The 144,179-nt window shown below is 40.1% G+C and overlaps 2 pseudogenes; one reads left to right on the top strand and one right to left on the bottom strand.

The window, feature by feature from the left end:
* Positions 1 to 45,723: 45,723 nt before the first annotated feature.
* Positions 45,724 to 70,096, top strand: LOC142431741 (mitochondrial import inner membrane translocase subunit TIM14 pseudogene; annotated as a pseudogene).
* A 20,837-nt stretch (positions 70,097 to 90,933) lies between these two features.
* LOC142431742 (phosphoglycerate kinase 1 pseudogene) lies at positions 90,934 to 100,095 on the bottom strand (annotated as a pseudogene).
* Between the last annotated feature and the right edge of the window lie 44,084 nt (positions 100,096 to 144,179).

A 144,179-nucleotide genomic window follows, 5' to 3' on the forward strand; every position in this document is an offset into this window, starting at 1 on the left:
CATGTCCATTCATGTGCTTTACCAAAATAGGTGATTGACGGCAATGTTGTATTTATATCTACATGAAGCTTCAATAGAATACTTCATATTCATATACTCTAATGATATTCGTCTAATTAAAGAAGACTTTCATGGTCATTCCATATAAATTAATTTATCCTTTTAACCATGTTTAGTTTTTCTCTATATATACCTTAAGCAATTTATAATCATTACTACAAATGCCATCTAATTGTGTGCTTTTTAATTCTCAGAGCCCTCTCACTCCTCACACACCCAATAATAATTTCTATGTTGCTGAAAGCCTAACTGTTGGGGTCATCCTTGTATTTCTAGCACCAAGGACAGTGCGTTTTATATATCTTTTATCCTTAAATTGGTTTCACCTCATACACTTATTTATTTAGCATCCACTGCTTAAAAAGAAACTATTAGCTTCCATGTATACGTGATTTACTGAAATCAGAAATACTTGTTCCTTGGAGTCATGCCATATTAACCATTCCCCAGAATAACCATTTCCAACCCTAGGCTTTGCAGGGCAGCCCCAAGCTGTGTTGTTATTTTGCTACCGACTGGATTTGGACTTATGGTGAACCCTCATGAATGGGGTAGTACTACTCCATGTGGTTTTCAAAGCAATGTCCTTTGGGAAACAGATACCAGGCCAGTCTTTCAAGGTACCTCTTAGTGCGTTTCAACAACCAATTCTATAGCTTGCAGTCAACGAGTTGGCCATTTGCACCACCCAGGGACTTCCAGGGAAAAATAGGCATCCAAATAAATAAATCAATAAAAGTTTTCTCAATCAAATGTCGTGTAGTACATGGGATATTAGAGGGCACTCTCTAGTCGCTGGCATTTTCAAGGCTTCTGCTGTTCAACCAGAAGGGGGGCTTCCCTGTACCCCTGACACTCTTCAGACCTGCCTGCATTTCCTTAACAAAATACAACTACCCAACGAGCCTTGAGGATGATATTCCTGCTCAGAGCAGCCAGTCCACAGAGAAGACCATATGGTCTGCCCCACTATGAGACACGACATCCCTCACTGACCCATAGCCCTATAGGGGACAGCACTGGAGACACAGTGAGGGAATTTCGCCTGATCTGATCCTGCCACTCCGAGAAAAAACACTAAAGGCGTGTAAGAGAACAGCAAGTGGAGCAGAGCAATGAAGTACCCAGGGAATACCAAAAATAGACTTTGGGGCCAGGGCTTGGCACCTCATCAGACTCGACAGGAAAATACTTCTAAACGCCAACAAACAGTCCTTGAACTAATTACAAGATCTTCTTTCTTGTTGTGTTTTGTTTTGGGTTTTTTTTGTCATTGCCTTGTTGTTGCTGTTGTTTTGTTTTATTTTGTTGCTTGGTTTTGCTCTGTCTTGCTTTTCTGCATGTTATTATCTCCACAGGTCTGTCTAAATAAGATAGGCTGGATGAACTATCTGGAGAAGAAAACAATGGGACCGACAGTTGTGGGGGACATGGGAGAGGGGTGGGTAGGGGGAAAGGAAGTGGTATTAACAAACCCAGGGGCAAGTGAACAACAGGTGACCCAAATCGGTGGTGAGGAGGGTGTAGGAGGCCTGGTAGGGCATGACCAAAGGTAATGTAACCCAGAGGAATTACTGAAACCCAAATGAAGGCTGAGCATGCTAGTGGGACAAGAGGAAAGTCAAAGGAAATAGAGGAAAGAGCTAGGATGCAAATGGAATTTATAGAGGTCTAAATAAAGGTATGTACATATCAAATATATTTATATATGGGGGTGTGGAAATAGACCTATGTGCATATATGTATAGGTTTAGTATTAAGGTAGCAGATGGACATTGGGCCTCCACTCAAGTACTCCCTCAATGCATGAATACATTGTTCCATCAAACTGGCATTTCTTGATGCTCACTTTCCCGACACAACCACTGAGGACAAATGGGTGGATAAGCAAATGTGGTGAAGAAAGCTCATGGTGCCCAGCCATCAAAAGATATAGTGTATGGGGTCTTAAAGGCTTGAAGGTAAATAAGTGGCCATCTAGCTTAGAAGCAACAAAGCCCACATGGAAGAAGCAAACCAACTTGTGTGATCATGAGGTGTCAAAGGGATCAGGCACCAGGCATCATCAGAACAAAAATCATATCATTGTAAATGAGGGAGTGTGAAGTGGATACCCAAAGCCCATCTATAGGCTATTGGACATCCCCTTATGGAAGAGTTGCAGGGAGGAGATGAGCCAGTCAGGGTGCGGTGTAGCATTGATGAAACATGCAACTTTCCTCTAGCTCCTAAATGCTTCCTCTCCCTGCCCCTCTATCATGATCTCAAATTCACTTTACAAATCTGGCTAAACCAGAGGATGTACACTGGTACAGATCAGAGCTGGAAACAATGCGAATCCAGGTTGGATGATCCCTTCAGGACCAGGGATGAGAATGGCGATATCAGGAGGGTGGACGGAGGGTGGGGTGGAAAGGGGGAACAGATGACAAGGATCTCTGTATAACCTCCTCCCTGGGGGATGGACACAGAAAAGTGAGTCAAGGGGGACATAGGACAGGACAAGATATAAGAAAATAATCCTTTATAAATTATTAAGGGTTCATGAGTTAGAGGGGAGCAGGGAGAGAGGGAGAAATATGAGGAGCTGATGTCAGGGGCTTAAGTGTAGAGCAAATGTTTTTAGAATGATGAGGACAATGAATACACAAATGTGCTTTACACAATTGATGTATGCATGGATTGTGATAAGAGTTGTATAAGCCCCTAATAAAATGATTTAAAAAAACCTCAAAACATATAAGTATAAGTTGTAGAATGTTGATCTCTATCCCTTTGTTTGATATTGATAAACTGTTGACACCTTGCTTCATTGGACATCTAAAATAAATTGTGCCCAGTGTTCCATAAATTGCCACCTTCAAGTCACTTGTGCAATGTCCACACTGCACTAGGTTGTTGCAATACCCTCTGAGCTGTAGGGGCAAAGGCGGGTGTGGGGTGATGTTGAAGGCACTATATCTGCAAATCTCTTTTTGGAGTAAGAGAGCCAAAAAAGAGGTTTGTTTCTACCCAAGTTAATAAAGCTAAAATGCCTTGGCTTTGCAAGAGCCACTGCAGATTGTTATTTCCACAAAGTAGAACTGCCAAATTTATACTCAGCAAACAGTCTGAGCCTCTGTGATATTTCAGCCACTGTACTTAGCAATACTTTTATGGCATCCTCTATCATAATCCTGAGAATCAAATATGACTAGCTTTTTTTTTTTTTTTTGCAATGAGGAAACTAAGATTTAATGAGGGGGTACTCCCACATACTGTCACATTGAGCATCAGGGACACATGGAAGGTTTCAGCCTAGACTCATTGACTCTAAGTGCAGTACCTTTCACTGTAAACATTTATGATGTTCATGACAATATAGACTCTACTGGCAAGCATATCTTGGATTAGTATCAATTTAGCTTAGCAAGAGATTTCCAGGTAGCATAAAGGCTACGCACTTCACTGCTAGAGGAAACTTGCATGTGTAAGTCCCCAGGGGAGCTTGGGAAAACAGCTCTTCTTGCTATCTACTTTTGAAAGACCACAACCTTGAGAATGCTACAAAACATTCCTGTTCTACACATGCAGTGTCCACAAGTTAGAATGGACTTGCTGGAATTGGAAGCTACTAGCAAAAACAAGCTAGAAATATTTCCGAGATGGTTTCACAGCCAGTGGGAGGTCAGCCCAGGGAGGTTTAAGTTCCTGGGTAAATATTTGGCATCTAATATGCAGTGTAGCAACCAGATGTAACAACACAAAAAGTACTGGTGAGAGAACCAAAGTCAGCTAAGCGAAGGAGGATTTTCTGTAAGTAAATGGGCCTCCGAGAGAGGAGAGTGAATTCCTCACATGCAACATAACTGTGGGAGGCTGGCATTCCAGCCTGGAGTAGCCATTCTAGACTTACCGCTAGAGAACCAGTTATTATACTGAATGGTACAGATCATTTAGCTGAAATCCTAGTTCCCAGTCTCAGTCCCTGCACTTGCCAGTTGGTTACACTTTTTCTTCTGACATTTCTTTCCCTTATTGCCACCATCTCTTGATTGACAACCCAGAAGAAGATTGTAGAAACATCTCCCCATGAATTTGCTAGCAAAATCTACTGCCTGCTTGATATATATGTCTGTTCAGAGTGTGGCACAAACGTTTGGTTAAAGATAATGACCCGGTCGGAAAATGACTGTGATAAAAATGTCATGTAATTTTCCAGGGTGACTTTGAAGTGAGGCTTGCCATATAAATGTGGAGGGCTGAGAGAGCCAGCTATGATTTCCGTCCTTGATGAGCACTAAATTAACATCTCCCTAAACCCCAATGCGGTGGGCAGTCTCCACGTTGCTAATTCCTCTGCTCCTCTCCTTGCTTCTGGGCTAACTCCATACCCAAGCCACTGCCTGAGCAGTAATTCCCAAGAACACAGAATTTTTTCACAACTCAATGCTTCAAGTAGCCAAAAGAACGCAGGGTCTGAAGTCAAGGAGAACAACGCTGAATATGCTCTAAATGTATTTACAAGTCTTTGAGCCTTTGTGTTTCTCCCCTGTAAAGCCAGACTTTTGTAAGCATTGAATGATACAGAATTCCAAGTGTTTCTTAATACTTTGAATCAGTAGCAGACATGTTAAAAATTCAGATTCTTGGGCTTTGCTCGGTAATTTTTTTTTTTTTGATTCAGTAAGTTTGGATTAAAGCCCAGGAATCTACATTTCTAAGCAGCACTCTAGGTAATTCTAATGCAGACTGAGCAGGGCCAGGCTTTGAGAAATACTGGCACTGTAAAGTATGATAAGTATAATAACAACAGAATAATTACCATTCTTTGTGCGCTGGGGCAAGGCACTGAGCAGTGCTCTGCACTTGGCTTACCAGGTGACATCATACTTAACAGTTCCCAGCCCCTTTCATTCTCCTCACCCCTCTTTCTCCTAAAGAGTGTTTCCTAACCATGAGAGAGCCCTAAGGGAACGATAAATTGTGAAGGAGTTCCTTTGTCGAAAGCAGAGGATGTTGGCCTGATAGCCACTGAACGATGGGATTATGTCTTGCGTCCTGCACAGGCCTTTCCAATAGGAGCTCCCTTTTCTCTCTGGGGCTGCTCTTCAGACGTTCCCCAGGCCTGCACTGCTCAATCATCTTTTCTTCTCTGAAAACTTGTCATGGACTCATCCAACTTCTGGTTGAGCACCTCTATTCACAAGGTTCCCACTGACCTGTGGCAAAGGTGGGGCGGGGGCACACTGTGGAGGCCAAGCTGTCACTTCCCCACGTCAGTTGGAATACTCCCACTGAAAACACAGCAGAACTGAGACTTGCCTCTGTTTTTGGTGGTGTCTTCGGCATGTTCCTATTTTCTGTGGACCTTTCCGTGGTATGGCCTCACTTGAGACAATATATAGAGGTCTTTCTATGACTCAAGTTTCTCTTTTGTTTTGAAAGGAAGAAAAAGAAAACGAAGTGTACTTCCTTATAAATTTATTAGTTGGACTGGGTAATATTTGTGAAATCACTGTGGAAAATTTTAAGGAATCAGAACAACATCAGTTAGTACTAGTACACAATGTATACTACTATGAAGACTATTATTATTTTTTCCTTTTTCCTATTGTGCAAATTGGCAAAGACTGAAACCAGAGCATTCACAGACTACACGCTTTGTATGAACAATTTCCTTTCCTTTCTTGAGATCTAATATTCAGTAGGAAATGCATATGGCTGATTGAAGACAGTAACAATGTTCTCTCTGAAGGTCAAAACTTCTGACTAGTGACTTGGTCTAATTAGGTTAAGCGTAAGGTGATAATGTGTGGATTGTCAGCAGCTAGAACATTTATTCTTTCTTTTTTATTTTTTTCTAAACCAGTGTCCTTTGAAACAGCCAATTAACATGCTGCAGAGAAATGTCCAGATAAATCGAGATTGAATTGAAAGGCTTTCCTTCCCCTGACAGAGCAGAAAGAGCGGGTGAGTACCTGACTCCCCCTTCAAAGTCAGTGATCCATGCAGAACTTCTGATTGGAAAGATGTGAACCTTTCTAATCCTTCGTGTACATATAAATGGAGATGCTAAGGAAATTAGTCAGAGTCTGGCCAAGAAGAACTGAAGGATAGAAGACTCCTCACAGGCTCCCACTGCACCCAGCTGTCTCAGGTGCATTATGATTTCCAGTTTTCTTATTAAAATCCTTTATATGGGCATTGGTAAAGGGATAGTGATATCTAAAATGAGTGCTGAGTCAGAGAAGAAAAACAGCAAACTGAAATCACCCCTGTATGATTTACTATTGTTTTGAAATATCCTCTGTCAGACCTTGCCGTGGGGAGCTTTAAAAGAAGGCTGGAAGGTAGGTTCCAGAGTCTCTCCTACATGAAGGACTATGGAGCACCAAGTTCTGCTTTTTCTGTCATCTTTAAAGATTGATGTAGGATTTGAATGAATACAGAACGTCAGGTATGGAGTTCATTGTGGTCCTCCCTGTGAGAGGTGGCGGTGGTGGTTTTATAATGATCTATGAGAGCAGAGATGGAAAGAATTGGCTGGAATGGCACCATGCCAGTTGTTTTTCAGTGGGTCCAAATTTTTTGGGACTCATCACAACCACTTGTGTAATGGAAGGGTGCATTGATAAGCCTTGTGCCATCCCCACACTTAACCTTTTTTCACTGTCAGTCTACCTCATTGACGGCCTTCCTCTTTTCCTGGACCTACTTTTCCACCGGCAGTGAAGACATTATTTGGTATGGATCTTCGGTCCATAGTCTTTGTTACTACCAAGCCACTGAATGGAAGCAGTAAAACGGCAATATTGATCAAACCCCTCTATCAGGGTTCTATGCACCCTATTTGCCAGCTTCCATTCAATTGTTTATCAAATGAGTCACTTCAGAAACAGGCAAAGAGAAACCCGTGATCAGCAGAAAGAGCCACAAGTGAAGCACTTGGGAGATTTTTGTCTGAAGAAGTGGTGGAGGCACAAAGACACTGAAAGAAAAAAAAAGAAGTGGGTTTCCCAGCTCAAAGAATGCATAAAAGACCCGAAGCCCATCTGTAGGCAATTGGACATCCCCTTATGGAAGGGTCGCCGGGAGGAGACGAGCCAGTCAGGGCGCAGTGTAGTAACTATGAAACATACAACTTTCCTCTAGTTCCTAAATGCTTCCTTCCACCATCCCCCCTCATGCCCTCCCCCCAACTATCCTGATCCCAATTCTACCTTACAAATATGGCTAGACCAGAGGATGCACACTGGTACAGATAGGAAACACAGGGAATCCAGGACAGATGACCCCTTCAGGACCAGGGATGAGAGTGGCAATACCAGGAGGGTGGAGGGAGGGTGGGGTGGAAAGGGGAAACCGATTACAAGGATCTACATATAACCTCCTCCCTGAGGGATGGACAGCAAAGAGGGTGAGGGGAGATGTCAGACAGTGTAACATATGACAAAATAATAATTTATAAATTATCAAGGGTTCATGAGGGAGTGGGGAGTATGGAGGGAGGGGAAAAATTAGGCGCTGATGCCAGGGGCTTAAGTGGAGAGCCAATGTTTTTAGAATGATGAGGGCAATGAATGTACAAATATGCTTTACACAATTGATGTATGTATGGATTGTGATAAGAGTTGTATGAGCCCTAATAAAATGGTTTTTAAAAATTCATTAAAAAAACAAGTGCCTTTGGGCAGGAAGATGTTTTGCAGAATAGGGTGCCCATTAGTCTTTGTGAACAGTAAAGGAGTTTTCTAATACTTTTCTGACGAGGTCACAGATCTAAGGGTTGTCTCTGGTGAACAAGAGCTTGAGAGTCTTGAGGGCTGAGAGTTGAGAGAGAAGTCTGCTCTCTTGACTGAGAAGGTAAGCCGCAGACAAATGGACTGTTTCTTTAAAGTTTGTTGGACCTTGATTAAATTCCCTAATAAACTTGATAATCATGATTATTGTCTATGACCACTCTGTGCCCGTTGAAATGGACTGTCGACCCCACCAGAGAAGTAGAGAACTGTGAGAGGAACGCTGGGTGTGACAATGAGATAAAGAGTAAGAGAAAAGGTGGAGAGGGGAGGCATGTCTGAATTCTGCCTCATAGGAACCATGCTTGGGCAAATAAGGAGTTGAATTCTTCTTCCCTCTCGTGTAGGGAGAAGCCAAAGGTGGCCCTCACGCCATTTCCTCACCAACCTGATGTGTTTTTTCAGGTGAAGACTTACAAATGCTCAACAATTTACATTTCCAAAGTAATTAAAATGAAGGCTAGCTATCCTTGCTTCTGAGGAGCATTCTTGTTGCATTTCATCCAAGACCAATTTGTCTGTTCTTCCGGCAGTCTGTGATCCATTCAATATCCATCATCAGCAATCATTTATTTGTATATACAGGCATATGTACTAGGCAGAATTATAGGGAAAAAAAGAGGCAATACACACTAGATGGTGGTTTGACATTAAAACTCCTTAGTTTTTGGAAGAAATTATGAAATAGACAATGTTAACCTTTTAGTTCCTCTCCAACATAAAAATTTATAAAGAAGAAATTTTCACTTATTCAGTCTCTAGTTTTTTAAATAGGTACTTTAAATATGTCATCTATTTTCATCTCAACAAGTAGATTTTCTTGCCTACTTTTGAGGGGAAAAAAAGGTGACTTTTTTTCCCACAGAAAAAGTAGTTTGGCATTTGTGGGAAAACACTGGTTGGATTCCAGAATACAACTAATTGTCTGACCTTATAGAAGTGCTTTACTCTCTCTGAAAGGCAATTGCTTTATTGGGCGAGAAGGGCAATGTGCTTCTAGCTCTCAAGTTCTGTTCTTTCTTAAATACATTGCTAGTTTTCTCTCAAGACCCTGTAATTGGCTTTTGATTGTTGACCTGGTGTAGTCGCATGCCAGGATGATCAACCATGTCCTGGCAACGAGCTCTTGTGCCATTCTGGAGTGCCTCCGAGTGGCAGCTTTGATGCCTCTAGTCACTAAGAACTGGAGAGAAACCCTGTTCGTCCTTGGATCCAGAGGGAACCAGAGCTATTGAAAGGATATGGGCCTCCTAGCATCTTCCCATAGATTTCATTCTGTGGGACATTCCTGGGTCTGCATTTCAATCAGCCATCACAGGAGAGTGAATGCGTCGCTCAGGACATCTTCACTCCTTTTCTCCCCTTAGCACGCATTATGGGATATGCTCTTTGGACTTATTTTTATCATTATTCTTTTTTTTTGGTAAAAGAATGTCAAAGCCTAATTTCTCTATTAATATCGATGGGCTCAAGTTCTTGAAGCCAATTACTTTAGAGAGTTAAAGTATTTAACCAAAGCTTAGAAAACCTCCAGCATGTTAACATTGGGCTCCCGGGAGGGGATGGCAGGACACAGGATGTAAAAAGCATTCTGCTCATTTAATGATCCTAAGGAGAGGCGTGTCCTAGATTCTTAGGTCCACACACTCAGGAAACGAGTTCATAATTGAACACGCTGGTTTGCGTGGGGTGAAGACCTACAAACTCTCAAGCAGGACTGTATTCATCTTCAAGTCTGGGCCAGATAAAAATGATCGCTGTCGGTCCTGCGCACCACAGCTCCCGCCCCATTGGTCGGAACGGACCCTATCATGGAATCCCTCTGATTTTACTTAATACTTACATCTGGATCATCCCTCCTTCTCTTGGGACGCTCTTTTCATTCGGCCTACCGTGGTTTTTCATCTGACTGCAGTAATTAATGTCTTTTGATGGATATTGTTATCTCTAGTCTTGGCCCAACCCAAGCTCTGGTTTTACTGAGAAAGGATCATTGCAACCCAGGTGGTGTTTTCATGTCTCGTACCACTGTCTTCTTTCTGCCCACCATTACTTTTTCACCTCACGGTGACAATTACCTTTAAACAGGTATTTCCACCTGTAGAATTAATCTAAATCCAAATATTTTCTATAGAAAATTTCTTCTTCAGAAAATTTCTTCAAATTTTCATCCCCCACCCCCTCATCTCTCTCTCTCTCTTTTGGTCTTTCATTAGCTTCCCATCTTAGGGTGGGATAAAATCTTAGTCTTGCCTATGGCACACGGTTGCCCCTCGTTCTCCCCTGCTTGCTAGTCCAGTCCCATGCTGTCACTGCCTGCCCTCCGTGTACTAACAGAGCCCCTTTGGCCATAAAGCTCGGCACACACACAATAGGCCACTGCTCATCAATCTTCATGCACAGTTGTATTTGTCAAAAAACAAACAAGCAATAACATGTTATGGAGTCTTATCCTTGAGAAACACAGGTAAATGATGGAGATTCGTTTCATGTATATTAAGGTCAAAAGAGACACTACATAGTATTGTGAAACCAAGCACACATCCTTTGAAAAATCGTATAAGCTGCAATTGGGTCCAATTTCCAGCCTTCTCCAAAAAATATCACCTAATATATATGTGATCGAATGTCTTGAACAGATATCCTCTGCATGCATCACTCTTCTATTATATACAAATAGGTGGTCCAGCCCTTGCCACTCAATGTAGATTCTATTCACTGATTCTCTTCATTGATTACAGGAGAGATAAGAGTCTCATCTACTGATAGTTTTTAAAATCATGCAGAATATAAATAACTGTACCAGATAATAGGAGGGTTGGATGTCATCAGGAAGCTCTTGATTGATTACCATGTGAATAACAGTGACAATAACTAGAAAAGAATTTGAAAAGAGGTCAGAGAAGGCATTGAAAGGAGATGGAACTAAAGCTGGATGCGAAGGAAAAAATACCAGAATTGGATGGACGGAGAGGAATGGTGCATTCTTGGTAGGTGGGTCTGTGTAGTGCAATTTTCTTCTTAAGCAGATGATGAATTGTCTCTAATGCACAATGAGATCCTGTTGCAGACAAATTATACAGCCAGCTCTACAAATGGGACTTCCCTAGCTGTCAGAGGGGTTCCAAAGACTGAACAAGTGACAGGCAGATTAGGAGAGACAGCAGTGAAAAGTCTGTTTTCTTGCAAAACTCAAGAAAGGCACCAGGCTGGAAAGCTTCAAGGGAAAGATGTCATTAGAGTGGGGATAAGCGGTTTATGAGCATGCCTGACAGGACCCCCTCAACTCCCATAGTCCGTTGGTATTCATCAAACATTTATTGAGTGACCATTGTATGCCAATGCAGTGTTCTTTCTTTAGCTGCTCTCAACATTCTCCGCCCTTCTTAATACCTATCTTAGACGCTTCCTCTTGCCACTGCATAGCATAGATCTCACCGTACATTAGAGAGAATGGAACTCTGGTGGCATAGTAGTCCATGAATCTAACTGATAATTATAAGGTCAGTAATTTGAACCCACCACTAGCTTCATGGGAGAAAGACCAACCTGTTCCTGTACAGATTTCATCTCAGCAACCTAAGGGGCAGCCCTGCTCTCCTATAGGTCTGCTATGAGTCTAAAGCAACTCACCTGCAGTGGGTTTTTTGTTTGCTTGCTTGCTGTTGTGTTGCGTGCTTTGGTTTTTTTACTGGGAGTAGTCAAAAATCGTCATTAGAAATTGACTTAGTTTGAATCCTAGTTTCTCTTTCTCCTCTTACTACCTATGCAACGTCTGTCCATTGATCTAAATTTCGGTTTCCTCCTCTATAAAACAGGAATAGGAAAACTCATCTCACCTATCCTGTCAGCGACCTTACTAGCTAAGGCATGTCATTCAATTGTTCAATACTCATTCATTAAGAAGTAGGGCGACACAGCGGTGGTGGCTGGGTAAAGAGGAGAGGCTGCTCACCTAGAGGGATTGACCCAGTGGCGCAAGCATGGACCCCACCATAGAGACAGTTGTCAGGATGGTGCAGGAGCAGGCATTGTGTTGTTCCTTTATGCACAGGGTTGCCATGGTGTGGAATGGAATGGATGGTACCTAATAACAAGCAGCCATGACAAAATAAGCCCCAGGAAATGGTAGCATTGTTTGAGCAAAGGAGCTTAGCAAATGGTAACTGCATCTTCTTACTGGACTTTTCTCAAGTTTTCATGGGGCACTCGGGGGAGGGCGGTGGGGGGTAAAATGGGGGAAAGCGAATGATAGTAAAGGAGCTACATCTGGACCTATAGAACAACCTCAGCTGTTCTTTCCATACTGGGATTCACAGCCCGATTAAAATGATTAAAAATATGAGCAGGCATGCCAACCAAGAAAAAAATCTATAGATTAAAAACATTTTTTAAAATAACCAAGAAACCTGAAGTGATGCACAAAATAGCCATTAGAGAAATGGACACCAGAGCCCCAGTACACCCACCTGAAGTGGCTTAAAAGTGTGAAGATAACCAGCTGTTGATGAGAATGCGGCACAGCGAAGCCCTCACGCTCTGCTGCTGGGAGTCCAAATCAATACGGCCACTCAGAGAAAATTGTGGAGGTTTCTCAAGCTGTACACTGTTGTTGACCATGTAATCTAGCTATATCCCTCAGGCATTTTCTCAGGAGAAAGACATGTACGTGTCCACATAGACTTGATATGAAATAGGCAACAGACTTCTTTGGAATAGGCAAAAGCTCAAGGCAACACAAATGTCCACCAGGAGATGAGCATATTTTAAAAATCTATTATTTACCTACAATATAACACTACTCAGCAATTAAACAATGGTTTATACACGGCAAAGGTACGACTGTGTCTAAACTAATTATGGGAGAACGAAGCCAAAATAGTACATGTACTGTGTATGAATGCATTTATCTAAAACTCTGGAATATGTAAATTATCATAAAGTGAGAGTCCATTGTGATGGCCCATGTGCAATGATGGATAAGGGGTAAAAAGAGATTACATGAGACCATGAAAAATATTGTGGGTGATGATAGATATAACAGGTCAAGTCAAAGGTATTGCTACTGAGGTTCTAGTTTCCACACCATGAATGTATGTCAAACAAAAGCAGTTTGATTACGTCTCTGTGATCAATCGGTCCTGCAGAGAAATTCCTGCAATAGAACATGAGTCTTCATTTTATGAGGATGCCTTAAAAGTATTGGTTCAATCACAACAGATTCCCAGGGGGTCTTCTAGGTTAGTTACATTCAAGGTCAGTTCAGAAGGTTACGGTGACTTCAAGGGGAAATGCAAAGGCATGTGCTTACATGCTGTGGACAGGCTGTCAGGTGAGACCAATCCCTGGAGGAGGACCTCATGCTTGATAAAACAGAGAGGGTCAGACAAAAAGAGGAAGGCCCTCCAGGAGACGGATGACACCATGGCCGCCGCAAGGGGCTCCAGCAGAGGAACAGGTGTGAGGATGGTGCAAGACCAGGCGGGGCTTTGTCCTGTGATGCATAAGGTCGCTATGGATGAGAACTGACTAGACAGCACCAGCAACAACAACAACAACACAGGGGAAATCTTCACAGCTTTTCAGCAAGGACACGAGGATAATCACGGTGACTGATTAGGAAGAATATTTAAAGAAATTGAAAACTACATCGGTGGGGGAAAAGGCCAGGGACGTTCTGCAGAGTAATTGTTTTTTACCATTGTGACAAGGAAACGGCTGATTCTTGAGGACAGCAAGGGTTCTCCTATGAGGATTCTATTTGGAAACCTAACCATTCAACCCTACTGTCCTAATCTTGCCTCTTTGGACTTCTTTTTATTCCCCAAACTCAAAGACAACAACAACAGCATTCAGCATTCAACAACAACAGCACAATTTGAGTCCCTCAAAAATGCCCAAACTGACCTTTTGATGTGAGGTAAATCAAAGAGCAAAGGATGATTTAGGAAAGAGCTAGACAGATGAGACACCTCATTAAGCATTACACAGACCTAGATGAAAACAATGTTGAAAACAACAGCAGCTTCACATTCTGACAGTTTAGTTTGAGGTCTATATTTGTATGAATGTCAAAGAAAGGTGACCCAATAGAATGCATAAATTATCAAACAATATCATTAATATCATATGTATGCAAAATTTTGCTGAAGATTTGTTTGCAACAATGGTTCGAGTGGTACACTGTCAGGCAGCTGCCAGAAATTCAAGCTAAGTTCAGAGAGGAATGTGTCACAAGGACTATCGTTGTTGTCAAAAAATAGAGAACATGAGGAAGATGTTTACGGGTGTTTTATTGACTATCAAATGCAGTGATGATGGTAATCAGCACAAGCTATTGATAACAGTGAGAAGAATAGAAATCCCTGAAAACATAAATGTGCTCATAGGGAAGCTGTACGTAGACCCAGTAACAGTCCTTGAAGCAGACCAAGAGAAAACGGTTTGGCTTTAAATCTGAAAACAGTTGTAACTCTCCGCCTTCCTTATTCAGTCTTGCTGCTGAGAAAATAATTGGAGTAGATAGGCTATATGAAGAAGGACGCATCATTCGGATTGGAGGAAGGTTTGTAAACAACACAAGTGTGCAGATGGCTGAAAATTAGAACTTCAAAACCCCACTCGAGGGGAGTGGACAACAGAATTGTGGGTGAATGAATATATTAGATAGTGTAAGATAAAGCAATGTACATATATATACAAAATTACAATATATATAATAACAATAATAAGGGGTTTGGGGCAAAGGGGGATAAAGGGGTGTAACTATCAAGGATGTCAAGAAGGAGAATGTTTTGAAACTGTTTGTGGTAACAAGTGTAAAATACTGCTTGATATGACTGAACTATGGAATGTTATGATATCTCTAAGCGCTCCCAATAAAATGTTAAAAGAAGAGAGAAAGAACAGCAGGCTTCATTGTGGATTACAGATCGAAGTAAAGAAAACCAAAGATTCTCACAACTTTATCAATGGGCAGCATCATAACGAGCAAGGAAAAGATCATTTTCAAGGGCTTTATTTCACTTTGATCTGCAATACATGTTCATGGAAGTAGTAGTCATAAACCAAAGGATTCGTTCGACTGGGTAAATCTGATGCACAAGGTCTCTTTAAAACATTGAAGAGGAAAGGTGTCAACGTGAAGACCCAGGTGAGCCTGACTCATTCCATGACACTGTCAATCACCTCAAGTGCCTGTGAAAGTTGAACACTGGAAAGTGAAACACTGAAGAAGTGATACATTTGAATCATGCTATTGGTGAAAAATAGGTTGAAAGTACCAGGGATGTCAAAAGAACAAACAAATATGTCTTGGAAGATGTAGTCAGAACTCTTCTTAAAAGTGAGGAGGACCAGGTTTCATTTCATTTGCTTGGGACGTGTTATCAGGACAGATCAATCCCTAGAAAAGAATCTAAGGTTTGGCAAAGTAGAAAGTCGATCACAATGAAATTGATCGATACCCTGCCTGCAACAAGAGGTCAAACATGACAATTGAGAGGATGGGGCAACTCAGGCAGTACCCCTTCTGTCGTTCACATGGCTGCTCTGGGTCATATCCAACAAGGTGCCATGTAACAACCAGACATGATTTTACAGCAACACTTTTTCACTTATCCTCATAGTCAGTACCAATTGTGACAATAGTCTCATGGATGGAAATATATATCATAACTTTTCAAACAGAACACTTTAATATTTTCAGTTTATTGTATATTGACTATAATACCTAATACCATTGTTCAATGGGGGGGAAAAGAACAAAAATATTTGTGGATGTGCAGGATAGAAAGATGCCCTCAAACACATTACTTATATGTTCTAATTTTAATTCTTTGAGCTGTATTTCAAAACCAGATTGTCTTACAAATACATCATCAAATGTGGTCGACATTTTATCTCAACTGTATTAGTTATCTAAAGAGCCCTGGTAGGTCAGTGGTTCAGCATTTGGCTGAAAACCAATAGGTCACTGGTTCAAGATCACCAGCTGTTCTGTGAGAGAAAGAGATCGCAATCTGCTTCCCTACAGATTGACAGCTTTGGAAACCCTGCAAGGCAGCTTTGGTCTGTCCCATAGGGTCACTGTGAGTCATATTTCACTCAAAGGCAATGGGTTTAGCTTTTGTTTTGATATTTGCTAGATGTGAGGGCCTAGAAAATTATCATAATATGTAACTGCAGAACTATCATGATTTCAGCTCCAGTGCCGGGGCTGACATCCCATGGTTTTGGAGGCATAGTGGGTTACATGTCGGGCTACTCATCTAAAACAGTTCAAACCCACAAGCCACTTTGTGGGAGCTTTTGATGGAGCTTTTTGCTCCCACAACAACACGGACAGCCTCAGAAACACACCGGGGCAATTCTACCCCGCCTGTCGTGCCATGAGGGTAACTGTGAGGCAGATTGACTCATTGGCAGTGAGTTTAGTTTTGGGTTTTGAGAATCCCCTGAGGTACTGTGTAAGAAACTCAGCTATTTTACAGCTACGGAGTTCAATCATCCAGAGGTGTTTCTTAGACGTCGCGGAGAGTGAATTGAGCCATTTGAACGCACTGTGGGCATGGCTTCACCCCATTCCTCCCCTTCGGTCGACCTCCCCAGCAATGATCAGAGAGAGTAGGGAGGAGCTAAACCTTCTGCCTGTGCCTGTCGAGCTCACAGATCCTCGAGGAAAACACAGGCTGTTGTTTTTCTCTGGTCCCTTCATCTTTTGATGATGCGCTATACTCATTACTCACTAGAAAGATAGTTTGATACCTGGAATCAGGATGTTGCCACACTGAGGCCTCAAATGTGTAGTTTGAAAACTGGTGGCAATGGAGCAAGCCTCAAGAACTTTCACAGACAGTTACTGAATGGGAGAAGGGTCTAAAAGACTCTATTAGTGGAATCTGAAAGGTGCTCCATGAGGTCTAGGTACCGATCAAAAAGAATTCACCAGAGCACAGCTGCATGCTTTGTCAATGTGTCCGTTGAGTCGATAGCAGATAAAAACAGATTCTAAAGCAAGTCTTCATTAGGAATGCAGATTTTACCCTAAACCCACTGGAAATACAGTAGCTAGTTTAAACAAGGGAATGGCATGTTTTAAGTTGCGCTCTGCAAAGGTTTCTTTGATTTTCTTGTGGGTAATTTGCTTGTGGGTTTGCTTGCATGATAATAATTCATATCTTGTTCTAAGGAGATATTAGAGGAGATGTAATAAGTGGTTGGATTTACAGTCTATTTTAGAGAAAGATATAGCACGTTGGACTTAATAGTAAATTGGGTATGCAGAAACAATAATCTCTCCCTTCCCCCATACCTATGGAATATTAAGAAATTCAAATGGATGAAACATGTGAACTTGATTCATAAATGTATTTTCTAATTGTCATGACATTTGATGTCTACTGACACATCCATCACATGAATCCAGGTTTCTTGACGCTTCCTTCAACTCAGCCCTCTGCCATACAATGTCTCTTGTTCAACAGTCTTATCACCTTCAAGAATCCCATACAATGCTTTGCTTTATGGATGAACGCTGACTATATCTAAATGGTATCTGTATTTCCTTTGAATGCTGCAAACTGGTCTTTGATCATTTCATTTTCCTACAGAAGATGAAACATTATGATTTTCAATAATCCATAAAGACGACATTTGTTTCCTTTGTGAGGCTGTATCCTTCGATGATTATTCCTCACATTAATCATAGTAAAAGTGATGCTTAAGGTAATCTCTTTTTCCCTGCAGATAATAAATGTCGGCTGTTGACAGAGGAAGTGTGGAAGGTGAAAGGCAGGGTGAACTCTGCGTATTTGAGAGATAAACAACTGTCAGCCTCTTCGAAGAGCTCTGATCATGCAGGCGAAGGTTGCCTTTTTACATAATTATGACAATAAAAATAATTTCTCTCTGACTGAAGATTTCAAAGATTTACTGATGACATCTGCCCAAAAATTTCTGCCGATAATATAATTTTGTCAAATGCCTGTAAATCCATAGTCCTCACTGTTAAACACTGTAGAAATTAGCAATCTGAAATAGCAATTGCCACACTCTTCTTCCTAAAATGATAAAGTGTGGGCTCTCTCCAGTCTAAAATAACCGAGCTATTTTCTTAATCAGAAGTACGAAGAATGAACCCGAGTTTGAGATCTTGAATGTGAACTTAATCTAGGCTGTAAAAGCTAGGAAGTGTGATTGGCTAAGGGAAACAAACAGGCGTTTTTGAGTAGCATTTTCGGGCACACGCTATAATGGCTGTCTAGCAATGGATTCGCTTCGTATTGTTTACAAGCCAGGAAGTGTAAGGTGCTGACAGTCACTAGCTCTTCCTTGTGATATTGCACTTAATGAACGGTTTATTTAGGTCACTTCATTTAATTTTAATGAAAGTCAAAGCATTTTGGGTCTGACAGTAATTTCTATCAAATTAAAAATTGAAGCTTGTGGTTGTTGTTCGGGGCCGTTCTGTTTTTTCTGACTCACAGACATGAGAAGTCACAGTAGAACAACTCTTTGGGGTTTTCTAGGAGTGAATCCTATGAGAGCAGATCATAGTCTTTTCTCACATGAAGCAGCTACTGTGTTAGAAAACCAACAGCAGAAAATGGAACCATTGGATTAGAGGGGACACCTAAGTCTCATATAGGTGGAAATTGACATGAGATGCTTTGTGACTTCTATCGTCATCTTTATGACTATGTCATCAATTTCCAACCCATGGGCCATCGTCATCTTGTTTCTACAGCTTTGTCTAGCCAATCTTTTAGATCCTTCCCTCTCAATCGAGTTCTAAAATTGTATCCAAACCATATACCACGTAAGCATCAATGATTGTTGAACAGATTAGCAACTTCATTACTACGAAAGACGTTGTCATGAGAGAAGGGGTGAAACGAAAGTGTAGAATCTTTAATCTCAATAAAAAGCTACCATTGGCCTTTCAAGAGCATGTCAGTAACTCTGGAACCTGACCGTACAGTCTCCATTATGAAGCCGCCCTTTGTCAGTCAGTGGAAAAGATACATTTGCACCCAATCATTTCCATGTCTAATTTTATTTTTAAATTTCTTTAGGTTAAGCACACCAAGCTACCTGCCCAAAATGTACACTTTGGGTTGTGGCTCCAAATTTAGATTGGCTGATTTGTGTCCTTACCAAGAACAGTCTCCTTGAGGAAGGATATTGTTTGTTATTAAGTCTTGTAGAGTTTAATAGATAGAGATGTGCAAGAAAGCTTCAAACTGCAATGCTTTATGCAATGACCAGGGACATTAATTAAAACTCTAAGACATTATACCTCATTTTATGAAACGTGTACAAATATTCTTTACAACATTGACATTTTAGTAATCAGAAAAAAAATCTTGGGCAAATCACATGGGAAGTTGGTTATCTACTGTCCTTACCAAATCTGACTGCTTTGGAAATAATCAACTCATAAATATTTAGCTAATATACACCCAGAGCAATGGATTGTGCAAAATTAAATGCCTCATTGAAACAATTAATTTCAAATGCTATGATTTATTGAGCATACTTTACTGGAAATTTAATAGAAATATGGACTCAAAGTAATTTGAGCAGAGGATGCGTGCACTGTCTTTGATTTCTGGCCAGCATCTATTCTTTCTTACCCTGCAGGTGAACCTCCAGAAAGAGCAAACTTCCAGGAAGGCTCTCTAATTGAATTTGTGGGTCAGAGTTTGATGAGAGGAGGTGATGACCACAGACTTTAAAAAAAGACTAAATAAATAAATAAGCAAAATGAAGTAATCCTTTCATATTTCACATGCCTCCTGCAGTCAAGCCCTCGGGGAAGAAAATGCCACTTCAGTAAAAGCTTGCTGTCATCATCTGTCCATTTCAAAAAGAATTCAGCTCTTGCTTCTCAAAGCATCAATAACCCAAGATATCCCCAGGCATCTCTGAAACATTCAGTCCTGCTAGTTCCCATCAGTGGGCTGGTGCTGAGGATTTACGCAAAGGTTTCACCTACCAGCTGAAGGCAGCATGAGTAGCTGAAAAGACTTGAATAGAGAGCTGAAGGGTTGAAGATGGGCTAGACCTAATGCAACAGGGAGAAGTATATTCCAGGGTTGACTTAATGCCTGGGGTTAGTACACTCTATTTGATGTAACCGGAAGGGCAGATCTGTGTCCAAGTCCAAATCTAGCCCTATGGGCCATGAGAAAATCACACTGTTTGCCAGCCTTAGTTCTCTGACTTCTAGAGCAAAATGAGACAAATGGACGAGTCACTGTTAGTTACTGGAGATTCACCTTTGACTCATAGTGAGTTCATGTATCACAAAATGCGATGTTGCCTGGTACAAGGCCATCTTCATGAATTTGTTTACAGTGTTTGTGCCCATGGTTGCAATCACCATACCAATTACGCTCATTGGGAATAGTCCTCTTTTTCAATGACCCTCTGCTTCCCAAACACGATGTCCTCCTTCAGTGACTGGTCTCTTTTGATGACAAGTTCTAGTAGGTTAGGAGAAGTGCTTGCATCATCCTGTCTAAGGAGCATTCTGGCTGTACTTCCTCTAAGACGGATCTGTTTATCCTTTTGTACATGCAATCCATTTTGCCAGTGCAACTACCTGCATTATTTCTTCCTCCGTCTTCCATTTTCACTGCCTCACTTTCAGAGCAGATAAGGTGACCAGAAATGCCATGACTTGGATGAGGTGCACCTAAGTGATCAAAGGGCCATCTCAAGATACACTAAGAGCATGTTGTCTCAACTAATGCCCACTATTTCATCTTTCTCGTTCCTAAAATACATGGCAATGGGTACACAGAACTCACAGGTAAAAGCCATGTGTAAGGAAGTAAACAAGTGGCAATGACAATGAGAAAGGCTCTCAGGTTCAAGCTTTTTATCAGGAAATGTTACAAAGTTCTTTCAGGTCTGCTAACTAATGCCCAGAAGGGTATACTACTCCATTGTAAACCTCAGCCTGCAGGCATTCAGCTCAACTCCACACTCTCAGCAATACCTAAATTAAGTGCTCAGAGACACCCAAGTCCACAAGCAGGCTCCTGGACAGAAGCACTCAGCTTTATAGACTCCAGGACTTGGGAAGCCCATCCTTCTGTTCCATTCTCTGCTACCCGGTTATGCTGCTTCTCCTCTGAAGCAATTGCTGTCTGCTGGACCCAGGAGATTAACTATGCAGGGAATCTCCACTTTCAGAGGACAGCTCGACTCCTGGCTCTTGGTCAGCGGTTCTCAACCTTTGGGGGGTTGAAAGACCCTTTCACAGGGCTCGCCTGATTCATAACAGTAGCAAAATGACAGTTATGAAGTATCAATGAAAATAATTGTATGGTTGGGGGTCACCAAAATATGAGGACCTGTATTAAAGGGTCATGGTATTAGAAAGGTTGAGAACCACTGCTCTAGGTGGTAATGAGACATCTCTTCCCCTCCTTCTCAGAGGGCTCATTTTTAACAGTTTTATTGAGATGTAATTCGCATATCAATTCAATAGTTCAGTGATATTAAAAAAGAGTTGTACAATCATTACCAAAACCAAATTTAGAACTTTTTCTTCATTCTTGTACTCACTGTTTTTAGCTCCTGATGTCTCCCTACCATCCGTGAGACACCCACGAAATCATTAATCCAATTGCTGTCTCTATAGATTTACCTATTTTGGATTTCATATACAAAAAATACAATAATAACAACAAAACCAAAACAATAATAAAGAAAAACCTCAATTTAAAAGAAAGCAGAAAATATTAATAACTAGGAAAAAACTTAAAATGGGTCCAAAAGAAGACCAAATGATCAGGTGTTAAATTTAAACTAACTGCATCTGCAATAATTCACTTTCGGACTCTCCATGATCAGAAGCCTAATCACATCCCTGGTCTAGGTCAGAGCAGGTTAGAGGCTGCATCCATGTGCATCCCCCTTCACTTTTATTTTAAACTGAAACAACTTTTAAAGCAGAGCAAATGATAACATATTACATTTGAACCTAGCCACGTCTGTCGTGATCTACTTTATAATGCTCTCTGCCTGATAATAAAAATGATTTCTATCCCCTCACTATGGTTAGAGGTCATTGACAGTAGGCCTATTTCACATGTGGACCCTGGCAAGAGCTTGTGGGCTTCCACTGTTTCATCCATAATCTTCTGCAAACTGGTGTTCGAAATTTAAGCTCTGGAATCCTTCCTTCCGTTGTATTGGATTTTATTATTTATAATCCTGGGATCACACAGGTTGGTGTGCTTCTTTCACGTGGACTTAGTTGATGTCTCACTTAGATGGCTGCTTGTTTGAAAACAAGACCTTAAGTCCCCAGACACTATTCTTTTTGATAGCCAGGCTCCATCTTGTTTCTTCATCACACTTTGCTATAGCACCCATATCTTTAGTTATCTCAGAGGGCTCATTTTATACACAGCAGAATGGCATTGCAAGGAATTCTGTTCACTGTTACCCACAGGTGAATCCTATCAGTATCTTCCTCAATCTTCTTACCAGACATGTGCAAAAAAAGGTCCTTGGGTGGGGGGTAGAGATTTTCACTTGAAGTCACAATAATTCATTGTCCCTGCAAAGATTTCTTCTAATTTTGATACTCCCCAATTCTGTGACTAAAGTTCTGTTCCTCAAATTTGCAAAAGTTGTCTAGTTTCCCATATCTATTCAATGATCAATGTAGGGCCAAGGCGCTCTTGCTCTTGATACATTTCTCTTTTGTGTTAGGAAATTACCTATGTGTAAATCAAGCTAAGCTCCCTGTCTGGGTTTTGTTTTAATTTTGGAAACATGCTTTTATAAGCAAAGAATTTCCCCAAAGCATATTAAACACACACTTTGGAAAGCTAACATGAATTATTTTAAGTAAGGCTACAGTTTGTTAATGGGTAGTTATTTTATTCTTCCACTAAGTTCTAGCATTCGGGATTCAAGTACAGATTTGTCTGTCTCAAAGGTCAATATTCTAAAGCAAGAGGAGCTGCATTTGTCTTACTTGAAATTGGCCAAATATCTTCTTGGTAGGCTTGTGATAGCTGCTCTGGCCAGACCAGTTTCTGACCATGTTACTGAACATGGGCAAGTGATGTTCCCAGTGACCTCAGGACGTCTCAAAAGTTAGTGAAAATCAATAAAACCTCAGTCCTTTTATCACTTAATAATTTTGTCTTGCAGCAAACCTATGTAGAAGTTTCTTCACAGAATCTCATTGCTCTGCAGCCATTGCCATCAGGAGGAAAGCGCTCGCTCTCTCACCACAAGAATGAGAAGATAGGATTTGACATCTATTGCTCTCTACTGGTTCTATGCATATCTTTGTGTTGCTATTAAATTCCCTAGAGTCCACTTTCAACCCATCACACACCCTTGTGACAGAGTAGGGCTGGTATACAACCTTCCCAAGGATGCAATATTTTAGGGAAACACATGTCCTGGCTTTCCTTATGGAGAAATCTTGGTGGGTTCTAACTGTTATTACTTTGGTTAGCAGTCAACCAGGTCTCCTTAAAGGACTCAGTTGTCCTGTTCCCTCTCTGTTCCCAGATATGAGTAGCTTCTGTTCTTCTCACTGCAAATCCGAGGAAGAAACCATCCGTGTGCATATGCTCACAGTTCTGTGTGAATATGATTGAAGCTTTCACCAATGTTACCCTTAATTCTCAGGTTTTATTGTTTGAGGAAAAGCAAAACAGATTTCATAATACAAGTAAGAGGCCTCCCCAATGCTGTAGCAATGTGATAACATTGTTATGTTGTGTGATGGTTTCAGACACTTTAAAAACACTGTAGCTATGGTGCCCTGGACTATACGACAGAGTAGAATCACCTGTAGTGTTGTCAAGGCTCTAAGCCAGTGGTTCTCAGCCTGTGGGTCGTGACCCTTTTGGGGGTTGAATGACCCTTTCACTGGGGTTACCAAATTCATAAAAGTAGCAAAATTACAGTTATGAAGTCGCAACAAAAATAATTGTGTGGTTGGAGGTGGTCACCATCGCATGAGGAACTGTATTAAATGTTTGCGACATTAGGAAGGTTGAAAACCACTGTTCTAAGTCTTCATGGAAACATACGGACACACATCTTCTCCGGAGGAGTTCCAGTTGGGCCCACGCCACTCACCTTTTAATGTTAAATTAAGTTTAATATTAAGTTAAGCACTTCAGAGCCAAGTGCGTAACTATTGTCCCACCTGGGTCCCTCTAAGACTTTAGTGAACTTGTATCATCAGAACTGAATGATGAAAAGAACTAAAGAAGTAGAGGTTTCCTTTGTTAGCCTATTTGGAATCAGCTTGAGGGCAGTGAGTTTGGTCTGGAATTCCTCAGAAGTGGACAGCCTATTGCTTCGTCTTAGTCTGGAAGCTCTGCTGAAACCTATTCACTGTGGTTGACCTTGTTGGTATTTGAAACACCAGTGACATAGCTTTCAGCATCACAGCCATACCCAAGTAGGACAAACTGACAGACGAGGGGTAGAAGCACTCGATAGTAATCTTTATTGCCCAAGTACTATGTTCTGAGGTCTGAATATTGTTGATGAATCCCAGTTAACAAATAATCATCCATAGTAAAGAAGTAAAGAAGATGGAGGAGAAAACATTAAATAATTTTCCCCAAATCCCAAAACGAATACATTGTGCTGTCAACATTGAAACAACTAGATGCTGAGAACTCACCTACTTAGTAACAATAGGTTCTGTCATGTCCACATCATGCCCTATGTTTCCATAAAGGTGCCATATCTGTGTGGGCACACATGTGTGTGTCTGTGTTTGTTATATCATGGCTAAGGCATAAAGAGAGTTCAAATTGTGGCTACAGAATTTATTTGAGCCAGACGTCTAAATTCTTTAAATCTTTTTCATTTGTTTGTTTCATTCTTTCAGAAGTAAATATTATTTGAATCAATAAAGATTAATTTTATATGTATTCTTCTGTGTAAAGCATTCATTTAGCTCACCGTGTCTCAAACGCAGTCCTAAAGACATTTTTGGTCAGATAAATTTTATTTGTGGGGACTGTCTTGCATACTAAGGAACTGAGGGCACTATGGGTTAGACATTGGGATGCTAATTGCAAGGTTGATGCTTCAAACCCACCTGCTACTCCATGGGAGAAAGATGAGGCTGTCTGCTGTCATGAACATTCACAGTCTTGAAAACCGTGGTAGTTACATAATTTCATGTCAATTTGAAGATACATGAAAGTGTAGGGGTGGCATTCAACCTGTCGATTGGATTACAGCCTGATGATGCCTCCTTGGAGACATGACCTTCTCATCAGGAGACCCTGGGAACCTCCCCTTATCTCTGGGCCTTCACTTTGCTGCTGGCTGACCCTAGTTCGTGCTAGAACCTTGTGATGCTACCACAACTACTAGATCCACAAAACTTTGCACCCACCAGTCTGTGATCTTTCTGCATTCTGCATCATTGCATGTGGCTGCGTGAGTCTGAAGAGGGACTTATGGACTAGAATCAGACTTATGGATTTGAGTTGGTCTGGCTTGGGATGTTTACTTGATAAAAAAGCCCTTTCTTACACATATATGAGTGTCACTGGATTTGTTTCTCTAGTCAACATAGCCTAACAGAAAAAACCTTTATAGGGTCTGTGAGTAAAAATCAATATGATACAACTATGCCTTACATATATTTCATGAAGTTTACCTGAAAAAATGTTAGCATGGTTTTTGGAATACAATCTGTAATTAGATTTAGAGATAAAACATTGTTTGGTAAAACAGTAACTATTAAATGGCTATCTAAAGGCCCGTTAATACTTAATACAGATTAGCCAAGATAACATTTCCTTTAACCAGAGAAATAGAGGAAACAGCTGGGAGGCAAAGGACATTTATAGAAGACTAGACAAAGACATGTACATATTCAAATATATGTAAGAGGGAAATAGCTCTATGTGCCTACATTTATAGGCTTAGTATTAAGGTGGTGGAAGGACATTGGGCCTCTACTTAAGTGCTCCCTCAATGCAAGAATAGTTTCATCTATTAAATTGGCATTCTATGATGCTCACCCTCCTGACACAACTGCTGAAGCCAAAGCGGGTGAATAAACAAATGTGGTGAAGAAAGCTGATGGTGCCCAGCTATCAAAAGATATAGTGTCTGGGGTCTTAAAGGCTTGAAGATAAGCAAGCGGCCAACTAGCTCAGAAGCAACAAAGCCCACATGGAAGAAGCACACCAGCCTGTGTGTTCACGTGGTTCCGAAGGGATCAGTTATAAGGCATCAAAGAACAAAAAATCATATCATTGTGCAAAGCTCCATAATATGATCGCTGAGGACAAACGGGTGCATAAGCAAATGTGGCAAAGAAAGCTGATGGTGCCCCACTTCAAAAGAGATAGCATCTGGGGTTTAAAGGCTTGGTGATAAACAAGCGGGCCATCTAGCTCAGAAGCAACAAAGCCCACATGGAAGAAGCACACCAGCCTGTGAAATCATGAGGTGTCAAAGGGATCAGGTATAAGGCATCATCATAAAAAAAAATCTTACCAAAGTGAATGAAGGGGGAAGTGCAGAGTGGAGACCCAAAGCCCATTTGTCGGCCACTGGAGATCCCCTTGCAGAAGGGTCTAAGGGAGGAGATGAGTCAGTCAGGGTGCGATGTAGCACCAATGAAGAATACAGCTTTCCTCTAGTTCCTAAATGTTTCCTCCCCACCCCCATGCCCCAACTACCATGATCCGAATTCTACCTTGCAAGTCTGAATAGACCAGAGGATGTACACGGGTGTAGATGGGAGATGGAGGCACAGAGAATCCAGGGCGGATGATACCTTCAGGACCAGGGCTGTGAGGGGCAATACAGGGAGAGTAGAGGGTGAGTGGGTTGGAAAAAGGGAACTGATTACAAGGATCTACATGTGACTTCCTCCCTGGGGGACAGACAACAGTAAAGAGGGTGAAGGGAGACATCGGACAGGTCAAGATAAGACAAAATAATAATTTATAAATTATCAAGGGCTCATGAGGGAGGGATCAGCGGGGAGGGAGGGGGAAAAAAAGAGGACCAGATGTAAAGGGCTTAAGTGGAGAGCAAATGCTTTGAAAATGATGAGGGGAAAGAATGAACCGATGTGCTTTATACAATTGATGTATGTATGGATTGCGATAAGAGTTGTATGAGTCCCTAATAAAACCTTTACATAAATAAAGGCCAAAAAACACCCCAAAACATTTCCTTTGACCATTTCAAATCTTGTTATTTAATTATTTAATATTTTTACTTCAAAATGCAGATTCACTTCATTTTATTATTAAGCACACAAGGAAAATAACAGTGCTTCCCCCAAGATTCATAACAAAATGTCAAATAAAAACAATAAAATCCTAACTTTGTGTTTGGTATAGTTCTCACTAAATGGTAGTGACTGGAATTTTGCTTTCCATGTGGGGACACATGTTTGATTCCTGGCTGATATACTTCAAGCACGCTGCTGTCTATTAGTGGAGGTTTTTGTGCTGCTGGGTAAGTGAACAGATTTCAGCAGAGCTTCCAGATTAAGAAAGACCAGGAAGAAAGACCTGGTGATCTCCTTCCAAAAATTAGCCACAGAAAACCCTGTGGCTCACAATCACCTGATCCTCTTATGCATGAAGTTGCCATGAAGTGGAGATCAACTTGCTGGTAGCTAACAACAAATTAGTACCTATACTCACTACAGTTGTTTACTCACTCATTCACTCACTAACATTGAGTCCGTATCAACCTTATAGGGCCGAATGGAATTGCCTCTGGATTTCTGAGGCTGTAACTCTCCAATGGGATTAAAAAACTTCATCTCAAGCCTGGTGGTTCAGAACTACTGATCTTATGATTATCAGCCTAGATATAATCAGCTATATGTATATCAGCCTATAACTTAACCTATTATACCACCAAGGCTTCTTCTTATACTTAGGATTGCAAAACATAATTCTGAAAAGAAAGTCTTTCGTATAAGGATTTTAGATAATCGTCATCCTCTACAAATGTGATAAGATGCTCGTAGTTTGCTTTTATTCCTGGCTAAACTCAAGTGAAGTCAATAGGATTCGATACAGCAAGGGATAATTAGATGCTTTCATTGTAAAGATTAAATGAGCATGTGTCGTGCACCGTGTTAAAGCTTTACATGCACTAAGCAAATCTTAACAAACTGTCAATGATCTGTTGCCAGTTTTCCTTCCCCTTCTTGTATAGGGCCAGGCAGTTTGCTGGGTGTTTTAAATTTCATTCAGAGCTGAATTAAAGTGAAGTTTTGAGCCAGAGGAATAAAAAACAAAATTCACTGCCATCGAGTCAATTCTGCCTCATAGTGACCCTGACTCATGGGACTGCACCTGTGGGTTTGAGACTGTCCTGTTTATGGGAGTAGAAAGCCTTGTCTTTCTCCTGGGGTGTAGGTAGTGGTTTAGAGCTACTGACCTTGCACTTAGCAAGCAGTCCAATGTACTACTCATGAGGTTGTCTTAAGTTTGAATTCCCGTGGAAATCACCTTAAGAACCTGATAAAACACAGACTTTGGATTTCTGAGTCTGCAGTGAAGCTTGACACTTCATATTCCTGTCAGGTTCCAAGATGCTTGTTCAATTGCAACCCCTTGAGTAGCATCGGAGTCAGCGTCATAGCCATACTATGAAGAAGACAGTATTATTTATTTCTACTCGGATGAATTAAAGATGACATTCTGTAGGAAGGGGGTGCCAGCCCCTCACCACTAATCCTGGGTTCAGTAAGCACAATTGTATGGTGGAGATATGTGAATATTATATTAAAGTCATTGAGAGCATGAGAGATAGAAGAGAGAGTCAAATAATGGAGTCAGAAGGATTTCATGGCAGCATGCTCACCTCCTGGATGGCCATGATCTTACCAGCCAGGTCCACACACAGTGTGGGCCAAGGTGAAGTGGGGTGTAGACCCAGCAGGAGGCTTGAGGACCTGGCAGGAGGTTCGAGGACCCGTTTATTCTAACCAAGGGTTATATCTACTTCGGGGGGCGTGATTACAGGTAACCACATGTCACAGGATGGGACAGTAAAATAGGCATACACATCATAGGAAGGGAATGTACGATAGACATGACAGGAAGGGAATGAGCTAGGGGTGTACACATGACAGGAAGGGGAGGAACTAGAGGCATATATGTGACAAGATGGGCAGACCCTAGATTCATGATGGTGGCCTAACCTTGGCCACCCTTGGGTGGGCTTGATCTCTCTGGGGTCTCCTACAAGGGAACAGACAACTAGTATCCTTATCAGAAGGGAGTGGGCCCTATTTGTTATGGGATAAACAGTGGTGACTGCTTGCTTTAGATGATTAATAACCCTTAGGGAAAATAACCCCTGATCTACTTCAGATGACCCCCAAGTGTACAGTCATTCGAAAGCAGCTAAGTTTGGCATATATTTGGGGGAGACAACTTGAGAAATCTTTCTGTTTCCCACAGACATTCTAAATAAGTGGTTCTCAACCTTCCTAATGCCGTGAGCCTTTAATACAGTTCCTCATGTTGTGGCGACCACCCAGCCACAGAATTATTTTCGCTGCTACTTCATCACTGTAATTATGCTACTGTTATGAATCAGGTGACCCCTGTGAAAGGGACATTTGACCCCCAAGGGGTCACAACCCACAGGCTGAAAACCACTGTTTTAAGCTATCTTTCTGAGATCAGAGACCAAAGATGAATCCAGAAGTAATGCAGTGAAGTGGACATTATCCTAGGACAGAGGAGACTAAATGAATCAAGATTCACATTTGAAGAGCCAGAAGACAAATAGTAGCCTTCAACCAAGAATCTAGGAGAGCAAACTCAGGAGCGCTGGAGAAGGAAAGATCCTGAAATTCCATCAGCCAAAGTCCCAAGTGAGGACTGGCAGGAGGAGCCGACCAGGAGGGGAGTTGCGAGCTGGGACACTGTTTTCAGTCTTCCTGACATTGAAGAAGGCGTCAGTTGTATTGTAGAGGAAGAGTGTAAACATCGCAAACCCATGCTCAAACACCAGGATTTCCTCTTGGTGACAAATCTGGCGGCAGCAGCAGCACAATGAATGTTTTATTAAGAGACAATAAAGCCCTCTTTTTAGCAAACAGAAGGGTTTTTTTGGTTGTTGCATTTCTGATTAACTTTGAAAAATGAGAGCTAAGACAGGAGCCTCTTACTATTTAAATGCCAGGGAAGCACAGAGTGTATCAAGATCAGCAGATGGTTGAGAGAGACGCTCTCCAAAGAGTTCACGAGGGTAGAGGGAGGGAAAGAAGGACATGATGGAGTGGAAAGAGCACTGCAGAAGGTGTTAGAAATTTGGAGTGTAGCCCCAGTTCAGCCACTAACTCTCTCTGTGATTTTTCTGGCACGTTGCTTTACCTCTCTCTAGCTTCAGTTTCCTTATTCATTACAATGCGGGACCTTCCCAACCAAGCCTCTCTGTTAAATACAATAACCCTTGAGAAAGGTATTTTAAGATCGCCAAGGGTGATGTGCAGAATTTTTGAGAAGACTAGTCTCAACCCAATCTTGCCCTTTCTCCCTTTCGGAGCTCTTCAGTCCTGTGATCCCCCCTTTTTTTTTTTCCTACAAATCCATAGTTTGCCATATTGAAATACACACTTATACATTCCTATCATTTTTCTGTAATTATTACCTTTGAAATATCTCACTGTAATTTGCTGAAAGACGTTTCCCAGTCATCAAAATCATCAAATAAAACATAAATTCTCATCAGCTCAGAAAAGATGGGAGATTTATGGATGAGAGGGCATATTTGATCCCTTCTTCTCATCTAAATGTCCGATGCAGTCATGGATAAGTAAACAAAGAGGCAACGCTCTCTGGTGTCACAGTGGTTAAATAGTTCCCTGCTAACTAGAAGGTTGCTGTTTCAAGCCCACCAGACCCTCTCTGGAAGAGAGATGTGATAATCACCTTCCTTAAAGGCTACCTGCCTTAAAATCCCTACAGGAGAGTTCTACTCTATCACCATGCATTGGAATTATCAGTACATTAACGAGTTAAATAAACAGACCAGCACAGCTATCTTGGTTAGATCCACATTGTAAACAAATCTTTATCACAATAAGAGGTCAAATGTATGAATATCCAGTGGGTCCACTTACAAAATATTATTAAAATAAAAAGATATTATAACCATCTGAGATGGTTGTAATGGACATTTTCCAAATAGTTTTTGAGGACAGATAAAGGGCATTGTGGGTTATCCTTTGGGCTGCTAAATGCAAAGTTAATGGTTCAAACCTCACCGCCACACTAAAGGAGAAAGACAGCCTGCCATAAAGATGTACAGTCTTGCAAACCCTATAGAACAGGCATATTCCGCCCTATGGTATGAGTCAGAATCAACTCGATGGTAGTAGTTTTTGTTTGTTTGTTTTACGAGGGAGAATCTAAGCACCTTATTTGGATTCTTTTATTGAATCCTCATAAGACTCCTAGGCACTCCTTTCCCTCCCTGTTAAGAAAGAATTAAGTAGACAACTACTAACGAGCTCACCTAGCAGTGTGACTCTAGAGCTTTACTCTTCACCACTACTCAACGGCCTCTGGGCAACCAGTCTTGACGTGAGCCTTGGCTGTCAGTATGTGCACACGTGTATTTTAATTGTTAAGAAAGAACACTGTCACGTGTTGATACTCTTCTTCAAGGTTAATATGATTCTACAGCCACACTTTCTAGCTCACGCGTTTTCTCTGCATTGCATCATTGCTCCTGATATTGTATAGGCACTCCGTAAATTATTATTAACGAAATGCTTTCAACCCTAATACTGGAGTCCCAGGTCTCGGGGGAGATGGGGGATAGCAGTTGAGAAAACAGAAGAAAAATATTTTCCTATCTGTGATACAGGGAGTTCTCTAGGAAGGGAAAACTTAATCCAAGAGAAAGGACAACTTCTCATTCTTTTCACAGTCTGTATTCAGAGAACTATGCCCCCCCACCCCCACTTCCCGAGAACTAAAATAAGCATTGCATTATGTAATTTAAGATTGATACAAAATGTCCATTCCTTCACTCAGGCAGAAAACATTTGAGTTTGGGAATTGGGTAAAAGGATGAAAGCAGTCATCCTGGTAGGAGTAAGGGAGTATTGGAACATGTAGGGATTTTATACAATTGTCTCAGGTTTTGGAAAGACAATGGCAAAATGGAAGCTGAGACGACAGGGCTTAACTGGAAGAACCATATGACATTGGAAAATACTTTGTAATATCTTCTGGAGATGATAGATTCTAGGAGAGAAGAGCCAAGCTTATCTGTGGCTTCATAGATGGCTATTCTAGTCGATGGTGTGCAGGATAAGTGGACTTACTCTGAAAATAGTGAAGGTGGGAGGTGATGAGGTTTGGAATTAAGGTAGCAACATCAATGAGGATGTACAGAAATGTGAGAGTGAAATATATTAGTACATATTTTAAATACAACTTTTGTTGTATGCCAAGTCATAGAGAAGAAAAAGAATTAATCAAATTGCAAGATATTCTCCTCAAGAGTCACATGATACACAGTGGAATAGCCAATCCTTTGGCCTATCTCCAAATTAAATTCTGTAGTCTCTCGTATTGCCTTCTTAATTGTCCTTGTTCTTTCTTAGTTGCAGAAGGCAAAATGAATGCCAGACACTAAGATCTAAAATACAGATGTGTGGAAGAAGTATCACTAACTAGAGCTTCTGCAAGTATTAAACTCATACTAAACATATTTAATTTAGAATTAATAAGGTGGTGGTATGAAAATTAAATCCCCCATGATTGTTGGGAAAGAGCACCTATTGAGGTATAAATATATGAAAGATAAATCTACTTGCAGTGTAATTAATTCAAATCTGCAGAACCAATAAGTGTGTGACGATGTTCCTATTATTACATTACACTTGTGAGGAATGCTCAGGAATTTAATTAGCATTTACCCATACAACTAAAGAAAATGAGATATTAAGCAAGCTATCTAATTAACTAGCTATAGATTGTCTGTTAAATAAATATTAAACGTATAAACACTTGAGGCCAGGCTGAAAGTGTGACTCTAACGAGATTTACATTTACTCAGGAGACTTGTTAAAAAAAAAAACACAGTTAGACTTACCACATGGCCGACCCCACTATGAGACATGACGCCCCTCACTGACCCATAGCCCTACAGGGGACAATACCGGAGACACACTGTGAGAATTGCACCAGCTCTGATCCTGCCACACCGAGGCAAAACACTAAGGGAGAGCAACAGAACAGCAAGGTCCCCAGGGAATGTGCTGAAGGTGGACTGTGGGGTCAGGGAGTAGTTCCCAACAGACTGGACTGGAAAACACTCCTAAAGGCCAACAAACAATCCTTGAACTAACTACAAGCTTTTCTTTCTTGTGTTTTGTTTTGTTTTTGTCATTGGTATGTTGCTGTTGTTTTGTTGTATATTGTTGCTTGTTTTTCTCAGTCTTGTTTTTGTGCATGTTATTATCTCCACAGGTCTGTCTAAATAAGATAGGCTGGATGAACAATACGGAGGAGAAAACAATGGGACTGACAGTTCCGAGGGGCGGTGGGGGGAAAGGTAGTGGTGTTAACAAACCCAGGGACAAGGGAACAACAAGTGATCCAAATCGGTGGTGAGGAGGGTGTGGGAGGCCTGGTAGGACATGATCAAGGGTAATGTAACCAAGAGTAATTGCTGAAACCCTGGTAGGAACTGAGCATGCCAGTGGGACAGGAGGAAAGTCAAAGTAAATAGAGGAAAGAGCTGGGAGGCAAGGGGCATTCATAGAGGTGTAGATAGAGACATGCACATATGCAAATATATTTATATGTGAGGATGGGGAAATAGATCTATGTTCCTATATTTATAAGTTTAGTATTAAGGTAGCAGAAGGACATTGGGCCTCCACTCAAGTACTCCCTCGATGCAAGGATATTTTCTTCTATTAAATTGGCATTCTATGATGCTCACCTTCCTGACACAACCACTGAAGACAAAGCGGGTGCTAAAGTAAATGTGGTGAAGAAAGCTGATGGTGCCCAGCTATCAAAAGATTACAGCGTCTGGAGTCTTAAAAGCTTGAGGGTAAACAAGTGGCCGTCTAGCTCAGAAGCAACAAAGCCCACATGGAAGAACACACCGGCCTGTGTGATCATGAGGTGCTGAAGGGATCAGTTATCAGGCATCAAAGAACAAAAAATCATATCATTGGGTGCACACCTCCGTGATACAATCACTGAAGACAAATGGGTGCATAAGCAAATGTGCCAAAGAGAGCTGATGGTACCCAGCTATCAAAAGGTATAGCATCTGGGGTCTTAAAGGCTTGAAGGTAAACAAGCGGCCATCTAGCTCAGAAGCAACAAAGCCCACATGGGAGAAGTACACCAACCTGTGTGATCACGAGGTTTCGAAGGGATCAGGTATCAGGCATCATCAGAACAAAAAATCTTATCATAGTGAATGAGAGTGTGTGTGTGGAATGGAGACCCAAAGGTCATTTGTAGGCCACTGAATATCCCCTTACAGAAGCCAGATAGGGTGTGATGCAGCAATGATAAAAATAAAACTTTCCTCTAGTTCCTAAAGCTTCCTTCCTCCACCCCCCTATCATGATCCCAATTTTACCTTGCAAGTCTGGCTAGACCAGAGGATGTACACTGGTACAGATAGGAACTGGAAACACAGGGAATCCAGGGTGGATGATCCCTTCAGGCCCAGTGGTGTGAGTGGCCATACTCGGAGGGTAGAGAGAGGGCAGGTTTGAAAGGGGGAACTGATTATAAGGATCAAATGTGACTTCCTCCCTGGGGGACGGCCAACAGAAAAGTGAGTGAAGGGTGACGTCGGACAGGTCAAGATAAGACAAAATAATAATTTATAAATTATTATCAAGGGCTCATGAGGAAGGGCGAGCGGGAGGGAGGGGAAGAAAAGTAAGGACCTGATGCCTGGGGCTTAAGTGGAGAGCAGATGTTTTGAGAATAATAAGGGCAATGAATGTGCAAATGTGCTTCACACAATTGATGTATGTTTGGATTGTGATAAGAGTTGTATGAGCCACTAATAAAATGATAAAAAAATTTCTAATAAGGTTTGCTTATTAAAAAATCACCAAAATATTTATACTTAATTCTGAAAATACACACAGCCACCGATAGGGTCTGTAGGATGTGTTGATAGGTCTCTCTCTCTCACACACACACTCTTGCTCTCTTTCGCAATTTCAAAGCACAAATGGACCTTGTGATAGTTAGGTTTTTTAGCAACTTGGGTGAGTCAGGATTCTTCTATGTTATGATCTAACAGTGTGGTCAGTTCCATAATGGGAACTTTTTTGAAGCTACGAGCAGTTTGAGGCAGAATACGACATGGTACTACTTCCTCAATCACAGACTTGATACAACTGAGAGAGTAGTCATTCATTTTATGACTGACTTTGAATATGGAAGGATAGTGTACAGAAGCTAGCTCACTTCTACAGGTAGATCTGGATCCTTCATCTGATTCCTTGACCTTCTGCTAAATTACCACTGTTGGACTGTTGTCAGATTCATTCAGCTCTGCATCCACCAGATCTGCCTTCTACATCCTGTTCATCAACCCCAACAGCTACAGGAGCCAAGAGAAGCCTCCAGCTTATATCTGAACCCCCTGACTTGAACTAGACTGGATTTACTCACTTATGCAACTGTTTAAGTCATTTCTTGGTATAAATCTTGATACAAACAAATACAAGCAAAATCACTGGGTTTTGCTTCTCTAGGGAACCCAGCCTAAGACCTTAATCTGAAAACTTCTGCCAAAGGCAGGCTAGAGTTTGAACCATGCTTGACATGCCCAAATAAATCCCAACAACCTGTTATGTCAGCATGTCAATATGTCCATTTTACAGATATGTCCACTGAAATGTGAATACACTGATTTGGAAACACATATGCTTCATGAGTGCTTTCTCCTTGCTGAATTGTCTCTGTCTTCTCCATAGCAACCATATTGATCTAATATAAGTCATATAGTGACATGCCACTATTCAAAACTCCCTCGTACCTTCCCATGCCTTAAAGAATAAGTATAATAAGATATGAAAACAATAATGATATACAAATTATCAAGAATTCATGAGGGAGAGAGAGTGGAGGAGGGAGGGATAAAATGAGGAGCTGATACCAAGGGCTCATGTAGAAAGAAAATGTTTTTTAAAGGATGAGGTCAACATATGTACAAATGGCCTTGACACAATGGCTATATGGATTGTTATAAGACTATAAGAGCCCCCGATAAAATGATTTTTTAAAGAAAATGTTTAGGAAATAATGGGGGCAATATATGTACAAACATGCTGCATACAATTGATGAATGAATTGTTATAAGAGCTGTAAGAGCTCCCAATAAAATGATTTATTAACATTTAAAAAATAACATAGATCCTCAAAATTAAATAAATACATTTATAAGGCAGCACAGGCCCATGATTAGAATAGGCAACGCACAGAAAGGGACAGAATAAGAGCAGGGGCTTTAGGTCCTGCCACCTTCACTCCCTGAGGAGTGAGTAGAAACCATTCTACTTCTCCATCGATCCTTACCTCCATAAAATGTACTAATTTTTCCTTACCCCATTCTCTTCTCATGTTATGGAACAAAAAGAAATCCCCATAATAAAATAGAATGTGACTTCAGCACCATTTCTAGAATATTCTGGAAGAGTGAGTCTAATTATGGGACCCTAGGAAGGTGATGTTTGTTATCATCTGATTTTTTTTATTCACAAGACAACGCATGTACATGCAAAGATATTTCTCTATGATCTGCGTGGTAAAGTAGGGAACCATCCAATGTCCACCCTCCCTTTTTCCTTTAATCATTTAGCTCAGCATAGTGTTACGTACCCTAAAATTACATTCGCCAGCTTCTCATGGAGCTTCATATGGTCATGGGGTTTTCTGACCAATAGGACATGAAACTAAATGATGCATGCCAATTTTAGATGTAGTTAATGCATACATTGATTTGTGTCACGTTTTAGAATTCTGCACTCCATACCTATGGCTCTCATCTCATTTTGGAGGGAGGTCTCTGCCACACTAAGGGACCACATTGCTGAGAGACTGAGGATCAGTGAGCCACCTGACTGCTACCTGAGGAGAGGTGTTGCTATGAAGCAGTGACTGTGTCTGCTGTTTACTGATCCTGATTTGTGGTAACCTATTCAGTTTCTGAATGTTGTTATTGTTCGGTGCCGTTGAGTCAGTTCTAATTCAGAGCAACCCTGTGTACAACTGAATGAAACACTGCCTGGTCCTGCACCATCCTCACAATTCTTATGTTTGAGCTCATCAATACAGCTGTGTTAATAAAAAATGAAGAAAGAGAACATATATATCAATAGAAAACAATATCAATTCAATAAAGACAATACCACCGGGGGGGGGGTGAAGAATAAATGCATTGAACTTTGAGACCCTACATGTTTCAACTACTGCCAACTTTCTTGTCAATCTGAACCCACGACATTATCTCCCTCATCCACACTTTATTCTTTAGAGTTCTCAAAAGTACTCCTATGTTTTCGATGCTTCTGGGCCATTCCAGATGAACTTAAGCTCAGGGTCTTTGCACTTACCGCTTAATCTCACCCTCCCAGCATCTTGTTTCTATAACAATCAAAGCCCTTACTCCCTCTTTGTAATAGACCAATCCATTCTTACCAAAGCCCATGGCAGATCCAGAGTTGCTTGATTTGTTCTACCACCACACATAGCACAAATTTTACATGTTTATTACTTGTGTGCCACCCCAACTAGAATGTAAATCCTCAAAGAGTCAAGAGTCATAGTTGTTCATTACTCCAGAACATACATTGCTGATGCTGCCACAAGGCAGGACCAGTCATGGCATGAATGGATAAATGAATGCTTTGTCAACACCAGAAGGGGCTCTGAGTTCTCAGATTTGGTTAGACAAAATATACATTTGGACAGAGAGGGGATGAGAACATGTAAGAAATGAGAACATGTAACTCAGTAAAGTCTAAGTGTTTTCCACCCTAATATCTCCTTGCCATATAATAAAAGATACCAAAAAAATCCCTCACTGCCATAGAGCCAACTCAGAGTATCTGTAAGGACTGAATTCTAACACACATTGTCATTACAACGTAACAGGGTTGCTTAAGTTAAAAACAAAAACGAAATAAAACTCATCACCATCGAGTTCATGCTGACTCCTAGCGACCCTGTAAATCAGGGTAGTATTGCCCCATGTGAGTTTCTGAGATTGGGAATGTTCATGGGATTAAAAGGCCCAGCTTTCTACTGAGGCTAAAGTTAGGACCTGCCAAATTTCTCTGTATAGCTCTTTTATTCCATTTACTCTTATCAGACGTAACTAGGGCTTGCCATGAGCACCACTTCTAAACTGCAAGTACTAACAAACAGACGACTCATTCACCATTCTCTCCCGTGCCTGGTCAGATGTCAGAGACATGGGACCCACTGAGTGAGTGAGTCTTGGTTTCATTTAGATGGAAGAATCATAAAAAGGAGAACATAGATCTACAACATTTGCTGATGGCATTGAAGTGGTCTATGAGATAGTTCAGGTTTATTGTGCCACCTTGGCCAATAAACACATGTGGGGTTAATTGAAGGGCAGAGAGATAAATGGCTCTTGAGCCTCGCCCTTCAAGTCCTCGGGTCTCTTGCTTTCTGATGATCAGAGCAGGGTGCAGATGCCTTAGCAGTTCCCTGCTTCAGCTTGCAAGGCTCACTTCCTGCAAGACATCCCCAAGGAGAAGCCACATGGACCTACCCTGATGCAGCCCTGGGTGCGGGAGCAGCTGTGTGGAGACCCCTGCCAATGCTGAGATGCTTACACGTTCACTGACCCTGCTTTCCTCCTGCAGTCGGTATCATTGTGTGTGTTTTATGAGATGGAGGAGGTCTTTGTGGATTGGTGCCAGACATATGGGCTAATGTTGGACTTAATGGGCTTGGCAGCACTGGGTTAGGATGCTTTCTTAATGTACACTTACCCTTTAGATAAAACTCTCTTATACACATGAGTTTCTGTGGATTTGTTTGCCCAGACCAACACAATTTATCTTCTCTCACTGTGGGGCAATAGGGGTGACCTGTCAAAGCAGGTGGGCTTGCACCTTAGAGAATGAAGAATGCTAACTACAAGGCCCTTAGGCAGGTGGAAGTGCAGCTAAGTGAAATTAAAGTAGGGTGTGTTGAAAAAGGCATCCTGTGTGCATCAGGTTGTCTAACCCTCAGCCCGATGAGCATAATTAATGCCACTGTGTCCTGCCTAGAAAGACTGTAGAAAGGGACAGATATTTTGTGAGCTAAAAGCAGATTCCCACCACTAACTAAAAGTCTCCTCACAACACTGACTTATCAATCTATTTTCCACTTGATTCCAGGTCTTGGTCAAGTTCGCGTCTGTAAAGAACAGTGCTGAAAATCAAAGAGCTGTCAGGAGAGAGGTAGGAAAGTGTGACATCTCTCCTGACCCAGCCTAAACTAGAACATGCAGATGGGGGAGAAGAAACAAAAAAGGAGATGCCAACGGTGGCCTCGAAGGGAGTGCAATGAACCGGAGAGGATGATCCGGGTGCGACAGCTTGGAATGTGTCAGAGTGGATTAGGAACGGAGGTCAAAGGTGGCCGCAGAGTGCCTTGCCGGCTGACAGTTCCTGAGCACAGGGCTCCAGTGGGCAGCCCCCTGAGACACATGGGAGGCGGCAGGGGCCCTGGCAGGCTGCGCTGCCCGCTGCAGCAGATGGATGCCCTGGCAGCCGCTCCCCATATAAACTCCACGAGCTTGCCCAAGGGCAGAATCACAGATATCCTGGAGGATATTTTTGAATAAGGGGCTTGTGCGCTAAATTAGGCAGACCTATTTACACTTCCAAACTGTGAAGCCAGTGCCCTCGCAGGAAACCTAGCATCTAAGACTACGTTTAAAAAGTGATTTCAAATACGGATCCCGTAAGTGCACCTGTTTTGTAAGGGGGTAAGGGAGATGGGGAGGGGGGGCGGGAGTGTTGGTGGCAGAGGAGATGGCTTCATTGGCCAATTCTGGGGCCCGCAAATGGGGCGCACTTCGGTGTGCATGGCATCACAGCAAACTGTCTACCTTTGGCTCTTCGTCATTGATTTGTCTTCATCAACTCCAAGCTTGCACTGATGTGGAAACTCTTCCTCCCTTCTCTCCAGCATCCGTAGGCACCGTGCCTCCTGCCACCTTACTCAGATGCACCAACGTTCAGGGAAATATTCTTCGCCACATTAATGCTCACTGGGCTGTTTCTGCCCGCTCCCCGCTCCGTCCCTATCCCCTGGGGTGGGGGGAGGAAGAGGAGCTTTCGAAGTGAGGAAAAGCAAACAGAAGCAACCAAGTAAAGAAAGCAGAAGTGGAGAGGAGTATGCATCTTTGCAAATGATACCTTAACACCGAAACACTTCGTGAGCTCCAGCCTTACACAGATTCTAGATTACTGGAGCATGCAAGACAAAATGTCAGCGGTCTGCCCTTCGTGGTTGGTTCATTTTAGTTATAGTAGCAGCTATTTCTGAAGAACTGTGCCCTGATGAATTGAATTTTCTAAGGGGGGGGGAGCAAGGGATGGAGAAAGTGAATGAGAAAATGAGGCAATTAAAAATTATTATGATGGTTCAGTTGGAGGTTTTGGGTGGTTCAAATGGTCAAGACGTGTACTGCTACCAAGGTTGGGGTTTGGGTCAACTCGGAGGTACCTTGGCAGAAAGGCCTGGTGATCTTTCTCCTAATTATAAGACATGGAACACCGTATGGGCATAGATATCTGCTGACCCCCGTGAGGTTGCCGTGAGCTACAGTCAACTCAATGGCAAGTGGCTTTCACAGTTCAATTCCTGTGCTGAGGGGTTGAAGGTGTTCTCAAATTTATATGACCTCAGCCTTTGGTCCCAGAGCACAGATGTTTGTGCAGCATTTAACCAATGTAAAATGCTGCTGTTGTTAGGTGCCACCCATGGACCCCTAATGACTCCTTTCTATAAGAGGACTCTGTGCTGTCCGGAGCCATTCTCTTAATTGTTCTTCGGTTGGGTACATTTCTGCAACCACTGGATCAATCCATTTCACTGTTTCTTTTTTCTTTTTTTTTTTGCTGACGCCAGCCAAAATAAAATACCCCTGAGCTGGCATATGTGGTTGCTGTCTGCTGTCTTTGCCTCAGCATTCAACTTAGGGCAATTCTAGGCTTTATAGAGCAGGACTGCTCCATAGGGTTTCCGGGGCTATAATCTTGAAAGAAGACCTGTACCAGCCCTTTTACTTCAGAACTGTGGAGTGAGTGGGGCCTGCCAACCCTTGACTTAGCAGTAATTACAAACTGTCACCAAAACCAACAACCAACATTTCCATACATAAATAAAGTTATATGGCCAATTATGTCACACCTGATTCCAGATTTGAGGATTATGATGGAACACTGTGATTTGCCTGGAGGATTACCTATGTAGGAAACAGTCTTGGTTTAGGAACAGGGTTCTAGTTCAACTCAGTGACTCCCAGCTCCTCTGGACAATTCTCTTAATCCAACTAGAAGGCATGTTCCTCAGGCATAAATTATTGATCCTGATTGTTTCATTAACTAACAGTCTAAAATTAAAAGTAGCATGCTATCAAGGTATGGGTTCATTTTGAAGTCTATTTGGAAAGTCTTCATAACAACAGTGTTTGTAAATATAGAAAAAAGGAAACACAGGATAGAGGGGCCATTAACATGTGATTAATATCCCATGAGCTCTCATCATATGATTTCTTTTAATGTTCACAATATTCTCATCTTCATATAAATGTGTGTATATGTGTGTGCACACACACACAAGAGGGTATCCCCCAAAACAGGACATTTTGTTTCAAAACTATGCATTTAAATTTTTTATATAAAACAACCTTTCCATCATCAAAGTACTCTCCATTGCATTTAATGCATTCATCCAATATGGGATTCCATTCTTGGAAACATTTTTCAAACTCATCTGTTTGGATGGCTGACAGCACCTCCATCTTTTTTTTTCATCTCTTCTATGTCATCAAATTGCTGTCATGTCAATGTCCCTCTTCATTCATAGAAACAAAAGGAAGTCACATGGAGAGAGGTCAGGTGAGTAAGGTGCCATGGGGCAAGAGAGGCAAGCTGGTTTTTGCTAAAAAACTGGCTCTCTGAAATGGTTGTATGAGTAGGTGTGTAGTCTTGGTGGCAAAACCAGTCCCCTGTCAGCCACAAGTCAGGCCTTTTTTTGTCGCACACTGTTACACAATCTCTTCAGAACCTCTAAACAAAAAGTTGATTAACAGTCTGACCTGGCGGAACAAACTCCAAATGCACTATCGCCCTCACATAAAAATAAAACAAAGCAACATCATCTTGATCTTTGATTTCACTTGATGAGCTTTTTTGGGTGAGGTGACAATGGTGTCTTCCATTGGCTTGATTGATGTTTGCTTTTAGGGTTGTCAGAATAGCACCAGGTCACAGAAATGACCTTGGAAAAGTCTGGATCACTTCAGAGCTGTTCTTTCAAAGCAATGTATGTTTCTACTAAACTCTGTTTTTCCTGGGCAGTCAAAACCCAAGCTGCAAATTTCACAGTGATTTTTCTTATTCCCCAATCCTCTGTTAAAATTCACTGAATCGCGCTCAAAGATAGTCCCAATAACTTCTCCATCTCTTCAGTGCTCCATTGTCAATCTTTGAGCAAAAGCGCATGCATTTTATCAACATTTTCATCTTTTGGGGGGAAGTTGATGGACAATCAGAAGGAAGTTTGCCATCAATAGATATTTCACCTCTTTTGAAATGAGAAAACCACGGGACACTTGAGTATTTCCCATAGTGCTGTCCTTGTAAGCTGTGTTCAACAGTATAATAGTTTATGCAGCATTTTCCCTGCACACTATTTCACAGCTGCCCACTATTCTCTTAAATTTGCCATCACACAAATGAGGTTTGAGTGAAACTGCTTTTATGAAAAAATGCACTGTAACCACAGAGAACCTTCCCAGGCAACACCGCTGGATACACCACTCAAAGAGAAGTTTCTCTATTCGCCCTTGGCAGGAAGAATGCACACTACGAAAGCTCCACCTAGCCGAGCTTTTTTCCAATTTTTTGGTGAGGTACCCCATGCATTCCTCAAACTCACTGCCATTGAGTTGATTTCCACCTCTAGTGACTCTGTAACCCTATAGGACAGAGGAGAACTGCCACCTGGTGTGTTTCAGAGGCTGCATATTTGCCTCTTCTTTCTTCTTTGGCATCGCTGTTTGTTTCAAACTGCTGACTTTGTGGTTACCGGAAGCCCAAATTGGAATCCATTACACACCAGGGCTCCTTGCACTGAAACAGACAATCAAAGATAACGCGATGACACACAGAGTGTGTAGGCAACTGGGTTTCAAACGCTCCTCTCCGTGGCTCTGTAAACTACCATTATTTTTTGTTTCCTTTAACTTTGTTTCACCCTTCTCATTTTTAAAGACGTCATTAGATAATAACACTTTGTTCCTGTTTTACATTTTCTTTTTAAAAAATATTTAGCAGAACTGAAAAACATCATGTTGACAGTATCCGCTCACACAAGCCTTTAATATTGGATCTCAATAGGGAAAACTCAGTGAAAATTCATATAAGGAATGAATAACTCTTGTGAAAAAAAACATCCAGGAGTTGTCTACTGGTTTGGCAAGAAAATAATCATTCCAAACAGAATTCTGTCCAGAAGATAGACAATATAGTCTGCTGGTCTGGCTGTGAGATAAACATTTCTATTAATTCTCTAGTCCTGTGGAGAGGGCGACAGAGTTCTGCTTGGTGCCTCTTTCTCACTCTGAAAAACTCTAACGTAAGTAATTAAGCCCGTAGAGCCGATCAGGGTGTTACTACTACACACTTTCCCATTGAAGACAGAGAGCACTGCACACCAGGAGCCGGTGGTTTATCACTGAAGAAACGTGGCTCCATTCCTTTGCCTTGTGTGAGCCGCAGACAAGAGTCTCCCTCTCCTTTGTCGTTTGCTGGCACAATACAAGCCCTGGTGTATAATGGATTATGTTACATATATCAAATTACGAAGTGCACAATTCTTTTTAAATTTCTCTAAAGGGTGCCCTTTGATCATTTTTTATGCATTCTGGACTATGCGAGATATAAATTTATCATTTGAAATTCAAATGGTTATACTTATAAAGCTGCTGACTCATAAAAAAACAGAAAATCTAGTGTATATCAGGATCTGAATGCAACGCATGATTTGCTGAACTTTTATGATAATTTCAGTAAATTATTGAATTAGCGCTGTAGTTTTACAAATATGCTTGAAAAATGTTCAAATGGTTTCAGCAATGAATAACACTTTTTTGGTCTTTTGCCCTACTTGGAAAATAAATTTCAGCTGACAAGCAAATTTGAGACATAGAACCACTCATCATAAAACAATACAATTCAATTATTTAAATGTTTGCAAGGTCTACTGGAAAGCTAACTTAAACTCGAATTACCAATCTGGCTCTTCTTTATTTTCAATATTCAAAATGTCCTTTAACTTCAGTATTTTTTCCACATTACAAAATGTAAAACTAAAACTGAAGTTCATGCAAAATAGTTGAAATTGATAATGTTTTCAAGGATTTACTGTATCATTCAAAACTTGAAAGGAAGGAGACCCAGAATTCTAATGAGAACTGGGAAAGTAAAGCATGTTTTCAACCCCCATTTAACATATTGTTGACATCTCTATCATATGTTGTTTCTATCTATGGACCAATTATACTGCCATATCAAAGTGAGATGAATTTGTTTCTTTTCATTTCTATAAGTAAGTTATTTGCTAGGTTTACTGTCACTTGAGTTTGGAGGACTCAAAAAGCCATAAATTAATTAAAATCTTTATTTTTCTTGTTCGTTTTCTGCCTAGAATTTGTTATTTTGATTTCTGATTTTTATGGTTTTAATTTTAATAAATATTTTTATTGGTGGGCTCATAGCTCTTATAACAATCCATACATCAATTGTGTCAAACACATTTGTACATATGTTGCCATCATCATTTCCAAAACATTTTCTTTCTACTTGAGCCCTTGGTAGGAACTCCTCTTTTTTCTCCTCCCCTTCCCCCCTCCAACCCTCATAAACCCTTTATAGTTTATAAATTATTTATATATTTATATTTTACACCATCCGCTTTCTCCCTTCACCCACGATTCTGTTGTTCATCCCTTTGTCTAGGATTTAATAGAGACACTGAATTGATTCAGCATATCTAGTTTAATAGCTGGTATGCTTCACTCTGTCTATAGGCTCAGATTCCATGAGAAACTGCTAGTATTTGCTTCCTTGAACAGATGTCTCTCCCATCTCTCTCAGTTGATGCATTCAATATTTTTTTTCATGGATACAAGGAACTCGTGTTAAGAGTTAGAGATACTGGGACTCTTCATCACCCCTGAGATCCACTGGCCTTTCTACCCAAAAAGGATGAGCAACTTTCCACTTCTTATTATTCTATTTATTCAGGTGAATTCATGAATAATATGCAAGTAGATATTTTAGAAACATGTATCCAAAAAGCAGGGGGCGGCAGGTGAGAGGGGAGGTGATACATCACTGGAAAAAATAATATCAGAGTCAAGGACAAGCATTTTTTTAATCTGCTACTTGCAGCACCTGGATATTATATTTATTTAGCTAAATTCAAAGTGATTGATACAAGCCCAGCACAGATGGTGGGGGTTAATAAATATTCTTTATCTATTCATATCTCCATTGTGTCCCTGCAACATGCTTTAGTAAGAAGCATCAGCATTAGACAGAACCAGCATAATGATTGTGGACTCAGAGTCCCACTACTTAGCAAATCTGCATCCCCCTGATATGGGCGTGTCTCATTGCATGTCTTCCTCAAGTTATGTAGATCCTCGAAATCTCAGATCAGACACGAAAAGTGGTACTGTGGGATAAGTATTGGCCTGCTAATTACAAGGTCAACAGTTCAAGCACAGCAACTGCTTCTGGGGAGAAAGATGAGTTTGTCTGTTCCTCTACAGATGCTCAATCTCACAAATGCAAAGGAGGAGTTCTACTCTGACATACAGGGTCACTGTGCATCAGAACTGACTCGTGGCAGTGTATTTTCGTGTAACACTCAGATGTTTTCTATATAAAACACACATAAATAAACTTACACATTAAAGCACATTTTTCCAGATTTTCTCTTAGAATCCTTACAGTAACCTGATATAAACTACCTTTTGTATAGTTATGCATATGTATGGTTACTACCTGCATCTATTGGAATATGGTTTTTTATACCTGAAAATCTTCTTTTAATTTCATTCATGCAGATTGTTAATGTACGATGTGCTTTTCCTTTTTTGGAATATATCCATACTATTTTCTTCTTTATCTACTATTAATATTTTCCTCCATCCATTTTTCATTTCTTCTTCTTATTATTAATACTGGTAATAATAGCCAGAAAAAGGATATTGAACACGATTCTGTGTTTGGATTTGGAAAACACAAACTATATTTTTTATATCTGCGATCTACTACTGATTATCTATGACCTGAAGACATTGATCTAAGTCCTCAGCCCCATTCTCCAGGAGATTATATTGAAGAGCAGACCCGAGAACAGGAGACAGTGTCCTGGACATGGGGAGTGCCCAATACATAGTGATGATTAAACCACTCCAAGGGAGGAAAGGGCCACTCTTAAGGGCCTTGAGGTCATGAACCTTCCACAAATTTCCCTCACCCCTCTGCACCTAAAGCAGTCACCCCACACACTGTTGCCCCAACCAGCCTTTTTAGTGAGGTCTGTTCACTAGTGATTGAGCCCTGGCAGTGCCAAAGATAGATAAATGTTTGGCTATTAATCAAAAGAAGGGCCATCCAGAGGCACTCCGGGAGAAAGGACGTGGCAAGATGGGCATGCAAATGGCACAGCCCAGAAAACCCACATGGCAGCTCTACAACTTGACACATCCAACCACAATGGTTAATTGTTAGGTAAAATTTTCTGTGAAAAAAATCACACCGGGCTTCCTCCTAATTGGAATGGTATTTGCTTGCAGTACGTGTGTGTGTGTGTGTGTGTGGGTGTGTGTGTTAGGGTTCTGAGGATTTAAAAGGAGGTAAACTATAAAAGACATTTGCATTCCTCAGATGAATATGACCATCTTTTAAAACACATAAAGGAAAATCAAAGCTGCACTGAGATCAAGTAGGCAAGTTCTACACAGGGAAAGCAAGACCTATCAGATTGCTTCTTCTCATTTCATAGGTAAAAGATAAACTCAGATTAAGCATCCTCACACACAGACAAGTTACCTTTCTTCGCTTTGCGGAAACTTAATGAAGGAATGAGATGTGAAATTATTTCCATGAGTTATCCCAGATAGCTATTGAATAAGCTAATACATGATGAGGTACATAAACCAAAAGGGCCGCTGCTTGGTACACACAGAAATCCAATCTCTGAACGTTGTTCCCGGACAAAGAAAAGTCACTTTACTCCCAAAACACTGAGCAAGGAGCCAGGGGAGCGTTCCTCAAACCTGATGCTTTAAATAGCTTGGGATCTTTATTTTTACAGAGAGAGCAAAAGGGAAGTTATATATGTTCATAAAATGCCTTTGGAAACCTCATAGTTTTGCAGTTGGGCAAGTCAAAGTATGTGCATGGTGCTCTGCCTTCCATGTTCATAAAATGACTTCCCTAGCATGTTTGGAGTGGGCGGTCTTGCTGGGGATATGTCATAAGACTGTGTGCGGTTTGATTAAGCTGCACAGGCCTGGCAGGCCAGGACGGCATAGACTCCGCTGATCCCAATAGGTATTTTTCTGAAAAACAACCTTGAAAGAAGACACATCATCAAAGTAACTTAGAGCAAGTGACTCAGCCCTATTTTCTCTCTCTGTGTGTGTATGTGTTTGTGTGTTTCTAAGTTTAACCTTGTCTGAGAGACTTCAAATCCCCCCCTTGATCTGTGACAATCCTTAAGTCATAAGGGACAAAGGGCACCAAGTTTTCTGTCTGCTTCCGGCTGCGCGGGGAAGAGTTAGGAGCATGTCTAAGGAGTTCTTTTGCAGCTATAGTAACGTCTGTGTGTGTTCGTGTTTTAATCTGGAGTTGTTACTAAAACATAGCTCATACCTTGCAACAATTTAGAAGTGAACTTGGATATGAAATTTAGAATGAAATGTCAAAAAAAGAAAGTTAAAAAAAATAGTATGGGAGTCTCAGTCGCTGGAAGCTAGAACACCATGATATAACCCATGATTTTCTACCTCCAGAGAAGACTCTTGGAGACATTGTCTACTTGTCTACCTTCTTGGTGGGCGATAGATTCTTTTCTTCTTGTCCAGAAACGTTGGTCCATACAGAGGAAGAGATTTTGGCTACGGTAAGAACTCCTCAATTTCTGCCTAGAAACTCCAGGTGGGTGATTGGATTATCCATCTATCAAGGAGTCTAAGGAACTTTGATGAACTCAGATCTCCCACAGGCAAGGACAAGAGTTGTTTGAGAGACCTATTCTTCCTAGAAGCCAACGGTCTTGATAGTGGAGTCAGTGTGCCTCTTTGCCAAATTGTCTGGTTGGACCAATGGCCCAACTTGACATTTCAAGTATGAACACTTTTTTAGTATGGGGGACATTGTAGGTATTGACTCATACTTATAAGTCAGAAAAATCATTCGAAGAATCTGGGAGCAAACACAAGATGCATCCCATTTCTCGTCCCTTTTTATTCTGGAAATACTAGTTTTACTTTCAAAATCACCTTTTCACTTAGATGAAACACATTGTGTAAATTTTCATGGGAGTTACTTTCAAGGTTGTTATAAGCACAAAACCTGTGTTAAAATGAATTCATTTTTATTAATTCTCCAAATAAAAAACGTCTTAGGGTAACTGTTAAAAGCCCAGAGTACAAGCCAGGAGCAAGAACCATTTTTCTTGGGAGAGAAAAATAAATGAGATTTTTAGATTGCTCTGTTAAAAACATCATCCATGGCCTTCACCTTGATACAAAAACAGAAGCTTAGAAGCTGACTCTCAGAACAAAATGAAACAGAAAAGATATTATACCCAGATCCAAACTGAGGCCTACAAAATACCGGATATCATACAACATGAGAACCCAGTTTCTTAAAATGTTTTCATGAATTTTTAGTACAATCATCTCAATTGATATTGTGGCCACACATTACAGAGGATGCTATTTTACATTTCTTCCTAAATCCATCACTAAAAAATGCATAAATACAAGTTAGTGCGAATGCAGTTAGGGTCTGAAGTTGGGGGAGCCTGCCCAATGAGCCCTTCTTACTTGTTGCCACTCATACACTCACGCAACAGTTAGGCTGGCTGCTAACTGCCAAGTTGGAAACCACCAGCCACTTCATGGGTTTTACCCTTAAAGAGTTGTTGTGGTTGTTAAGGGCCATAGAGTGGGCTCTGTCCCATAGCAACCCTATGCACCACAGAACAAAACACTGCCCATCCTTGGAAAGTTGTCCCAAGGGCCAGCAACCTCTCTGCCACGGAGAGGAGACTCGCTCTTCCTTTCTGACCATGAAACCTTACGGCATGCTGAAGGTCGGAGGCTTGAAGGGGTGCTGGACTCGCCACAGGCAGATCCAAAGGACTTGAGAGGCCAAATGGTAAATAAACCAGAGACATCCCTGCTCTGTGTGCACAAAATTGAGAAAGAGAACAAAGCTTTGTTGCAAGGCTTTGAGAAGGAGAAAGGGGGCGGTACCTCAGCTCTGATTCCCTGAATGACAGACACCTATTCATAAAACGGATTGGGAACCCCCATGCGTATGAATTTAGGGCACAGCAGGATACGTGCACATGGCCGAGCGGTCTAAGTTCATAAGATAACATCCTTACTAAACTTAGGGTGGGGATTTGCTGGGAGAGCCCTAAGGTTGACTTTAGGCCTCCGCTGATTGAACTGGTCCCGCACCAAGAGGCTAGGGCTGAACACATTCAGCTTATCCGGGTCCCTGGTTACTCTTCTGCAAAACCAAGTTGATATAGTGAGTCAGCAAGCAAGCCTGCTCTCATGGCCTCTCTCTCCCTCCCGCTCCTCCCGCCACCCCCCGCCCCCCACTCCTTATTCTCTCTTTTGCTGGTTTCTAAGTTTAACTACATCTGGGAAGACTTCAGTTCGGAATCCTGGTGGTGCTGTGGTCAAGCACTCAGCTACTAACCAAGAGGTCAGCTGTTCAAAACCACAAAGCACTTCTCAGAAAAGCATGTGGCTGACTGTTTCTGTAAAGATCTCAGCGTTGTGAACGCGACAGGGAAGTTCTACTTGGTCTGATTGGGTGGCTGTGAGTCAAAGTCAAGAGCAAACAAGCACCAAGAATCTACAAAAAGACCCCGGAATGCCTAACTCGGCTTTATCCTTCCTTCCGACCCCAGAAGCGATCTGAATGTACAGGTGACACAATAAGCACGAGTTCCCCAGCTCCCCAAAGGGTACCCAGCTTAGACATGGAGGCAAAGGGCTCACGTTTGTAATGTGCTGGTAGCAGAGTGTTTCCGTACACAGAGGCAAAGGGCAGCGTTCCAACAGAGCAGAAGCCTGAGGTGCAGGCAGATCACTCGGGCATCTGCATTAGGAGGGGCAAGTGTGAGATGCTAATCAGAGCTTGCTGGGAAAGTCTGAGGTCCCCAGCTGCAATTGGAGCAGCAGGGTGCCTGCAGCAGCTGTATAGGATATGAGCACCTCGTCTTAAGTGGGATTGTCTGCGCAAGAGGGAGCCCCAAATGGTCAGAAATAAAACCAGCGGAGTAGATGTTGCGTAAACACTAGAATTACCTCAATTAGTTCTAGAGAGCCCTACAATCTCAGATGGCGTTTACTTGTGAGGGAATCTATGGAGAGCCTCACGGAACACAACTCAAATTCCAATATTAATTTTCCTTTGGAGTAGCAACAGTATTCATATCTATATCCAACACACTAGTTCATTTGTCTTATTGTGGTCACTTCCATTTGGCCGTGAAGCAGGATGTTTTGCCATGAGTGTCTCAAGTACTAGCAGGATCATCTCCATGGGTCGGGCTTCAATAGTCAAGGAAAGTCCTGCGCACAACAGACACTGCCTGGTTGCTTGCTTTGAGGACAGCAAGGGGAAGGATCAACTGCTAAAAGAGGACATCATGTTTTTGTAACTTAAAGGACGACAATAGAAACCCTTGGTGAGATATTGTCTGAGCAGCTGCCTGGATGACCTCAAACAAAGTGGCCAAGGGAGGGACAGGCAGGATGGGGTTCTCCTGCACATAATAAGGTTATTATGAGTCGGAGTTGACTCAATGGCAGCTAACGATGTCTACAGCACATATTTAAGAGGATACCATAAAGTCATGCATGCATATTAGATATCAACTGCTGCAATACAGTGGCTTCAATCTGAAACCAAACCCACTGGCATCAAATAGCTTCTAACTCATAGCAACCCGGCAAGCTGGAGGACAGCTGCCCCACGAGCTTTCCTAGACTGTGAATCTTGTTATAAGCAGATGGCCACGTTTTTCTTCTGAAGAATGAGTGCTAAATTCAAACCACCAACCTTTCAGCCCGCAGCTGAGCATTCAATGACTGGCCACCAAGGCTTCTTCTGCAAAACTTGGCAGTGTAAAATACAAAGAATTATTTCACACATTTCTGAGGGTCTGGAATCTAAGAGTGGCTTAGTGGAATGTTTCTGATTGGGGATGTCTCATGAGGTTGCAGTTGAGCGACTGGTCAACAGTGATTGGTCAGCATCATCATCTGAAGGCTTGACTCAAGCTACAGTCTACATCCAAGTAGACCCACAAGGCTGTTGCCAGGAGACTCCTTCCCTTGTGGGATGTTGGAAGGAAGCGCCTCCAGTTTCTCCACGTGTGTGTGTGTGTGTGTGTGCGTGTGTGTGTGTGTGTATTTCCTGGGAGCTGGGCAGCTAGTGCCTCCAGTTTCTCCACCAGTGTGTGTGTGTGTGTGTGTATATGTGTGTGTGTGTTCTTGGAGCTGCTCACAGCAGGGCAGCTGGCTTTTCCTAGATGGAGAGACCCAATGGAAAATAGAAAATCCCTGAAAGTGAGAGAGAAAACACACTTACAGAACACTGGAAGCTACAGTCTTTTTATAACCTAATCCCGCAGTGACATACTATCACCTCTGCGGCATTCTACTCATTAGAAGTGACACTAAGCTCAAACTCCACTTAAGAAAAGGGGATTATTACAAAAAAGCATCAATTCCCTGGAGATGGGGATTACTGTGTCATCTTGGAGGCTGCCTGCCCAGGCATGTAATGTGCTCGGCACATGAGACATGTTCTGTACATGCCAGTTAAATCCTCAACCATGTTAAAATGGTTTTTTCCTGCTTTTTAAAACATATCTATGGAGTGAATACGTGTTTCTTCTTGGCATTGTTTGTATTTTAAGTTTTTCTATCTGAAGTTGAAGTTTTATAGTGGGTGATCAATAAATATTGCATCTCTTCCTAAAATCTCCTTATTTATTGATTCAGAAATATTTTACAAGGCATTAAAAAAATCAGCAGTGGTTCTTCCAAAGACCTGAGCTCAGTTATTCTCTGAAACCCAAGGGATGCAGTGGACAAAAAGAAAAGAAACAGTATTTTACCTATAAATGAATGTAAGAAAGAAATCATTGGAATGCATAGACCGAACTTCAAAGTGGGATTTGGGCGACAATGATAACGTTGGCATCCATCTCTTGGTTTTGTACACACAAAAATCTTCACGTCACTACTTACACTTCTCTTATCCCTGAGCACTAATTATATATTTAAGCACCATCACTGGAATATTGAAACATAGCTGCCCAAACAGATGTGATTTCCTCGGCTGAGCAGTCGGGTTGGAGAAGAGGCTCTCTGGCTGCTAATGCCAATGACGTCGATGCCCTCCTTTTGTTGCTGAAACGCGGATCTTCGCTTCCTGCACACCTCGTTCCTTCTTCCAGGAGGTAGCACCACCTTTTTGATTTGTACCCCAATTCCTTACAGCGAGTGCACACATGTGCATGAGGACACACTCACCACTCACTACTGTACGTTTCAAGGAAACAAAATAAACAGCTGAATTGACATATAATTCACATATCGTACAAGTCAACAGTTCAATCGCATCAAGAAGAGTTGTTCAATCACAACCACGATGCGTTGTAGAACGTTTTCCTCATTCTTACACTCACAGCTATTACCTTCTCATTGCCCTCAATCCTTTCTGCCGTCTGCCCCAAGCAACCATGGATCGGTTTACTGTCTATTGATTGGCTTATCCTGGATTTCATATGCAGAAAAACATATATATTTAAAAAACTAACAATAATAAGAAAGTAAAACAGATGAAAACTCTCGATCGAAAAGAAAACAGAAAATACTAAAGACTAGAACCAATTTAAAATGGATCAAAAGAGAAAGTGTTACATTTTAACCTAACTGCATCTTCAATAATCTATTTTGTAATGCATTCTGCATGATTGCAGGGCTATGCAAATCTGTTGTCTATGGTCAGTGGGGAGTCACCAGGAGCCTAATCTAAATGTATTTCCCCTTCACTGTTTTTTTTTAATAGAACCAACTTTAAAATGGGCCAAAGGGGAGCGCTTATGATAAGATATTGCATTTTAACCTAACTACATCTGCCATAATCGACTGTACAATGCTCTCTGTCTGATTATTTTCTGAATGCACCTTGCTGCATCATGCCTGAATTTCATTTCACTGGGGGTTTATTTTGGCAAGAATGTCATTTCTGCTCTGGCTTCCTGTTAGACTTGTATTCTTTCATTAAAATTCTGTTTAGATAATTTTAGTAAATACTCTGGAACAGTGTCACAAAGCCTAAACCAGCATGCAACTGTTTCCTCACTGCTAAATTATACAAATTTAAAAATATTATATGGTTGTTCTTTTGTGCCTAGTAAGTGATATTGTATCCATGATATGCCACTCTTCTGTACAAAACGAGAAAAATATATCTATTTAGATCAACAATGACCCTGCTATGAAATTTTGAATGCAACAGATGGCTATGCATATTATAATCGTTGGGGTGAACCAGGTTAAATTATTTTCTTTGAATGTCAAAAGTGGTCAAATATCAATGCTTTTAATGTTATGTTGGTGAAATATAGCACACTATTTGATAAACCTTCCTTGTTTAGGGCACTGTGAATGCATATTCAGGAGAACAGAAGAAACATCAATCGGGAAAGAGTTGGAAGGTGTTTGTTAACATTTTGCATGTCTTGTGGAGGAAGAAAAAAATTATTCATTTTAAGTAAACTTAAAAAAGAGGAAAATTTAAAGTCATAACTGTATTTAATTTACAGACACATATTAAGAACAAATTTTTAGTGAATTGAAAACTTTGAAAGAAAGTAATAGGATGCCTAAAGGTAGGGGGTGTTGTGTATTTGTGTGTGTGTGTGGATGGGTCTTACCAAAGGGGTTCAGGCAACATGAAGGGATATGTAAGAGAACATACTACTACTTTATAATAGACAATGATTGCACCAATTTAACATATTCTGATTCAGGGTTTGAGCAAAAAGTTCGAAGCACTAGAGGACTTACAAATTTGGGGAGAGAAATTGAATAAGAAAACTACAGTCACCTAAATTAATGCCTGTTACAATGACTTTGAACAGTTTTCCTGAGGATCAGATGAGATGCTTCTTTACAATTCTCATTCTGAACCTCCAATATCAGCTGTGCACATGATGCTTGTACTGAGGCACAAAAAATGATCCTGGTCCTTGTCAAAATATGGCGATCATAGGTCTACAGAGAAGTTGTCAGTCAGTATCTATAGCTACATCTTTAGGTACCATTATCCCTTGTTACACCTATGTTTCTAATTAAGTCTGTGTATAATTTTAGTTCTTGCTTTTATGTCCTTTTCAATCATAAATAAAGAGACGTACAACCTGGTAAGCAGTTAAGCAAGTGGAAAGTACCCCAGTCTTGTCAGAGGGATGGGACCTACATTAGGAGAAAGCAAAGTGGCATTAGAACCCTTCCTCTCATTCCTAAAGCCAACTGGTTGCTCATCCATCCATAAGATGTCTAACACAAACTGTCTCCTCCCCACCTTCCACCTGATGAGAACCTCATGCTGACCAAATTTGTCCTAAATTCACAACTCCTCCTTCTCCATAGGAATGCCCTTATTTGGCCAGATACTCCAAATAAATTTACCTTCCTGTCAATCTGTAGGGAGGAAGTCAGATAATAAGTCAATTTCATGATGACTGAGATTTATCTGAATACATGGCATGGATTCAGTGTTTTTGGAAAGTGGGGCATGTGTTTTGACCATGGTTCCCAGAGATGTTGAGCAGTTCACTTTCTATCAAGAGGTGACCTTGGGTTGCTTTAAGCTCCAGCATCACATTAAAGATGATGGATCATGCTTTTTTTATTTAATAAAATTGAGCTCTTAATATGCATATTGAAATAGCACTAGAAGCTGTGGGCAATAAAGGGAAAAAAATGAGTCTTTGACCTTCAGTGGGCCATTAGCTCCTATGGGAACATGAAGTCATTTCCTTCTAACTAAAAAAAAAACACATAGTAACACATTAGTCTAGCACATAGTAGGCAACCAATAACTGTTGAAAGACTTAATAGAATAGGACGACAGAACTGCATTCATCTTATTATAGGAAACTAGGAAAGGCCAGGCAATTTTAATATAATAAGAAAATACCACTCTGTTCCATTTCTCTAAATGCTGAAATGTGAATTACTTTCATGGTTTGCATCAGCCACAAGAAATATCCCAAGCAAAACAGAGAAGTAAAAAAGAATATGGCACATTTGGGGAATTATGAGCAGATTGTGGGTTTAAGGGTATGGGCCAAATTTAGAATCATGAGTTAAAGACAGATTGAGGAGGATACATTGTGATAATTAAATAACACATGTCCTAACTTTAAAAAAAAGATAATTGAAAACAGTTGTCTTATTTATTTTTTGTTACAGTGCATCACCGGGAGAGACTCAGAATTAAAAAAAAATTAAAGTTGATCTTCCTATTGTTATATTGGATGACAGCTATGCCATCCTGAAAATGCATACTACCATGCTGTTTTTCAGCTTTTCTTGGTATCCTGCTTTAGTAACTAGGTGCTTAATGATGTGTCAAGTAATTTTTTTATATTCAAAAGTCTATCTCATGTGAACCAGTTTATTTTTTTTTAACTTTAAAGCTTAATAATTAAAAGAAAAAAATTTCTGGACTAGTATTCATTGGGCGCGGACCAGTTGAAGCTCCAACATCTGATATTTCCGTGACTTTGAACAGGTCACATTCAGTATCTGAGACTCACATCTGACTAGATATTGGATGTGGTTGTTTGTTATCAACTAGTTAGCCCTTGATCCCTTGTGATATCCTTCATAAGAGGATTCGATTGTTGAGAACGTTTTTCACTCTTTTTTTTTTCACAAGGAAACTGCCAGGCCTTTCCTACTAGTCTGTCTGAAAACTGAGATCTCATCAGCAACACAGCAACACACAAATATCCACAGACACCTGGTGGTGGTCTACAGGTGAAGTAACAATCACACTGGGGTCTCCTGCATGGGAGGCAATCTTTCTACCACTGCATTGCCATTGTCCTTGGAAATTGGTCAACTGACACCTGAAGTCTCTTTTGAATATAATGTTATATGGTATTTTCATTAAAAAGATAGTCAGCTACCAGTTCCTTCATTTCCTATCTAGAATGTATCTTCACTGGGTTGCCTCTGTCTGGATCTTGTATCATTGACAAACTTTGAGTCATTCAATATCTTATCTATGTTGTAAGCCAAAGGCATTTTTAGTGTTGAATGTAAAGGAGCTGATGTCTTTGTCCAACAGCCAGACCGGTTCACCATACAAAACTAAAACTCACTGCCATAGAGTCAGTTCTGACTCATAGTGACTTCACAGGACAGAGTAAAACTGCCCTCATGGATTTCTGAGACTGGAAACTTCTATGGGAGTAGAAAGCCTCATTGTTCTCTCACCTAGTAGTTTCAAATTGCTGACCTTGTGGTCAGTAGCAGAAAGCTTAACCCACTATTGCATCAGGGATCTATTTCTTAGTTGATTCCATTCCATTTCACGTTGGAGTTGGAGAGACCGATGGAATCATCATTTCCTCATTAGAATGTGCACGACTGAAGGAAAGACAGCTTGCTTATTTGAATCAAGCAAGTCATATCAAAATCAACTTCCTCGGTATGCAAAGTCAGGCGAATACAAATCCTGGGAATTCAGCAGGTACATATGAGCTTTATATTATGTACATGAAAACTGGATTCAGATTTATATCCATTGATCTTAAAAGGTGCAGTAAATTAACCAAATCTGATTTAATGATCAGAGCCCTCCTGTGTTCATCCAGATAGACGTTTATGAGCATGCAAGCCTTAAGGGAATTTAGTTCATCTTCCCAGGCCTTGCTACTATCCCTATTGTGGTCTACTTGATAGTTTGATGAATTGGATATTAAAATTCAACTTTTTCTTGTAAACAGGCTTCATGAAAAACTCACCTGGCTTGACCTGGTTAAGCCAGACACCTACTGTGCCTCGCATGAGTCAGCAGGAACTAACAGAGACAGCATGTTGTCACTGAATAGGTGAAACAAAAGCTAGGAGTGGGTGGTTCCAGGTAGCAAGATGGAAATCTGTTGGCCCTTAATATTGCTTGCATTTCTGCTTCCTTACCAATTGCTAGATTTTGTTTCCAAAAGTTCCTATTAACTGCATTGGTTAGGGTGCCTAGAGAGGTGTCTATTATTATACATTGACTTTTATTCAACATGTTAAGGTTGCTAAATCTTTGCTGAGCATTTTCTCCACCTAGAAAACTAGAGGAGAAAATTACTAGTATCATCTTCATAGAGAAATTGTGAGGATTATACAAACAAACTCATTTATAGCTCAGAGAAGTCAAATTGCTTGCACAAGTTTGCTTTTCCTATTCCATCACTTAAAGTTATTTACTGTGATATGTATCTGTGACAACTTGCTAGGATGGGCATAAAACAAAAGATATAAGATTGCTGATTTCATGTTGGTAATATTGTAATAAACGAGGTCAAACAAGAAAATAAACAAATAATCAAAATTTGGATAAATTAGGATATATAGTACTACCTGGGTGAAGCAAAGGGTAATATATCTGATGACTAAATGAAACGTAGAAGACTTGAATCTACCCAGAAATTCCTTGAGAGGCGGACCAGATTCCCTTTCCTTTTGAATGAAGCAGACATTATATGAATCAGAATCTGCTAATTGCCAATGGACAGAAATAACAACACAGATATATAATTAAATAAGATGATGGACCATAAGAAAGTTTTTATACAAGATCTTTCAGGAGAAATTAAACTTAATGCCACACTTGATTAACCAGAAATGTAAATCATATAAAAATAAAGGAGCAAACAGTCCAAAGGAAAAAAAAAAGGCACTGCCATCCAGTTGGTTCTGATTCATCGTGGCCCAGGCTCACAACCATTCCTAAGAGGAAACAAAACTGGAGTATCCAAAGACCAAAAATAGAGGTCACAGAGGGATTAGTGGGGATGTGGGTATAGGGCTGAGAGTCAGGGTCTGAAGTGAGCCCGGTACATAAAGCCTGTGTGATGTAAAGTTTTGTAGAGCTTGGTCATGAGCAAAGCTGTCTTAAAGAGGAGAGCATGAACCGATCGAAATTGTATCATGATGTCTAGGACTGAAGAGATGAGAGTGAAGATCGATTATCCACCGTGGCAGTGAAGCCTGATTGCCTCACAGTCGTGCTGTCCAATAGAATGTTCTGCGGGGATGGAAATAACATCTGTTCTCCTTGTCCAACCTGGTAGACACCAATAAGTCATGTCCACTAGGCTGCTATGAGTCAGAATTGATGTGCAGGCAATGAGTTTCGTTTTCCTGTTTGTATATTAAACCTTTGGAATATGACACTCGGAACTCTGGGGATCTTGTTTTAAATGTGGTTTAATTTTAATTCATTGAAAGCTACATAGCCACGTGTGACTAGACATTTTAGAACTGGGCAGGGTCACTTTAGAGTAGCAATCAAGTTATCATGTCTTTAAAAGTCTATATTCTTAACCTCTGCCCTCGAATACAGACATAGAAACAAGGTTTGAGCTGCTCAATGTTCAGCTCTCTTCGAACATTCTACACCGTTCAGCCATGGGGGCGCTATTGGTACCACCAAGGCAGTGCAGCTACCACTCAACACTGCGCCAATATTAACATCCCCACGGAGCCCATGCGATGCCCCTTTGGATCATACGATGTAATATAAAGTACAAATGAGAGACACATTTGCTTTCAAATAATGCTTATCTGTCCCAGTAATGTGTTTGGTACCAAAGACCAGCTTTAAATTGTTAAGAGGTTGCATTTAAAACTGTCTCTTTCCGGTTGATTGCTAATTTATGGCATCATTTTTAGTGACTACAGAGAGCTTCTTTGGGATGACAGAATTGCAATTAGATTGTCACAGAATGTCAGTGGTGGTGTTGGTGTGTGATTTCTGGATGCATCTTTTACAGAGCCTCTCATGCTAATACTATTAGAAACAGAATGTGTCTTTGCTTTTTAAGGAAGGGGGGGTCCTAGATGAGCAGATTCTATTATATTTGGAGTGGGAGTTGCAGTACAGAAGGTGCAGTAAATATCAGAGTCCTCAACAAAGACTTTTAGGGAAATAGCGAATGAATAAGATGCTGCAAGAAAGGATTTAGGAAAATAAAGCACTGGAATAAGTATATTCAAGCCCTGGCTTTGTACTGAAGGCATTCCATAAGTTGGTTGACACGTGAATTCCAATATTCCAATCAAAACATGCTTGGAACACCTTTGGGGAAATTTCTAATCTCCACGAGGTGTTCGGTGAAGGGAAAACGTGGTTGATGGCTTTAAGGGTCTGCACCCTTAGAACATCCGTTTCACTTATCGTAGAAGGTTCATGGGGTACAAACTTGATTCTGCACAAGTAAGCACATTGAGCTTAATTGGAATCAGTGTCGTTTGAGTCCCCGTCCCTGTCCTAACATATAGCAACTCTCATGACCAAAAGTCAACTTACAAATATCACCTCCGTATTCACTACCATGAGTCAATTCTCACTCACTCATGGCCATCCTATAGGGCAGAGTAGAACTGCCCTGGTAGGTTTCCTAGGCTATTGCCTCTTTATGAGAGTAGAAAGACTTGTCTTTCTCCCACAGAGCAGCTGGTGGTTTTGAACTGCTGACCTTGTGGTTAGCAGCCCCACATGTAACCACTCTTCTACCAAGGCTCCTTTGGAAACAGCAAAAATGTAGAAGCATCTTATGAATGAATCGGGTAAACTTATTGCTCGGACTGGGAGGGTTTTGTGTTTGGATTATTTGCTTTTCCCCTGCAGACCTGCAGCGGGGCTGGGATACATAGAACGAGCTGATAGGCTGGACCAAGTAGTTTTCAAGTGTTCTCAGACACTAGGCAGTGCCATCTGGCTAGGTGAACAGCCCTTTGAAGCAATGCTTTGAAAGGGAAGTGGACAACATCGAGAAAATGAAATATCCCGGTGCCGTCAGCAGTAACCAGCAACATCTAAGCATTGTTCTTATGAAAAGATAGATACTGAAGGAAGCAAAAATCCATTCAGCGATTCTCTCCTCGGCGTGGTTCTGCTGGCTATGCTCTAATTCTCCATTTCAGGGGAAGAGCTTTTCGTGAGACTAGGTTGGAATCTCATCCACGCATCCTGGGTTATTTTATAGATTCCTATTTGTTACTTCAAGCAGTCCTTGGAATTGAAAGAAAAGAGCCATAAATACAGAAGTAACATACAATGTACTTCAATTGTCATCCTTCTCCGGGAAAAAGAGAAGGGGTTCCATGGCCTGAAATCATTCTCTGGCTGTGGACTGCTTTTACATAATCGGTGCCCTGGCTAAAATGTTCCAGGGTCTGAGCCTGATCTTGGTCTTTGGGAACCTTGCCTGCAGAGAGATTTTAGTAGCTAGGTTGCTTATCAGGAAAGCTTCTGCTTTATCCAAGAATGCTCACTCTAGGAAAGTACAGAAATCATACAAAATCAAAGCTGTCATTAGTCCAGAAATGTGTCAGTCCTATACATACATACTGTACAAATATTGTAGACTTGTTTGGCTTCAGACCACAGCAATAACTCAAACCTTGCAGTACAATATGTCCAATGAATTTTTTGTTTTAATAAAGTGCATATAAAAGTTAGGTTTACATGATATTTGACTGTAGTAAGTAGGCAAGAGAATACTGAATTCTGCCCACTTAGCAAGCAGTGACATCACTGCCTACTAAGAAATGTGTCCTCTTCTGATGGACGTAACTCCTGTCCAAGTCCCCTGTCTCTATTAACTAGTCACATCCTTCCCTGAGCTCGACACTGTCCAGTAGGATATTCAAAATCAAATAGTCATCTAAGAATTGATATATCCAAAACAATATTTGATTCCTTTTCTGCAAGCATCTCCCTTTACCCATTGGCATTACTATTCCCTTTATGGCGTACCTGGTGATGGGCTAAAGAATAACAACTTCCAGGAATGGGATCGGTTTCAGGTTTGAAAGGTGTCTAAGGGCCAAAGTCACAGGGCTTCCACCAATCTCTATCAGACCAGTAAGACTGGCCAGTTACATATTTTTGAATGTTCTACATTTTCCTGCCACAGTGTTCTGATCCCAAGCGGAGCAGTGAGGAGTGATAGCAGGTACGGTCTAGTTGTTGGGTTTTGGAGCTTGTGGGTTGTGTGGCCCATGATTCCTCTGGGTTAATTGTTTCAGTGAGTCTTTGGTTGCCCTCACTGCATTTCTTTGGATGGGAAGGGCGATAGCTGTATTTTTGGTGGATGTTTACAAGTTGTTAATATGCCGGTTGACGTTCAACAAAATAAGATATAGAACACTGCCTTTATGGAAACGCCATACCTTTTAACCTATCTGTCCTTTGTGATTATGGTCCTGAGGCTTCAAGGCAAATGACTCAGTCCCTTAAAGGGTTCACTTGTGACTGAGAAGTTAACAGAACTTCACCCCTGTAGTTCTCCATAGGATGCTTAAAGCATCGACTTTTCCGAAGCAGATCTTCTGAGTGCCTCTGGGTGAGTTTGAACATCAACATTTTGGACTAGTAGGTGAGCATTTAACCTTTCGCCTCACTCAGGTATGCCTATCACCAACTGAATTCCTACAAAAGTCACTTTGTTATTTTTTCCCGATTACTCTTGGATGGCCACAACCCATTCAACATGGAGCTAAGTTGGGCTGCATACCTGACGGGTGACAAGTGGCCACAGTCAAGGTGACAAACAGCTACACCTCCCCCAACCCCTCTTCTCTCCATCACATCAATGAGTCTGGTCTCCTTCATGATTTTTAGTTTTTCCCCCATAGTTTTCTCTACTCTATCTAGAATTTTCTAATGTGCACCTTTCCAGAACAGTCGGTATTGCTAGCTGGATACCATCTAGTTCTTCTGGTCAAGGGTTATGGAGACGGAGAAACGTTTTTTTCCTTTGCATCTTTCACTTTCAAAATGTCTTTTATTTACTTAGATTCACCTTAGAATTTTTAACACAAAGGCAGAATATACATTTGTCTTGCCGTATCCCCGGAGCTTACAAGAGGAAATGGCTCATGATGTATGCACATTAAATATTTACTCAAAGAGTGAACGAGGAGGTCTTTCACTAAGTCCTAAGAGTGGAGTGACTCGAGGACTGGGCTGCTCAGTGATAGATCAGTAGCTGAAACCCATCAGCCACTATGCAGGGAGAAAGGTGTGGCAATGAGCTGACATGCAGACAATAGCCCTAGAAATGCTACCAGGCTGTCCTACGCTGCCCTATAGGACGACTCTGCATCCCGATCTACTGGATGGCAATGGATCACAGTGGCCATGCAGATTCCACTGATTGATACTCTTCGAATAGCCTCTGAGGATATGTGCTTATTACTCAGCAATCATCTCCTCATCCTCCATGGAATTCCATTAGGAGGTAATCCTAGCTTCATAAATAGGCCCATTATCACTGGTGAGATTTCAGAGACTCAACAGTAGTTCTAAATATAGTGCCTTGTGTGTGGTGCTTTCAAAATAGCTCTCCCGAGGGCTTTTAAGGGCTTTCACTCAAATCAGTCACCTCACAAATTAATTTGCTGGTTTAAAATCTTCATTAATGCAAATTGATTGGATACTGTAAGCATATACAAATGAGTTCTTCAGTTTTCCTGTTCTCTCAACACACTGAGGCAGCATGAAAAATAAGCTTTGAAGACAGACACAACTTCAATAATGAAAATTGATAAACCACCCATTCCAATCTTAAAACACTATTAAAACTGACCAATTTTCCCACCCAAAGAAATCTCTCACTACTATAATCTCCTGTGTTATTACACACACACATATTCTATATATATATATATATATATATATATATATATATATATATATATATCCCCAAAAAATAACAGGAAAAAAGCTCTGCTGGGTGGAGCTTTAGTAGTATGACTTTTTCCCATGAGGAGAGCATCCAGCAACTCACTCTCAGTTAGTGCACTCAGTGGTGTTACCTAGGAAGTTTCTCTCTGGTCACAGTGAATTTTTTCATAAAAGCAGTTTACTCAAACCTCTTTTTTTGTGTGTGTGAGGGCTGATTTAAGAGAACAGCATACAGCTGTGAAATTTTGTTTCCTGCTCAGGGCAAATGCCACACAAACTGTTGTAATGGGGAACTCAGCTGACAAGGACGGCATTTTGGGAAAAACTCAAGTGTATGAGTGGCTTTCTTGTTTCAAAAAAAGTGAAATATCAATCGATGACAAACCTCATTCTGGACATCTGTCAACTTCCCAAGCACATGAAAAATGTTGACTAGTAGTGAATTTGGAGTTCATTCCACCATGTCAGACTGGTAATCAATCTTTCGATTTAGTGGCTCTGAAAGAGCTTTCATAACAGTGTGCCACAAAAAAGACCTGATTTGTGGCAGATGGCAGACTGGTTTGCCACCCCAACAATGCACCTGCTCAGGCAGCCATCTCAGTGCACCAGTTTTGGGCAAAAAACAGCATGCCTCTCTTGTCCCAAGCACCTTACTCACCTGATCTCACTCCATGTGATGTCTTTTTGTTTCCATATATGCAGAGGCACATGAAATGACAACAGTTTGATACGTAGAAGAGATGAAGGAAAAAAGGAGTGAGTCAGTGTCAGCCATCCAAAGAGATGAGTTTGAAAAATATTTCTAAGACTGGAATCGCAGATTTGACAAATATATTAAGTGTAATGGAGACTTCTTTGAAGGTGATAAGGTTGTTTTGTAAAAAAAAAAAATACAGAGATTTTTTTAAAAAAATCTGTGTTCTGGGGGGTATCCCTGCACGTGCATGTGTGTAAAGCAAAACAACAACAACAACAACAACAAAACTTACATCCATCGAGTCAATACTGATTACTAGATACTCCCTGTGGGTTTCCAAGACTTTAACTATTGATGAAAATAGTCTTTCTCTCTCCAGACTCCTAGTGGTTTTAAACTGCCAACCATGCGCATTACAACTCGATCTATAGCCACTATGCCACCAGGGCTCTTAGATAGAGAAGGACAGCAATAACATGATACTCCAAAAAATTATCCAAATTTCAGACCAGACACTTATTGGTATGAATAAAATGTAAAAGCAAGTTGTTTCAGGTAAACTAATACACATGTAAACTTAATTTGGGGGAAAGGAAATCATTTTATTCATTATTCTTATTGGATGACATATACACAGAACTTCCTAGTTCATAATGCCCAATAGAAGGCAAAATAAGAAATAAGAAAGGTAACTTTTAAAAGTAACCTTTTCTTGATCTACAAGTGGCTAAATAAAATTTTTATAACAATCACCCTACATTAGCATTTTTTGTACATCTAGAATGGTGTCCAATGTATTTCCTCAGGTCAAATAGCACCTAAAATTGTAGTAGGACAAAGAGTAATTTTCCCCTCTTTCTACTTAAATTCTAACAGAGGTAAAGATAAAGAATAAAACCACCTCAATTTTAGAAAATATAAAAGCGATAAAAAAATTTAGGAACAGGCTTGGGATAGTTTGTGTTTACTTTTTCATCTTTTATTTAGATCATAATGGATAATCACTAAAGATTTTCAGATGATTGAGACGGTGGACTCAAAAGAAACAATTGTCAAGGTGATACAAGACTGTGCCACTTTATACATAAGAGTCACTATGAGTCAGGAACAACATGATGACGCTTAATAATAACAGCGCTCTTAAAACATGATACACTGAAGCATGTGATCATCCTAATTTTCAAAGAAGTATACTAAAGTTCAAGGAAATGTGGACAACATAAGTCAACATAAACATGTCTCTTATTTTATTACTTGCACTGTTTTCTCATCTAAGCAATTGTAAATCCACTTTATGCCACTGGACATCCCTTTATAGAAGGGTCTCTGGGAGGAGACGAGCCAGTCAGGGTGCAATGTAGCAACGATGAAACATAGAACTTTCCTCTAGCTCCTAAATGCTTCCTCCCACCCACCGCACTCCACCCTCATTATCATGATCTCAATTCTACCTTGCAAGTCTGGCTAGACCAAAGGTTGGACACTGGTTCAGATAGGAGCTGGAAACACAGGGAATCCAGGGTATGAGTGGCGATACTGGGAAGGTTGAGGGAGGTTGGGTTGGAAAGGGGGAACTGATTACAAGGATCTACATGTGACTTCCTTCATGCGGGACGGACAACAGAAAAGTGGGTGAAGGGAGATGTTGGACAGGGCAAGATATGAAAAAATAATAATTTATAAATTATCAAGGGTTCATGGGGGAGATGGCAGCGGGGAGGGAGGGGAAAAAATGAGGACCTGATGCCAGGGTCTTAAGTGGAGAGCAAATGTTTTGAGAAGGATGAGGGCAATGAATGTACAAATGTGCTTTACACCATTGATGTTTGTATGGATTGTGGTAAGAGTCCCTAATAAAATGATTTAAAAAATAAAATCAGGGATATTTTAATAATAATAATGAATATTTAATAAATAACATAGAATATGTCAGCTTTTTAGAGTGTTAAAAAGCAAGGATGTTATTTTGAGGATTTAAGTGTGCCTGACACAAGCTGTAGTAGTTACATCATCTCCTGTCTTCTTGCAAAGGGGTGGAATTTAGCCTGTCAATCAGGTCGCAGCTTGATGACCTCATTTGGAGGTGCTAAGGAGAGAAATAGCTCGCTGGAAGCTGACACACAGAAATGATCCCTGCGAGACATTCCTGTTGACAAGACAGATGAAGCTACCTGGATGGAGCCAGAGCCTGGAGCTGGAGGAGCCACATGGAGACTCACGCCAGCGCTAAGATGCTTCTACTGCCACTGAATCCATAAGACTTTCCAGCCACTGGACTGTGATCTTCCTGCACTCAGCATCATTGCATGTGTTGCATGAGTCAGAAGAATTTATAGACTGGTATAGGACATATAGGCTAATATCGGACTTATGGACTTGATCTGGACTGGGCTGGGATGTTTTCTCAATATACAATTTCTCTTTTATATAAAGCTCTTTCTTAGACCCATATGAGTCTCCCTGGATTTATTTCTCCCATCTACCCAGACACAAGCCAGGGTATTTTCAATCGCCTCCTATGCATGTGAAAATTAGGCATTCAATAGGGAAGACCAAACCAGAATCAACGTATTTGAATTATGGTGCAGGTAAAGAACATTGAAAGTACATCGGACTGCCAAAAGAACCAGCAAATTGGTCTTGGACGGAATAGAACTAGAATATGACTTACAGGCAAGAACGATGAGATCAGGTCTCACATATTTTGGACTTGTTATCAGGAGAGACCAGTCCATGTAGTACGTCATTTCTAAGTAGAGAGGGAGTGCAAAGGAGGAAGGCCCTGGACAACATGGATCGACACAGTGGCTTCAGCAATGGGTTCCAACAGAGCAGGACGTGTGGGGACTCATAGGACTGGGCAGTGTGTCATTCTGTTGTTCGCAGGGTTTGTTTGAGCAGAGACTGACTCACTCAAAGGCATCTAACCATAGCATGTCAACCCTGTGAACATAGTAAGTGGACATATAATAATGTAGATAATTGTTTTCTAATTTTTTCCAATTCAAACAAAAATACCAATTGCGCCTTGACCTTTTGACTGAGATCAAGTGTAGTATCAAACAAAAAGACATTATTTCCATCGCTTTTGCATGTCTTTACCCTTTTAAATACCAGGAAAATAATCATAGACAAATAAGAATATTAAATTCTGTTTTTTTCCATAATTTAGTTTTTGTTAAAGATCTAAGCATGTGTGCTATGTTCTTTCTAGATTATCTTCGATATTAATATTTTGGCATTTTGTTCATAAAGATATATGAGTTTAATAACATATATCATTTGCTACACCAAGCAATGATCTATGTTTTCAATAATCATAAATTATATTAAATAAATGGAAAATAATATTTAGAAGTCAACAATAAAAAGCCTAACAGATGATTGTATGTGCTAAAATTAATTGTTTTTGTCAAATATTGTCATACTATATTTGATAATGCTGTACTTGATAGATGGTATTTGATAACCATGAAGCTAAAAATCAGACATTAGAAAGGGCTAAAGTGCTCTGAGGGCATAGTGATTAAGCATTGAGCTGGTAACCACAAGGCCAAGAGTTCAAAACCACCAACTACTCCATGGAAAAAAGACAAGGCTTTCTACTCCCATAAAGAGTGACAGTCTCAGAAATCTCCTGGGGCAGTTCTACTTTGCCTTATGGGGTCACTGTGAGTAGGAATACATTCAATGGCAGTGAAACTTGGAATCCTTAGGAGAAAATATTGGAAGTCCCAAAAGGTATTTTATTTCTTAAGTTTCAGATTGTATTTCCAAAAGAGAAGCTAATTATTTCTTCTATACAATATTTTTACACATACAAAGAATGTTTATACATATACAGTCCACTATGGCAGCCACATTTTGTTTTTAATTAATCAAAGTAAGATTTGTTCAAGTTGTGATGTGCTATAAAGCTAAAATACATACTGCTTTTCAAATAATTACTATCAAAAATATCTCAATAGTGTACTATTTTATTTATCCTCCACCATCCATCTCATGTCCACCCTCCACTTACCCTCTGTCCATCTTATCTCCATCATGCATTTCGTATCCACCTGACAACCCCTTTCTTATATAAATCTTCTGTCTATATTTCATGCCCACTCTGCATCCATCTTTTCTCCATCCTCTATTTTGTCTCCACTCTACTTCTTTTACTTTCAGAACACCTTCCTTTTACCTTTCCTTCACCTTCTGTCTTGTGTTCATCTTGCATCCTTTCTACACCCTTTAACATATTTTCATCCTTCACCATAGTCCCACCTTGTCCCCACTTCCATCCTGTTTGCACCCTACCTCTTGCACCCACCCTCTATCTAATAAGCATCATCCACCAGCCACTTTGTGTCTACCGGCATGCCTGGACCATTCATCTTAAGTAAAACCTGCATCGGTCACTGATTTTGCTTCCTCTATCTGTATGCAGATAGCCCAGTTGGTGGAATGACTTACATAGTAGGGTGCTAACCACAAGTTCTGCAGTTTGAAACCACCTGCTTTTCTGAGGGAGAAAGATGTGACTTTCTACTCCCATAAGGACTTACAAACTTGGACACCCATAAGGGCAGTTTTACCCTGCCCTATAGGTTGCAGGGAGTGGTAATTGCTTCGATAGTGGTGAGTTTGGTTTGGGGTTGGTTGGATCTTTTATCCGTCCTCTATTTTGATTCTAATTCTATCTGGACATCCTGACCCTTTGTATCCTGTATCATATTTCTCTCTCTGCTTTGTGTCCATCTTTCATTTGGTCTTCACAACCCCATCATGACTTCTTTACCTTGCATTTGTCTCTACCTGCATCTTATCTCCATTCTCTACCTTAAGAGACATATTTACCCTTCATTATTAATTTTGTCTTCATTAATAACATTTTATATTAATTATATACTAACGTCAAGTGTATTTGGGTGTATTGGATTGTATATCAGTGAAATTGAATCTATGTTTCCAATATTTTTCATGAGTACTAGGATCATATACCATGCTGATTTATAAATTTCAAAATGTTTTTGAAAACTGAAGGATATGATTTCTTGTTCTTACTATAGCCCCAAACCTTCTTTGTGTAAGAGCACTGAACACTTTTTATCACATCACACTTAAAGAAATAAGAACTAATTCTTCAACCATGTACCCATATTTTCTATGGTATTATAGTTATTTCAATAATTGTGGAGAAATAATATTTTTAATAACATAACATTTTTTGTCCTTATGAAGAATTCTATTGGAGAAAAAGATAAGGGGATAAGGCTCCAAATTTTATAAAAATTAATTAAAAGGAAGTGAATAAATGTTGCTGGAGATAGAAATGTTGTACTTTCAGTTTCCTTGAAATAAGAGATATAAAGAAATCCTCACATGGTATTATGCTTTACAAGAATAAAAAGATGAATAACTACATTATGTAGGAGGACATGTGAGGGTAAAGACATACACTTCAATGTTTATAATAATAAAATTCATTTTACAAAATCAGTGGGATCTGATCATGGTATATTTCTAGTTTCTCTTTAAAATTATATTTCTGAATAAATTTTTACATAAGAAAATAAATAAAAAAGTAATTCTAGTAGCTGCTTTCTGGTAGAGGCATGGGGCAGGCGGCCTTGGCCCAAGCTAGGATGAACCTGGCGCCCAGTAGAGGCAGGGCAACCGAGCCAGGGCCAGGGCAAATACAATGGTAGCAGTTGAACTGGCCATTGCTACAGTGGGATTTGCAGGCCATTATGTTTTGCATGCCGATGGCTATTACCGAGGTGGATTTGAACCCAAAATGACAAAACAGGAGGCAGCATTAATTCTGAGGGTAAGTCCTACTGCCAATGAAGGAAAAATAAGAGATTCTCATTGAAGAATTATGCTTTTAATCACCCAGATGAGAGAGGATATCTTTATATAGCAGTCCAAATCAATGAAGCTAAAGACATACTAAAAGGCCAAGCTAAAAAATGAAGTAAGTGGATAATTAATTTTCAGTACCTATTAGCTTATACATGAGCCTGACTTTTTATAATAAAATTCCTGAAAGCTTTTTTTAAGGAAACTAAAGTAATGCTACTAAAAATATATTAAAAATAAAATTTAAAAAAGTAATGCTAAAGGGTTTGGCTCATAGGTATACAAGCTTATTAAAAATATACTGAAACATGGATCTGTAGTAAGTGGATGGGTTCTTATAAGTTCTCTCAGTAACACATTTATGTTAACCTTGTTAGCGTTTCTATACACACAAGCACACAAAAAAGAAATATCCACTGTCAGCAGTGCTTTCCAAGGAGATCCACTAGAACAGTTAAACTGAAGGATGAAGGGTCAGGTTAGACGGCTATGGAAACTCCTTTTTTTGGATTCCAAAAAGATAAACTTGATAGATTTTCCTCAAAGGACTTGGGATAATCACAAGAGCTTATTAGGAAGAAATTTTTTAAAAAATGCAAAAACGCAGTGGTGAGGCAGAGACCAGAAAATGTGCACCAAATAATTTATTTTCCCAACACAAGTGACAATATACTTGCTCATTTCTTGAGGACAGCACGGCCTCACTGTCTGTCCCATCTACCCTGTCACCTGGTCTTGCCAGTTCAGACTTCTCTTTGCTCCCTGAACTCAAACATTGAAAGGAACAGGATTTGTGTCTCTCATGAATACCCCAACTACCTTTTTGATGACCAATGTCATAGGTTTGCATTTCTAAGCAACTTAGCCTAACACAATTGTACTTTCTAACTTCATGGATGATTTTGTATTTTCTAACTTCATGGATGATGAAAGACATTAACTTCATGTATTTACTTATGTAAGATGAAACCATACATCTATTTTCAATGAAAACTAAAACCGTTTTACTACTAGTAAAAGCAAGTAAGAATTACCATACATTCACTCCGGAAATCCCGAATTATCATGGGAACAGACTTTCCCAGGGAACATGTCCAAGCTAAAACTCAGTGAAACTGTTGTCTGTAATTACATGCAAGATCCAGCCTGCACAGCAGAGGCAGACTAGAGGAGCCTGAGGCTGTGTCCACACAGACTGCCTCCCAGATAATTTTTCAACCTTCTCCCCCATTTTCATGTCATTAAATTCCACGCATAGACCTTGACTGTCACCTCCCATGTGGAAACTGAATCCCAAATTTTGTGGATTGAATTTTGATGCTTAAGGATATTTCTCTCCATATAAGTGCATGCGCAATCTTTTCAACCTCTGATGCAAAAAGTGTTCTAGTTATATTAAAGCAAAAAGAAAAAACCTAGAAAGGTTAAGGATGTCTTTTGTCACACCCTAGGCAAAATAAAATGGATCTTTGTAGTTCATTCGGCATAAAGATTGGCAGTGGAGGAAAATCATCAGAAGCAGAATAAAAGGAAATGCAGGACTGCTTTATGGGAGATACAGAAAGACTTTTTATCTACATGAATAAGATGTGTTTTCAAATAGAAATCTTAGGTTTTCCTAAGCATTTGTGTAAGAAAATTAAGAGAGTAACTGAGGACTCAATGCCATCGCAAATAGGAAGGAGGCTTTTTACTCGAAAAATTGCTAATGGAAGTGTAAATGGAAAAATGTATGGAATATATCAGAAATTGGGTTGCACACTGACAAGCAAAGCTGACAAAACATAGGCAGATGCCAGTTAAGATGTCAAACACTGAAAGGACAGGAGAAAAAAATATGTCTCAGGAAACCAAGATAATTTTCAATGAAGCTAAAATGAAAGCTTCTAAGAAGCGCTTACAGTGCAAAAATGTCTTGTAAATATCATTGCTATGGGAAATTGTTTTATCAATACAGCGTTTGTTTGGACTATTGGCTTTATAACCCTCAAAAAGTTTTCAGAGTCAACAAGTTTCTCATAGCAGAACTGGAATTACTTTAGATTATCTTGTTGAACAGCTAACCTACCTGTATGTTTGCCCATTCGTTGCTTAGAAAGCATCCATTGTGGATCACCATAGTAGTCATGATGAGCGGGGCACACTTTGCATTCTAGTGAAGAGCTTGAGAGGATGAAACACATATGAGGATGCCACAGCTGCATATCCAATGTGATGGGTCATGTGACGACATGCATGATGCCTATGGCTCAGAGTTGAGCTTCATATAAGACTCCACTATGAAAGTCATCTATTTGCTGAGATTGGAGGTTTGAAACGGGATTAAGAAGATGACTCAAGGGGAGAAGAGGGGAAGTGTTAGATGCCTCCATGCATAAAAAGAAATTAGTGTGAAGGCCCTACATGAGGAAGAAGCAACAGTGATTTAAGAGGAAAGAATAAAATGAGAATAGAAAGACAGAAAAGGAAAGAGGTGACCAAGGAAATGGAGAGGGATGTGGGACCCCCCCCCACGAAAATATACATGATATATTTTATAATTTAAAATAAAAGAGCCCCGGTGGCATTTCTGGGTATGCAATGGCATGCTAGCCACAAGGTCTATGGTTCAAACCCCGAGGCCACTCTGTTGGATAAAGTTGAGGCAATCTTCCCCCATAAATATTCACTGCCTCTGAAACTCCACATTCGGTGACTATGAGTCAGAACTGACTTGGTGACAGTGGATTTTTAAAAAGATATTTTATACCATGAATGAACTGAGAAAGATTAACTGTATTTTAATGAAAAATATGGAGGCTTAGCATGTAACAATGTTTAATAGTTATTGGACACTTACTAGGTAATTCTGCATATATTGTTAGGTGCCTTCCAGTAGGTTCTGACCCAAAGTGACCCTGTGCGCAACAGGCCCTTCAGTCCTGCCCCATCCTCACACTTGTTCCGATGCCTGAGCCCATGAGGGAAGCCTGGTGTCCATCCGTTTCGTGGAGTGCTCCTCTATCCGCAGCTCCTCCACATTACCAAGCATGAGGTCCACTCCAGGGAATGGTCTCTGCTAACAATATGTCCAAAGTACGCAAGATGAAGCCTTGCCATCTTTGCCTTTAAGGGGCAGTCTGGTGATACTTCATCCAAGACAGCTAGATTAGCCATTTAAGTAGTCCATGGTACTTTGAATATTCCTAATCAGCATCACAGTTCAAATGCATCAATTCTGGCTTGGTCTTTTTTATTCCAAGTCCAACTTTCACACGCATATAAAGCAACCAGAAATACCATGGCTTGAGTCAGGCTGCTCAAAGGAACAGCCTTGACTGCCAATAATCTGAAGAGGGCTCGTGTAGCAGATTTACCCAAAGCAACACTTCTTTTGATCTCTTGGCTTGCTTCCATAACCATTGATTGTGGATCCAAGTGAGGTAAAATCCTTGACAATTCAGTCTTCTATATTTATCATGATCTCACCTACTGATCCAGTTGCAAGGATTTGGGGTTTCTATCCATTGAGCTGTGCTCCATGCTGAATACTGCTGCCTTTGATTTTCCGCAGCAAGCGCTTCAAGTCCAGCTCATTTTCAGCAAGCAAGGTTGTGTCAGCTGCATACCTCAAGTTATTCATAAGCTCTTCTCCTGATGCCACATACTTCTTCCTATAATCCAACTTCTCTGATCATTTGCTCAGCATACAGATCGAAAAAGTAAGGTAAGGGGATACCACCTGTCACACACCTTTCCTGATTTAAGCCAGGTAGTAATCCCTTTTTCTGTTCACACAACTGACTCTTGATCCATGTAAAAATTTCGAACGCGCACAATGAAGTGTACGTGGGATTTCATTTAATGAGTTCAGTTCCATCAAACTAGAAACAAGAAACTATTCATTAATATCATTTGGGGAATAGGACAAATATTTATTTATAAAAATCTATAAATAATGTGTAATTTTTCTGAGCATATTTTAACATTTTCCTTTGGATGGTGCCATCTTATTTAAAATTCGTAGTTCACACAGCAGCTCCCAACTAACTCATGATTCTCTTATAAGGCCCTTCAAAGTGTGTGGAATTTTTCCACTCTCTTCCAATTTGATTTGTCCACAAACTTTCTGTAGCTCCTCGTTATGCTCATGATGAACTGGGAATTTGGTAGGAAATCTTGAAAATGTCTTCCAAAGCATGATGAGTGGAGTATCATTGGATATGTGGTTCATAAAGGAAGTTGACAATGTTGAGATGATGACGTTTGGATGAAAATGTTTGAGACTAGGAATATTGCACTATTGTAAGAAACACGGATCTTTCCAACTATAACTAAAATATTATACTCTGCAATTCAAGATTTTAGAAGCATGCTTAGTAATGCTCATCAAAACTCTCCCTGGCAAGATATGGTGTTTCCTGAAACTATCCTATACATTTAAGCTCAGAAGTAGTTTGGGCTCTTATTTAGAAGTGAGAACCTATTTCAATACCGCTTTGAACATGATTGGGGGCAGGCAAATTTAATGACAGAAAACACTGGACTTGGGAAGAATAACTTCTACCCACGCTTGGCCCACAGGCCTCGGGGCATTTGTTGTCTTGGGCTCCACAGCCTGATGATTTTAGCTCCAAGAGCCTTTTGATAAGAAACCCCCTCTACTCTGACAAAACATATCTCAGTATTTTAGAAACTTGGAAGCACATATTGCTCCCAGACTCATTTTCAAGTTAGACCCATTTGAAGAATGAAATTCATTGCCCCTCAAGGAATCTACAAGAGCCCTAACTCACTGTGTTTCCTCAGCCTTCTGACACACCCCAGATTCTCATGAGCGATCACCTTAAATTATGTTGTGAAGGATCTTGTGATAAAATGAATGAGCATCAAAGTTTGACAACAGTAAATCAACAACTAATCACAGGCCTGGAAAAATATATGAGAGCAATTTCACAATGCCTCATATAGCTGCATTCCCCTTGGCAGGCTTCAACACTATATGCATTAGGCTCGAAGCCATCCTTTGTACCTATGGCTTGGGGACAAGGATGTTTAACTTTGTTTTTTCTTGTACCCCCAAATATCATAGCATCCACCACTTCTCTCTTTGAAGGTGTCTAATGTACTTCCAAAGCTGTTAGTGTATGATTTGTGGGATTGTCTATTCTGAGAAATGTTGCCCAAAATAACCTTTTGCAGACACTAAAAAGAAGTTTATGGAATTGTCCATATGTTCCTTATGGGTAGATCCGTTGTATGCCTATGAAGAACGTCATTGTTTGTGGTGGGTTTCTATGTGTAAATTCATGTTCATATTACATAATTACATTAAGTAGTCCATTATATTTAACAACAGTAAAAAAATTCAAGATGTGCTGACACCAGAGGAGTGCACTGGTTCACTCATAATAACCAGCTGACAATACTTAACGGTGCACATTTGATAGACCATTATTGCCCCAGTGTTTCACTTGCCCCTCTTGAATAAATTAAAAGTCAAAACTATCAATGAAAACAGCACATCTCCTTAAAAGTTATTTAAGAATATTATCAAGTTCTCTTCTTTCTTTCTCATGCCTTTACAGGATGGGCAAGAGACGCCTCACCTCACTGACATTTCTTCCTTGAGTCAATGTTAATGAGACTAGTTAATGAGAAAATCACACACCATGGTCTCAGTCATGGTAGAGTTTTTATAGGCTTGCTGCTGTCTTCCAAGAATTCTCCAGAATTGCATTGATTCTGCATATTGAGAGATATTGTTTGAAGGTTTTGTAACTTCTTTGGAGTCTTTCAATATGGACCCTTTTTCTCCACCGCAGCATCACCGTACACAGGAAACAGTCCTGATATCGTCTCCCGAGCACTTTATTCTGAAGCATGACAAATAGTTAGCCTGAATGCATTCAAACTTCAACAGCTTATTTTGCTCATGTACCAAGGGATTAAAAATGACTCAACATTTTCAACGTTTGATTTTGAATGTAACCACACATATAACTTGAATTTTGGTATATTTGAGTAAGCAGATAATAAACTGGAAACAGAAAACATGACATTCTATTTTCAGCTTCTGGACATTGTTATTTTATTTATTTATTTTAAATTGGGGTGTGTATGTGTATGTGTGTGTATCTGTTTTTTCCTCATTGTTATTGTATTTTATTGATTTATTTATTTTTGGGGTGTGTGTTTCTTTTTGTCATTGCTCTTATTGTTGCCCCTTTATTTAAATTCCAGTTTCTAATGTTTAATATCATATGACTTCAAATTCAGCTTTAAGGTTAGAATAGGTCATTTTTTGTTGTTGCTTCTAAAATAGATCTGGTGATGATTCTGATATGCGACACCACTGGAAGGATTCACAAAAGAAAAACCTGATAAGGTAAATATTAATTTAACAATTAAAAAATGTCCCTATGAAAGAAATGGTTTGAAAATGAAAAGTCACACTGAGACAATATTTCTGAATCACGTCAGACAGAGGACTTTGTGAAGGAACTGAAAAGAATTAGGTGCTTGGCATAAGGAGAGACTTCAGCCAAAGATGCAGACCAGGGTGCATTTTTCCCTCTGTTTATTGCTTATTCTGAGCTAACTTCCAAACCTCATAAGAACTGTAGGAAGCATCTGGCTGATCAAGGTGTTTACTAATGGGTGACTATTTAGTCCCCTGCACCTCTGTGTCTCTAAAGATGGAAGCATTGCAAAATGACTGTTATTTGTGACTTTGCTGCTAAAAACATTGAGAGATAACTCAGTTATTTACGATCTCTTTGAGGCTCTCTTGAATCCTGCATATCCCTGTGATTGTCTTTGAACCTAGTGCTTTTAGTATTCTAAAGTTAAGAAACTGTGACTAGTTAAGTAACATTTGCATAGATAAGTGTTTATAAATGTTTAAGTTCTTTGATGTTTGTTTTGTAATCAATTCCCTTGTGTAAGAAGAATATATATACCAAGCTTCAAATATACTCCAGACTCCAGTCCATCAGATCGGAGTCTGGATAGCTGGTCTAATATTCGCCCCCCCCTGCAAAGAATATACCATAGGTGACCTACAACCAATCTCCTCCATCTGCCCTCTTCCTTGCACAGCATCCTTTCAGAGAGCATGCATTCAGGCTCACTCTTAAAATATCCACAAGCAAGTAGTCAAATGACTCAAACTTTATGATTAGCAAAATAATGTTTAAATAGTTTTTCCATTACCTTTTTTTCTGTTATAGCATAGTTTTGTCAATGCCAACCAGTCACATTTTGCTTCTTATAAGTTCCTGGACCTTCTGTATTTATGTCCTGTGGAAATTTCCTTTGAGCTCCTGACTGCTAGGTCAAAAGATGGAAATCACTGGCTGTTTCTCAAGAAAATCTGATGTTTTATATGCCACTAAAGAATTGCTGTCTCAGACACCCATAGGGGAAGTTCTATCCAGGGTAATTGGGTTGCTATGAGTTGGAATCAATTCAGTGTAGAGATTTGGATTGGTTAAGAGCTGTAGTGGGGTAAGTCCTTACTAGAGGCTGCTAGATCATTCTGTTCCTTTAATAAACTAATTTTAACAGAAGCTCTAGTTTATTCCTTAGCAATTTCCCCTGCTCATCTCCTTCTATCTCTCTTGATATATATATATATATATATATATATAGATAGATAGATAGATAGATAGATAGATAGATAGATATGGCAATATACATATATTTAATTTGCAGATATCTATGTACATGTATATTGACAGAGTTATATGTATATAGAAATACATATATATGTAACCTCAAGAGTGAAGATCTTAAATCTTAGTGATTAGGAAACAAGCATTCAACTTTAAAAATATGGGCAAAAAACAGAACAAATATGTAACAAAGCAAATATAAAAATAACTAATGAGATATTTGTTTGGTTAGATAGATTGCTACAGTAGCTGCATCAATGGGCTCAGACATGGGAATGGTGGTGAGGATTGCACAGGACTGTGAGGTGTTTCAGTGCACAGGGATGCTGTGGGTCATAAATGACTCGATGGTACCTAACAGCAACAGCAGTAAGCATGTAAAATATACTCAGCAACACATGCAATTCAAGACAATCCACGGCGACCAGGCTGACACTGCCTTACAGTGAGTGGCCCTCTGTAGGCTTTCTGGGGATGTACATCTTTATGCAAGCAGACAGTCTCATCGTCCCTGGAGCAACTGGTGGGTTTGATTCAGCTCTCAGCTATGAAGTTCGACGCCTGAGGCTTCTATGACACCACCACCATGTCTCTTCCTACATGCCATTAGGCAAAGACAAAATACAATCACAGTGAGATGCCACAACAGAACTACTTGGAAGACGACTCAAAAAACAAAAACCCCACAAACCAGACAATAGTAATTGCTGTTAAGAATGCAGGCAATAGGCACGTCCCTTCCTGGTTGGCGGGAATGTGCAGAGGGACAGATACTTTAGGACAGTTTGACAGTCTACTACAAAGCATGGTCTCACCAATGCAGCAATTCCATTCATTGGCATTTGCCCAAGTGGTTTGAAAATGTATGTTCACACTCAAGTTGCACGAAGTGTCTGTATTGATTTTATTCCTAAGCTCCCCAAACTGGAACCAATTAGGCGTCCTTCCGAAGGTAAATAAGTAAACAACTTGGTACATCCCAAATGGTATACTGTTCTGTGCAAAAAAGAAACAAACTCCCAAGACACACAAAGGCATGGCTGCATCTTAATTGCCTGTTGCTATTTCAAATGCTCATGCTGATGGTCTCTGACAACCAGATGCTATGTCTTTGCTTTTTCTTCACCTTACGTTATATTTGAGACTTGCGGTCCTTCCTCTTTTCATTATACGTGAGATTTGGGGTCTCTTCTGAAGCCCCAAACAGAAGATATATTATACTTGAAAAAGCACGCTCATAAAGATCAGATATTCAGAGCCCTTCTTGGGGGAGAAATAGACCACGTTTCAAATGCATTTTATAGAGACCCTTTATTAAGTCTTTCATAGGACAGAGAAAATGAAGACAAAGGGAAATCATCTAGAGGAGGGAGGCCAACAGCACGAGGCCGTAATTGTGTTCAAAGTATTCACAGCCATGTGGCTAATTGCATAGAACATGGAAAACAAAGGGCATTTTCACATGACTGGTGGCAGATCTCTCCATCACTGGTGCAGGTGGGGCTATAGAGGGACAAAAGAACCATGAGCAGAATACATACACTCGGAAAGATTAGAATTGCTTATAGGATTCTTTCTGGGGCCCTTGACGACTTTGCTTAGGATTTGGCTCATGGCCATGCTGTCCTAGGTTCCTACTTCCCACTAAGAGACCACCCAGTAAACCAGCTGAGGGTCAGACTGGCCCTTATTGAGCTGCCTAAAGAGTTCCAAGATTCCACTTTCAAACATAATCCACCTTAGGATAAAACTTTTTTATGTCAAGGCTCAAATGGAGTTAGGACTCCCCTATAACCTTTGCAGACCCAGCGCTCATAATTTAAGCTGTAACACAGTACAAAGGTTCACACTATTGGCATTATATTTAAAAGTTATGTATAAAATTGAGGCCAGAATGATTCAATCTGCCATGGATTAGCAGGGAAACCAGTATAAACTCACATTTAGCTTAATATAGGTACAGATGGCTATGGATAAAATATTGATGGCTACATATGTGTGTGTGTTATTTACCATGCATACACACATATTCCCTCATTCTTGAATGAATTACAATCCAATAGCAATGAGCATAGCCAGAACCCAGACTAGTTTTCCAATACAATTCTCCAATAAAAAAAGACTAGTTATAGGACAGAGACAAGGGCTATATGAGGATGTAACATCTTCTGGTGTCAGACAGGATACGGTACTATAAACAAATAAAAACAAAAGATAGTGATGGTGGTATGCTGATAGAGAATAAATCAAAACGAATGAGTTCCCAATGTTTAAATTAAGGGGAAAATTCAGTTACACAATAAATAATTTAATTTGTATGGGGTTATTATTCAGAGTATAGAGCAAACATTTATCAGTCAATACTGATATAAATACGGAGCCCAGGTGGTGTTGTCTGGGAAGTGATGGATTGCTACCCACAAGGTCAAGTGTTCAAACCCATCAGTTACTCCAAGTGAGAAAGGTGAGGCTGTCTACTCCCTACAAAATTTACAAAGCCTTAGAAACCCTGTTGAGGAGCACTGTGAGTTGGAACCAGCTCATTGGTGGTGGATATGCTTTTGGACTAATCACTGATAATAAATAAGTAAATAAATAAGTAGAGGTGTGTGTTAAGCCAGGTTGACTAGGGGAGAAACCCCAGACTCTCATATATGAGTGAGAGAGTGCTTTGTACCAAGAAGTCATTATATATCAAGAAAACATCCCATCCCAGTCTAATTTAAGTCATATGTCCTATAGTAGTCAATAAATCCAATGTTAATCCATAAATCTCTCTTCAGACTCATGAAGACACATGCCATGATGCAGAATGCGGGAACGTCACTGGCCAGTGGGTGAATAGTCTTGTGGATTCAATGGCTGTGGAAGCATCACAGGGCTCTGACACATCTCCACATGGTTACTTCCTAGGACAGTGACTGCAGAGAGAGAGAGGATGTTCCCAGAATCCTCCTTATGAGAAGGCCATGCCCACAAGGAAGCACCATGAGTCTGTGACCTGATTGACAGGTTAGACTCCACCCACATCTTCTTAAGTGTGCTGTGTTGGCACACACAAAAAACTAACACAAGGTGTAGTAAAGGGGAAATTTTCCTATCTATGAGAATTACAAACCATTTTTATAGCTACATCACCCTCAAGAGGATGAACTATAACTTTCCACCCAATAAATTTGGGTGGTGCAAAACTCTCCTCCAAATAATCCAGTAAACAAGGGGGAGTAGGGATAGCCTTATAGGTGGGAATGGGAAAACACTACTTCAGACAGTCAAGTAAGGATGGCAATAGTGAGTTCATGATGATGGAACATGCACTAGCTATATTGTGATAAGAATGGTACTTTATCTCCATAATCTTCCTCCTTAAAGCTATACCTTAGACTACTCATGAAACAACAACAACAAAGGAAGTTATCAATTTAGGAACAGTCTACAAAATAAAATGTTTTACATTCCTCTAAACTATCAAGTTTATCAAAAACAAGGTAAGTTAGAAACTGTCACAGCCAACAGGAGCCTAAGGACACTGAGTAACTAAATCTAATGCAATGTGGTGGCACAGATCCTGCAATAGGAAATGGATACCAGGCAAGACACTATCTGGAAAATTCACATTTTAATAATAATATTTCATTCTTGATTCATTAATTGTGACAAATAGATGACAATAATATAAAATATTAATTAAAAGGTAAATGGTTGTGAGGTATATGAGAATTCCCCCCATTATCTTTAAATGTTTCCATATTTATAGAATTATTATAAAATTAAAATGTATGAGAGAGTTCACCAGAGATGACATCCAAATTGCCAATAAGCAGATTAAGAAATGCTCATGGTAGGTAGTCATCTGGGAGCTGCAAATAAAATACAAGGAGCTACCACCTTACACAGACAAGGAAAGCAAAATTTAAAACAAAATAAAATCAAAACCAGAGAAAGCTGGAGAAGGTGTGGAGAGATTGGGACACACATGCATACACTGCTGGTAGGGCTGTGAATATGCGCGCCCACTGTGGAAAGCAATAAAGCACCGCCTCAAACACTGGAATAGAAATTCCATACAATCCAGCAAATACCTTAAAGAAGTAAGAATTGTTGCAGGAATAGATGGATGCGTACCTGTGTTCATTGCAGCACTGTTCACAATAGCAAGATGATGGAAACAATCTAATGCCCACCAGTCAAGGAATGGATAAGGAGATTTACAGTGGTTCTCAACCTGTGGGTCGTGACTTCTTTGGGGGTCGAATGACCCTTTCATAGGGGTTGCCTGATTCACAACAGTAGCAAAACTACAGTGGTGAAGTAGCAACAAAAATAATTTTATGGATGGGGGTCACCACCACCGGAGAACTGTATGAAAGGGTAGCATCATTGGAGGTTGAGAAGAACTGCTCTAGTCCACACGCACAATGGAACATTACCCATCACTGAAACACAATGGTGAAACCAGGATGCACCTCACGGCATGGTCCAAGCTGGAAAACATTCTACTGAGTGAAACTGGTCACTCCCAAAAGAGCAGCTGTGGTTGCAAGGAAAAAATAAAACAAGACAAAAAATGTTTCATTCCAAAGGGACTTTGGAGGTTACCAAGGTGGGAGGGCAAAGAAGGGGAAATGACATAAAAAACTAGAGCTGACAGGAAAGATCTTGGGAGAAGGGGAACATAGCCATCCACAGGAGGGAGGGAGAAGTCAACAGGGTGGAGAGGGGGAGGTGCTGGTAGTGGTGGATAAGCTATTGGCGGGTTTGACTCGTGGGAGAGTTCAGAAAATTTAGAAGATTGCTAGGAACCGTTTGAGAGAGCGCAAAGTAGAACTCTTTCAAGAGAGAGGAGGTAAGCAAGGATGTCAAATCCTGCAGAAAGTTATAAGCAAACTTATTGATAACAATTGACAAGTAGAAAACGCTTTCTACACCGAAGGTTCTCTGAGGCTCGAGAGCAGGCCTGTTTTAACGATGGGCAACTCGCCAAGTGCTTAAATAAATTAACAACACATTCCCATTGCTTCAGTTCTATAGGTTGCTTTTAACCGTTGTCAACATGTTGCATTATTGATTTCTTGGAATCCAAGCGAGGTTCATTTGTATGGGTGTCTAACAGCAAAGCAAGCCTCACCGCTCAGGGGAACGCAGAAGACAGCCCGGCCTGTGCTTTCCAGCTGGCAAAATCTGGAAGAACAGAGGAAGAGAACTGCTGGCAGTAGACGAGGGAAACCCTGCCAATTCTTGGGCTGTGCAGTTGAAAACTCCATGTGCTTCCCATCACCCAGCAATATTTTCACACCTCTTGCACCATTAATTAAGCTCTCTTTATCCTCCTGCATTCGGGAAAAGGACTCCCATCACTGACTATTGAGATCCGTTTCTTACTGCAGCAAGCATAAGATGTTTCCAGTATGCCATATTCCTTTTTTTTTGGTACAAGAGTGTCAAGTGAGGTGTGAAACACTACATATATTTTGCTATCACAATTGATCTTCTCACAGAGCTGAACCTTTGGGGAATAATCATTCAGGCCATCTGTCTAAGACTGGGTCATAAATTGCATACTCCTTTTCCCAGAGAATTTTATTCTGTAGCATTAGTATGAGTTGAATAGATATTAGCAGACGGTGACTTGAATAAATGAGTTCTACAAGATGTCAACGGCACTGGGGGACTTCAAAATGATGGCATGAACAGGTATACGGGTACCAATTTAATCTATGTCCAATCTGGACTTTGTCTGTAGTCATCTATTTAAGTTGACTGCCAGGTTAAAGAAATTACCAACAACAAGGAGTTGTTGGTGTTGCTTTAATATTTGTTGGCTTTATTGTTCTTTATGGAAATGACTCATTTGTTTTGGTGGCTGTTCCTTGTTTCTTAAATAAATGTTTATTTACAGAAAATTGAGAAATAAAGAAAGAGATCATGCTTATCCTTCATCCAATGGTAACACCTTGCATTACTATTTCACAACATTATAACCAGAAAATTAACATGAGTGCAATCCACAGAATGTACCCCGATTTCACCATTTTTATATGCATTTATGTGTTTGTGTATATGTGTGTTAATGTGTATCCAGTTCTATATTGTTTTATCATGTATGCTGATTCACATGTTCACCAACACAATCCAGATATAGAACTGTGCATCAAGAACAAAGGCTCACCCCTTTATGTCATCCCTACCTCTTGGCTAACAATTTTTTTCTTCCCCTTACAATTAAATATATATATATATTATGCTATATAAATTAAACCATACATTATATAATAATCTATTTTTTTCCTTCAGCATAATTGCTTAAAGCAACAAAGCTCAACTGATTATTAGAATTCCTTCTTGCTGTTATTAGGTGTTATCTAGTCTGTTCATATTCATAATGACTATGATAGTTACACATTTTCATGTGAACTTGATAAAAGAATGAAGGGATGGGGTCTAGCCAGTCAATCAGTTCACAGCTTTATGATACCTCCTTGTGGGCATGGCCTTCTCATGAGGACTTGGGGAGCTTCCTCCTTTTTGATTCTGTCATTAGAAGAGCGGGCCTCTCTCTCTCTTTCTCTCTCTCTGCTTCACATTCCAAATGGAGCCATGCTGATGGCAGCCAGAGCCCTGGAGATGCTTCCGTCACCACTGGATCCACAAGATTTTCCACCCACCAGGCTGTGATCTTCCTAAATTCAGCATTATTGCATGTGCTGCGTGAGTCTGAAATTTATAGACTAGTATGGGCTAATATCGGACTTAGGGACTTGATCTGAACTAGGCTGGATGTTTTCTTAACATAAAAGTACTCTTTGATATACAGCTCTTTCTTATACATACATGAGTGTCCCTGAATTTGTTCCTCTGATCAACCCTCTCTAACACTGACACATGGTCGAAGAGAATGCATCACTTTTCTGTCCTAGGCCATTCTGGTGATCATTGCTGTGTTTGAGCACATTGTTGCAGTCGCTGTGTCAATCTTCAAGATCTTCCTCAATTTTCTCCTCTCCTCTATTTGACCAAGCATAATTTTCATCTCCTGACTCATCCCTCCTGGTACATTTTTCAAAGTATGTGAGATAATGTCTTGATCCCTTTGCTTCCAAGGAGCATCCTGCATTTACTTTTTCCAAGCCAGAATTTTTCCCTCTTCTGGAAGTCCATGGTATATTCAATAGTCTTCTCCATCACCGTAATTCAAAGGCATCAATTCTTCTCCACTCTTCTTCGTTCATTGTTCAGCATTCACATGCAGATGAGCTGATGGAAACTACTATGACTGACTCGGGTACTCTTAGTCCTCAAAGCGCCATCTTTGCTTTTCGACACTCTAAGGAGCTCTTCTGCTGCATCTTTTCCCAATGTGCCCCAGCCTTGGATTTTCTGACTTCTGTGATCCTAGCATTGAGGGTGGTTATCATCAATAAAATAATATCAGTGGTGATCTTTTGTTCCCCTCCATTTATCATGATGATGCTTTTGGAGTCAGACGTGAGGGTTTTTGATTTGATGGTGTTCTCTCTTCTGAATGCTGTGATCCTTGATCTTTATCAGTAAGCTCGCTCTTCAAGTCTTCTTCAGTTTCAGAGAGTAAGGTTGTGCACGTGTATATTAGAAGATATCGATGAGTTGTGGGAAACAGAAAGACTTCTCCCAGGTTGGCTCCCCCAAATATAGCCCAATCTTAGCTGCTTGCTACATGTAGAGAATGACTATTCACTCGGAGGTCAACAGAAGTAGGTCAGGGGTTATTCTCCCTATGGGTTATCAGCCTTCCAGAGCAAGCAGCTAAGTGTGGCGTGTATTTGGGGGAGACAACTTGGGAGAAATCTTTTTTCCCCACAATAAGTCTTGCTCCAATCCTGATGCTACACTCCTGTTCTTGTAGTCCAGTTTCTCCAAATAGCTGCTCGGTGTGAGATTGAATAAGTATGCTTAGAAGATACAATCTTGATACACATTCTTCTCGATTTTAAATCATGTCGGATTCACATGTTCTGTGTGAAAATTATGTTTTGTGCTTATTGCTTTTGTCTCTGTACAGGTATCTCCTGAGCACAATTCAGTGTTCTGGAATTCCCATCCATTATTTATGTAAACAGTTGAATCCCTTTGCTTGGTCAATAAAACACATGTAAACATCTTTTGTCAAAGATTCATTTCGCATAAGCAGTGATATCCCATGAGTAATGTTAACATTACATATGTTTGCACCAAGTCACCAAGTAATTTTGAAGATGCATGCTGTAATTTTGAGTATCTGTTGGACAATACTGCTCCTGTGATGTTGCTAAGAAGAATAAATGCTTAAAGTAAGGAAAGAAACTTGAAATCTCCTGAGAAAATTCATCTGAATCTTTTATTAAATATTTGTGCTACTTTGAGTCAGGCCCCACTTGACGGCAGGGAGTTTGGTTTTTGAATTTTTAAAATCAGACTCTAAGGGCCATGTCATTAAAGAGAGAAAGAGCCCTGTCTTCCCAGTCGACCATTCCGGGGCAGACCGTTGCAGGGACAACCCTGGGAAAGTGAGCCATAGAGTCACAAAAAGATAAGTTAGGAGTTGGAATGAATGACATTACCTCTGCTCAGAGCTCTAGCCTGACTTTTCCTCTCAATAATCTCTTGCCCATCTCTATTTTCAGATGCACAGTAGAAAAAGCCAGCATGCGATATGAGGGCCTGTCTTACACTGAAAAAGTAGATGGCGAATATATTCACTGATCCCATGTCCCCACGAGAAATCAATGTTCACTATTCAGCACCAATAGTCAATAGGACTAGAAGACAAAGTACTAGGCACACTTTTACAAAATGCACAGCACGCACATACATAATAAATTAGTATCTACAAGAAATATGGGGCATAGGACTTTTTGTTTTTCCTTCTGGGGAGTCTCTTATTCTCAAAGAGGAAGCAGGAAAATGAAGGACAGGATATGAATGTATACAGCAGTTGCCAGTTTCCAAGAGACACCCATATGGATCAACTTTAGAGTGTCTGCTTCATGAAGCGAGGCCTTCTCAGTTTTTTTTTCTTTTTTTACATTTTATTAGGGACTCATACAACTCTTATCACAATCCACACATATACATACATCAATTGTGTAAAGCACATCCATACATTCCCTGCCCCAATCATTCTCAAGGCATTTGCTCTCCACTTAAGCCCCTTGCATCAGGTCCTCTTTTTTTTCCCCTCCCTCCCCTTTCCCCCCTCCCTCATGTGCCCTTGGTAATTTATACATCGTTATTTTGTCATATCTTGCCCTATCCGGAGTCTCCCTTCCCCCTTTCTCTGCTGTCCCTCTCCCAGGGAAGAGGTCACATGTGGATCCTTGCAATCAGTTCCCCCTTTCCAACCCACTCTCCCAGCATCGTCCCTCACACCCTTGGTCCTGAAGGTATCATCCACCCTGGATTCCCTGTACCTCCAGCCCTCATATGTACCAGTGTACAGCCTCTGTCCTATCCAGCCATGCAAGGTAGAATTCGGATCATGGTAGTTGGGGGGAGGAAGCATCCAGGATCTGGGGGAAAGCTGTGTTCTTCATCGGTACTACCTCGCACCCTAATTAACCCATCTCCTCTCCTAAACCCTTCTATGAGGGGATCTCCATTGGCCGACACTTGGGCCTTGAGTTTCCACTCTGCACTCCCCCCTTCATTTAATATGGCATATATATACATAAATACATATACATATATACATATACACACATATACACATACATACACACACTTATATCTTTTTTTTTTTGCATGATGCCTTATACCTGGTACCTTGGCACCTCGTGATCGCACTGGCCGGTGTGCTTCTTCCATGTGGGCTTTTTTGCTTCTGAGCTAGATGTCCGCTTGTTCACCTTCAAGCCTTTAAGACTCCAGACACTATCTCTTTTGATAGCCGGGCACCATCAGCTTTCTTCACCACATTTGCTTATGCACCCATTTGTCTTCAGTGATCCTATCATAGAGGTGTGCAGTCAATGATATGATTTTTTGTTCTTTGATGCCTGGTAACTGATCCCAAGGCCTTCTCAGTTTTATGTCACCCATGCACAGAGTCTTGCAAGCACAGTACTTGACGGATTGTAAGTTTTCATTAATATGTGTCCAATAAATAATCCTATGACTGAAGGTCACCTTTGGTCAACCAAACGTGAATTTTCAGCGCTGCTGATCACAGCTACAGTTAGGCACCCAAATGCCCTTTCTCATTTCCTGGATGGGGAGTGGAGTCCAGAAGTGGGGTTGAGGGCTGTGGAGTTGTAGTTACTTTAGCCTCCTGGAAGGATTGCAACTGTGATTGTTGGTGAAGGACTAAATTAGTGGTTCTCAACCTGTGGGTCACAACCCCTTTGGGGGTCGAATGACCCTTTCACAGGGGTTGCCTGACTCATAACAGTCACAAAATGACAGTGATGAAGAAGCAACGGAAATAATTTTTGGTTGGGGGGGGGGGGTCACCACCACATGAGGAACTGTATGAAAGGGTCACAGCATGAGGAAGGTTGAGAACCACTGGTCTAACATTATGTTGAGTCGTTGTTGAATGACTTTCTAGAATTGGTACTAGACCATGGATATAGCATCCTACAGTGAGGGAACTTATTGATCTGGAGAGGAAAATTAATATATGCCAGGAGAATATTAGCATCTGGTATGCTGTACACCCCCGCAGGAAGAAAATGCCTTCAGATACAGTATCTTAAGTGATGCCCTGGAAACTCCCTGGTAGCCATGAACACAACTGCTCTTTATGAGCCGATGAGTGCATCACTTTTATGACGCCGTGTCCTTGCAGCATTAATTTTAAGGGAGTTTTGCATAGGAAATTTCATGGGAGGTATTGTATAATGCATACCAAGGCTTATGAATTCTGAAGACTACAGCTAATATCATTCCACATACAGGAATTAATAAAATATTCCATTCTGTAGTTTTAGTTAGAAACTTAGCACCATCGCCTAGTGGTCTCCTCCCAAGAGCTTACTATTAACCTTAACATGGTTTCAATATCCCAAACCAGGCATCATATTCATTTGAAGGAAAGCACATTTCAGAGAAAAGTACATAAGAAAAACTCTTGACTCTTACGAGACTTCAAATAAGCATCTGCTGTTAGTTACTTTATAGGATGAATGGGAAGCACATCCAGGTGACATTGAAAGCGAATGGTCATGTAATTTCTTCTTAAAGGTAAAGCAGTTCATAACGCAGCCTTAGTAACTACTGGTTAGGAAGTATACGTTTGTAGAAGGGACACGTAAGAGAGGATCGCTCGAGTCGATTGATTTCCAAAGATTTTCAAATTAAAGACTTCAGAGCCCAATTTATGTGCACATAATCTATGAGTTACATTACACTCTGGGGTTGGGTATGGCAATGGATCAGGTTTCGTAGGTCTGAGGCAGATAATATTCTATCATTGCAGGCTTGTAGCATACATTTAATTTGATGTTTCATGTTCATAAAAGAGCACTGCATATTGGCTTTTTGACCACATCTGTCAAGTTTCTAAATGGGAAAATTGAAAGGTATTGGCTTTCTTCATGAATAGTTTAGTACCTAACAAATGCCTCCCACCCAAGACCATTTCTCCATAGTGGAAAATAAAAGACTCATTGTTCGTTGCAAAATACTTGTTTCTCCTCTTCTTTCCATATGATGTCCATCATGTTGTTTAACTTACTTGATTCATGATACCAAGAAGTAATCCTCAGTCTGCCTTCAATCCATCATTGTACTTGCAAACATCTGTTCACACAAGTAGGATTTAGATAGATCAAGATGGAATAGACAAGAGATTTCTAGTTGGCTGGTAGAGTTTGTCTTACCTGTTTACACTTACATAATTTTTTCTGCTCATCTTTCTGAATGCTTAAGATTTCCTTGCTGTATTTCTAAAAGATTCACTTTCTAAATTGCACTATGGTTACAATGAAGGATAGGTGGGGAAAGTTCTGAACATATGTGAATACATTCTCAAAATCTCTAGCACATGACCTTGATCAAATATTCAAATTTAGAAGATTTCTTTTAAAAGTAAGCATTTATATTGCTTTATTTGTAAGCTGTACCTTACTAATTTGATTTAAATTAATTTTTTCCCACTTTGGGACATTCCAGGTGTCAGAACTAGAAAATGGGAAGTTTATCACATAGACACAGGAAGGTCATTTTTACCTTCCAATTGTTTTTTTCTGTTTCAACTAAAATATCTTCAATACCTCAATATCAACATAACTCATATATAACAATTTTAGCAACCCAAGTCACATATAAATTTTTCATACATGTTAATTCTAAGTAACATGTTAGCCTTGGCAACTTATTAGGTATCATCAAAATTAATCTTAAAAATATCTGACCATTTTGGGTAGAAGATCATTTAAAAATATAGTCATAATAATTTCCCTCCCTATATCTTCTAGATACATGAACTGATTCTCAGTTAGTTAACCTATCCAGCTTCAGGAATTCCCAGTTTCCTTCAGGGACTTTACTAAAGTAAAGACTAGGCCTTAATCCTATTTTATCAAAGTTACTTTTATAGCCCAGAGTAAGTTTCTTCTATTATTTAATCTTTGACTTGGAAAGATGTAGATTGCATACAATGTGCTTATAAAAACAGCAATGGGACTATCACATAAGATCCTTTAAAAGAGTAAATAATTACACCTTATGGTGTTTAAAGGACTTATTTAGAAAATATGAAGCAGTTTTAGAACTAGCAGAACTGTGTTGAGATTACCTCATTTTCCAGAATATTTTTGAATATCATTTTGGCATATGTATAATGAGGTACACAGGTGGAAAAATAAAAACATAAAGAAACAGTCTGATGACTGACTTGGTTTCGTTCAGCTAACTCAACTTAAAATGATAAAAAGAGAGGTGTTGAAATTCAAAGAAAAGCTTTCAATGAAATGTTTAATTAATGCAATTAGTTATTAAAAATATATTTTGTTTTTTTTCCCCAGATTAAATGGACAATTTTATTGTTTAACAGATCATTGACTTGTTCCCCTACCTAACACTGGAACTTCATCATCTTTCCATGCCAGTAATGAAACGGTAGCATAGCTAGCCGGAGTAAGCTGCTTCAAGAGGACTAACACAGCCTACTTTAAGCGGCAAAACATATATACACACCTAGAAAGCACAACAGGTTAGCCACTACAAATTTAAATGGAACTTGAACAATGTGGGAAAAGCCAAGGTGTGGTAAAGATGAGCCAAGTTTCTGTGCATCAGTTATCGGTTCCTGGTGCTTCATCTCTTGATATAGGAGACAATTTTCGCTAATACCAAGTGGAGATATGAAAGAAAGCACTCAGTTGCCAGGACTGCACAGGAACCAAGGGCCGGTGAACACTAAACACTGCTGAGAGCATCCACCCCAGGAAGGACTTTACCTTCCAGGAGCTCCAGACTAGCACCACCCCCAGTGCTCACATGGCTGACTTTGTCCTCAGTGTTCCATTTGGCACAGCAAGTGGCAGTGTCTCCACCACCTATGATGGTGATGCAGCCCCTGGAAGTGGCTTTGACCACCTCATCCATGAGAGCTTTTGTTCCCCAGGCAAAAGCTTCCCATTCAAATATCCCCACCGGTCCATTCCACACAATCTGCTTAGCACGACCAACAGCCTCAGCATACTTCTTGCTGCTCTCAGGACCACAGTCCAAGCCCATCCATCCAGCAGGTATGCCGGAGGTCACAGTGGCTTGGCCAGTCTTGGCATTCTCATCAAACTTGTCCGCAGTGACAAAGTCAACAGGTAAGGTAATCTTCACACCATTCTTCTCCGCTTTGGACATTAGGTCCTTGACAATCTTCGCTCCCTCTTCATCAAACAGAGAAGTGCCAATCTCCATGTTATTGAGCACTTTAAGGAAGGTAAAAGCCATTCCACCGCCAATAATCATCTCATTAACTTTATCCAGCATATTATTGATCAGTTGGATCTTATCTGCAACTTTAGCTCCGCCCAGGATAGCCAGGAAGGGTTTTTCTGGGCTCTCCAAGGCCTTGGAAAAATAATTCAGCTCCTTCTTCATCAAGAAACCACCAGCCTTCTGTGGCAGATTCACTCCCACCATGGAACTGCGAGATCGGTGAGCAGTGCCGAAAGCATCGTACACATAGACATCCCCGAGCTTGGAAAGGGAAGCCTGGAAGGCTTCCACGTCGGCTGGCTTGGCTTTCACCTTGTTCCCAGAAGCATCTTCCCCCTTCCCTTCCTCCTCTACATGGAAGCGGAGGTTCTCCAGCTGGATGACAGACCCAGCCGCTGGGTCAGCACAGGCTTTCTCCACCTCCGGGCCCACGCAGTCCTTCAAAAAAAGGACATCCTTGCCCAGCAAAGATCGCAGTTCTACAGCAACAGGCTCTAAGGAGTATTTGTCAGGCATGGAGATGCCACCGGGGTGGCCCAGGTGGCTCATAAGAACAACTGACTTGGCTCCATTGTCCAAGCAGAACTTGATGCTTGGGATGGCAGCCTTGATCCTCTGGTTGTTTGTTATCTGGTTATTCTTCATAGGAACATTAAAGTCCACCCTCATGACCACACGCTTCCCTTTCACGTCCAGCTTGTCCAGCGTAAGCTTGTTAGAAAGAGATATCTTGGCAATACAGCAGTGGCGAGTGGCTGGGAGCTAGGCAGCGGCAGCGCCCAGAAGCAGGACCAAAAATATATTTTGTTTAAACTATTTAAGAAAATTTAAACAGTCACACTAATTATTAAAAAGGTGGATTTTAAGCTAATAATTTTTAAACAGTAAAGTGAATCAAAAACTATTTATTAAATTTTGGAAGCTGTGATGCTTTCTGATACTATTTTTCGTGATGATCTCTAATAACAATAGAAAATATATAAATTAGTGAATCCATGCAATAACATATCATTAAGTATATGTTTCTTACAACATGTTTAATATCCTTGGGACTTAACAGATTTTCTGCCTTCCTTGAAGTGGCATTTGAGTCCAAAGAAACAACTGAAAAATCAATAGTTTTATAATTTATTAACCATGTTATTTATGCAAGTACATATCATCTTTGAATCTCATTCTTAAAATGAACATTTGCATATAGTGGGTATAAAATATTTTGCACATCTAGTGGATGTTGAAATGATTTATGGTTCTAAATAAACAAGTTTCTGGTACAATTAATTGATTAGCTAATATTTCCTTTTTCATTCCATTAAAAAAATCCATTTTGAAAGCCTCCACTATTGCTTTGTACTTTGTATGAATTATAAGTGAAATGAATGACAGCACAGTATTCAAAATAACATAGTTTGGGGTTCATATAGAAGATAATTCTATCTTAGCAAATTTTTGAAAAGTAACATTTTTAGTCCATTTCCAAAGTATCAGAGCATCATTTGTAAAACAATGAATTGCAAATTCTACCATCCTCACACCTGGGTTTACTATTCAGAGCACACTCTAGTTCAAGCTACCACATCAGATTCCCAGGTCAATTTTTGCTCACTTGTAATTTGGAGGAACATGGTGGTTACTCATTGGGCTGCTAATCTCAAGGTGAGCTGTTGAAACCACCAGAGGATCCAGGGGACCCGGTCCTATTGGGTCACTAGGAGTCGAAATCCACTCAATGACAGTGAGTTTGGTTGGATCTGTAGTTTACCATTTTAAATCTGGGTCCCTGCAGGTTATAGAAATGTGTTCGATATGGTTCTGATTCACCATGTCTCCAATGTCTTCAGTGACTGCTCAATGACTCGAATTGTAGTTGCTCAAACAAGAGAAGCTGCAAACAGCACTGAGCTTGATAAGTGAGTGTCTAGAAAGAGTCACTCAGATAAAAGGAGGGGGTCATGGGGACACAGTGGAATCGAGGGACTCAATTCAGGTAAAGAGACCAGAATATCAGAAGTTAACATATGACAGCAGTGTCAGCATTATAATGAGGATATAATAAGCAATAGTCTATCATGTATATGAATCAAAGTAGTAGAATTTTTAGATTGTGATTTCATTGTTTGTTAAGCGAATCATCAATTTTGTTTCACAGAACGTTTTTAAGTAGATAAATTTGGGTGATCCACAGTGACAAAATTAGCCCATTTCATCCTCAAAATTTTTTCATATCATTATATGCCTATTACACAAATGAGAAAATTATGAAATTGAATCAGCATAATTTGAACATACTTGTGTCTGTCTTTTAAAGCACATATATTGTGTTAACCTTCTATTCAACCAGGGTATATTGTTTATTCTCTAAGATTCTTGGAATGTTCAAAAACAGATTATTTATAAACTCACACAATTATGTCCTATGATAAATGATTGAACACATTGACCACTGGCAAATAAAAGTAGATATATTCCCTACCCCACCCCAATGAAAATTGCAGTCTAATGGGGCAGACAAATATTAACTAAATATTCATTTATGTAAATTCCAAGTTTTAACTATAATTGTGATGAATGAGGTATGCACGGTGCTCTGAAGTGATTAATGAAGAAATGTAGATGACATTATCTAAATGACCAAGAATGACTTGGAATGAAAGGATAGACAAGTTAGCCTAGTGAGATGGGAGATTCGGGCTTTCCAGGCAAAAGCAACATTAGGATAGATGTTCTATGATAGGAAGGATGTTGGTTGTGAATGAAGAATTGAAAGCATCTATAACGAGACAGCAGAAAACAAGCATCCATATAGAGTGGTAAGCAGGAACTAGACTGGGCAGAGCCTTGTAGCGAAACAAAGCCTTTAGAACTTCACATGTGGGGCAATGGGAATTCACGGGAAAGGTTTCAGCCAGGGAATGCCATGATAAAGGTGCCTTCTTTGAAAAAACAACAACAACAAAACAATGGCTGCAACTGATCTTTCCCAGATATAAACATACTTCCAAGAAGAAGCTAATTAACTGTCAGAATCACTCTTGGACTGTAATTATCTTGGCTATCAGAAGAGGGATTGAGAATTATCTTCATGGATGCCTTAATCACTAGAGAACTGTTCCACTTGATCAATGCTCAGAGTTCTGTTAGTGCTATCTACTTTACAATAACAGGACATCCCTAAGGGTCATTCTTGTTCACTTGACTGCACACTTCATAATTATTCACCCCCCAAATTCTAAGCTGGTGTGGATTTCCAAAACTCAAAGGTTGCCTTAAAATACTTTCACAACATGGAGTTATCAATGGAATCATTAATTAAATTACCTAATAGTAAAATTTAGGAATCAATTACAAAAAATAATTAAAGTAATGAGACTAGCAACATTTAGAAGATAGCATAAAGAGAGCAATTGTGTGAAATGGCAATTGTCCTTGGACACACTTAATAATTACAAACAGTTAACTGGATTATTGGCTCCCAAACGGTCCCATTGGAGTGCTGAGGACAGGAAATACTCATTTCCCTAGCCCTATTTTAAATTCCTTTCCAGAAATAAGCAATACATATTAATTTATAAGATACATTGAAGGTATTTAATAATGTTATTTTTGTTAAGTACAAATGACATCTTGGCCTTTGAATAGATCCTTAGGCTGCAATATTCATTGACTTGCCTAAACGATCTTCAGCTTTTCAAATCATTGTTCTCCAAACTAGTAAAGATGGGCCCATTTTAGGTGGATCACGTGAAATGTAATATAAAGTCCTTCGTTTTGGTGTCAGTCGTGGAGCGTTCTAAAGCCAGCTCCGCACATGCAGACAGAAGATGACCTTAATTGCTTGATTTTACCTTTCACAACCAGGCACATTATTCAATCCCATGACAAAGATTATTCAATCTTTGAAATTAAATACACTATCATTGTCAGTTCTTTGCGCACTTGCAGGTACTTAAGGAACTTATTTTAAGAGTAGTAGTAGTAGTAGCATGCTATCTTTCAAGTAATTTTAAATCCTTGGAATCATTTTTTAAACATAATTAAATTACCTCTGTGCCTTAACCCTCCCACCCCACCACCCTCGCCTCCTTCCCTTCAGGATATTGGTCTATTTATTTTATTGCCAGAGCTATGCGTACCATCCTGTTTTCCTGTTGGCCTTGCCTGACAATGGTCTCAAAGTAATGTCTGTTAAACACTAAACTCTATTCTTAAATCTTTTCTTGATAGCATATGAATACTCTTTCTCCCAACTTTAATCATGATTAAGTTCTGTAATTTTGGTCCTTATTTTCATTGTATTTTTTCTACCTCTACCCAGGAGGAATTTGGCACAGACTCAGATGACAAAGATATGGAAACAAATAGTTGCAGACAGACATGCAAAGAGCATGGCTGTTACCTCTGACCTTGAATACCAGGCTAATCTGCTCTAGTGGTCCCAAAGAAAATATATGGGATTTCCTGGAATTCCTCGTCACTTTAATTGGTCATCTCTTCAATTGGGCTCTTTTTACTGATGATTCAATAAAAATAAAAATAAAGACTTGTCTTTGAGTTAGCAAATTCAGGGGCTCCGTAAGGTTTCCAGTGGCTGATTTGTTAGAAGTAAGCATTAGACCTTTGGTCTAAGATCTTAAATTGAACTTGGAATTTAGCATTCAGTTAGCATCTTAATGTAACCTTAATGCCGCCTGTCCTTTACTTTTCCCTTTTCACATTTAGTAATATCCCTTTGATCTGATCTCGTTGTCTCTGAAAGTATTTGTTTCTACTTTCTTTTTGTTGTTGTTGTTTTTAACAGCTTTATTAGCACTTTATCACATGTCACATAATTCAGTAATCCAGTCATAGTGGGAAGAGTTGTGCAATTGTCATATTCAATTCTAGAATATTTTCTTCCATGTAATCATTGTTATACGTGTAACTTTTTCTAATTGTGGCCAAAATGTACACAACAGAACATTCTCCAGGTCCACAACCCTTTCCCCTTCCCCTATGGTAACCATTGGTCAAGTTTGGTTTCTTTATTTTTAAATCATTTTGTTAGGGGCTCATACCACTCATCACAATTCATACATACATCAATTGTGTAAAGCACATTTATACATTCATTGCCCTCATCATTCTCAAAACATTTGCTTTCCACTTAAGCCCCTGGCATCAGGTCTGCATTTGTTCCCCTCCCTCCCCACTTGCCCCTCACTCATGAACCCTTGATAATTTATAAATTATTTTGTCATATCTTTCCCTGTCCGATTTCTACCTTCACCCACTTTTCTGTTGTCCATCCCTCAGGAAGTAGGTCACCTGCAGATCCTTGTAATCGGTTCCCCCTTTCCAATATGCCCTCTCTCCACACTCCCAGTATCGCCACTCACAACAATGATCATGAAGGGATCATCCATCCTGGATTCCCTGTGTTTCCAGGTGGGAGGAAAGGTAGTAGTGTTAACAAACCCAGGAAAAGGAGAACAACAAGTGATCCAAATCAGTGGTTAGGAGGGTGTAGGAGGCCTGGTAGGGGATGATCAGGGATAATGTAGCCAAGAGGAATTACTGAAACCCAGATGAAGACTGAGCATGAGAGTGGGACAAGAGGAAAGTCAAAAGAAATAGAGGAAAGAACTAGAAGGCAAAGGGCAATTATAGAGGTCTAGATAAAGGCATGTACACATGCACTACATCTATATGTAAGGATGAGAAAATAGATCTATGTGTCTATATTTATAGGTTTAGTATTAAGGTAGCAGAAGGACATTGGGCCTCCATTCAAGTACTCCCTCAATGCAAGAATACTTTATTCTACTCAATTGGCATTCTGTGATGCTCACCTTCCCAATACAACCACTGAAGACAAAGTGGGTGAATAAGCAAATGTGGTGAAAAAAGCTGATGGTGCCCGGCTATCAAAAGATATAGTGTCTGTGGTCTTAAAGGCTTAAAGGTAAACAAGTGGCCATCTAGCTCAGAAGCAACAAAGCCCACATGGAAGAAGCACACCAGCCTGTGTGATCACCAGGTGCCGAAGGGATCAGTTATCAGGCATCAAAGAACAAAAAATCATATCATTGTGTGCTCACCTCCACAATACGAGTGCTGAAGACAAATGGTGCATAAGCAAATGTGGTGAAGAAAGCTGATGGTACCTGGCTATCAAAAGATATAGCATCTTGGGTCTTAAAGGCTTGAAGGTAAACAAGCGGCCATCTAGCTCAGAAGCAATAAAGCCCACATGGAAGAAACACAGCAGCCTGTGTGATCAAGAGGTGTTGGAGGGATCAGATATCAGGCTTCATCAGAACAAAAATCATATCATGGTGAATGAGGGGGGGAGTGCAGAGTAGAGACCCAAAGCCTATTCGTAGGCCACTGGACATCCCCTTACAGAAGGGTCTTGGCGAGGAAACGAACCAATCAGGATGTGATGTAGCAATGATGAAACCTACAACTTTCCCCTAGTTCCTAAATGCTTCTATCATTATAATGATCCCAATTGTACCTTACAAATCTGGTTAGACCGGAGGATGTACACTGGTAAAGATAGGAATTGTTTCTACTTTCTGGTGGGACATCTTTGCACTTCATTTGGGCTGACTGGGGTTGGGGGTAGATTTACCTTAAGTGAAGTTGCTGCATCCCCAGGTTAGTCCAGGATTTCAGAAAACTGGGCAAGTTCAGGAACCAACTTTAGAGGGAACCTCAGAGTAATCCCTTTCTTCCTGCTTTCGGCTGAAATGATATTTTATAAAGCGAGAGTCAGAAAAGTTGAAAAATCATTTCCCACTGCTCACAACCAGCAGTGTGCTCTTTTGTATTTGAAGCTCCCTAATTTAGAATCTTCAAATAATAGGACTCTATTCCAATAACAAATCCATCCAGTTATTAGGAGAGACAAAGGGATACACTTTCTACATAAAGATGTGACCGGATTAGAAACGAATGGGGAGCATCTGAAATTTAAGGAAAAATATATTTTCTTCTCTTAGTTAGCAATTAGACAGCTGTATTTTGCACAAGCTAAAATTGATACCGGGAATACTGTGCTCAAGTTGCTTGAGCTAGAAATAGACTTTGAATGTAAGTTAGGGTAGAAGCTTCTTCCTGGGGGTCCATAATACTACTGTCAGTACCAGGACTGTATTTCCACATTCACGGGGAAGTGAAGGCTTGCCTTCATTTAAATTGTGTGTCTGTTTTTCCCTCTCTCTCCCTCCTTGTGACTCTTCCTCCAGTTCTTTTTCTCCTTTTTTCTTTCTTCCCTTTCCTTCCCTTCTTCAATTTTGTCAACTTCAAAAACCAGGAGGGTAAATTGAAAATAAAAATTGAAAACACATTCCATGGTAAAAACTGAAAGCAATTAGAATGAGTGGAATAGATGTTCAACAATTTTGAGCAAGAGTGTTATGCAATATAGATTTATCATCATCTCTCATCTATTGAGCTATATAGCTATCTTCTTATTATCTGCTAATATATCACAGAGGGGTGGGATTAATTTAAACACTAACACCCAAATAGCAATGGCTTAGCACTTGGGACTGTGTAGTTCATGTTTAACCAATACCATTAAAAGAAAATCTTACTACATATAGGAACTAGAAACAGGGAATCCAGGGTGGATGATACCTTCAGGACCAGTGGTGTGAATAGTGATACTGAGATGGTGGAGGGGGGATGGGTTGGAAAGGGGGAACCAATTACAGGGAGCTATATATAACCTCCTCCCTGGAGGATGGACAACTGAAAAGCAGGGGAAGGGAGATGCCAGACAGTGCAAGAGATGAAAAATAATAATTTATACATTATCAAGGGTTCATGAGGGAGTGGGGAATGGGGAGGGAGGAGAAAAATGAGGAGCTGATGCCAGGGTCATAGGTGGAGAGCAAATGTTTTGAGAATGATAGGGACAATGAGTGTACATATGTGCTTTCCACAATTGATTTGTGTATGGATTGTGATAAGAGTTTTTATGAGTCCCTAATAAAATGATTAAAAAGCAAGAACATCTTACATTTAAAATTAATTAGCAAACAATGCGGTTTTTTTGGTGGTGGGGTATATGCAATCTATAATTCTTACCTGTAAGATTATACTCTGCTCAAAAGAAGGTACTAAGGCCAATATTAATGAATACATTAAATATTTAGAAAAAATAGATTATAAAGACTGCTTATGAGGCTACTTGGGTTTATTTCATAAAAGGTTTTAAAAGAACAAAAATATAAGTAGGGAAATAATAGCATCTTCTGCCTTCTGATTTGGCTCATATGTAGGAGGAGGAAGATTACATTGTGATTGCGCAATTGGGGGTTGGTTTCATGCATTATAGCAAAACCACACTTTATGGAACCTTGAAGGAAAAAAACACAGCCTGTTGCATGACAAACCTTCCATTAGCATTTTATTGTGCTGATGATATATCAATTACTCATACATTCTCAAAGTCCTTTGAGTCACTCCATTTTGAGGAATGTCTTAATAATATATGTAATAGCATCTTACCTGTGGTAGTAATATTATTGATCTAACGCCATTAACATCTGCAGCATCTTGAAGACCCATTACCTGCTTGAATAGCAGCCCTGCCTGGCAAAAGCACATCACTTTCTCTGTTAAAGTTTGGCAGACAACAACACACAAAAAAGCAATTTTCCCTGCTACGGTGTCTGTCTGCCTGCTTGATAATGTCAATCAATAAGTGAATTCGCTTTCCTACAGATGCTGGTAAACAAGATGTCTGCTCCATTTGAGATGCAAACAAAAAAAAGGAGAAAGGAGCCAAGATATGGGCTGATCAGAATAATGTGTAGTGGATGATGTCTAGTGGCAATTTTGGGGGAGATTAAGAATGGAGAGAAGTTGAAAAGTTGATCCTATAAAGAAAATATTGACTAAATCATCCATGATGGGGTACTGAGGAAAAAACAAATGAATACAAACACAGGAGATTCACTTCTTCATGGTTTTAGGATGTAAAGGCATTTCGTGCAAAACAAATTTTTAAATATTTAGGTAGAAGATTTATTCCATTAACTTTAATCTAGCTATCTATGAAAGTGTTTCTCCAGTTAATTAGCTAGTTAAATATTATTGTATTTCTTTGTCCACACACCCATATATCTATTATCTAAATCTCTATATAAATATGAGACAGTGGTGTTATAAGGAGAGGTACTATTTTTAGTAAACATTGGAGGCAATGGGGCAGTTAAAAAATACCTTAGAGATTTGAGCCTTTTTATTTTTGATAATTGACAAATCCATAGAAAATTCTGCAATCAGTCACACTGGGTATGCAGAAGGTAGACAGAGGTATACTTCATGATCCCACTACAAAGATCCCCAATCTAGAATTGAGATGGATGGAGATTGGGGATGCTACTAAAATTGTGTATTTTTATTCAATTTTACATACTAATAAAGGTTTTACAATAATCATCTGCAATGCATTGGGATCTACATTTGTGTGATTCCTTGAAGACGAATGCTCTCCACTGTCCAACACTTGTCTTCCACCCATAGAAGTCAGCCTGTTGGGGCCAACAGAACAGAAAAGGGAAGGTGTGGAACAAGCTCATGTGTGTTTAGGGGAAAAAAAACACTAAATGTGACACCAATTTACCTTGAAGTCCTACCACAGGTATAAGGTTGCCCTATCTTGCCATCAAGTAAATGGATGCTCCATTAAGAAGAGTAGCAACCACCTAAGATCACGCAATTCAATATGTGTGATAGCCAGGTTAATGTCTGTTCACTGACACATGTCACTTCTGTTAGGGAGCTAGAGGTAGAACTAGGGCTTTTCCCTCTACATGCCAAAGCCTCCCTTCCTCCTTACAGGAAATTGGAAGCTCCTTAAGCCTAGAAGGTATGCTCACATTCAGATCTTTGAGACAGGAAGCCAATACACATGGGTGGGCCCTACTCTGGGCTAGGTGAGTTTAGTTCAGTCAATGGGGTCAACCTGTACCATCCACCATGCCTCCCAACAGAGGACCCTGAAAAGCCAGATTTGGGTACCCACCACCATCTTTTCCTGTGGTTTCCCTGTGCCCTGACGGTGCCTGTGTAACACCTGGAACATCTTCTGTCCTTTATAAAACAGACTTGGATCACAAACCAGGCTTCAGAGTGAATTCTTCCTCTTGCAAGAGGCCAATGACTGAGGTATTCTCACCTGCGAAACCTAACACTTCTATGAAAGTCAAAAAGGAAGGGTTGGAATAACTCAAGGAATCCCTTGATGATGCAAACGTTTAGCATGCTTGGTTGGAAAGCTCAGAAGCACAATTCCACATGGCTCTGTCTTGGAAGACAGGTCTGGGCATCTAGCTCCCCTAGATCAGCCATCTAAAACCTGTGGAGCACAGAACTACTGTGCCATACATCGGCTCATCTTAAGTCGGAACGGACATGATGGACACTAGCAGGTTAACTTTGATTGATTGCATGAAGACCACTTGTTAGTTTGGGGCACGTTGTAAATAAAGGCTTTTGCTGCTCACCCACACATTGAGTAGAATTGCAATTGCATCTCACGCCTGTATATTTGTGGGGTTGGGAAAAGAGCTTTATCCCCCCTAAAAGAGGAGACAATGAAAACTTGAAGAGATCATAGAGTTTTTCACCCTGTCTTGAATGTTCCCTTATAACCAGGATGTCCAAGCTTCTGCCCAATTTTCCCTACACCTCAAAATATTATCCAACATTATACTTCTATCATTAAACTCCCGTAGTTTTTGCGACACAATAAGTGTATATATAAATAGCACACCCTTCCCACACAAGCTGCTTCTAATAATTGTAAACTCTATTTTCATAATGTTTATGTGTTTTGATTTGTGGATAATTCCAGGGCCTACAAAGTACATATTAATACATTATTAACTGATTCCCTAGTAACAACTGCTTATGACCTTTTCAAAAACGGAGATAAGCTGGCGAGAGCATTCCCATGCAAACTAATAAAGGTCACTCAGAGTTTATCATTTAATTTTCATAATGCAGATGTCAACTAAAGCCTCCCGAATAAAGTGTATATTTTGAAAAAGAGAAGCTGACATCACACATTCTACTAGTCAGATTGCCACCGTGATTTTTGGTGAATGTTCTCTAGCAAATTCGGAAGATTTTCTTCCCCCAAGAGAAAAGTAGATCTAATGAAGAAGAAAGGCAATTGGGTTTCAATTGCCATGTGTATATGTCCCAACCACCTCATTTCACCCCCAACGTAACTATGATCCAACGCTACCTCTGGAGTAGGAATAGCCACTGTCCCGTTACGTCCTACTGTGCCCTATTTGTTGTTGTTAGATGCTGTTCAGCCAATTCTGACTCAAAGCAACGCCGTGCACAACAAATGCCCTGTTCTCGGGCAATTTTCACGACCATTGTTATGGTTGAGCCCACTGTTATGGTTTTTGATTTCCCTCTACTTTCTGTCCTTCTCCAATAGTGTCCCTCTGATAATCTATGCAAGGTCCCTGTGACGCCTTCCCATTCTTCTCCCCTCTGAAGCACATTCTGACAGTACTTCTTGCAAGACAGGCTTGGTTGTTCTCTGGCACTTCATGGTGTATTTCAACAGCACTGTATTTCTTCAGCAGCACTGTACCTCAAGGACATCCATTGTTGGGTATCTCTTATTCATTGCCCAGTTTCACATGCATATGAGGTGATTGAAAATGTAAATGGACTTGAGTGGATACAGCTGAGGCCTCAAAGTGATTTATTTGCCTTTTAACTATTTAAATAGGGCTTTTGTTGTTGTTGAAGGTTTGCTCCATGTAATAAATCAGTCATAGGAATTCTTGACTGTTACTACCATGGACATTGATTATAGATCCAAGTAAAAGGAAATCATTGACAACTTCAAAATTTCCTCATTTATTACAATGTGGCCCAATCACCTAGAAGTGAGGAACTATTTTTTTATAATAATAGGTAAAAGGTGTAATCTGTACTATACCATACACACACACACACACACACACACACACACACACACACTAAGAAAACCAAATTCTTCACCATCAAATTGATTCTGACTCATAGCAACCTATAGGATAACGTAAAACTGCCCCTTTGGATTTCCAAGACTTTAAATCTTTATGAGACGAGCCAGCCTCAACCTTTTCTCCACTTGACCCACCAATCTTGCAGTTAGTAGCTCCATGCATAGCTCACTATGCCACCCTGGCTCCTTAATCCATACTGAGTTAACTACAATAAGAATGCTTGATTCGTTTTCACACAACTGCCAGTTGGTTGGATTCAGCCGTGTAGTTCTGGTCCACTTTCTGACACTCCAAATGGGATCACTGATGTGTCTTTATTGAACTGTGAGTTTAATTGGAGCGATGGTATCCAAACAGTCTCAGTCACATCGCTGGGGCTTTGGTTCTGACAGGCTACTGGGGGAATTATGATTTCCCTCTATGTGAGCTCTTTTGGTCTCCCTCTGCTTGCTCATTAGTTGGGAGATAAGCCCGCATTTCTCTACATCATGCCTGGTTTGTAAAGGAATAAAAACAAAATCTGCCCAGCTCCTATGGAGTAAACCCAGAACAAATACAATGTTATTTCAGCCTGCCTCTATCTGGTCAGACAAGTTAGAGCAGTGCTTCTCAACCTGTGGGTCGTGACCCCTTTGGGGGCGGGCAGGGGTGTGTGTTGAACAACCCTTTCACAGGGGTCGCCTAAGACCATTGGAAAACACATAAATATTCCACAATATATAATTATATATTATTTTGTGATTAATCACTATACTTTAATTATGTTTAATTACCAGTATGTTCAATTCATAACAATGAAAATACATCCCGCATATCAGATATTTACATTAAGATTAATAACAGTAGCAAAATTATAGTTATGAAGTAGCAACAAAAATGATTTTATGGTTGGGCATTGCCACAACATGAGGAACTCTATTAAAGGGTCGCAATATGAGGAACTGTATTAATGGGTCACAGCATTAGGACTGTTGAGAACCACTGAGTTCGAGGGACAGAAAGAGACTCTACCACTTACTTCAAGAGAAGACTGCCCTGCCCATATAGGAAATGAGGGGGTTCTTAATGGTCAATTTTAGGGCTCATCTTTTATACCTGGAGTCACCCAAACTCCCAACTGAGGCAAAGGTTATTTCAGGCTTCAACCAGAGACTTCATTCCAAGAATATCACAGACTATCCTGCTGCCCAGGAGAGAGCTGCCTATGTTTACAGAAGAGGATGTTTAAAGACATTCAAAATCAGACCTAAAAGATGATGGTTGATTTGAAATTTTCTGAATGTTTTTTTTTAACTACTATGAGTTAGACAATGAGTGGTCCGTGCTCTGCCTACACCGCTATTGTCATGACTGGGACGCATGAATTAGGCCTGTCATCATGGAAAACTGAAACTCCAAATTGGGAACTGCAACTCGTAGTGACTCTATAGGATGGGGTACTTCCCCTATGAGGATCTGAGACTCTTTCCTGGAGTAGAGAGCTTTGTCTTTCTCCCAAGCATTACAGAAACCCAGCAAAGTCTTCCTCACAAAAGGAAGAACCCTTTTGAACATACATCGAGCAACTATTATGTACCACACACTCCCCATATGCTTGCTCATTTATATCACAAAGTACAGATAATATTCAGTTGACACTTCATTTGCTTATTCAGCCTGATCTTTAGCTCAATGTGTAATATAGCCTAGGCATTACTTAAGGAACCCTGGTAATGGAGACTATTGGCTGCAATAAAGATTCACAACCTCAGAAACTCTGCATAGGGTCAACATGTGTTGGAATTGGCTTGGTGTTAGTGATAGTAATACAGGGTTTAAGTGCTTGGCTGCCATACTTGAAAGCATGTTTCTTTTGAACCTGCTAGCCATCCCATAAGAGAACATGTCAGTCAGTGTATGTAAAAAGTTGCAGTCTTGGGGCAATGAGTGTGTAAGTGTGATTTACTCAATTAATGTATGTATGGATTGTGATGAGTTGTATGAGCCCCTAATAATTTTTTTTTAAGTTGCAGTCTTAGAAGCCCAGTGGGGTAGGACTGCTGTCTTTGACCCATGGTTTCCCTGTAAGGTGAAAGCCAACAAGAGCAAAGAGTTCGATGCTTAGTCTGGGCTATTATTTCAGGAATGGAGCTTAGTTGAAAAAAATATAGGCAAAGGCCTTGCCCTCTTGAAATCAACAAACTAGTGGAGGGTGGCACTTACTTTGTTGTTCTGCCAAGTGGCAATCCATTTTGTGAGGAAAATGAAAGCATGTTAAGGAGGCCAGAATGTTATTATTTTGTTCAGGGAAGTAAGGAAAAACATTTCAGAAAAGGTGAGATTTTATCATATTTAATATTTTTAACTCCTGCACCCGAATACTTTCATTTTACCTATATGCTCCAAAATAATATAATCTACATTATCAAATTAGGTGAATCAGCCAATGTTAATAACTCACTGGCTAATCGCTTCTCGGCCTTTTGACTAAGATCAAGTGTAATAACTCATTGGCTCAGGGGTGCCAGTGCTAAGAGGATTGATGGGTTGGTTCTGGGCAGCTGAAAGTAAACAGGAGCGGGTCTTTGAAGCAACTGATATAGAGATGTGTCAAATTCAAACGTATGGAGGAGCCAAAAAATGTGACACAGATGAGAGAAGAAAACTGGACCTATATATCCATATGGACTAATGGTAAGAATCAAAGAAACTATGCCACACCTAAACAAAACAGTTATAGTCTCCTGAGACCAGGATAAACATGATCTCAGTGCCCCCCCACTCCCCTCCCCCACCACTTCCAATTTTCCAGGAGAAGTTTAAAATCTGGATTTTGGAGCAATCTCTCCAAAATCTCAAAAGCAAAGAGACAATGAAAGAAATAAAACCAAGAAGTTTTTGCTCAGGAAACTAAAAGTCAAGGAACACTAACTAAAGCATTGGAAGAAGTAAATCTTGTAGCCTTGGGCTCTCTGATCACAGAGCTTCTTTCTTTCCATATTATTCCTGCAAATCCTGGACCATTTCTGCTGTGAGTCTACATTTTGCCACTGTGCAAAAAACAAAACAAAACCAAACACCCATGACAGCCATGAGTACACTGAAGGGAGCCTGAACCTTGGAACTGGCATGTCTGCTGTTGAGTATTTTATTGGGTTTAATGTGATATTCGGCTTCATCAAATGCAATATAGATATTGTTAATATGTTATGGTTGTTAGGCTCGAATAAGACAATATTAATAAAATGTCTGCTATCTTTAGTATTTTATATCCATAAAATAACAATGCTTAAGATTCTTACTACAAAGCAATTGCTAAAAAAAGAGAAAAAGTATATACTTTTAAATTTATTTTCATGAAGTCAAATTAAACTAAAAGTGATTTAATTAGCAATGTAAGTACCCACATAAAATGTATGCATCTTCACACATGCCTATAGACATACATATATATATGCCTGTTTGATATGTAGATGCCCTGGTAACTCCTTGAGTTAGACTGGAGACTATTAACCTCAAGGTCAGCAGGTCAAACACACCAGGTGCTCCCTGGAACAAAGATGAAGTTGCCTCCTGCTAGTTCAAGACTTGCAAACTTTGCCTCTCAGAGTTCTGATAGGCTCTCTGGCAATGGGTGTGTAGATTGGACATTTGGGTTTTATTCCATCCTATGGATATTTCATGTAATATAAATATCCTGAAGCCATTAAATAAATCCATTAAGGAAATCACTCAATATATATTAAAAATATTTTCAAGAAAACTCAAAAATTATTCCACAAAAACTGTAAATGAATTCAATTTTACAATGCATTGCATTAAATCCACATAAACTAACATACAAAATATTAAATTGTTAACAACCATTAATCTTTAGAAATTATATTATGAATGATTCATATTTTCTTCTTTATATACTTATCTATTTTTCTAAATTATTTACTTTGCCTTTTAACCATAAATCAAACATTATTTTAAAAGTGCAATGAAATGAAAAACTCATTTTCTAAAGGACATGAAACGAAAATATTAATTCACATTAAAGTGGTTTCATCTCACTCTTATTCATGCCGGTGAACTTTCAGGGAGATAGAAACATTAATACACTGGTCCTAGAAAAAGAAATGATGTCAAATCACTTGGCAGAGTGGTTCAGCTTTCTTTAGTATAAAGATGCACAGTTGGAATGGTTTCAAATAAAAAAGCAATCAGAATGTTCATATTCTTGGTCTAATTAGAAAAAAGGTTTTTAAAAAAAAAAACAGGCACAAATATCTCCATTGCAGCATTAGCTAAAATACAATTTAACTAAGTAGTGCTCATAAACAGTGAGGGTTGACATTTGTTTATAAAACAATCATTTGTCTCAAGACATTTCCAAAATCTTAAAAATAATGTGCGAGGTCCCACATATTTTTATAATTATAATGTATGCTTTTTTTTTCATGTGTGTGGTGCTGAGAATATGCACCATAGAGCATATACCGGTTCAACAATTTCTACAGGGACTGTTCAGTCACATTGCTTACGTTCTTCGGGCTATGTCATCATTCTCACCCCCCTTTCTGATTTGCTCCTTATCTATTAACATAAATTCATTGCTGCTGTTAATTTGATCATGTATCACATGCCTGCTGCCCTCGAGACAATTCTGACCTTGTAGGGCAAATGAGAACTTGTCTACAGGGTTCTTCAACTTTGATTTTTCACCTAAGGACTAGGTGTTCATTTGAACTAGGTACCTGATGTGGCCGTTAGCAACCAAGTGCATAAACCCCTGATCCACAGGCTCCTCTGGTCCCATATCAATGCTTCCTAAAAGAGCACGAAGCAAGACATTCTCCACTAGTTAAGATAAAATATTGTTTGTTTGTTTTTTAGACAGCTTCAAGGATATATATGGCTGAAGGCTTAAAAATTATCTGCAATCATTTTGGAGATTCACCCAGTCTTTATGTTTCCATTGTTGAAATGGCTTTCAAGGACACAGGCTGATTTTTATCTTAATCCTCACTACAAATTGGTGAATAAAAGCCGACATTTGTTTCTCTGGTGCAGTCTAGGCTTGGAAACCTTGCAGCACCCCCTCATTCTGCAAGCCTTCTTCATCTTCTCTGAAATGCTTTTATTTTAACAGCTTTCTTAACACAATTCAAATAGCATACAATTCATTAGTTTGGCAATAGTAAAAAGAGTTGTACAACTGGTACAGATAAGAGTTTGAAACACAGAGAATCAGGACAGATAAATAAACCCTTCGGGATCAGTAATGAGAGTAGTGATACTAGGAGGAGAAGGGGAAGGTGAGGGAAGAAAGGGGGAACCGATCACAATGATCTTCATATAACCCTCTCCCAGAACAGACAACAGAAAACTGGGGGAAGGGCGATAGCAGTCAGTTTAAGACATGAAAGATAATAATTATCAAGTGTTCATGAGGGAGTGCCGGGGGAGAGGGAGAAATGAGCTGATACTGAGGGCTCAAGAAAATAAAATGTTTTGAGAATGCCGATGGCAACATATGTACAAATGTGCTGGACACAATGGATGTACGTATGGACTGTGATAAGAGCTGTATGAGTCCCCCAAAAAATGATTAAAAAAAGAGTTGTACGATTATCACCACAATCAATTTTAAAACATTTTCTTTTCTTCTTGTAATCAATGTTATTAGTACCAAGCCTCTTCTTCGTTACCCCCAAGAAACCATTAATTCAATTATTGTCGCTATTGATTTACCTATCCTGGAATTCTAAGACAGAAAAACACACAACAACAGCAACACTGTAAAACAGAGAAAAAAAGCTCAACTTTCATAAAAGCAGAAAATACAAAAACTAGAACCATTTGGGCCTGGATGGCACATGTTTTGAATCACTTTGGGCTCTGGTCAAGCAGAATACTCTGCTCTTTTCAAAGAGAAATATTTTGAGCTTGGGCATCAACTGGGCTGAGACACAAGATCCTTAAGCAAGTGCTGGACATGAGCAGCTACCCAATATTTGGAATCTTTATGAAAATTATTGTTGCTGCATACCATGTTGGATTTTGGAAGCAGACAATACTGTTTATTTTTATAATATTCTTCATGGTTTTCTATAAAAATGAAATAAACACACAAAAGAAACAATAAAGAAGACTAAATAAATAACCAGTACTTTTCAAAGAGTTTTACATAACTTTTTCTAAATTACTCTGCACACCAATACTAAGAAAAGAACTAGCAGAGAGGAGGAAATAAATATAGAGGGGTTATGTACATTTTTCCAAGCACCCCCCAAAGGATTAAAGGATTTAATTTGAATTCTGTTCATCTACTGCCATAGCCCTAATTCTGAACTATGGTATTATCTCTGTAACCCATCATTTTTAATAAGGAAGTACAGTATAATATGTTAAATGATAGAATGGGATACTTTTATCTAATAATTGGCTTACAGTAGACGGAAGCCGAAGACAACGTGTGAGAATTGGAAGAACAATGAGGTGTTACAAGCATTTCTGGGTAACAACATTCCTTTTCCAAACTGGCAGTTGGTAAATATTCAACAGCAGCCATGCATCATTCTATGTGCATAACTGAAAATAAAATGCCTCACATCATAAATTCTTATCATGAAACCATCATGGCGATCATCATGATTCTAGGAAGTCTTAATGAAAGGAACCAAATAATTATGAGAGATTATTAAGTACACAAATGATTGATGAGATAGACCTCTGAAACATAAAATATATTTATTGAGACACTTCTTAAATCATGTCATAGATTGAGTTATAGCATCCCAAAGTATGTGTCAAGTGACTGGACCTTGATTCTAAGTGGTCTGACCGTTGGTTAATGGTACAATTTGACAGTTCTGGCATGACGTCATCCTCTGCCCCTATGTGAACTGTCCGTTTGTTGTCAAGGGATTGGGGTGGTACTCAGCACCCTTACTCAGGTCACAACCTTGTTCCTATATCATAGGAATTCCTCTGAGTTGTGGCTTCCATTTCTTTTTCACATAAAAGAGGAGAGAGCAGAGGGGGGATGACCTCAGTGTCCCCCAGGAAAAAAAGCTTGGAGTGAATTGGGTCCTTTGGGCCAAAAGTCTGTGCTGAGAACCTCCGAGACCCAGGGTAGAATCAATGGCAATCCATATATAGATCTCCAAATAATATTAGGTCCACAGATGCTGAACTAAGTCAAGGATCTGCTCCCAAAGCCCTCACAGAAAGAAAGCCTGGAATTCTAAGTTTCCAAACAGGGAGAGAAGAAATTCTGTTTGGTAACGTTACCCAATTGTGGAATTTCTGTTAAAGGAGCAATGGATAACTGAGGGTAATCCTGAAAGATATGTTTCTCTACATAGTTCTGGAAATATAAGACAAATTTACATGCATGGCTCTCTGCCCTTCCCAAATGCCCCTCCCCCTTACACACTCTAGAAGTGGGAAGCATATTTCTCCTGTGAGCATAATTCTTTATCCTAGATTCTGCACTTAAAGGAAGCATTCTATGTAAGTTCATGAGGGGACCCTGGTGATGCAGCGGTTAAAACTAGTCAAACAGTGGAGAGTTTGAACCCACGAACTACCTGCTCAACAGGAGAAAGATGTGGCAGTCTGCTTCCTTAAAGATGACCGCCTTGGGAATCCCATGGGGCAGTTCTCCTTGGCCTTACAAGACTGCTATGCCTGGGAGTCAGCTCGGAGGCCATCAGTCCAATGAACATAGGAGTACACATGTCTCATTGTACTTAATTTCTGTGAACAGCAGCTACTTCATCTGCAAAGGCGAACTGATATTTATCACAACATTGATTCATCTAGTTATTAAAAATATATATTTTGAGTAGAAGTTATGTGGGAGGTGTTGCTCTTGACACCGAGTAAGAAAATTAAGGTCCTTGCTCTCCTAGAATTAACATCCTATCAAGAATAGACAGATACTCGTGTTTTCACATTTTTGGAACTGCTGTCCTATAATGCCTTGTTCTGTATTAGACAGAAAAGACTAGAGGAGAAAAAAATAATATAATGAAGTGACCAAGAGTAGGTGAATAGAAAATGGAGTTGAATTAAAGTGATCCAAATGGAAAATTTTGAGGAGCTACTATGTAGTCAGATGGCTGAGTGACAAGAAGGGATCAACCAAGTATGGTCGGCAAAATTTACTCTAGGTAGGTTAAAAAAAAAAAAGCAAGCATATAGACCTTGTCCAAGAAGGAGCTTGGCACAGAATGAGGTCAGAAGCTGCTTGAAAATTTGCAAAAGGTGCCGGAGAAGCCCCTGCAGGGCTGGAATCTAGAGAGGTTTTACTGTCGGTTTTCCCAAGTTAATCTACAAGTCATGGGATGTCACTTGAAAGCTTATAGCAGATTTCAGAGAACTCAGATAATTTGTCTCTGCTGTTCCTTCAGTAGCTATGAGTCGGCAGTTGTTTTGTGTTTTCTACTTAGGTCCTTTTCCTACTTTATCTGATATGTTTCCTGTGCTTTCTCTGCTTTGTGGGATGGAAGAAAACTGCATTTCTTAGATGCACTTTCCAACCGGTTTCCAGTTAGGTCTGCGGGAAGAACTGGCAGGAATCTGGAACGTGGGTGAAGTCCCTTGTCTGGACGCAGCACAGCATCTTCACAAGTGACTACAGTTCTTCAGCAAGTCAGCCTCTCACTGAAGAGTCGAGATCCTTTCTCCTTTTCAATTGATGCTTAGTGACTTCAGCACCTCGCCTCTAACAACTTCATCTTTTTCTTTTATCCCTCCAGTTGGATGATGACCGTGCTGTTACTATTAATACTGTTAATCCTCACTGGTGGGGAGACACTTTAAGGTGGAGAGAGAAACAAGCTGGGTTCTTGTTCAAGTTTCACCGCCAGGACCATTCTCTCTAACGGAGCCTCACCACCTCGTCATTGTTACCATCACCCAGTTTACTTCCTTCATAGTACTTATTGTAAACTGAAATTATTTGTCTTATCAGCTCTTCAAACGCGTTGGCAATATACCATGAATATTAAATTCCCACTGTTAATCTAGTGTAGCTTGCCTTTGCCAACTGGTTCATTGTTCAAATGAACACAGCAAAGCATGTGATAGAGTCGAGCTCCAATCCTTCTAGAGTTGAGGGTATACCATTAGAGTTCTTCTTCTTAATTTAGTTTCATGAGTCATTTGTACAGAAGGTTGGTTCCCAATCTGACATTAAGTTATATAAAAGTCCATATTTAGGTATTTACCTTTGTATTCCCAGATCTTAAACAAGTGTCATTTAATTGTCAGGCCTTATTACAAAAATTAGCCCCCCATTACATGATGCACATGAATTTTTTGTTTCATGATCTGTTGGCTAACTAGTCACCTACTATTCCCATCTGTTCAGATACACAGCCTTCTCCTGTTACCAGTTCAATGACTTGTCTGTTGGGGAAATAGCAAAACAACAATGCCAAAAGAAATTTATCTTTAATAAAATAGTGATCACTACAATCTACAGACATTAGTCAAAGGCATTTCCTCTTTAATTTGTGATCAACACTGCTTCGGTATCTAAAACTGAGTCATTCCTCACCTATTGAGTTCAGGTTGGTGACATGTTTTCCTAAAATTAAATTTGGATACATTACCATATCTTAAAATATGTTGGCCAAGCTTGAATGGGTGGGAAGAATATTATCACGACTAAACATGAAAGGTATAAATGAACAGGCAAAGTGAAAGAGGCAGGTTTCCAGCATATTTGATCATAAGATTACCATATATACTTGAGTATAAGTTGATTTTTTTCAGCACATTTTAAATGCAGTTTTGAGGGTAAAATTAGGTGCCTCGGCTGATATTCGGGTCGGCTTCTATTCAAGCATATACGATAAGTCTAATGTTGGTTACATTTGTGGAACAATGGGTTCATAGTCAGTGATCTTCAAAAAAGCAAATGGTTTGAATGATATAGATGATGATGCTCATGTCTTTATTAAAAACATTTAAGCTTCAATGTAAACAAAGAAGGAGCCCTGCTGGTGCGGTGGTAAGTGTTGTGATGATATCTAAGGGATTGACAGCTTGAAACCAACAATTCCCCTACTGGAAAAAGATTGGACTTTCTCCTCCCATACACAGTTACAGTCTTGGAAACTCAAATGGGGTCACTGTGAGGCAGCATTGACTCAATGGAAATGAGTTCGTTTTTTTGATATTTAACAAGTATATCAGTTCTATGAGAAAATTACCGAAGATCAAATCACCTAAGGAATTCTTTGAAGATAAGTTATAGGTGAGTGTAAATTACCTGTGAGCATAATGGTTACTTGTTGGGCTGCATTTCTAAACCACCAGCAGCTCCTTGAGAGAAAGATGGGGACTTTTCTCACCAACAGCAACTATCTCAGGAACCCACAGGGACAATTTTAGCTCTTCCTAGAGGCTCACTATGAGTCAACATTGACGTGATGGCATGAGTTTGTTTTTGTTTTTAGGAAGGCGTTTCCAGAGTGTTTCAATTTCTACTTTTTGAAACCATGTTTAATGGTCAAAATGGGATCTATTTAATTCAAATATTATTTTAAGCTCTCTAATAAACATTTGGTATCAATATTCCAAAAGTGACAACAAAGTAAGTGGTTGTATAGATTTTGGTTTTATTTGAAAATCTGATTTGTTTTATCTTTACAAATATGGCTGATAGACTCAAAGTCAGCTACATAAAAGCATTTAGATTTTTTATTCTGAGTAGCCTTAGAATGGTAACATTTAGCTACTTCTGGGTTTAGCTGTTAGAATCTGAAAAATGAAATGTAGTGAACTAATTTAATGGTAATCCCTCACTCTCTTCTCCCTCTTTTCTTCTTGTTCTCCCACTCTGTCTTTTCTTCCAACAGTTTTGAATACTATGTCATCTAAAAAAATAAGATTTGTCTAGAACCTTCAAACATTACCATTTTTTTCTTTACTTGACATAGCTAGAAGTGGTAGGAAGTCTCAGACTAAGACGCCTTTTATTTAAGTACTTATTTACTCTAATGATGTCACAGCAACTAATTTGGATATTCTAAGCTGTGACTATGCTCTTTAATAAGAGTGATCATATCTTGCCCTATCCGGCATCTCCCGTCACCCCCTTTTCTGTTATCCGTCCCCCAGGGAGGAGGTCACATGTAGATAACATGTAGATCCTTGTTATCAAGGGCTCATGAGGGAGGGGGAGCGGGGAGGGAGGGGAAAAAAGAGGACTTGATGCAAAGGGCTTAAGTGGAGAGCAAATGCTTTGAAAATGATGAGGGCAAAGAATGTACATATGAAAAAAAAAAAGAATGTACATATGTGCTTTATACAATTGATGTATTTATGGATTGTGATAAGAGTTGTATGAGTCCCTAATAAAATGTTAAAAAATAAAATACAACTAAAAAATATAAGAGTTACCATTACCATCTACATACTTAAGTCATGGGGCATTCTCCTCTTTAATTGTGAGATATCCAGTCAACAGGAAGGGCTTATATGATAACACCAGCATGGACTCTAAAACTTCTCCACAGATGAACACTCAAAGCCATTAAAGACAAAACACCCTATCCATTTGAATGACAATAATAGCTTGGCTCATCCATTAGTACATTAATACTACATGAAGCCATTACATCCTTTCCACATATCTATTAATACTCTGTTTCCACAGATCTATTAATATAATTACTGATACTCTGGTGAGGGTACCTCGGTGTTTTACAACCTTAAAAGGGAGAAAAGTTTTCAAGGATTACCCGAGAACTGATACGATCGCTCTTTATTCTTTTCCTACCCAATGACAATAAAAAAGACATTCACCTCGTACTGTGATCATGAAGATGCATATAATGATTGTCAGCCCAATCCAGTATTCTGGAAATTGAGTTGTGGCCACCTGTCTACACAGAGGTGCTATGTGGCCATCTCACATCTCTCGTTTCATAGTGTCCCACACGAAGTCCCTAAAAAACCCTTGAGTATCTATTTCTTCACTTAAAAATGGGTAAGATACAATTGAATTTTGTCATTTTACAATTATGCACCCAATTTTAGGATTTGCATGTTGCCCGGAACATTGACCGTTCTGAGTATGCATCAACACTGAATAATATTATTCTCCTGGAGAATCCTTGCAATGATCTTCAAATCAATTCACTGCCGCGGAGTCGATTGCAGGTCACAGCGACTGTGCAAGACAAGGTAGGATGACGCCCGTGGGTCTCTGAGATTGTAACTCTTCATGGGAGCAGCGAGCCTCCTCTTTCTCCCGTGGAGGGGCTGGTATTTTCACACTGAGTCAGAAGCCCCACGTGTCACCCACTACCCCACCAGGGCTCCCACAATGACCTCCAGCAGAGGAGAGGGGTCATTTCTATTGTATAGGAAACGAGAACTGTATTTGGCCCCTGGATACAAAGGTGGCAAGTGGTAGGGATGGACTTAAAAAGGAGTCATTGGAGCTGGAAACTCTATGGAACTCTGGGGGTGCTGAGGGGTAGGTGTTGAGCAGCAAACCACCTGGTAGTTCATTCAAACTCCCAAGACGCTCCCTGGGAGGAGATCAGAGTGTATGCTGCCCCGAATAGTTACAAATTTAGAAACAGTATGAGTAGGAATTGACCAAATGACAGGAGACTTGACTGCTCCCCTGCCACTGGTCTCAACATACATAGACACAAATGGTTAAGTGACTGGCTATTGACTTAACAACTGTCTGTTTGAATTGACCCTGAAGCACTCCGAAGAAAGACGGGGAGATCACAATCACTAGGCGGTGGCAGACAGTACCATGCTGACGCGTATAGAGTTGCCATAAACTGGAATTGACTCAGCAGCACCTGGCTGGTTTATGATTTGGGTGTGGTCCTATTGTAGTAGCTAGGTGCTCACCATAGTGGCTGACAGAATGAAAACACCACAGCGTCTACAACAATGAAACAGCATCAATATGTTCATGTCTTCCACCTGAATCTCTTCCTTAGACTTTCCTACTTTGTAAAGACTGTGTCAGGCCAAGCTGACAGAGTTATAAAAGAAAAGGCGTCAAAAGAGCTAGGATCAGAGCAGAGGTGATTTATTCCAAATCGCTGGGATCAGAAAATAATCTTTGACACTCTTATTCCAGGTACACCAGGGGTATTAGTCCCAAAGAAGTCACACTAGCCACCTGACTCATGAGCTCATTCCATTGCTTTAAACCTGGCTCATGGCCATTTACCTTGGAGGTGGGTCAGTCTTAGAGAGTTCAAAGACATGAGCCTTTCCCTTTGTGCTTATTGCTGCCTCTCCCGTTCGACTCTGACCCTGCTCCTTTCTGCACTTCAGTTCTTGAAACTGTCCCCTCCCGCTCCTTAGGAGTATAGAGGGGTTCTGGGAAAGTCAAGACCTATCAGACTCAGTTCAAGATGAAAAGGCATTTGGGCAACTGCTCCTCCAGAATCAGCCTTCGGCGGATGCCCAGATCTGATGATTGGATGTCCAGCCCAGAGCACCATCCGGAAGTCAGGGCTCATCTTTATTTCTATTTGTAACTGTATTTGATAAATGTCTCCCAACATTACACTCAATCAGAAATTCTTTGTTTATTTTTCCACATACACATGAAGCCTAAATCACATCTATCTATCTATCTATCTATCTATCTATCTATCTATCTATCTATCATCTATGTATCTAATCTATCATCTATCTATCTTCTGTATATCTAATCTATCTACCACCTATCTATATAGCTCTCATATATCATTTAAATTTGAACACATTGATATTAAATTAGGAAGGAGGCATTCATTATAGCTAACAGTCTATTTCTTATTTATACACTATTCTTCCTCTTTTTTCAAAAGTAGGGAGATTTGGCAGGTAGTGTTATTGGTGATTTGGCAGGTAGTGTTATTGGTGACTTGGCAGGTAGTGTTACTGGTGATTTGGCAGGTAGTGTTACTAGTGATTTGGCAGGTAGTGTTACTGGTGATTTGGCAGGTAGTGCTATTGGTGATTTGGCAGTTGGTGTTAATGGTGATTTGGCTGGTAGTGTTAGTGGTGATTTGGCAGGTAGTGTTAATGGTGATTTGGCAGGTAGTGTTATAGGTGCAGTCAGGGCATCATGTCGGCAAAGCTGATATGTTTTAACTGATTTCTCGAATTCTTAAGTGTCTCAATGCATCGTTGTTATTAGGTTTGCATTTCGGAATGGCCCTATGATCAACGGAATGAAACCCTTGGTCCTGCGCCATCTCCCATGCACTCTCAGAAGCTTGCGTCAACTTCTTTAACACAGACATACAGATGAGTATTGTGGCACAATTGATGTCTATAAGATTCATAGGCACCGCTTTCTTCACACTTGCAATTTATATACGTGGCCGGAATCTGGTCTTTTCCTGTTATACAGAAGCTGCTTGGTGTCTTTCTGGCTTAGATGTGAGCAGGACCTCTGTCCCCTGCCACGCTTGGGCAATTCCTTTCTCTTTCATGTCAGCCTCTGGAGTAGCGTGAGAAGAAAGCTCAGAGGAAAGGTCACGTTCTGGGCGGACAGCTTGAATCTGTCGGGAAGGAAACTTCATTTGTTTCCATTTTATGTTATTTTGTTTGAAAAGGGGTGTTTAAGTGATATTTGCTTGCTTCGTGCTCTGCTAGTGGAGAAAAACCACAGACCGTAGGCAAACAGATCAGTGGAAGACTTCAAGGATTTTATCTCAAAGAAAAATTCTACAATCTGTTGTTAAAAATTGCAAGGCATTTTTCCCATTGTGTAGTGTATATTTATTGATAAAATGATTAAAGCAGCATTTCAATGAGTTTTTTAAGGAGGCTAAAAACACTGTACACTATCAAATTAAGCTGAGTGAAAAATAGGTGTTTACTACCTGGTATTGAAGCAGATATGATGAACTATAAATACACAGACTACTTTATTTAGGTGTGTGGTTCTGTACAATTCCCTCCAACCTGTTGAGACTCAGATTTACCTTCTGTTCAGGTAGCTCTCACAATAATCACAGAGCGTAGCCTTTATGTAAAGTATAGGCAGCCAGTTGTGGACAGCTGGAATGCACAAAGGAGGAACATCATTTTCTTTAGACATGACAAATAAAATGTGATTTTAAAATATCACATAATTGAATGATTATGTTTGTAATCTCAACAACCAAAAGCTAAATTCACTTCCCTCAAGTAGATTCTGACTCACAACCACCTTGAAGGACAGGGTGGAACAGCCCACGGGAGTGTCCAGGATGGTAACTCTTTACAGGAGTCAAAAGCCTCATCCGTCTCCTGATGAGCTACTGGTGGTTTTGAACTGCTGACTTTGTGGTTAGCAGCTGAACACATAACCACTATGTCACCAGGACTCTTCCATTTGTAGTAGATAAAACACATTTTTTAAAAGGCATATCCTGCTGGGTGTGCTTATTAGGAGCCACTGAGTTAGTCCCTCCTCATTGATAGTCTATGTATAACAGGAATAAACACTGGTCTTGGGCCAGTCTCAGAAATATTCTTATGTTTGAGCCCAGTGTTGCTGTCATTGAAGGATCTTTGACAGTTTGATCAACCATGATGACCCATTCTTGGGTCATAACATGTGTAAATTATGCGATGGCATTTCGTTCTTTTCACTTCTAAAAGGCATCAGGTTGTACTTCTCCAAAGATAAATTTGTTAATTTTTCTGGTAGTTCATGGCTTATTCCATATTCCTTATGAACATTATAACTTGAAAACATCACATTTCAATCATCCTTATTCATCATCCAGATTTTGCGTCCGTTTGAGGTGACAGCAAATACTGTGGCTTTGGTCAGGTCCGCCTTAGTCCTTGGCCTTTCCCAACAGATCCGTTTAATGTAATACTTTATAACCACTGCTTCCCTGGGCATGGGTTGTGGTTTTCCATAAAACAAAATTCTTGTCAACTCCATTCTTAGTTTATCCTGATACAGCTTTTCGGACAGGTATGAGGATTTTCATTTTTTGTTATGTTAAAATTTAATCTTTACTGAAGGATGTGCCACTTGCTCTTCAGCAGTAAGTGCTTCAAGTTCTCTTCATTTTCAACAAGCAAGCTTGTATCACGTACATATCAAAGATTGATAATGATATTTCATCCGGTCTCCAGGTTGTATTCTTCTTCATATTGTTCAGCTTCTTGAATGACTTGCTCAGCATATAGTTAAAATAAAGACACTGAAAGGTTCCCACCCTGATGCACACTTTTTGAATTTTAAGTGACACAAATTCTATTTGAATGACTGGCTCTTGGTCTTTGGACGGGTTTTATATAAAATTAAGTGGTTTAGAAATCTCATACTTACCAACATTACTCATAGTGTGTTATAATCCACACAGTTGAATAGTTTTTCACAGTCAGTAAAACACAGGTAAACCTGCTTCTGGCTCTCTCTGTTTCAGATGTCAAGATCTATCTGACATCGGTAATGGTATCCCTTATTCCACATCTTCTGACTCTAGCTTGGAATTTCTGGCAGCTCTTTGACAATGTATGTTCCAACTACTTTTGAAATATCTTCAGAACATTGTACGTGCTTGTGTTACTAATAATATTATTCAGCAACACTACATTCTATTGGATCACGTTTCTTTGTGATGGACACAAATGGACACAAAGAAGGATCTTCTTCAGTCTATTGGCCAAATAGCTGTCTATCTAATTTCTTCACATAGAGGAGTGAGCATTATCACAGTTGCATCAGAATATTCTACAGAAGATACCAATTATTTTTCAAGGAAATTTGATATATTCACAGACACGTTTCTAATGCCTTAAAACATTACCTATGTTCCATGTCCAAATATGATGACTGGTGATTACAACATTGAATGTAGTGCTCACACAATGTAAACTAAGTAATTTGCCTTATTTAAATTTCACAGTAACAGATGTGTTGCCTGTCTCACTAATCCTGTGTTGCACATCAAAAAACTGGGGTTGATATATATGAAATCACACAACTGTATTTGCATTCAGAATAATTAATCCAGGTCTCCCCTACTTTATCTGCCATTTCATATCATTTCACATAATTTCCTTATCCTAGTGATTTTGTCCAGTAATGTGACTATTTATTATATTAAAATGAGGTAATTGTGTATAGGAATACACAATTAGAAGCCCCAAACCCAGGAAGAAATTGCTATAATATAATAGGTTTCAAAAAATTTTAAAGAAAATGAAGTAGCTCAGATCAGAGATGAAATTAGGAAATGTCTAGAAACCAACAAGAATGAAAACAAGACATACCAAAATTTATGGAACACAGCAAAGGCAGTCATCAGAGGAAGTCTCAAGGCATCACATGCACACATAAAGGAGGAGAGGCTTACCATTGATACACTGGCCAAAATTTACAGCAACTAGAGCAGAGTCAACTAATGGCAAAAGAAATTAGAGCTGAGATTCAGGAGAGAGAAAATAAGAAACTATGGGAAAAAATCAATGCTGCTAAACGTTGGTTCTTTGAAAGGATAAATTGAATGGACAAACCTCTCTGATACCTAAACCAGGAAAGGATCCCACAAGAATTGAGAACTACATACCAATTTCCCTAATGAATACTGATGCAAAAATCCTTAACAAAATACTAGCCAACAGAATGCAAAAGTATATAAAACAAATAATTCACCATGACCAGGAATGGAGGTATGGTTCAACATATGAAGGACCATTAGTATTATTCATCACATTGAAATGAAAAAGTATAAGAACCACATGATAATATTGATAGATGAGGAAAAAGGATTCGACAACACCCACCACCAATTCATGTTTAAGACACTGAAGAAGATAGGAATGGAAGGAAAATTCCTCAATATAATACAAGCTATGTATGAAAAACCAACAGCCAATGTGGTAGTCAATAGGGAAAAGATGAGATCAATTCTTCTGCAAAAGGGGACTAGACAAAGATGTCCCTTGTCCCCACTTCTATTTAACATCGTGCTGAAGGTCCTAGCTAACAATATAAGGCAAAGAAAGGACATCAAAGTATTTGTCTGGGGAAGGAAGAAGTGAAACTATCGTTATTCGCAGATGATATGATTTTATATATAGAAAATCCTAAAAGTTCCACAAGAGGAGTACTGGAAGCAATAGAGTGATATGGCAGAGTAGCAGGTTACAAGATCAACAAACAGAAGTCTATCGCACTACTGTACTCATCAGACAAGGCCACAGAAGAGGGGATCAAAAAGGAGGTACCATTCCCAATAGCCAAACACAAATTGAAATATCTAGGGATATACCTGACTCAAAAAACAAATGATCTGTACGAAGAAAACTATAAAACACTATTAAAAGAAGACAAGGATGACCTCAACAAATGGAAGGACATCCCATGCTTGTGGATCGGCAGACTCAATATTGTAAAGATGTCAATTCTACACAAAGCACTATGTAAGTTCAATGCTATCCCGATCCAAATTCCAGCATCTTTCTTCAAAGAGTTGGAAAACATATTACCAACTTCATATGGAGAGGGAAGAAACTAAGAATTAGCAGAGAACTCCTCAAGAAGAAGGACAAAGTTGGGGGACTTGCTTTACCTGACTTTTGCACCTATTATACAGTGACAGTGGTCAAAATAGCATGATTTTGGTATAATTATAGATATTCAGAACAATGGAAAAAGATGGAAAATCCAGAAATAAAGTCATCAGCATACAGATAGCTGATCTTTGATAAGGGCCCCCAAAATATCAAAGGGGAAGTGGATTCCCTCTTCAATTTGTGGTGCTGGAAAAAATGGACACGTAGTTGCAGAAAAATGAAGCAAGACCCTTACCTCACTCCATACATAAGAATAAACTCAAGGTGGATCACAGACCTTGAGGTAAACCCCCAAACTATTAGGGCCATCAATGAGGGAATTGTGCGAGACCTGAGAACCTTGGCACAGGGATTACATAGGCTATCAGAAATCAGGAAGGACACAAACACAGAGGAGGCACAAATTGACCAATGGGATATACTAAAAAGAAAACACTTATTCATATAAAAAAAATTCACTGTGAGAGTAATAAGAGTGACCACAGAATGGTGAAACATGTTTAGCAATGACACATCAGACAAAGGCCTTATTACTAAAATCTACAAATCTCTGCTAACTTCCAACAAGAAAAAAACAAATTATCCACTCAGGAGGTGGGCAAAGGACCTGAGCCAGAGTTTCTCAAGGGCAGAAATCCAAATGGCCAATAAATATATGTCAAAATGTTCCATATATCTAAAATAAGAGAAATGCAAATCAAAACAACTATAAAATACCACCTAACACTCTCAAAGATAGCCCAATTCAAGAAATCAGAATGTAACAAGTGTTGGAGGTGATGTGGAGAGATAGGAGCTCATGTCCACTGTTGGTGGACCTGTAGGTATGTACAGCCATTATGGAAATCAATTTGGTGATATCTAAAACAGTTGAAAATTGACCTATCATAGGATTCAGCAATCCCCCGACTGGGCATATACCCAGAAGAGACAAAAAACAAACCACGGCCAGATATTTGTGCCCCAATGTTCATCGTGGCACAGTTCAGAATAGCAAGGAGTTGGAAACAGCCCAAATTTCCATCAACAGATGAATGGATTAAAAAACTGTGGTACATACATACAATGGAGTATTATGCATTCCTAAAAAGCAATGATGAGCACATTGATGAATGCATGCGGTGATGTGCATGGGAAGAACTGGAAAAAATTATGCTAAGTGAAGTAAGCCAAGCACAAAAGGACAAGTGCTACATGAGTCCGCTGAGGTAAGCTCAAAAAACTGGGGTGAGGTCCAGGTAATATGTCAGGGGTCAGATTAACTCAGGGATACATATAGGATACATATGACAGTCCACTAAAAGGGGGGGGAGACATGGGTAGCCGGGGCAACAGGGCACTAAGCCACACAGGAGGACGGTGTTGATTATGTCTCCACAGGGAAAGAGGGACCAGACTTCACCCCCGTGCTTCAAGACAAGAACGCAACACACTGACATGAAGCAGGGAACCTACAGAGAGGCCTGAGGGGCCGGCCCCATTACCAACCACGTGGACACCACCACCCTCCCTGTCCCCCGACCCCTGAATAATTCATTTCAGAGGACAGCACTGACACTACAGCTCAAGAAGAGGGCCTCGTCTGATCAGAGCACACAGAAGCCAACGAGGGTGGAAGGGAAAAATTTAAAGAGTGAAGCACATTCTGGCTCAGCAAGCCCTGAGGACAATGTTTCTGCTCAGAGCAGCAATGCACAGAGATGACCACAGGGCCGGCCTCACCATGGGTCACAGCGTTCTTCAGTGACCCATAGTGCCATTGGAGACAGCACTAGAGACATGCGGCGGGAATTGTGCCCGCCCTGAGCCCACTGTGCCTAAGCCAACCTCAGGGGCCATAGAACAGCACAGTGGGGGGAGCAGAGCAATGAAGTCCCCTGGAATAAATGTGGGGCCAGGGCATGGCACCCCATCAGACTTTACGGGAAAGCACTTGTGAAGGACAACAAATAGACCCTGGACTATTTATAGGGCTCTTTAGTGTTGTTTTTGTTGTTGTAGCTATTGTTTTACGATCTATTGTTGCTTCGTTGTAGTCAGTCTTGTGATACATATTGTTGTTGCTGCATGTCTACCTGGAAGGGATAGGCAGGATAAACAAGCCAGAAGAGAGAACAACAGGATGACAGTTCCACAGGGACATGGGAGAGGGAGAGGTGGCGAAAGAAAGTGGGTGTTAACAAACCCAGGGACAAGGGAACAACAACTGATCCAAAATCAGCGGCAAGGAGGGTAGAAGAGGTCTGGCAGGGCTGGATCAAGAACTATGTAACCGAGAGGAATTCCTGAAACCCAAATGAAGACTGAACATGAATGAAAGTGGGACAAGAGGAAAGTACAAAGAAATAGAGGAAAGAACTAGGAGGCAAAGTGTAGCTATAGAGATCTAAATACAGGCATATAGAGATGTAAATATATTTATATATGATGAGGGGGAAATAGATCTATGTACATATATTTATAGGTTGAGTATTAAGGAAATAGATGGACAGGAGGCCCTATTCAAGTACTCGCTCAACACAAGAACACTTTGTTCTAATAATTCAGCAGTCTGAGATGCTCACTTTCCTGGCACCATTGCTGAAGACAACAAGTGCACAAACAAATGCGAAGAAAGCTGATGGTGCCTGGCTACCAAAAGTTATAGCATCTGAGATCTTAAAGGCTAGAAGATAAACAGGCAGCCATCTAGCTGAGAAACAACAAAGCCCACATGGAAGAAGCACACCAGCCTATCCCAACATGATCTCTGAAGACAATGCAGGTACATAAGCAAATGGGGTGTAGAGAGCTGATGGTGCCCACTTCAAAAGATATAGAATCTAGGGTCCTTTAGGGTAGAAGATAAACAAGTGGCCATCTAACGGAAACAACAAAGCCCACATGAAGAAGCACACCAGCTTGTGAGATCGCAGGGTGTAGAAGGTATCAGGCATCAAAAACAAAAAAAAATAAAATAAAATCATAGCATTGTGAATGAGGGGGAGTGCCAAGTGGGGACCCAGGTCCCATCTTTAGGATTGGACATCCCCTTGCAGAAGGGCTACGAGAGGAGACGAGCCAGTCTTAGTGCAGTGTAGCAATGATGAAACATACAATTTTCCTCTAGTTCTTGAATGCTTCCTACCCCCCACAATCATGATCCCAATTCTGCCTTACAATTCTGCCTGGACCGGAGGATTTACACTGGTACAGGTAGGAACTGGAAACACAGGGAATCCAGGACAGAGAAACCCCTCAGGACCACTGGTGAGAGTGGTGAGTCCGGGAGGGTGGGGGAAGGTGAGGGAGAAAGGGGGAACAGATTACAAGGATCTACATAAAACCTCCTCCCAGGAGGATGGACAGCGGAGAAGTGGGTGAAGGGAGATGTCGGATGGTGTAAGATATGACAAAATAATAATAATTTATAAATTATCAAGGGCTCATGGGATAGGGTGAACAGTGAGGGAGGGGAAAAATGTGAAAGATGATACCCAAGGGCTCAAGTAGAAAGCAAATGTTTTGAGAATGATGATGGCAACCTATGTACAAATGTGTTTGACATAATGGATGGATGGATGATTGTGATAAGAGTTGTACAAGCCCCCAAAAAATGACTAAGAAAAAATTGAAGTAAAAGGTAATGGGATTTTTCTATAAGCTTTTTAATGCTCCCATATATAATTTTATACCTCAATATTATCTATAAGCTAAGATTAAGAGCATATTCATGTAACCAAAATACCAACGAGAATGACAAAAATCAACACCAAACTTCACTTGTTAGGATGTACAAAAGTCAGAAAAGAAAAAGAAGAGGGGACAGAATAGGGGAACTTAGATGGAAATTTTAGCAATAATTCAAATGAACCTAATTTTAATTATGTGGAAAGGTTTTCATCGACAACAATAAATTATTGAAGATAACACAACAGAGGTTTCAGAAACAAAATACTTTCTCCATCGTTGCCTCTAGAAAAGAAGGGGATAGAAATTACAGACATGAGAAAGCTAATTTTCAAAGATCTATGTCTGATAACAGTAGATGTTGTTATAAATCATAAAGCAAATCTGCGTAATAGTCCTTTCTTTAAGGAGTTGACTGGATAAATGATGATGCCAATTATTTGTTCATTTATTCATCTATCCATTCATTCATTCATAACACATTCATTATTTACTTGCATATTAAATATTTATGTAATGTTTATGTTGGGTCTGGCATTGGTTAATTTCTGTTTAAAGAATAGGAAGTCAAACTGATCAATTCCTTCCATGGACTTTGAGCTCCCCAAGAAGGCCTCTCAAATTTAAGATTTGATTGCACGAATTTGTACATATCCATCATGGTTGGCCTGAAAGGTAAAATACTTAAATCAGGGAACATGAAAAGAGGTTTAAAGTAGAGGGTTAAAAGCTTGTGCATGTCATTTAAAGAAATAACAAAAAGATATGGCACAAATATATCAAGGCTTCCCCACCTTCTGGATCACATTTCTACTGTGAGCCTTCCACGAGTTAAAATTGACTGGATGGCATCTGGTTTGGGATTTTTACTTTGTTTTTCTTAGTTACAATAATTTTTTTTCTGCCGTCAATTCCTGCTCTATCATATTGGAAATGAAAAAATGTATAAGTTTTATTTTTTTTATTAAGATCTCACACAGAGTACATAAGCAAATGTGGTGAAGAAAGCTGATGGAGAGCAAATGTTTTGAGAATGATGATGGCAACAAATGTACATGTGTGCTTCACACAATGGATGTATGTATGGATTGTGATAAGAATTGTATGAGTTGCCAATAAACTTATTTTAAAAAAAGATCTCACACAGAAGTAGGTATATTTTGCCAACAGAGGTATTTTTCAGCCATAATATAAATACTGATTCACCCATAAGTTTTGCAACAATAGTATCATTTTCTGAACTGAAGATGTGGTTTATTACAAGAAAGAAGGTTGGCATTCATTGGTTCGAGAGCCAGGTATGCTTTTAAACAACCTATAATGTAGAGATGAATCTCCCACCTTCAGCTCAAAATATTAATCATTCCAGGACTGTGTAGTCCAGAAATGAATTCCCAGGATTGTTACATGAATGGGGGATCTCAATATTTTTACCTCTTCTTTCTAACATGGGATCCTAATCAGATTTCTAGAGGATTTCAATTTTAAAACGAAGATGAGCTCCTCCCTCATGCACACAAAGCCATCACCTGGTGCCACTGGGGTGCTGGATGTTCACAGGAGGTTAAATAGGTCTCAGAGGAGTTCTCAGATGAAGGTGGCCTAACAAGAAAGGCCTGGCAATCTAGTTCCTAAAATTAACCAATAAAAACTATATGGCTCTCAATGGTGAGCTCTATAATCAATCTTAGGAAGGGGTGGCACAGAACCAGGAAGCATTTTGAGCCACTGTGCACGGGGTTCCTGTCCTCAAAGCCAACTCATCTGCAGTTAAAAACAACACAACAGGATGCTGGACCACCTCTTTCTCACTCTCTGACAGCCTCCTCTAGTTAATTAATTTTTTTTTAATTTGGCTTTCTTTACATCTCATCCTAAGTATCATAAAAGCAGATTTAAGCTTACATTTTATAGTTCAATATCTATTTCCCAAAATGGAATTCTGTAACTTCCCCAACCCTGCCTCCTTTCATGCATATACTTTGTTTTACTCGTGAGCAGAGGATTTAGTTTCTATTGTAGAATAGGACCTTACAGTCTCCTTTAGAATGGAGTGTTGAAGCAACCTCAGCTTTAATTAAAATGATAGTATCACCATTTAAAAGCTCAAATACCTACAAGGACACAAGAAATAATGGCCCGGTGTTAAGTGACTTAGCAGGCAGCCTATCTCTAGAATGCTTCTTAGGCCTCTAGTTTGCTTTGAGAAAGGGACGGCTGCTTTTCTCAAGATATGAATTCTGAATCTGATTGCTTCTGTGAAGAACATTTATAGAAGGTTAGGCACCTTTGGATGGGGAGAAAAATCACTTTGTTTGAAAAGTTTCATAGCATAACTGCAATATAAGTCCCACCAACTTTTCCAGACCAATCTCATGCCTGGAAGAGCTGCAATAGAGAAAGTGGACAGCCTCTGTGCAAACCCATGGCGATGAGCTTGAGAAAGTGTGAACTAAGAACAGGTAGGTCCTAGAAGAACGAGGAGTGACCACTGAAGCACACATCCTCCTGCAGCCTCATTCTCCTCATTCCCAGTTATCTCACCCAGGGCACACAACATTAATGTTCACACGGTCAAAACAGGATGTTATCCCATCTACATGCATGTTGATTTGTGTGTGTGTGTTAACATAACATGCATCTATGACCTTTCTTTAATAAAAATCCACAGGAAGGTAACACCTGAATGCTGAAGACGTGCACAATCCATTTCCCACAAAGAAATGCGATAATATTATTATTGCCTAAGGAATTACTTTTGTTTGGGGTTTTGATATTTTTTTTCATTGTAAGAGTGACATAAATGTTTTCTTTAGTGTTTTTTTTTCTGACACGTGGAGCCTCTCTTTCCTTTTCTGCTGGGTTACCACCTGTCTCAGCAGATGCCTTCTCTATTAATCCTTCAAAACTGGGCACTGCAGCCAGCTTATTTCCTGGACTCTCAGGGTTCTTACTAGGAAAACTTTTTATTTCCTGAATGAATCCTATCTCACTCACTCTCTCTCTCTCTTTATCTCTCTCTCTCACTATCATTTCAGTTTTTTGGCTGGGATTATTTTTGTTTACTCTGAAGATTTTAGTGAAAGCGACGAGACTGAAATCCTTGATAATCTGTAGCGATGATGTGTGGGCTCCTGGGGGCCGGGCACAGGGAACATCTCCTGATTTGCATTGGTTGCCTAGCCTGGAAGAAAATTGTTGGACCAAAGAAATAAGCCCAATTTTCAGGTATATCTGGGTAAACACAAAGGCATAATAAGAAAGCCAACTACACCAAAGCAATTTACTTATATTAAAACTACAATGGTAGTTCTGTATTTGTTTTCATTTCTTCCCAACGAAATACCCAAACTATTCTGATTACTATTCTTTCTGTGTGTTTTTGAAATGACACCTGTGCAGATCTTCAAATGATTCCAACTCATAGTGACCCTATAGAATAGAGGTAGCCACCTCAAAGGAGGCCCAATGCTGTAATTTATAAGGAAGCAGGTGCCCACATCTTTTTTCCCAAAGGATCCTTGGTGGGTTAGCATAGCAACCTTTTGGCTAGCAACCAAGTATTTAACCACTGCACTGCCAGGCTCGTTGGAAATGAAACAATGTGCTCATAAGAGAGGTGCTTCTGTGCCCTGGTTGTGAAAGAAAAACCTGACCTAGTTCTTCTATCTACATGAAGGTACATTTCTCCAGCCTCTAGGGAGTACTAAGGTACTAAAGGACTAAAAACAATTCATGTCTTTTGCTGATACATGAAAGCATGGTTTCATTCCCCCCTGAGGTGCTTCAGGTGAAAGACCTAGAAATCTACTGAGAAATGAGCCATTGAGAACCCGATGGAGCACAGGTCTACTATGACCTATCACTAGATTTAGTTGGGGTGTTTAAGGGTAAAATACGGTGATGCCTTTGACTCTTTCACTTTTGTGCCCACACTTCAAGCAAGACATTTGATTTAAAAACCAAGCTCACTTCCATTGAGTAGATATCATTTCATAGTAACCCTGTAGACAAGGAGAATTGTCCCTCTGGGTTTTTGAGACTGTAACCTTTTAAGGGAGTAGAAAGCTCTCTCTTGCTCCCATAGAAGGACTGGTAGCTTCACACTGCTCATTTTGCAGTTAGCAGCCCAACACTTAAGCACAACATCTCTAACGCTCCTACATATTTGATTACCACCAAGTAATTACAAATGAAGGTGCCACGGTTGCCCAATGGTTAAACCCAATGGGAATGCTCTACGCTGTCATGTGGAGTCAACATGATTCCCAAGCAACTTGACACACTGATCAGCAAACCCCGGACTGAGCTTCTTCGCACACCCTGACACCTTTAGCTTTAGCTTCTCTGAGCAATACATTTCCTTATAATGATGGAATAAGGAATAAACCCAAAATCAAACTCACTACCATCTAGTGGATACCAGCTCCTAGCTGTGATATAGGACAAGGAAGAACTGCCCCAGTGAGTTTCAGAGACTGTAACTTAATGGGAGTAGAAAACCCCTTTTTCTCCTTTGGAAAAGACGGTAGTTTTGAACTACTGCCCATGTGGACTGCAGCCCAGTTTGTAACCACTATGAAACAAGGGCTCCATGGAATAAAAATTACTCTGCCCCCAAAGATTATGTGGAGGCTAGACAGATAAGTTTGGTCCAAGGCACCCGTTGTAACTTTGGGCAAATATAAGCGTACATTAAGGTTTAGAGTGTCCCCCCTCTATTCTTAGATAATCATTTGTTGTCCTCTGTAAAGGAGGAGGCCAGGATTGAAACCAATGCCTGCGTCTCATTTCATTAGGTTCTAGTTTGATAGGATGATTGATTAAGGTATCAAATATAGACTGCACAATACAATTCCTACCGGAAAGTAAGTGCTCAACAAACAGCTCAGGTGACTATTATCTTTCATCATTTGTACATTATGTAGCTGCAGGTTCCCTCTGTTTTCCTGGTAGAACTGTTTGAAGCCACGCAGATGCCTTTTGAACACATGAGTTCATCAGCTGACAGATTTCTAGATGACATAATTGGCAGTATTGTCATAGGCCAGACAGAAAACGGGGAATGGTGAGACCCGTGGTCAAGAGATGGGAAAGGTAAATTAGAGAAGTAACAATTTGGCCTCTTTTCCTCATTGTCCCAACCCCTGCAGCTCATTGGAAACATGCTCCAAGGCCTGATGTGAAATGAACAGATGTCCTGCTTTTTAATTTAATTTCTGCTTAATTTTATGCAAGAACTAACCGTTTTTCTTAAGTCATTTTTATTACAGTTCATACAAGAAAGAGCTCTTGCAAGTAATTACTTCATAAAACTTGAGGGAATAAATCACAGAACTTCAGGATTAATAGGAAATACAGGCATGAATCTTCCTTACATGCCAGAAGAGAACCTCCTGAAATAATAGGCTAAAATCCTAGAAGGTTAAGAAGACGGTAGAATGAAAGATTTCCTTGCCCAAATGCTCAGGGAGAAACAGATCCAAATAAAGAAAGTAAACCACTCAAGTCCCACTCAATCTATGCTGTGCTTCGTGTGTGATAAGTCAAATAATATTATTTTCCAGGATATTTTGGGAATGGATATTATTAAATTGTGGCAACAGAAGTTAAGTAACATGCCCTTGGACCGCAATAGAAATTGGCTAAAGTAAGCCTGATATAAACCTCCTGGATTGTCATTATCATTGAATAATAAAATTTACATGTGCCCAGTTCTCAGTTTGTATATGGCATTGTACAGTTACGTTGCATACATTAATATTATCATCAGTATAGGGCCATTTCTGACACTTTCCTCCAAGAAATTTGGAAGTATTCTGAAATGAGAGCTGAAAGACAGAGTGGGTCAATGGCAGTGAATACAAGTTCAGTGCTGAGATTGACCCCTTGGGAAACTAGGAAAAAGTAGGCAGTTGTTAGCTGATCCAAGTTCTGTTAAAAAATGTTTGCAACAGTTCAACATTTAGGATTTAGCTCCAATCCCTTGGAGACCACTTTTTCACTTCGAAGATAATTTCCCTCCGGCATATGTGGAAGAATACAAGTTTTTGAAAAAAACTATAACAACCCAGTCCTATTTACTAGCGTGTAAGTGTTTTTCAAAAATAACTCAACTGTCAATATCTTCTAAAAGAGAGCAAGTCGAATTAAAATGTGAACTTGCCTAATGTTATAAAAAGCACAATTAATTGCACACTACATTTAGTCAGAATTTATTTGAGAATATGGCTTCCCTGGGTTGGAAAGGCAACATCATTAAAGCCATTTAGATAAAACTGATATCTGAGATAGCCTTTCTAGGCATACAAGTTGCACATATTTTAAAATGCTGAGAATGCTGTGGTCTCCATAGGCCATTTTACTAGTGGGTGCCTTGGTGGTGTGGTGGTTAGAAGCTGAACTATGGTCCACAAGGTCAGAAGTTTGAAACTACCAGCAGTTCCAGGGGAGAAAGCCAAGGCTTTCTATTCCTGTAAAGAGTTACAAGTCTCAGAACTCACAGGGGAAGTTCCACCCTGTCCTATAGGGTCACTATGAGTTGGCATTGACTGGATTTCAGTGAGTTTGCTAGCCTTTTGGCTTGAATAACTTACTGTCCTAAGAAAGATCAGGATATATAGCTAGTCACCAAATTCAGTGCTATCTTCACCAAACCATAACTCTTTCCCCCATGTTTAGCTGTGCTGAATGAATCATAAAAATACATACAGATATACATTTCAAAGATAAAATGTGAATTTCAACATTTAACTGTGTCATCAAGGAAATAAGCAATTATGAATAAAAACAAGGCATGCCATTATTATGTAGAAAATTATAAAGAAATTTTAAAGTTACTGATAATAGGCTCCAGTCACAAGAGCTTATACTGCTGTCTGATGATCAGAAGCAATCATACTAACATGACCCTGCCCAACCACATCTGCACCTCCTGCTGAAAAAAGGCTTCAGGCTACTCCTGCATCACCTGTCTGACAATAGACAGTGAACAAAACTAGTCTAATTTTCCCTCAACTGCTTTATAAAAACGGAGAACCTGCTTTACACCCATGGAGAGATGGATGGTGAGCATCTATATTTTTCCAACCTGGTGAGAAGAGCATAATTTCCACCCTTTTGCAGGGGTATATGAAAACAAAATAAAGCCAAACACAAAACCAAAAAATGAATGAAATAGATCAATAAACTATAGCCTATTAAATATAAATACAATACTACAATATTTCAGAAAAATAGAGTACTTCAGTTCAAATGAAGGAATAAGAGAAAACACCACAAAAATGCAGCCGTAAAACCTTCTCAGGAAGAAATGTCATTGGAATTACATGACAGAAATTCAAAAGAGTGGAATTTAGGTACAGTCAACTAGTGAGAAAAAACTTTTGAGGAACACATAGATAAAATTAGGAAACCTCTGGAGAAATTATGGAAAACACCAACCTTGAGAGCATGGGGCTCTCCCAGAAAGCCAAGATCATGGCCATCACAGGAGCCTTGTACCTACTGAGTGGTTTCTATGGCATGGTGTAAATATGCTTCCAACATCACCCAGGAGTGTTTTGATTCTTTGTATCATGGGATCAAGTATAAGCTGGGCCCTGCTGCTTTCCACTCTGGGCAGCACCTGCCTCTTCAGCAACTGTTGCTGTCCTCCATTGTTCAAGCCTGCCATCAGTGACCGGCTGCCCTACAAGGCTGCCTGCCAGACTGTTACAGTCCAAGAGCCTTACTGCCTCCCTTACCCCCAAGCATTTGGATGATGGATGTGACATCAGTTTTGTATAATACTGGAAAAACACCTACATGTAGGAGGCCTGTTCGGTGGCTGCCATTTCCCTAGATGCTCCATTCAGAAGTGCAGGTCCTCTGAACCCTGGGCCTCAGCCCCACTGCTCATTCTCCCTGAAAATGTAGGGGGATCAGAACAGCTCCACCCATGACCCAGAGGCAGCCTCTAGCTCTGACTTTTTGGGACTCTCCTCTGACATCCTCCTGGGCTAGGTACCAGCCCGAGAGGTCACCTGGACAGCTGAGACAGAACCACTCTTGAGGTACTGAGACTAGGTGTTGGGCTTCCCCATGCCTGCTTCTGTACAATTAAATGTGGAAGTAAATGTAAACACACACACACACACAAAACACAAAATGACAACATAAATTTCAAAAATTAGAAACTGAACAAAAACATGGAAAAAGTCCAGACAACTGAGAATAAGATTTTAGAAATAAATAACACAATGAAAGGATAAATGAGAGAAATGAACTAACAAGCATAATTTCTAAGACTGAAGAGGAATTTCGCAGCACTTCTGCTAGAACAGAAAAAAAGAACAAAAAATAAAAATGAAGAAAGCTTAAGTATTATATGGAGCACATCTAGAAGAATTATTTAAGTGCAATTGAAAAAAGAGACCAAATAAAAAAAGAAGTACAAAATTTTTTTTCCAAATATTTGTTGGGAAAAAAACCTTCCATAACAACACAAGAAATTAAGCATTCAACAAACCAATGCACAAGATATGCCCCAAAAGAAAATTACCAAGACATTTTATAAACAAACTTTCCAAAACAAAAGATAAGGAAAAATTTGAATGCCTGGGGAAAATGCTAATTACCTACAACAAGAGAGTCAATAAGATTAAACTCGAAAAACTTCCGAATGGAGAACAGTGAGTGGGGAGATCAAGGGCAGAGTAGGGGATCTAAAGGTGTCAGTTAATCCGTTCAACCGCCCAGAGCACTTTCCCAAACTTGGAGCTGACTTCCACCTCATCTCCTGCCTCCAATGGGACCCAGGCCCACTGCAGACTGCTCCAGCCATTACTGCCCACACTGATGCAGATCACACTGTGGCTATCACCCCTGGTCATCTGCTCATCTCCAGGTGCCATGCCCCATACTTTCAAGCGGTTCAGTGGAGGCTCTTTAAGCTGCTGTTTGACACCCCAAATGACCCTCCTTCTGTCCCCTGGCAGATCCCTCCACTAAGACCAGCATTATCCTTTCTGCCTTTTGCCTGCTCTGCTCAGCACTCTCCCAACTCCTGTCCTCAGATCTGAGAAGCTGCACACTAAGGTGATAGCTGCAGTTGGGGCCTTTCCTTGCCCATCTACCTGCAGTGCCTTTAGCCAGGAACATCTACCTCCCTACACCCCACCACCCAACTTTCGTGCTCCTGAACCCAGGCCAGCATTTACCTTTGGACCATGGCCTGAGAACCTGAAGACAGCTTTCATAGCCATGGCTGGGCTCTTAAGGAAACCCAAGAGGTGCTTGAACACAATGCAGGCTAACCAAAGGGTCTGACAACTAAGAGGGCCAGCCAACCTACCCTTCAAACAACAGAATCCCAATAGGGTAAGGTGAGAGGGAAACACCAATGGGACAAAGGTGTAGCATGACTCCCCGGGGCAGTTGACTACAGGCAGCTTGCAGAATCATTTCTACCAACCTCCCAAAGAGAGAGCCCAAGGATCTCTGACTCCTGGGAAAATGTCACCAAGCTCCTTCAAAGTGACATGTAAAGAGGAATCTGCCTCCAAAACCTAGAGGTCTAAATACAGGCATGTACATATGTAAATATATTTTTATATAATGATAGGGAAATAGATGTATGTATACTTATATTTATAGGTTTAGTATTAAGGACATTGGGCCTATTCAAGTACTCCCTCAATGCAAGAACACTTTGTTCTAATAAGCTGGCATTCCGTGATGCTCACCTTCCAACAAGGTCATTGAAGATAAAATGGGTGCATAGCAAATGTTTTGAAGAAAGCTGATGGCTCCTGGCTATCAAAAGATATAGCATCTTGGATCTTAAAAACTTGAAGACAAACAAGCAGTCATCTAGCTCAGAAGTAACACAGTCCATATGTAAGAAGCACGTCAACCTGTGTGATCATGAGGTGCTGATGGGATTAGGAATCATGCATCAAAGACCCAGATTTTAAAAATCATATCAATGTGAAAGAGGGTGAGTGCAGAATGGCGACCCAAAGCCCATCTATAGATAATTGGACATCCCCTTACAGACGGGTCACAAGTAAAAGATGAGTCAGTCATGGAGCAGTATAGCATCAAGGAAACATACAACTTTCCTCTAGTTCTTTACTGGTTCCCTTCCCCGCTCCCCATTATCATGATCTCAATGCTGCCTTACAAATCTGCCTAGACCAGAGCATGTACATGGGTAGATAAGAGCTGGAAACATAGGGAATCCAGGCCATAAAAACCCTCAAGATCACCTTCAAAGTGCTTTCCATTATACTTTATTTATCTGTCAAATCCATGATTCCAATCTTGAAACATTTTTCAAATGCATCTATTTTGATGACTGAGAGTACCGCCCTTGTTTTTTCCTTCACCTCTTCTACATCATCAAATCACTGCCCTATCATGTTCCTCTGCATTCGCAGAAACAAAAACAAGTTTCATAGTGTGAGGTCAGTTGAGTAAGGCTCATGGGCCAACAGAGTCATGCTGTTTTTTTCCAGACTGGCACACTGAGATGACTGTGTGAGCAGGTGCATTGCTGTGGTGGAAAAACTAGTCCCTCATCTGCCACAAATCAGGCCTTTTTTTTCTTTTTGTAGCATACTGTTACATAATCGTTTCAGAACCTCTAAACAGAAAGCTCCAAAAACAATCTGACCTGGTGAAATGCACTGTGAGTGGATGTTTTTGTGCATTCAGAACGCTGATAGATGTGCAGAATGAGGCTTGTAATCAAATGACATTTCATCTTTTTGGAAATGAGAAAACCACTCACACACTTGAGTTTTTCCTCATGGCACTGTCCTTGTAAGCTATGTTTGTCATCACAACAGTTTCTGCAGCATTTTCCCCAAACAGGAAACAAAATTTCACAGCAATATGTTGTTTTCTTAAATTGTTTGTCACAAAAAAAGGAAGTTCAAGCAAGACTGCTTTTATGAAAAATTTCACTGTGACCAGAAAGAACCTTCCCAGGTGATGCCACTGGATGCACTAACTCAGAGTGATTTTCTAGACACTCACCTAGCTGGCAACATGCATACTACAAAAGATCCACAGAGTGGAGCTTTTTGTTTGGTTTGTTTTGGATACCCCTTTGTATATTTGATAGAAAGTTGTCTTGTTTTCTGTTCTTTACCATCCCAATGAAAATTTGGACAGAGAGGTAAAAGACTGGATGAGAAGCATAATGGATGGGGAAGAGTATATATCTAGCTATTGTAGGAGCTCACTCCCTAAAAGAGGATGCATTGCCTTAGGTAAACCTGCTGCAAAAGAACTCTTTATAGCACCAAGGAACAAGGATGTTATTTTGAGGACTAAAGTGTGCCTGACCTAAGCCACAATATTTTCCTTTGCCTCATTTCCATGTAAAGGTTGGACACTGAATAAGGAAGACTGTAGAAAAAGCAGTGCATTTGAGTTGTGGTGCTGGAGAGGAATACTGAAAGGACCATGGACTGCTCAAAGGACAAACCAATCTGTGTTGGAAGAAATAAAGCCAGAGTGCTCCTTAGAGGCAAGGAAGACAAGACTTTGTCTTACATACTCTTGACACATTGTCAGGAGAGACCTGTCCCTGGAGAAGAACATCATGCTTGGTAAAGTGGAAGGGTAGTGAAAAGAGGAAGGCCCTCAGAGAGATAGACTGATACAGTGGCTGCTTCAATGGGCTCAGGCACAGGAATCATTTTGGGACAGCACAGGACCATGTAGTGATTCGTTCTGCTGTGCAGAAGGTCACTGTGGAACAAAGCCAACTCTATGCCACCTGACAACCACAAGACAACTCCTCTAATAATGGAGTGCCACCATCCAGATAAGGAACTCTCGTGGCACAGTGTTTACTCATTGGACTAAAATCCCCAAGGTCAACAGTTTGAAACCACCAGCAGCTCTGAGGGATAAAGACAAGCCTTTCTACTCCTGTAAAGAGTTACAGTCTCAGAAACTCACAGAAGCAGTTCTACTCTATTCTATTGGGTCTCTATGACTTGGCATCGGCTTAATGGCAGAGTGAGTTTTAAGAGGCATCCAGGTAGGTGCTACATGCATGGATGCTGGCCAAGCTGTGTAAGTTTTCATAAGCAGGGGAGAGTCTGTGGCAGATTTCATTGTCTCCAGGATCACATATGAATGAAATAAACCATCCATGGGAAGACAAGCCATGAGGGGTAGGGGGTGTAGTGGGTACACACTGGGCTACTAACCACAAAGTCAACACATTGAAACCACCAGCCCACTCCGTGGGAGAAATATAAAGCTTTATTTTCCCATAAAGAGTTTGAATCCTGGAAACCCACGGGGGCGGGTCTACTTGGCCCTATGAGGCTGCTATGAGTCAGAATTGACTTGCTGGCATTGAGTTTGTTTTATTTATGGGTAGACATAGGAGTCCTGATGATGTAATGGGCTACACATTGAGCTGCTGACCACACTTTCAGTACTTTGAGCCCACCAGCCACTCTGCAGGTGAAAGATGAGGCTTTCTGCTCCTGTAAAGTGTTATAGCCCCAGAAATCCTCAGAGATTCTGTCATATAAAGTTGACAGGAGTCAGGGCCAACTCCAGGGCAGTGAATTTGGTTTTATGATACAGATAGACACAACTTGTAGGGTAATAATCCAACCACTTGATGTTTGCTGTCGAGTGGAAATACAGCAGCATATTAAATGAAATGTCCGAATATTCTGCAAACCAGATGATCTATTCTGTCACCATGCTAGCTTGGAACTTAGTCCCAAAGATCACTAGACAGCCAAGCATGGAAACCTGTTGCACACTCATTTTAAGAAGTATGCAAAGGAGAGAGATCCGAAAGGAAACAAAGAGAGTAGGAAGAAAGGGAGGAGGAGACTCAGGCACAATGGTGTGAGTTGTGACTTGAATATTTAGAGTAAACGGGGCTGCCAGCTGCATTAAAGTAAGCCAACTATTTTCCAAGGCAGGAAGGTGAAAATATCCATGGAACTCATCACGCATTAAGTATCAGTGACCTTGACAGCGCTGAACCAGTAGTTGGATGTTAGTAACATGAGGCTTGGAAGAGTTTAGAACAAACTAGCCTACAGAACAGACTAAAATTATAAGCTGAAGGTGAAGAAAGCGGATGGTACCCAGCTATCAAAAGATATAGCATCTGGAGTCCTATAGGCTTGAAGATAAACAAGTGGCCATCTAACTCAGAAGCAACAAAGCCCACATGAAAGAAGCACACCAGCCTGTGTGATAACGAGGTGTCGAAGGGATCTGGTATCAGGCATCAAAGAACAAAAAATAATATCATTGTGAATGAGGGTGAGTGCAGAGTGGAGACCCAAAGCCCATCTGTAAGTTATCAGACATCCCCTTACGGAAGGGTTGTGGGGAGGAGACAAGCCAGTCAGTGTGCAGTGTAGCAATGACGAAACATACAACTTTCCTCTAGTTCCTAAATGCTCCCCCCCCCCGCACTGTCACGATTCCAATGCTACTTTACAAATCTGGCTAGACCAGAGGATGTACACTGGTACAGATAGGAACTGGAAACACAGGGAATCCAGGAAAGATGACCCCTTCAGGACCAGTGGTGAGAGTGGCGATTCCTGGAGGGTGGAAGCAAGGTGGTGTAGAGTGGGGGAACTGATTACAAGAAGCTACATATAATCTCCTCCCTGGGGGACAGACAATAGAAAAGTGGGTGAAGGGAGACATCGGACAGTGCAAGATATGAGAAAATAATAATAATTTGTAAATTATCAAGGGTTCATGAGGGAGTAGGGTGGGGAGGGAGGGGGAAAATGAGGAGCTGATATTAAGGGCTCAAATAGAAACCAATGTTTTGAGAATGATGGTGGCAACAAATGTACAAATGAACTTGACACAATGGATGTATGTATGGATTGTGATAAGAATTGTATGAGCCCCCGATAAAATGATTAAAATAATTATAAGCTGACATACAGAGAGAAATAGAGTTTCTTCTCACTGTCTAATCTTTCTTCCTCTCCAATGCATCGCAAGAAACCCAAAGCTCATTGGTTAGGAAGATACTTGATCCGTAAATATTGTCTAGGAGAAAAGGTCTGGGTTTATAGTAAATCAGTTTTACTAGAGGTAAAAAAGGAAGAATGGCATTAAGGAGACTAGCAAGAGTTAGGAAAGAATAGTGACTGATAGTTGTCATCTGAGGGATGTGAATGGATCTAATGCCATGTTTCAAACCCCAGCAGTAAAATGGTAGCAACTATGTATTTTTACCGAGAAAGGGTGCTGTGTTATGCTTTGAATGAAGCAGTTGGAACAAATGACTTCTAATTCTCATGCCAGTGATACATGGGAGCTAATGGGCACAGCTCTACAATGGCTATGGTGTTAAGACACTGTAACAGCCAGATGTGTTGCCTATGTCAACCTCACTAGCTGTCCTTTGATTTCAGCTGCATGATTGGAAAGAGTGCCCGTGGACTTCCAGTGCCGCAGCCAGAATCGCTGCCATTCACTCGGGTTTTCTACTTTAGGTTTCCCCCTAAGTCCCTGGGCATTAGCTCATCGGATTTATCAGACGGCCCAAAGCATAAGGAAGCAGATGTATACACTGATCTTCTTCAACCAGTGGAGGACAAGAATCAGAGACCAATGCAGCCATCTTTCTTTTTCATTGTCATATTGTTAGGTGCCATTGGGTCAGTTCCGACCCACAGTGACCCTATACATAACAGAATGAAACTCTGCCCAGCCCTGTACCGTACCCCCAATTGTTCTTTTTTCTTGAGCCCATTGTTGCAGCCACTGTGGCAATCCATCTTGTTGAAGACCTTCCTCTTTTTCCTGCTCCTCTGTTACCAAGCATGATGTCCTTCTCCAGGGACTGGCCTCTTCTGATAACATATCCACAATATGTAACATGAAATATCATCATTCTTGCCTCTAGGTATCATTCTGGCTGTGCTTTTCTCAAGGCAGATGTATTGGTCTTTTGGGAAGTTCATAGTACTTTCAAAATTCTTTGCCAGCATCACAATTCAAATGCATCAATTCTTCTTTCTTCCTTATTCAATGCCAATTTGAAAATACCATGGCTTGGGTCAGGCATACCTTAATCCTCAAATTATCTCCCTGCTTTTCAACACTCTAAAGATGTCTGTCTGGTGAAGCAAGTCTACCCAATGCAGCATGCCATTTGATCTCTTGACTTCATTCTTTGCGAAGATACATTCTATCATCAGTAGGATCGAATCCCAGTGTTCCATAAAAGGAACCTGGTGTTTACAACTAGGTATATAAATCTGATTTCTAGAATATTATAAAGAAGACACCCAAAGAATCTGTAGATTTCTGAGATGACTTAGATAGCATTGCATCTGGCTTTCAGAGCTCATTCCATTCGGGTGCTGCCTCCCTGGCAGTTCTTCTTCCAAAGACAATGGAAGAATCAGGAGTAAAGGTAAGGAGAGGCTTTGTGGGGTTGTGTGGCAAATATAAATATCAGAGGTAGACACACTACGGTGGAAATCAGGAAGTTCTGGAGTCAGAAGAGGTCATTGGTGATGTGTTGTTCTAGAAGTTTCTTTCTTTTTTTTTTTTTCTTTAAGCAAGAGGGAAGAAATTTATTGGAGCCCATACGGGAAACCCTAGGGGGACCCAGCATACCCTACTGTGTAGGCATGCCCAGCAAAGAGTCATACCATTCACTGTACCCCCATGTCCCAGAGGGACTCCCCTTGAGCCAAGCCCCAAAGCCCCAGGACTGGCTGGGGGTGGTAGAAGTTTATTTCTACAGATCATGTCACCCTACAACTGAGAGATCTCACATAAAGGAAGTTAGCTCCCCAATATTGCTCTAGTGAAATTTACTCCCCTTCCTATGGGAGAAACAGCATCCTGGGTCCTATAGTTTACGGTGTTTTCCCTAGATAGTGATAGTCATTGTTTTCTCCGCAGTTTCAGCAGTATTTTTGATGGCTCTGACAGTTCAAACTTGCCTGACATTTCCAAAGCATACACCGAGGAAACAGCTGAGTGCTTGATTTTATAAGTATTTTCAAAGAAAAGAGAGGCATTCACTTCCAGCTTTGTCATTCCTTATCTTAATGAGCCTTAAATTGATAGATTAACCAAGCCAAACTTATGAGATTTTTTCTGTTAAACTTAATAAAGGTTTTACAAATGGATTTGACATAGTGTTTGCATGCCCACTTAAAATACAGAATCATTTGAGACCACGGATGAGGGTTATTAAAAGAAACGTTGCGGCACCCAAGGGCAAAATACCTTTGGAAATCTTTGAGATAAAAATGCTTAAATAATGAATAGCACAATATCCTATAGACTGGGGATACGACTTATCTAAATGAATGCTTAATGTGATTGTTTTCATCATCATAAACATTGTTTTAAAGAGAAGTTCAGGATAAAAATAATTCATAAAATAACAGCACAGTGACATTTCACTCATATGATGCTTAGGGTAGCATATTCTGTTAACTGGGAGGCCCCTTTGTGCTGCTGTTGTTTTACTATGTGGGGGTGGGTCTACAGAAGATTGTAACAAAAAGAATGATGGAGAAGTGAACAGCTCTTCTTTGTGGAGTAAGATGACTCTAGTAACTTCATAAGTCATCCATGGCGGAGGGTGGGAAGAAAAGAAGAGAGACCATCTGCATGAGGTATGACTTGGAATTCCTGTGTGATGGAAATAGTTATCATAATCAGTTGTTAGCCAAAGATCGGAGGTTCAGATTCACCTGGGTATACTTATGAACTGCCTTGTAATCTGCTTATGGAAAACCAGCCATTGAAAACTCTACGGAAAACAGTTCTACGCTGATGTATAGTGGATCATCACAGGCTCACATCAGCTATAAGGCCACTGGTCAATTATGACTTGAAATAGTTGTTTTATTTTTCCATTGGGGTGGCTATTGTCTATTTTAAAGGCCGTATGTTCACTGTTCATTTTAAAGTTGGTTTTGTTCTGATGAAACCAACTCGCTATTATTCCAGATGACGATTATTTAATTCTCTATAAAAACCATTACACTAATACAGCACTTTCTGTGGAAGGAATTTTTTTTAAGGGATCTGTGAAAACAACTTAGAAATTTTATTTAGAAGAAAGGATAAATGTGATAGCACATGCAGATCTTCTGGAAGTATTTTTTTAAGGCATTTAATGAGTAGAAAGTATACTTTGTATTAAGATAGACCTTTGACTAACTGAGTTTAGATATGTGCTAAACTAATTCCCTGACTGACATGCAAATTTCACATAAAGCTAGTTAGGGACAGACTCATTTCTAACCTAGGGGAGCGGCTGCATATAACAAAGTGTTTAACTTTCATTCAATGTCCCATTTTCATAGACTATATTATGACCATTAAGTGATGCATAACCATTTGTGAAGCTATATATCTCTTGCATGAAATTTATTTTTCTCTCTTTCTTATGTATATTATGAACAGACGTCTAGCAGACTAAGACTTATAGGGTACTAAGTAGTAGCTACTACTAAGTATAATGGGGTGTGGAACACAAAAGATATACCCGTAGCTTTGGAGTCAGTAAGATCTCGAGCCTAGTGAATTCCAAAAACATTGCTGTCTTTTTTAAAAGGTTGTACAGTTTATGTGATCTTAGGCAATACCACTTCAACAACCCCCTCCCCTGATTAATGGCCCACTCTAAAGTCTCGTGAGACTTAGGACGTTTTGGTTGAGAGCTATGAAGCAGCTACATTTCACACATAGCAACATCTCGGGAAGGTAAAATGGTCAAAACCTTCAAAGAAAAGAAGTGAGCTTAAAAACTAACAAGTGTGATGGGTTCTCCCTTGCTCCCCCCACTCCCCTTTACCCTCCTAGTATCACTGCTCCCCTTACTGACCTATGGCCCCACGCCCAGGGGGATGGACAGCAGAAAAGTGGGTGAAGGGAGACAGCAATCAGGGTAAGACAGGAAAAAAATTATGAATTATCAAAGGGAAAATGGGGAGGGAGTAAAAAATATGAGGAGCTTATACCAAGGGTTAAAGCAGAAAGAAATGTTTTGAAAAAGATGACAATATATGTACAGATGTGTTTGACACAATGGATACATGTATGGATTGTTATAAGAACTCTAAGAACCCCCAATAAAATAAAAATAAACAAAGAAGCTGTAGACCCAATTCAAAACTATTTCCTGTCTGTTTTTATTCATCTAATAATTATGTAGGGTATAAACAATTTCCTCAAGGCCTTTACAGGTGTTTTTTTAATTATTACTGCCACTCTCAAATGAAATCCTTTATATTTGAATCCCAAAGATGTTTTCTGCCTTGAGCTACCAACTACTGGATGAAGATTTGGATGGCAAGAAAGGATAAGAATGTTTTCTGTGAGAAATGGAAAACTATAGTTATCAGGACAATACAGAATGTGAGCATGAGGAGCAAGTGTTGG

This window comes from Tenrec ecaudatus, chromosome 18 (genome assembly GCF_050624435.1).
Source record: "Tenrec ecaudatus isolate mTenEca1 chromosome 18, mTenEca1.hap1, whole genome shotgun sequence".
Taxonomy (NCBI): domain Eukaryota; kingdom Metazoa; phylum Chordata; class Mammalia; order Afrosoricida; family Tenrecidae; genus Tenrec; species Tenrec ecaudatus.